The 141,832-nt window shown below is 41.3% G+C and overlaps 3 protein-coding genes across 3 annotated transcripts; 2 read left to right on the top strand and 1 right to left on the bottom strand.

Annotated features, from left to right (window-relative positions):
- The first annotated feature begins 34,231 nt into the window (after positions 1-34,231).
- On the top strand, positions 34,232-35,738 carry LOC308113510 (rhodopsin). The gene has a single exon (XM_080469866.1). It carries the CDS (start codon positions 34,323-34,325, stop codon positions 35,385-35,387), a length of 1,065 nt encoding a protein of 354 aa, XP_080325992.1. The 5' UTR covers positions 34,232-34,322; the 3' UTR covers positions 35,388-35,738.
- Positions 35,739-37,361: 1,623 nt separating this feature from the next.
- Positions 37,362-118,002, bottom strand: LOC308113484 (membrane-associated guanylate kinase, WW and PDZ domain-containing protein 1-like). The gene is made up of 25 exons (XM_080469827.1): positions 117,266-118,002; positions 92,805-92,921; positions 72,022-72,141; positions 67,771-67,959; positions 66,619-66,886; positions 66,261-66,308; positions 65,920-66,002; positions 65,402-65,440; positions 63,230-63,287; positions 62,995-63,107; positions 62,044-62,079; positions 61,405-61,527; positions 60,910-61,095; positions 60,179-60,790; positions 53,993-54,027; positions 51,343-51,598; positions 48,586-48,677; positions 47,567-47,762; positions 47,166-47,468; positions 44,792-44,995; positions 43,484-43,568; positions 43,326-43,377; positions 42,228-42,371; positions 41,978-42,116; positions 37,362-40,568 (listed from the first exon to the last, which is right to left on the bottom strand). The coding sequence occupies exons 1-25, from the start codon at positions 117,561-117,563 to the stop codon at positions 39,463-39,465; spliced, it is 4,902 nt and encodes a 1,633-aa protein (XP_080325953.1). The 5' UTR covers positions 117,564-118,002; the 3' UTR covers positions 37,362-39,462.
- Positions 118,003-135,433: 17,431 nt separating this feature from the next.
- On the top strand, positions 135,434-140,088 carry ren (renin). Its single transcript, XM_080468858.1, has 9 exons — positions 135,434-135,696; positions 136,104-136,251; positions 136,676-136,799; positions 137,265-137,383; positions 137,503-137,699; positions 138,066-138,188; positions 138,278-138,419; positions 138,522-138,620; positions 139,289-140,088. Exons 1-9 carry the CDS (start codon positions 135,620-135,622, stop codon positions 139,448-139,450), a joined length of 1,191 nt encoding a protein of 396 aa, XP_080324984.1. The 5' UTR covers positions 135,434-135,619; the 3' UTR covers positions 139,451-140,088.
- Positions 140,089-141,832: the final 1,744 nt, after the last annotated feature.

Below are 141,832 nucleotides of genomic sequence, written 5' to 3'. Positions count from 1 at the left end.
ATTTAAGACACGTGAAACAGTTAGTCGGATATCAGAATTCAGCCAAAACTACGACTGAGGCAATGATGCTAAGGATATATCACAATGCAAAATGTACTACTCCCATTTGCTCTGTCCAGTCTGTTCATGCATACATACATTTCTTCCACTGCCTGATAACAGAAGAGTTTCTTTGAACCTTTGACAAATTTTTGCATGTGAAAATTTGCCTCTCGGCTTGCAGTGTGTTGCATATCTCATGAGTGTCCAAATGCGATTTCAGAGGCCCAGTAATGACACGATTAGTGTAAAGACAGTGAGTAATGAACCCCAGGGCTCAGCAGCTTACAGATAATTCCCCTCGAGTTAACTTTCCTCATATCTCTGAGATCATGACCAACAACAGCTTGAGCTGCAGCTGCAGCGTGTACGTCACATCTCTCTCCTCTGGCAGTGATCACCTGCGCAGTGGCTGTTTGTTTCCCGGTTCTCTCTGTAACTTTTCATTTCAGGGAAAGAGTCTTTCTCTGACTAAGCATAAACTGTATTGTTCTCTTAGTGATTCCAATCATAAGCCAGTCAGCACTTTCCGGGTACAGAGAGATTGGTTGGAAACTGCTGAGGCACACATTGAAGAAACACACGGTGGTGAATTAAATCTAAACTCCAGGATTTACAAATCTTTGTGCCTGTGAGTCCTCCTCATCTATTCTCCTCCTCCACCTCCATCTTTCTCTTCTTTCAACAGAACCGTGTGGGGGCCGTTTGATCTAGAAAACTCACAACTGGCCAATGAGAGAGCGGCACAGCAGATGGTGGGAAGAGTGGGTCCAGATGGGAATCTTTGGCCAGAACAGCAAAGTTAGTGTGGAAACACCCTTGACACAAAGCGACAAGGAATCTTTCAAGAACCAAAGTGAGTTGGGATGTTGGTGCCGATGAGTCCTGGGAAATGTCGCACACAGGACTACGCAGCTTTAGGAACAATTACGGACCTTGGCCATGACCATTGGTCTCAGCACTACGATACGTTTTAATAAGCAAGCAAATGGTTTATTCTAACCGATTACGTTTTTGTTGGTTTTTTTTTATTGTCACAAGGGTTTTACATTAGTCATCTGACAATAGAAAGTCACTAAGAATCTTTCAGGATACACTTAAAGAGATTTGATTATTGGAGGGTAAATATTCGCCTTTCATTTCACATGGAAAACAAATGAAACAATATGTAAAACACAAATTCCCTGATTTCCACCCAGCATATTTTCTTCAACAGTGAAAACCGGCTCTATTCAACTTGCTAAGATCAGAGCAGTAGTTATCTTCAGTGATTCCTTCTGACAACAGTTCTGGGAGGTTCTTCTACACCATCATCTCCGAGTCCTTCATCTGGATGGTTCAGTTTAGCGAGTCATTTATTAAAGAGAATTGACAGTTATAAAAATAACAACAAAACTCTTTGTAATCATCTGTGAATTCACCAACTAGAAAATTCTCCCCACACAGCAAGTTCCCCTACTGTAACCCTAACCCTAACCCTAACCCATGACGATCAGCGTGACTGAATCAATAACTCCACATTGAGAGCATATCTAAAGAATAAATGCAATCACTCTAGAACCATTGAGTTTCTTTGTAGCGTTTTAGGGTTTCAGCACTCTGCAGATCACTTGTTGGAATAATTGGACACTGAAAATGTCAACCATGGGGTGTTATTGAGAGAAATAAACAAGAATGCTAGGGCATGACATTTTTTTGAGATATTTTACATTAGTTGGTGAGTCCCAAACTGACCAACATCATATATTTCTCTGCATTTATAACACAATTGAATATTCTGTGGTCACATTATGAGTGCTACTATCTTATAATAGTATATAATATTAGTGAAAAACTGTACCCAAAATATGATTCAGAGACACAATCGCTAATAGTGTATCAGCAGGCCTCCTGTGACTGCCAATAACGAACTACTGATGGCTTAGAATAAAGAAGAAGGTTACTAAAATATATATCTATATAATAGATAGATATATTTGAAATGAGTAAAACACATTAGGAAAACCAGGTATAGAATGTGGACACAGTGGTAGTATTCAGTATTATTCCCACCAACACACGCTATCAAAAAGACAATACCTCTGAAAATCTTTCTACTCATGTTCTGACAGTCTTATCCACATTTTGGCTGTTGGCCGCAAGATTGTTGTTTCATCACGTTGATCAGCCATAATATTGTGACCACTGACAAGTGAGGGTTCTGATATAGAGTGTCAGTATATACAGTTTTTGCATATATGACAGCAAAGAAAACATATATTAGTAGGCCTACTGTTCTAATGTAATGGCTGATGATGTACCAGTGTTGGTTGGTGGGAGTTTAAATAGCTCGTATATTGGGGACGGATTTCTGCTCTAGTAAGAATTTACAGCAGCAGGACAGTGCATGAGGGACTGACTCAAAATATATCCGAGTTCATAGGATGAAGGAAAATGTCTTTCAGAGCAACAGTGTAGCTCAGGGAGGCTTTCAAATAACGAAAGAGAAAATATATAACATCATCGGACTGTTGCTGTTTTTATTGCTTCCTCTGGCCAGGAGTACAGTGGTTTGCAGGGTCCCTGGTAAACTGCTGTACCTTCATCATCTGCAACTTTTTATTAATATTGCAAATCAGGTCAAATCCAGCCAATGGTCCACTATTGTGTGATACCTGCTGCTGTGTTTTCCACTTGCAGTACATTTTCCTGAGACACTTTTATTTTGTCCACTTTGATTCACATACTTTCTTCCCTCCTCTGTATTTTATAGGGCAGCTTCTTAAATTGTGCTTTTAATCTTATAGCTTCTAGAGCAGTGTGTAGCACTGAAGGTATGAATGCAGGACCGTCTCCTTTCTCATGTACATTGGCTGTGCTTATGCGCGCCATTATTCTTTGTATGTATTGAGGAACCTTCAGTGCATCACTTGCATTCATCTTATTTGGTAGCTTAGCACTAAATCATGGTCAAATCAGACATAAACTCTATTGTAAGATAGCTCTATTTAATAGTTAAGACAGACTAAAACATCTCAAATCACTGACTGTAATCATTCCAAAACTATTATACGAATATCGCATGTACCAAACTTTTTCCAATTGTCAACGTGTCAGTTTAGCGGTGGGACTTTGTGTGTGAAGTGGTTGGGATGCAGTGGTTCATCTGATTAGGTTGCACCCTGGTCCCCTCCCATTAGAGGGTTACCAGGCACGTTCGACCGATAGGAGACCCTGAGCTGGGCCCAGGACTCACTGGAGAGATTATATCTCTGGTTTGGTCTGGGAGCAGCTTCAAGGTCTCCCAGGAGAGCTGGAGGAAGTAGACAGAGCGGTACAGAGACGTCTGAGCTTCTCTGCTCTCTATAGTGCCACAGAGCCTAAGAGGGAACAAAGATGGATGGATGGACAGATCAGAGTGCATAATGTCAAACTTCTCCCCAAGTATTTCTATGCCATTTTTACTATGAAGAGTATGAAACTGATGTAAAAGCAAACCCGAGGGAGGCGTCCACTGATACAGAGGTGCAGGGCACCTGTGTATCAGTGTGGGCCCGTCAGCTCTCAGAACGCAGCGTCATCATACATGTCACACGTTCCTGCTCAACAGTCATCTGTTGTATTGTGTAAAAGCTGCATCTGTGTGGAGTTTTTCACTCAGTTGACAGTGTGTGCTCTTTGTTCTGGCTGTGTCTCGTGATGGGTCTGCAGTGTGCTGTATGAGTCTCAGGCTGCGTCACCACTCACTCTATGGCTCAACACTGCAGGTTTGAAAAACAACTGCAACCTGCATATATTCAAGCTTTTTAGTTTTCGAAAAAGCAGAACTAAATCATATAAACCTTGTGAGTTTTGTGAGACTTTTAATTAAATCACCTATGACTGAACAGTATTACGGGCAAGCAGAGGCTCATTTCTGTTTGAACAGCAGGAAACTTTTTTTTTCAGCGGCTAATTTGTCAAAGATATGCCTTAAAGCAGCAGAGACTCTGATCAATAATGTGTTTGTGTCATTCGATTTTCATGAAGCACAACAATTTAGACAGAGTCGGCTTTTCACGTTTATCTCCTTAGGAAATACAACTCCCTTTTTAATTTAATCAGACACAGCAGGACAAACTCACGGGGTCCTGTTAAGGACTGACTATGGTGCAACACAGGTTTCATTTCCTGTTCAGGAGCTTTTCGAAAATACCTTCTTTTCTGCTACTGTACAAACTATCACCATGGCAACCAGAGCAATCCAGAGATACAACAAAATGGATAAACCCACGACACAAAACAAAAAGCCACTTCTGATAAATTCATGGGTAATTACAAGAGCAAATCCTTTGAGCTGACGTTCAATGCTCTTTGAGTGGGAGGTCTGCAGGAATACAAGGATTCAAGCAGGCAATTTATCCAAAAATGTCCATTTCTTTGTGGCTCCATGCAAACTTGTTCCATCAATCTTACGTAAGAGAAAGGTCATAGCATATCTATTATTAAATGACTCGGTCATGGTATATTACATTATTAATCACATCGGTAGAGGCTCTAAACACACACACACACACACACACACACACACACACACACACACACACACACACACACACACACACACACACACACACACACACACGCACACACGCGCAGCGTGACTCTGAGGTGTCATGTAGGTTTCGGTAAAAATAGGCCTCCCATCTCTCCGGATCACTTAATTGGAAAACAGGTCAAGACTCAGCCGTTTACGTCAGAATGATAAATAAAGTCATCACTAATTTAGAAAAAAAAAAAAAAAAAAAAAACTTAAAAAAAAATCTCTCTGCACCAGTGACTTGTCAGCGGGCAACGGAGATGCTCCCTGCGATCCCCCGTTTGGGGAAACACTAAACATGAATAGTAATTCAGCTCTGAATGCTGAAAATGTCCTTTGACTGAACTGAACAAATAGGTGTTGTGTGGTTGATCCAATTGTATAACATCTGACTGAGCCACCTGAACTGTCAGCATATCAGGGCCATAAAAGCAGCACAGAAGCAGAAATGTACTGTGAAACACCGCATGGGGCAGAGCAGCAAGAGCTCTGAGACACCCGCCCACCGCCTGAATCAGCCGTTTCTGTGGCGACCAGAGCGGAGAGGAGTGGAGGGAGGTGTGCGGTGAAAGTGAAAGTGAAGAGACAAACATTTGAAAACCTGGTGGGAGAAACAGGCAGGGAGGGAGGGAGGGATGGATGGATGGATTGACAGGGGGGCAGATAGACAGAGGGCTGTTTGATGAAGGGATGGGGCAGAGTCAACGGGGAGCTGGGGCTGATTCGTCCACATCACAGTGACAGATTGACAGTCATAAGCAAACAAAAGCAGCGTCCACAGCGAGAGACACAAACACCGGGGGGATTTTTTTTTTTTTTTTTTTTAAACTGTCAGTGCCAGCCCAGATCACGGTCATGGCTCAGGGGTCTAAACCATCTTGACACTGACAATGTCTCTCTGTGAAATCTCATTCAGCCATATGCTTCTATTCAGAGCCTCATATCCCTGCGCCCTCTCAAATCATACGAGCTCCAAGGAAGTCATGGCGGATTAACGCTCACTTCACCGACAAACTTCAAAAAGAAGTGCAGGGGATTCAACAAGTTCCATACCAGAAGAAAATAATCCTGGACCGACCCTGCAGATATCTTGCGCTAAACATTCACAAGCTGCCATTACACACAGTTACATCCCGGGATGCAGCACAAGCGACAAGTGTTACATACTAACATGGAGGAGAAGGTGCTAAATCAGAGCTCAGCTTTGTATCTTGGCACAAAGAATGACAGCTGAAGATTTCCCCCCCAAAATCTTAAAACCAACAAAAAACAACAATGGAAACGATAAGATCACTTTAAGACACACTGTCAAAAGGTAAACACAAGGGTAATAAAAACCTAATTGAATGACTTTATGTACAACAACACATGCAGCTCTGTGGATAATATTGCAGCAAAAAAAATAACAAATGATAAAAGATCTCTGTGCGATTCATTAGAAGAACCTTTGTTTTGATTGTCAGCCCTGTTTTTTGAACCCGTGCCATAATGCTGAGAAACCTTGTTATGTAATAGACAAGATGTTGATCTGAGAATATCCTGTGATCACTCAATAATTGAGGGTTGGGTGCAGTCGCTCTTTTTTTGCGCAGTTGAGACAAAAGGCTTGCTCAAAGCGCCAGGAAAAAAAAGGAAAAGAAAACTGTGTAAATCTGAACTGTAAACACCTGCAGCTTTTCCTGAGAGTCCACACTGAGACACTGCGGGTTGAGATATACGCACAATCTGCATGCCATCAAATACTGTAGTCTGCCTGAAGCACAGCATCTCATTTGGCTGTTTCCTAACAAGACGGAGAGCAGCAGCAGAGCTGAAACTGTTCCCACTCCACCCACTTTCTGTTTCAGGGGCACATGGATTTACGCTTTGGGAAAAGGGGCTGAAATCAGATGGACATTCACTCCTATTAGAATCTGCTTTTATCCCCCCAAGTCCCAGTGGTGTTTTTCACTTGTCAGTCAGCAGGAAAACAGGAATTAGCACAAAGGTAAATGTGAAAAACATCCCCCACCTGTCACATCCACACACGCACATAACAAAGCCCAGCAGAAGATGGATACACCTCTTTTCTTCAGGAGAACTTTCAGCTCTCATCCCTACTGGCATACATTAAATCATACTTAAAAGGCTAAAAATAGAGTGATATGTTAGCACTCTTTGGTTACTGACAACACAAACATACTGAAAACACAATGACCAGTGGATATCACGTCCTAATCAAAGTTTTCTTTCTAAGATACATACTACAGAAGTGGGTATTTCATGTGGATGCTGTGATGACTGACCTGTTTGCGTGGCTGGTGTTGGAGTCCTGGTGTGAGAGGATCAGCAGAAGTACATGGGAAGCCTGGACCGAGCTGCTCACACTGGACACATACCAGAGGACTGGACAGCTCTTCTCCGTCTCCTCTTCTCCTCCGACTCTCCGAGACAAACAGCAGCTCTGCCTCTGCTTCCTCTCCCTCTGGTACTGTAGCAACAGAGGAAGGCTGGGGGCTGCAGACTATGATCAGCACAAGTCTCTCTCTCTCTCTCTCTCTCTCTCTCTCTCTCTCTCTCTCTTGCTCTCTCTTCCTCTCTCTCCTCCAGGCTTTGTGTCTCTCCTCAAGTATGGCTACAGGCAATCATAGCTGGAGCAAGAGAACCAGCGAGAAAGTATAGACATGGAGTTGTTTCCTTGCCCAAGTATTTATAATGTGTGTTTGTGTGCAATAGGCAGCAGCTCTGACATACAAGCGTGGAGGCAGTGGGAGAAAGATTTACTCCCACCTTCTGCTCCCCCTTCTCACCACCGCCGCCACCTCCCCACCCACCCAACCTTCTTCTCGCCAGCCCCACACCAGCCTGTTGAAATGAGTCATCAGCGATCAGCCAATCGCACCGTGGCACACAGCCTCCGATTTGAATAACAGGAGTATTAATGCACTCCAGTTTTGAGGGGATGAAAATGACATGATGAAATGGAGAATTGTCTGGGAGGGCTTGCCATACTTTGCTTGGTGGTGAAGATCAGGCGATAGAACACTGCTACATGATTTATTCTATTTAAAATAATAGAGAAAAACACAGGGGCAAAATCTTGGATGTATAAATATTTTTACCCTTAAACCACTTTCATCCCTCACTACTTTATGCAACTGCTAGGAAACAAAGGAAAGCTTTTTTAACAGGACTTTCAGTGGCATACAAAACAAGCAACAAAAAGACACTATATGATTATAAATGTTCATCATTGCATCACTTCTAAAGTCTGACTCAGTGAGGTTTGTGATTCATTCGATCAAGGCTGCAACTCTGTTTGAATAAAGGAGGGTCTGACCCTCAGAACTTTCCTGGTGAAATAGAGGTGATTCTTCATTAGTGCAAAATTACTGATTTACATTAAAACTGCTTTTTCATCTGTGGTGATCCATAGTGTTCTTGGGTGTACTAAAGTGGGAGGAGTTATTCACAATCTTTCTACAGACCATGTTCATTTGTTGAAGCATTTCTGGGATGAGCAAGCAACTGTTATGATGGATATATTGCTTCAAGTTGATATGGAGGGAAAATATTCACAAGGGAAAAGTCAAGAGGAACAAGACTTACAAACATTCAAGGCAGAAGCAGCAGCAACACAAACCTTCAAAATATGGAAATGTATTTTTGGACCAGAGCTGTTATAAAACCTTAAAGAGGTTTTAACCGTCTTGTGATGCAGTTGCTTAAAAACACTGTTTTTTACAATTTCATGTTAATCGTCTTAGTGACAAGAATCCACCTATTAAACTAACAATCAAACAAAAAAAAAGGCAGGGTGGAGGATGACTACAGGGAAGCAAACAGATGTTTAAAGTGTTTGTTCTGTCTTCAGTGTGTTTATTATGCTAAAAGCCCGAGCTGATGGTTAAAAATGCATTTTCTTTTTTTTCTTTTAAGCTTAGATCGTGAAAGTGGCGAAGGTAGGAGAAATAAGAACGAGTAAGCATGAAGTGTTGTGGAGACATAAATAAAGAAACTGTTTCCTTTGGGAAATCCAACATAATCCCTCCTGTGGATCCTTCAGAAAGCAGTGGCTGTGAGTTTTCCATCTTCTTTACATCTTTGAGTATTGATATTAATCACTATTTTTTGATCTATGTTATACAATTTTAATGCAATTTATTCAACCCTGAACTGCATATAGAAGGCAGACGAATAGATGGGCGTACAGTACCTTCTTTTCCCCCTGATATTTGTTTCTCAAAGTCAGATTTCTTCATTTGTCTCTGTAACGCTTACTTTATCTATGTTATAAGGTTAGAACTTAGTAATGCAAACATCTCCCTTGGGAGAAAGGTGATTCAGTCTACTGCTGCTTCGACAACAGAAGCCATCCAAGACATAAATACACAGGAAGCTAATAACAACTACAGACAGGTGTGATAAAATTGTGCAAAAACAATTTAGACATTGAATAAACATAAAGGAAATGCAGGTAAGAGAACAACATGCACAACATTAGCTCATCATAAGCTTTGTGGAGTATCATAAACATGGTGGAATATTTTTCTCATATGTTCTCTAAATCTTAAGGTTTTCATGTGGATCATAGCAATATCTGAATTGGTCTACAGGTAAGATTTTTATTTTCTGAGAAACGTCCACCTCTTAGTATTATGCAGTTCCACATACCAACAACATGGCCTCAATAACAGACATGGTGACACCGACTGACCCGGGACAGGGTACTGTGCAAATCAACACTCAACTTACAGTACTTGTATGTCTGGACATGCAAAACTACACATTTTCATGTATTTATAACCACAATATGATCTCAGGGTTCAGAGGATATAAACACAGAGGTCAAGTTGACTGTTACAAACTACATATCTTAAGGCCTTGCTTGATGAAAAGGAATTTGTTAATGTTAATACTCAACAGTCATCGATGTTTACATCATTGTAAGAAAAACAAACTTGATCAAGAATGTTTTTGGGGAAAAATGTTTTACACCAAATAAATGGATGAATCTAATTTATTTGAAAGATTCTTGTGTAAGTACCTCAATGTGTCATTTTGTGAAGATGTGTTTATTACCAATTAGAGGAATTGTTGGCTCTGAATGTTATCCTAATTTAAAGATGATTATCAAGAAAGTCAGCAATTACTCACTATCTTAATTTGTTTTAATCCACTTACTTTATTATATTTTAAATGCATACTCTAATTTTTTATTTTAACTTTAATATCATTCTAAAATATGAATCATTTTATGGGAGCAGATACTTTAGGCACCTCCTCTGCTAGTTGTTCTTTCTGTTTGTAATTTTTAAAATGTCATGGCGTGCAGAGCAGGACTGGTCTGGTAGCTTCTGCTGGATGCAGATAGTGTGATTCTGTAGCATTCATCAGACCGTGACCCCCGGCGCGCTCTGGCCGGGGGGGGGGGGGGGGGGGGGGGGGGGGGGGAGCAGGGTACGATGAGCGTTGATACGTTCAGGTTGAGAGTGGGTCTCGAATTGGAAAATGGTTACCGCTACTGAGTTTCTAAGGTTTTACTCATGAGCGAGGGTAAAATGGAGTGTGATTGACATGCAGACCGCCCTGACATCACCAGTGGAGTTGAGCAGAACTGGAAGGCAAACATTTTCTCATCAATCTGGTTTGTCCTCCCATGATGCGCTGCGTGCCTCTTCTCCACTTTATCTTTGACTCTTCATTTAGACACTTAAATATTGAGCCTGTGATGATATGCAGGCTCAATATTCATATGCTCATGAAGCCGGACGACACATACATGGCCAGAGGTTTCTGTGGGTTATTGTAAAATCAGACGGACTCTGAACAGCTTCTTCTTCTCCTACATAATAAGACACCAGGCTTGTTCAGTATCTCAACTGCAGAGGGCAAAAAGTATCAGTGTGTTGTATTAAAGCTTATCTTCTTTGGCCCGGTGGCAGTGTCTGCTGCAGGACTGATGTACTTTCTTCTCTAATGGCCGAACTTCTGCTTTATTGTTTAGCGGTTCATTCCAATGAATTTTTTTAACTTTTTTTTTTTTTTTTTTTAATAAACTCCATAGTGGGATGTGGAAAAATAAGTAATTTTCTCCCATGAACACTGAAGTGCATGGTGAAGCTGGAAGAAAAAAAAAAAAAAAACTACAGAAAATGAATATTCTGATACTCTCTCCTGCAGTTTGTGGTTTCCCTCTTTCTCACTCTGACTCTGGACCTGGAAGTTTCTTTCTTGGCCACACAAACCTCAGGGCCTCTTTAACTTCTGCTTTGTGGTTTCTGAGTGTTAACGCTTGGTAACTCTTCTCATCAGTGTTGCTGATGGTTGTTGAATTATTGCATTTTTCTCAATTCAACTGTAATGTGTAAACTTTTCTTATTAATGTACGTACTCTTGGATGACTTCTTTTGTGACTTGCTCTGAACTGATGAATGTGAAATATTACTTCAAGTCCAAATCAGGCTCAGTAAAGATACAAAAAATTGTAAAAGAAAAAAGAAATAAAAAAGGCTTTTCTCTGTAGAGCTTATTGTGTAAATTTACAGAGGTCAAACACAAAGAAGGATGAGAAGCTGCTGCTCCGTTGCGCTGAATAACGACTGATGAGGTTGTTTGAAATTAAACATTGGGACATCTTAATCCAAAGGATACAATGGTTGACCCAGACATCATACAGTAATTATCATTACAATAGGTGGATTGGAAATACAAGTAGAATCTATTTGGTTTAAAAGCAATTATGACAATGAGTTATGAACTGAAACTTTTAGAGGGTGGGTATTTTTTATTCTTCTATCTCATTGTTAAGGATATGCGCTCATGACTACATTGGACTTTGGGTCTTGCGGGTTTCTAAAGCATCTTCACATTGTATCTTTACTCGCTGATATTCTGTCTCCCTTACCATTTACCAGTTTTGCATTATTTCCCATTTCTTTATTCCTTTTAATCAATTCCAATATTATTCAATCACATTTAAGAGGAAGGCTTTATTTTTAACATTTTTTTTAGTAGCACAAACCTTAACATTGGTGGAACCCTGAAAGAGGTTGTTATCTCCAACACATTCAGATGAATCTCTGCTGTATAAATAAGACAATGAATATTGATGAAATATGCATCAGACTATTGGAAGTCATTCCTTTTACTAAGGCACTCCAGGAAATTCAAACTAGTCTGGCCACTGTAATAATGAAAATATTTCCTTCAAGCTGTTAGAAATAACTTAATATTACTGATTGATCTTTCAAGATTAATGTCTGCATTGATTGGTGAATCAATTCATTATATCTAAGGGTTTAACAGGCAATCAGAGGTGAGCAGATGTAAAAGGCTGCAAAGAAGTGATTCAAGTCAAGGAAACTCAGACAAGATAGAGGATCTGTGGCAGTGATCCATAATACATTAAATGGACTAAATGTCACCACAAACAGTTTTATTATCTGTCGACACCAAACTGTTGAAGTGTGTTACCAGGGTCACGTCTGAATGAATGCCTGTCATCTGTGATCCAGGAGAAGAACAAATTATTTCAGCTAAAGTGAGTGAATGTGAGAACATTCAGACATGGATGAAATCAATAAATTATATTTTGAACGAGGATCAAGTGAGGAGAAGAAGTGGAGATTATACCATATGGCTCAAAGGAACACTGCAGTGCGGCTATTAAAATCATTTCCTCCACACCACATTTCTGTTGCGGGCTGAAAATAAACTTTGCCATCACATGCAAATAATAACATATGCTGACTGTTATTCAGCCGAGCTGTAGTCATTCTTACCATGCTATTATTCTTTTCAAATGTCTATTATCTGAGCAGAATTTACGGTTGAGGGACCAAATATATAAATTTTGGTGCAGCTATTCAGAATGAGTGAACGCCGCGAGGAGGGAATAAATACACAAATGACTTTTTTCAAGTAGAATTTAAACATGAAGCATGTGTAGGACTTGTGCAGTATTAATAATATTACTATTTTACATTACATTATCTTAATATAAGATGTCTTACATACTTTAAAGGATTAAAAACATAAATCTGAAGGAGGGAGAAGCAAATTCTACTCAGTGGATGATATAGCAACTCCCATAAAGTTGAGCCAAAACATTTTGGCTGACCCCACATGGCTGTAATGTATGTTAGAAACCACACCAACAGGTGAGCAGGTGAGACATGAGACCAACTCCTGCACCTTCCTGCGGGAAGTTCATTCCGTTGTGGCTGTCCCTCAGTTAGTCATGTGAGTTTTCTTTCAAGAACAAGGCTGCAGGTTCAACAGCCCATCTCTCCCTGTCCAGATGTGGAACGTGCTCTTGAGCAAGACACTGAGCTTCAAATTACTCCCAGTGGCTCGATTGAACGTCTGGCATCACACCTTTCTCTAATCGGGTGTGTGACATGTTGAAAACCGCTGAATGAGTGAAAAAAAAACTATACAACTGAAATCGTTTTTACCAAGTGCCACGTAGATTATCCTGCGATTTGATGTCAACTTGTTTTTAATGTTTATTGCTTTCTGTCTCTGTCCTTTCCTTTTGTCTAATCGAATCCTCCAACTTCCATCAGCACAAGCAGAAAGCAACCACTGCAGATCTCCTCCTCGCTAAAGGAGAATTTTAGATCTGAACTGTCACCAAAGCTTTCACCTGTGGGACTTCAGCTTCCAGACTGACAAATATCTACAGGCTGACCAGCCGGGCATTGTGATGGCTGAGGAGCGGCAGTACTGATAGATGAGGCAGTACCATCTGACAGCAACATAAGAAAGAAAAAAAAACATGAAAAGGGTTAGGGTTGAGGAGTACCAATGGTTTCAGAGGTGATATACCAATGCCCATGTATTCTCTCTTTTACATAGGTGAGGTGGGAGTTTTCAAAAGGAGTTTTTAATATAAGGCTTGTGATTCAATCAAGAGACTTTGGGCAGGATTTTCAATATAAAACGTGAACCAAATACTGCAGTGGAGTACGGTTGTCTTTAGAAAACTGTGCCAATGTAAAATGTTTTGGATTAAGCAGTGGTCAGTCAAAGAGTGACCAAGTGTTTATTTTGGGATTGATCATCTTGTTCATATTCACTCAGCCTGGTAAAATACTGATCTTCACTAGCGGTCACTCTCTGAGAGTTCCCCTGTTCCTGTCAACTTGGATAAGAGGAAGTCTTGTTCATTTCACAGATTGAGGTAAGCAGGGGGGAGATTTGTGCTCATCCTTACATAATACAGGACCTTGTCAAAAGCAGCATGAGGCGATGAGTGATAGATGGCATGGCAAATGCATAAAACTGTGCTTGACATTTACAATGTAGACTTGAAAATATCATCTGTTATGTGCAGACATTACTCATCCGTCTGAACTGCCTAATATTAATTGAGTAGTGCTTTTCAGATATTTGACATGGCAACTTTTATCAAGCACACTACCTCAGAGTTTTCTGAATTATATTTGTGTGTATAAAATATTCTCAATACAGTCAAATTATTTTTACTGTGCCATTAAAGCAGGCAGCTTTGGCCTTGGTTTCATTAACATGTTATTCACAATCATGTATTCATTAAAGGGATTTGTTCTTTTACAATACCTCAATCATATCAACCTTGGTGTGGTTTGAGTCTTATTTGAATTTTAAATGTTTTTATGATCCTTTATCCTTGTAGTTTCTGATGTTTCTGTGTGAAGAAGGTGGGGCCTTAATGAGTACTGTGTGTCGAGAGGAGGGGATCCACCAAGCATGACAAGAAAGGCAGAGCTCCTCCATTTCATGCAAGATAAAAAGAAACAAAAACAGATCTTCTGATTATCCTGATCTGCATTCAACTGTTAAGGTATGCACAAACCATTTGGGACTCCTTCTGAATCTCAGTGATGTTGCCTTAAGCCCCGAGGTAAACCATACCAGCGCACTGATGTTAAATGCTCAAATACGGCTGGGTCCTGCCATACTCCCATTTCACACATTCATCTTCATCCCTGTGTGGCATCACAGGATGATAAAGCTGTCAGGTCACATCCTAAATGACCTTTTCTTATAAAGAGGGGCAACTGTGTTTCTAGATGTGTGCATAGCGTGCATGTAGTGTGTCCACTTTAAACCTGTGATATGCACAATATTGTTTTCATTACTGTGAGCCGGTGTTCAGGTGTGATTCAGCTCCACAGAGAGAACATTGTTTAAACTTTAATAGAGTAATGACCCATTGTGCTGGCTGAGCACTGCTACCGAGGCCCCGGAGTGAATAGGGAATGGAGATAATGAGGATGACAGTGATGTGTTGCCTCTATTAGCGTCTGTGTCATCGTGCTTGAACTTTACTTTGATCACACAGCCTGATAAGCAGGACTCTCATCCTGAGGAAGACTGAAGCCCCCCCCCCCCCCCCCCCCCTTCTTTTCATGACAGAGACCCTGTCACACAACCCAGCCCAACAAACACTGTGAATCAAGACACACCAAAGAGGAGCCTAAAGAAAACGTCTTTGTCCAAAGTTCAGCAAGAATTACAGTGAATGAGAGAAAAGTTGCAAGTTTTCCCCAAAAATATATCTCCTTGTGACATATTGGGAAGAACAAATGCAATTAGGTGAAGTATAATGGTTTGTTTTTTTTGCAGCTGGACCCATTGAATTGACTGATGACCAGTTGTGTTCTATGGCTCAGGGCTTTGTAAACATATTTACAGACTGATGTAAACACAGATCACCTTGGAATCTTATAGACACCTCTGTGTCAATCAGAGTACTTATACAGAATTTATTGTGGCCACACCTGTGCAATAATCCTGCTGTCTAATCAGCATGAAGTGAAGTGCCCGCTAACACAGGTTTGGATCAATTTATAAACATTATTTGAGAGAAATCGGCATTTTGTGTACATACAAAAAGTCTTAGATCTTTGAGTTCAGCTCATGAGAATTGGGAGCAAAATCAATATTGTGTTTATATTTTTGTTCAGTGTAGGTAATAGTAGTAGTAGTAGTAGTAGTAGTAGTTGTTGTTGTTGTAGCAGTAGCAGTAGCAGTAGTTTTACAGTAGAGTAGTAGGGAATAGATGGATGGACAGGAGGAAATAGTACCACAGTAACTAACAATAGGATGCACTTTTGCTATAGTTTCAACAGCATCTGGTTCTAACCTACTCTGAGCTTCACTGTCACCCACCAAAAAAAAAAAAAGGGAAAGTCAAGAATGACAGCCTGTTGTAGCTGTTATCCACAGTTTGTGTCTAAAAACACAGACGGGAAACCCCTTGCTGAAACTGTCACAACTCAGAGGAGACCAGATACAATTCACACCATTGTTCATGGGGTGAAAGACCTGCTATCTGTTCAAAGATAAGACAGGAAACGCGGCGTGTACAGACCAACATGAAAAATACATATTTCCTTTGGGTAACAACACATTTTGCTGGAGAAGTGTGTCCAGAGACACATGCTGTGTTCGTTTTGGTTAGGCTCTGCTTTTTATAGGTGACCTTCTCCATCTAAACAAAACATCGCCATTTCCAGGTAGTGCTATTTTGTTCCACCAAAGTGTGAATATTTACAAGCCATACCAGCATTGTGATGGAGTGATTATGTCCCAGTGTCCCTTTTCCAATTACTGTTGACTTTTAGCTGACAACAGTCTGCTTTCTTCCCCCTGTGTTATTCTCTACCCTGAAATAAAACAAAACTGCCTTTACTACATTTCTAATATCTTAAATGACTGGAGAAGGCCATTTTAGATTTCTGTAAATATTTGGTTAAATTCATGCCTTTACTTAATGAGATGCAAAGCATGGTGTTCTTGCTACTAGAAAGTGGTCAAGCAGGATATGCTAACGCATACAGTGATGATTTGTTTTGCAATGTAGAGAATTTGTATTTTGTTAGAAAAAGATTGATCATTTTCTTCATTATTTCTTTTGAGCATAAATCGACAGTGTGTCCATTAGGGAGTTAGTTTGTCTCTTGGCTTGGTGAATTGACTGTATTGAGGATTGGTATCTGAATGAGGACACCTCAGGGCTTAACACTTGGTCATAACCTCTCACTTTAAGACCACTAAGATTTTCCAGAAGATGAACCATTGATTGTTTGGTGGTTCAATGCACAGCCACAATAGAGGAGGAGGAGAGGCGCTCAGCAGATAATCCACTTTCATGGACCAGAAAAAGCATTTGGTTCACAACATATAATTCAAAAAGAAGATTAAGGTGGAATTGGATGGCTGTTTGTGCTTAAAAGCCTGGGTGCACAGTACATTGCTACAAGTTGAACGCTTGACATGCACACACATTGGCAAAAAAAAAAAAGCCGTGTTGAAATAAGTTTTCTTTCCCTCGCTCCATAAACATCATCCTCCCTCTTTCCCCATTTTCAGTTCGTTCACATCTGTCTCCTCCACATATTCCCTTGTCCACCTGTTTCTTTAAAAACCCACGACTGGTAAACAGTTGTCCTCCAGAGGCACTGTGTGTTATAATGTCATAGAGGAAAATATGTCAGCCATCAGACATTTTTACAATATTGTTCTTTATCACAGCTCCCTTAAGGACTGAACCCTGCTGACAACAGAGGACTCGCTTGAAAGATGGCCACAAAACAGAAACACACATGCACTTCTACATTCAAAATGGACTCATTTCTCTGCAGAGTGCACCCTGAATGTGTAACTCGACAGCAGGATAACACAAGTGTGCAAAAAGAAAACAAAAAAAACCACCCAAAACATTGTACATGCAGTTCACACTCTGTCTGCTGAGTGTTTATTATCCCCAGCTTGAAAATCTCTGCTCTGCTGCCGATTCTTTTTTAGAGACATTTTCACTGATGTAAAAAAAGAAACCTTTATGTGGAGATGTCTCATTCAAGGAAGATAAAATTGAAATGAGTGGTGGAGGAATGATAGGCAAGGTCTCTGGCTGTTTTCCTTTCAAACGCCGGCCTTGTTTCATCTCATGCTACTCTCAATCTGTCACAATTTTAAAAAGTCTGTCGAAGCGCGGCTCCCTGATCTTTTTCATAACCTCAACTGAAATACAATACAAAATATGAAGCCAGAACTAATGTGCATTGCTTTGCACAAGTTTCCCTGTCTGTTAAAAGAAATCAGTCATTATTGCAGTTTCTCCTGAATATAGTCTCCGAGCATTTAGCATCACAGCATGACATCACCTGTGGAGTCCTGATGACAGCCATGTGGATTTCTCACATCCATTTTCGATAGATATAATTGCAGGAAATAGCCACACAGGGGGCAGACAGCTTTATATTTTACACAAAAAAGGGAGATTCTCACTGCAAGACGACACACACTATGACATGAAATGTACATTTACTTTATGTTGTTTTTGGAAGAGCTGGACACCTCTTAATCTTTGTCAATAAATTGTTACAAAAGTACCATTGTACATTTCATCAAAAATCTTGACTTTTGCCATCAAATGAACATTCATCCTCCACTGAAGGTCGTTCATGAGTTCTGAATCTATTACAAAATCATCTGCAGCTTCACAGTGAGTCTCTGAACTCTCAGAAGTTTCAGCTGAAGGCCAAACTGTCGGCTGTATGAGGACATTCAGCATGAGGGGTTTTGAAAACGTCCATCAAATCTGGAAATATAGAAAAATTGAAATGAATTCTCCTTCAGATGTCTGAACGTGTCTTTTTCGACATGCTCTTATGACAAGAATGACATGGGCATTAAGCATCTATGAGCATCTATGGAGGATGAACAGTTGTCTTGGCACCACTAAGGATTATTTTGTTGTAGATGCTGCAACAGCCTCACTTTGCTATTCCCCTGATTCTAGTTCCCTTCTGAAAATATGAGAAGAAGCACAGGACATTTTCACCTCAATGGGAGGAATTGTAATTTATTTATTTTTTGCTGAGAGAAACGGGAAGCCCTTCGGTCTCGTGTGCCAGACATCACTGTCACATGTTGACGCTTGAAACCTGGAGTGCCATTTCTTTTCTCTTCATGCTAACGTTGCAAAAGACTTCCCGAAAGGGCACTGAACTTTGCAAGCACATTGTAAACATGACGGAATGTCAATCACAGAAGCAGACTCTTGTCTTATCAGGTATCAGACTCTTGTCTCAGCATGAAACATTGCTTGTGCTAAAAAGCTATACAATGATTTATGAAGTCACGCCTTCGAGATGTCATGGCAATACTCTGTGTCTTCTGTTTAAAAGACAGAACTAATGGCATCGACCTGAAAGAGACATTAATGACAGTTGTTGAGAAGTCACATTTGCAGCAGTCCAAGCTAACGGCAATAACCGCTGACGGTGCAAGAGCTACGATGAGGTCTGCAAATGGCCTAATAGGCTAATAATTTAAATCTGATGATCATTTTCCAGATCAGACATATCACTGCATTATCCACAAAGAGCACATGGCATCCTAGACACTATTCATGGAACAAATTATGAAACCTGTGATGGAAACTGTGAATTTTATTTGCATTCATGTTCTCAATCAAAGACAGTTCAAAAATCTCATTGCTGAGCCAGATGACGATCCTGATCTGTTCTTCACTTCACTGTACCGTGGCTCTCAAGAAGTAATGAGCTTTACCTTTTTTGGTTGGTTTGTTTTTTTTAAACTTCTGAAACCAGTCAAGCTCTTCCTGGAAGGGGAATATAAAGACTGCCCATTCTGCATCATCTCACTAGTCTAAGTTTAGATCTGCAGGGAAAATTGAAAATGCTACCTGACCAAGAGCAAAAGGCCTTTGCACTTGCCAACAAATTTAAACTCCACCAGACCCATTTTAAAAAGAGAGAGCACGCTCATATTCCCTCATCAGCAGCATGAGGAGAGAGACCGACCGTCTCAAAAGGGGAAAATGGATCGCTGTGTCACACTGATTGAAGGTCTACAGCAGTGATTTGAGGACAGATTCTGTAACCTGAAGCAAAAAAAGATCACAGATAACATTCCTCATCAATCTTTTCACCGCAAATTCAGACTGTTTGCAAACCCCTTTGGTGGAAGATGAAGCAGCATCCGAGTCGAAGATGATTGAACTCTCTGAGGATGACAGGCTGAAAACAGTCTGTGCTGTGTTTGGTGCCGTATGGGTAAAACTGAATTGAATTGAATTGAATTGAATTGAATTGAATTGAATTGAACTGAATTGAATTGAATTGAATTGACGCCTGAAGACAAGGAAAGCTTAATAACCGTTTCTATTAATAGAGTTATAAAACTGTCATCATTTGCATTTCTATTTCTGGATGCTCTCAGCCACATTTTCATAACTGCTGTGGATTAACAGCCTCAGTAGGACATTACATCAACAAGCAGGAGGTGCAGGTCACCCTAACATTATAAAATGTGGGACGGTGGGGTCGTAAGATTAAGAGCTCAGTCCCATTCCCTGTCAAACAGAATGTTTCATCATACCTCACTTCATTACTGCTTACTATTTCAAGATGAACCCAGGAAGCTGATGTTTATGTGGAGGGGGATAAACCCAACATCTAAAAATACCGAGTGTTCTAACCGCAGTGTGACGCTTAGCATATTGTCTAACAATAACTGTAATTACACTCTGGTGATGTTTAAAAATATATTTTGGTATATTGTTTTAAGATTGCCATACCCTGTCAATAATAAAAACATATCTTTTTATTATTTAATTAACATTAGTTAACATTATTCTTTTTTTAAATAAATGAGTAAGAACACATATATCCTGAACATCTGCCTCATCGTTTCTAGGGTCAAAGTGTTATTTGAATCAGAGATTCATACTCATTAGTTATGGGTCATCAGGTGAATTACTCCCAGTTCATGGTGATTTTCAGAGTCTGGCTCTACGGGCAGCAATATTTGAGTGAGCAGGTGAACAGTGAGCACAGAAGTTCTGCTGTTTTCTTCCAGGATGGTCCTGGCATCTATCCTCTGCCTTCATCTGCCATGCTTTGTTTTTCCATTCACTTTATCTTTATTTCTGTGGACTATGAATCCAAAATGATCTCTTATTGGAAAGTTTTGATTTGCATTTCCTGCAATGTATTCATTCTTCTGTTTTATCGTTTTTATTGCATTGCATAGTGGGATACAATCAATCTTCCCTTCTTAATGATTGAAGCTACTTCACCAGCAAACCAGACAAAAGTGTCATATTATTGTCGTTCAAAATCAAAGTAAAACAGGCAGGCTGTCAAAACTCACTTGATTCAACGCTCACACCATACATACTGTGTCTTTAGTAATCAGAATGTAGTTGAATGTTTTCAATTGTCACAATATATAAATAAATCATAACGTCAATGACTATCAGAATCCATAGAGAATAGAAAGGACTGTGGAAGGTCCCTTGGAGACTATCAGATATGGCGTCATATAAAGCTTTACTGGGGGGTGTGGCCTTCTCCAGGCTGGTTGGCTGGGGCCTCCCTGGGTCTGCTGGGGTGCTGGGTGGGTGGGCAGTGTGGTCCAGACCACAGAATGAGATGAGTTGCTGCTGTTGTGTGTTTGTTCTCTGCCACCGTTTATCAAAATGTTGAATTTATCAACCTACGTGTCTATACTGGTTGCTTTATATATTTTTGGTGCCGCTCAGGCTGATCTGGTTGAGTGACTGATGTTGGTTGGGAATTGTTCGGATCTATGTGGTAACTGTAACTGTAAACCGACCAACCAGGTGTCGGCAGAATCCAGCGAGTGTCTTGAAATAAAAAGGAGCCTTACCTAGCTGACTACTGCGTTTACCTCAGGCACCGTGCGCCGTGCTGGTAAAGCAGGAGCATGCAGGAGATGAGCTGGTATCCCTAATCGAAGTGAAGGTAGCGTTTTATGTCGATCATCATTAAAATGAAACACATCTTTGGAAAATAAACAAAGGTTGAGTAATCTTTGTTGATCATACACCAGGAGATGAATGACGTGTAAAGTGACAAATGACACAAACAGGGTAAATATACACAGCGTTTGTAGCAGCAGACGGCGGGCCACACACAACGGCGCCATCATGCCTCTCATGCTCTCATAGAGCCTGTGATCAGAAAAACAAACCCAGCGTGAGATCCTTCTCGTTCTGCGGTTAATCTGTTGTCCGGGTTTGGGTGACAACTGTCTGTCAAACGCAAGAGTACATTGGGGTTTGTTAAATTGTGTGTATGGTGAGTGTGATCGCCTTTTTAAACATCACAATGTCAAACGTGAAAGCAGGTCTTAATATAACTGAGTAAATATTTTATTTGGAGTCAGTTGATGCCAGAGACACGCCGCAGAGATTTGTTTAATTAGGGACACCTTTCAGTCTTTTCAGGTTCATTTCTAAAAGGTGTTCGCTCCAGAGAATCCCCACTTCTGTACAATAAACATGGAGCACGGGGGATTTCTTACTTTGCTCAGATGTTTCAGCTGTGCAAAGAGGTTGGGATTAATCAGACGTTAGTGACTGGTGATAAAAATTTATGTGACTTTTGATTTCACTTCTTGCTGTGTGTGCTGTTATATTTAAAATCCGGGACATACAGTGACACTTCAGCCTTTTAACTTGTACGTGACAAGCAGACTTTTAATTGGAATGAAAAAACAAATGGTGGCCCACAAGTTTTCCTCTGTTGTTGTTTTTTTTGTTCTTATGTCTCGTGTTTTATCACAGCGCCTTGTCTGTGTTCCTCTGCCAAACACATTAAGGCGCATGATCCAGTCAAACTGGGCTGCTTTGCCATTGTTTCATGTTTACTACAACAAAACAAACACTTTCACTCCCTGAACATCGTGCAGAAAACCCTCTGCCGTTTGCTGCGGGCCTGTTGGAAGCCTGGCTAAGACGAGAGCGGCGCGTGCATCAAGGCTGTTGTTCGCAGGGCTCATATGGTGGGTGTCTGGAATGTTAAACTGGGCAGACTGGTACTCTGTAAGACCACCGGCTCAGCAGACATAAGCACACTGTTTGGTCATGATCTGCAAGACGCTTCAACAGACAGTGAGGAGCTCTGTCTTTCGAGACGAGCTTGCGGGATTTGTTGTGCCAGCAGCCTCGTACACAAGCAGCAAACAGATCTGCAAACGCAAAGATTTTACTCTGCAGCCGCAGAATCACACAAGAACTCAGAGCGAGGGTGAAGGACAGCAGTACATACCCACCCTAGGTACATGAGTACCACCGGCTGTGCAACTGAGTGTGCCATGATCATGTTAGTACTGCGGTTGTGCAGTTCTATTCCAAGCCTTACGAGGATCAGTGACGTGGCTGCTGTATTTCTGGCAACATCATTTAAAAGGAATTATCTGATATGGGCTGTTTCATTAAGCGTGCGTGTAGGATGAAATGGAAGAAGCTTCGTTTTGTGTTTACATGTGAGGGAGGAAAAAAGATGGAGGAGTGTAACATGTTTTAATGTCTATATTAGGTGTGAAATACCCTGCTTAAAAGTACTAAAAATAGTTATATGCATTACAATGAACAATGTGAGATGCTGCGTTTTATTAATTGCTGTAGAGATAGTATGTACATGTACACACGCCAAATATTGATCTGACTATCACTCATAAACACGGATGGTGTTTTCACTTTAGATGAAGGGCATCAAACATAGTTTAGTTGAGGGGTCCCATACAGCCAGATTTCATCTTGAGTGGGCCGGACCAATAAAATAGTGCCATCAAATTTAAAGGTTTTTTTTTGTTGTGGCCGATTTTTGCCCACGGGCCTTATGTTGGGCACTACTTTAGAGAGTAGTTTGAATGAACTACAGCTATCCTTGTTGAAAATAATCAGCAACTCTAAAGCAGAAAGTACGATTTCAATCCACCCCCCCCCCCTTCTCTCTCTCTCTCTCTCTCTCTCTGTGTGTATGTGATAGTGTAGCAGCTATTCCCTGTCGTTTGTGAGAACAGGGAAAAATCTGTTGTGTGGCTAATGCAGGATTAACACCTCCTTTTCTTCTCACAGATTTTTATGCAAACAACATACTGATTGGTTAACTAAATGTAAACATCTATTGTGTGTTACCATTCCTTGTTTGTTGTCCTGTTTGTTTTTTATATTTGGCTGTATGTGCTGTCAGTGTGCAAAAGGAATTAATAATTCACAGACACTTGCCTCAAAGAAGACAGGGCCATTTCTAGCTACAAATGACGTTATATTTGTATTTGATGGGGGGAAAAAACAGCTTCCCTCAGCATTCAGGCAACAGAGCATGTATCACGGAGATATGGCATATACATTATGCACAAGGCTGGAAATACCAGTCAATGTATGATTGATAACAAACCATCACACAGGGCTGGAGGTATAAGGCCTCTGGAGGCATCAGTTGCAGGTCAACACAAATGGACTAACCACACAACATGAAAGGAATGCAAGAATCTGGACAAGGATATTCAGGAAATGCATCCATCCATCCATCCAGCCATCCATCCATCCATCCATCCATCCATCCATCCATCCATCCATCCATCCATTCATCCATCCATCCATCCATCAGAAACACACTCTGATCAGGTCACCAGTCGTGCATTTGACTATTTATAATAGTATAATGATTGTATATGAAAAAATATATGTTTTTGGTGTTTATTCAAGCACAAACATCAAGTAAAATATCTAATAGTATATGTTCATTGTGTGCGCAGTTGTAGTATTCAAGGATTTGATGACGTGTTGCTCTTCCACCTGATATCTGTTTTCTCGAAGCCCCTCTCACCAAGCCAATGTTACCCACCCCCCCTCTCACTGGAAATGTAATACAATAAACAGACCCGAGGCTGTCTGGTCCCGCTGCTCCTGTAGGCTGGATCTGAAGCTTCTGAAATACAGCTGTCTTTCAGGGATACACCTGAGTCTTTCACAAACAGCGACTTTACTAAAACACAAAATTCTCTGGTATTTAGACATTGAAGCACATTTAATTTTGACATATACCTACAGAAAAATACATCTCGGAACACTTGATCTATAAATCAAGAGATTTAAAAAAATAAATATATGAAAGTCAAATAGAAGAAAGTACGACGCCTTTAAAGCCTGTTCCTAGTAAAACTGCTGAAGAGCTCAATTTATCTCCTTCATCTGTTTCTGAAGCTCTATTAGTCCCTCCCTTTCATTAAGGAATGAAAGCCTTAATTGGAAATTGTGTTAATTCAGTGACATGTTTGAAACTCAATCTCCCTTCCCTTCTCCTAAATTGGATACACACTTGACAAATTTGGGGAGGCAGCTCCACTGATGCCTATCCTGTTTGAAATGTTTTCATCCTCGCCCTCTTTCTAGTATTCACGCCACATTATGAATTCAATGATTAACGGCTTCAAACATTACAAGCATATTTGTTCACCACAACTAATCTGTGAGGGAACATTGGATTGACTAGTGGTGAGTTGTTTTTACAGTCACGCATGAATAAAAATGTTTCAAAGCCAAGATGGCTACTGCGCTTTCTGAGGACGTCACTTTCCTGTACCGGCATACAATAACAGACTATAATCATTCAGTTGGAGCTTCTTTTTAATGTCAAGGCTGGGCATGCTTTTTTATTCATAGATGTTGTTGCAAAAAATCCATATTATTTGAACATTCTGTTTCTATAAACATTCATTCCAGCTCCCGGCGGATTGTTGCTGCTTACTGGATTAGTTTGATTCCTTGTTTTCATCGCGGAGCAGAGCAAGGACAGACAGCCGCTGTGAACATGTTGGTCAAAACGTTGCAGCTGCCAACAGAAACAGTGGATTGATATACTCGAACAAAACCTCGAACAATCTTTGCTCAACTGGATGATTTTTTTACTGCAAATAAATTTTCTCTCTGTGTTTATGCACACAAATAAATTGTTGTTACAGCCCCGCAATGCTAATTCAGACAAAGTACCTCGACTCCACAACTTTGACATGTTTATTACTCTTATCATCAGCAGTTTATCGGCAGAAAAATGTTGCTGCTTAATTGGTTTATTATTCATTTGTGGAAATAAAGCAGTGTAATTATCATTGTGCAACATTTTCAGGAACACATCAGGTGGTCAACAGAGAAAAGAATCAAACTTTACCAACAGAAAGAAGCTTGGACAAAGAAGGAATTATTTGCTTAAGAAGTTACTCAAATGGACTCCAAATTGGGTGTTGAATATTTATTGGATAATTATTAATTCTTTTTAAGCTCTGGGGATTACAGTCGTACTAACATTGGTATTAGCAGGAGTAATCGAGTCCTGTCAGTCTATAGAAGGCTAATCAGGTGGGGCACATGTATGCAAATGCTGATTATTGAAGACATACCAGTCAGCCATAAAATTATGACCAAGGAGAGGCGAAGTGAATAATTATCTCTCTGTGATGGTACCTGTTGGTCCTGGGGTCTGCAACCCGCTACTTTACACTCTGCAGCTTCCAAAAAATCATGTGTGAATAAACATTTGATCTTATTTCCAATATTACTCTGATCTTGCTTTAATGAGAAGAATGCATCACATCTTAAAATACCACAAGAACATCACTAAAGCAGATGGGAAAAGCCAAATCGTTACAGCTAGAGTATCTCCAGAACTGACTCGTGTAGGGTGTTTCTGGTCTGTTTTGATGGCTTTCTCTAAAAAAATGGTGAATTGACAACAGGCCAGACCCTGTTCTTACATGAGGCTCAACCTGCAGGGCTTAATGATCTGCTGCTGTTGTCCAAATTCTACAGCAGAGCCTCAGAGGTCGAGTGGAGTCGAGTCCTCGATGGCTCAGGACTTCTTTAGCGGCAGAAGTGCCAGGCAGGTTTTCATCAAGTTGTTGCTGATCAGTGTATATGTTTGTGTATTCATCATTAGATGACACTTTAGTTCAGACTTTGTGGATGGAGACAAGAGAACAGAGAATGAGTTTTTCATTAGTAGTTTAGGACCCATTCGGTTTGCCCAGACTGATTGAATTTGGCACATAACAGGTGACTAGTCTGGCATGAGCTGGGTATTTGATTAAGAGGTTCCTGTTTGGCTACCTGGCTCCATGTGATCACTGCATCAGAGAGATTCAGGCAAAGCAGTGTTTTTATCACTGCACCAAATGCAAAACAGGAGAAAACATTTGTTCGTACAAGCTTAATAAAACAAAAACTAACACCAGCTGGACAAAAGCCTGATCTGGTGTTTACCTTCCTTACTGCCATGCTCTACTTTACAACCCCAAAATCCATGTGGCTGTTTAGCATATGAATACTGAGATATGATAAAAGGAGTTTAGAGAGATCTGATGAATACGTGTGGCTTTGAAGCGGTTGTTGTGTGATCGTGTGCAGATGAGAGCGTGGGAGGTGTTTGTGTGTGTGTGTGTGTGTGTGTGTGTGTGTGTGTGCGTGCGTGCGTGCGTGCGTGCGTGCGTGCGTGCGTGCGTGCGTGCGTGCGTGCGTGCGTGTGTGTGTGTGTGTGTGTGTCTGGAAGTGTTTGTTGATGAGGGTGACATTTGAGCGCACAGCGAGAGGTTTAACCGCCAGCATCTGGGACATTTTTCTCTAAATCCTAAAACATCAGGGCCAAGAGAGGTAACAACCGAGTCCAACCTCCAATTTAATCCACATAGTCGGTATGTGTGTGTGTCAAACCGCTCTCCACACACTCCGCAGGATTTCAGCACTCTGCACATACACCGTGGATTCATCACCTTAGCAACCAGTCGATTCAAAGATGATGAATCATGCCAAAGACTGCTAATTTCTTTGCAGTTGTCAAACATGAACAATGGGTGGTAAGAGGGAGTCACTGTGTGTGTGTGTGTGTGTGTGTGTGTGTGTGTGTGTGTGTGTGTGTGTGTGTGTGTGTGTGTGTGTGTGTGTGTGTGTGTGTGTGTGTCTTTGTGAACTTGAACGGCGATCATAGAGAGAATGACACAGAGAGCTGAAAAAAAAAATCAGGGCTAATAGGGGGACAGTGATGGAAACAAAGAAAAGGCCTGAGAGGGACTTGATGCTTGTTCTTTGAACTCATGAATAACTTGAGATATCTTTCATTTTTCAGCCGATTGCAAAATAATCTGTCTTTAAAAAAATTAAATAGAACAAAATCTCTCACAATATATGGGCTTATCTCTGCAGTAATGGCAACTTATCAAAGTATCATCAAGTGGCAGACTCCAACAAGTGTGCATGTGATTGCACACTGGAGACCAAAGGCTGTGGATAAATAACTATAGGTCAAAGTTGAACAAATACCCAACCATCTTATCATTTCCACAGCACTTATATGGTGCAATGAGATTTCCAGTAAATGTGCCTGTAAAACCACCTCTGACCTCATCTCCTCCATACTTGAAGATGGCTGAGTGGGCCTGAATGCTCCTCCTTACAAATAGCAGTGTTGGGGCGAGTCAACGAGGCCCACGTGACACATGCTTGTACAACACAGTAATATCAACAATGGTGTCAAAGATTGAATAGACTCACATCCGTGCAGGATGCAGGAGGAGTGATGCTGTTACAAATGTGTGGTGTCATAAATAAACCCCTTAAACACTGCCAACACCAAGCGGTGCTACTAATTCAGCAACAAGATGCAAATGTTGCTTCAGTCAATTCATGTTGAATCAATAATAATGCAATGTGAAAGCCTTATGTCACGCTGCGTACTGCAGACAAACAGCTCCCACTGCTGGTAAAGTGGAGGAATTGTAATCCATAATGAAAGGAGCATACTTTATCATCAGAAGTGGTATAATGGAGTCCAGTTCAGTTGTAGTGAAAACTGCTCCCGAGTCAATAATACTGTAATGATCTTGAACATATTTTTAACATTATCCCTTCGATTCAAGCAGAGTTAGTGCTCACGTCACATAGTACACGTTGACACAGAGAAGACACAGTAGTGAGTTTATGAAGCTGTAACTGATTTACGTCCCAATTTTATTACTTTGAATTTATGAAAATAGAATATTTTGTCTTTTGAGGTTGGTCAGAAATTTTATTATCTGATTATTGATCATTATGTTATTCCCTGGACTGTTGCCTAATTATATCTAACCAAAGTCATTGTGTTATTCCTCAGCCACTTCATAATCACCTCAAGATCTTGCTGATATTATTAGTTCACAAAGTAATCAGCTATAATTTCCCCAACAATGACTCATTTAGGTCATGTATCTGTTCTCTTCTGTTTGAATGTCCTCCTCCTTTCCCACGTCATTTCCCAACACACCTATTGTTCAAATTTCATTTTAACCAAGACATTTTTGTTTCTTTCTTTATTTGTATATTGTCTACACATCTAGACTAACAGTTACCATACTATTTGTTTTGATTACTTCTTCAATAAAAAAATCTTCTGTTTATAGACTATAGACAAAGGAATAGTGTGACTCTGTAAACAATGTCAAATAAGTAAGAAATACCTTTTAATTTATTTTTAATTTAAAAATGAGGGCAGATAGAAATCCATGTCCCAAAAAGCAGAAAACAATGTTGTAATGAGCTACTGCGTTAACTAACTCATTCTCTGCACGTCTGTCAGTTTTAACCATTTATTTAAAATGACTAATAACCAAAATCTCCAGCCTCTGTCTTCTTTACTATTAATTCTTTCGAAATACATGTATGATCATAATAATATGACATGATCATATTTTAGTATTTCTCTCTTATATTGATGAACATGTTTAATTTGCGAGGAATTCAGAAACATTTCACAATCTAACCTGCCATCATTCAACCATGGAGCTGATTGGTGCTCATCACATATACAAGTGGGTGTGGAAACGCTGAGAAGACAGTCAACATGTGTTCAGACTCAACTGAGATGTCAAGAATAAAAACAAACGGTAACCCAAAAATAATAGAGAGAAGTGTAATGAACAACAGAGTGTCCTTATCTGAACATTCAAACTCTGAGGGAATTTCAACATGCTCGACCCGATGTTATTTTCTGCTCTTTTGGGCCGGTGATGTATAACCGGGCTGTGTGATGTATGTGGGAGCTGGAGGTGTGTAATGTGCCATGTCCTGGTCACAGTGTTCCCTTCTCTCCACTGGTCACTCAGCAAGAGAGTTCCTGTGGGCAGAGTGAGAGAGCATCACACTCTACCCACACGTTCGTCCTCTAAAAACCACAGTCATCTTCATATGCAGAGCGATGAAGAGAGCAAGAGCTAGAGTGAGAGAGAAAGAGAGAAAGAGAAAGAGAAAGAGAAAGAGAAAGAGAAAGAGAAAGAGAAAGAGAAAGAGAAAGAGAAAGAGAAAGAGAAAGAGAGAAATAAGGAGTGTCGTTGTGAGTGTTTGACAAAAAATAAAGTTTTAATGTTACTATCAAAAGAGGCTCACATAAGGAACCAGCTGTCAAAACGGTGGATCTGACAGTGAAAATCACAGCTCCGCTCATATTCAAGTTTTAACTCACACATCTTAGAAAATATAAATACCATTGAAGAAAGAAATCGTTCCTTGATATGGCCTAAATGGGAGATTATTACGTCCTGAGCTAATCTTCCTTCAGACTGCCTCACAAATAAATAGACCTGTGGGCAGGGACAGTACATCTCCCTGTACTTGTCTGTTTCCCTTTGGAGAGAAAGTGATGCACTATTCATGAGGAGGCTGACTCTTGGTGTATTATTCATATGAGAGCCCCTTGTCTGAGGCGTCAGCCATACAAGCCACAGATAGATATTTTATATATGCCATGGGGACGTCCATTTTTAGTCCGACAGTTCAGTGGAAATCCGTTCATCAAACCCATCAGTCACTGAGATGACGTATGATAAGCTCAGTCTTTTCACAAAGGATTCCAGATGTTTGACAGTGTGGCAGATTTATTGGATTGATCCTGTTCGGGGCTTTTAAAAAGGGAGCAGGTACAGCACACGAGTCAAAGCAAACTCCTGATTCAACTTGTTCAAAAGAAAAGTAGCAAATGTTTGAAACTTTTCAATAATAACTCATTGGAATTTTCATGTAGCTACAAAGCTTTTCTATCAGTTCTTTGAGGACAGAAAACATCAACATAATTGTGAACACTGCGATGTGGTTTGATGGTTTAAAAATGTGGAAAAGAAACCTAACTCACCACAGCCATGTGTTTTTCTGACTGTGGGAGGACACTGGAGTATCTGCAGAACACCCCGGCACACAACATGCAAACTCCACTCTGACAACATTGTATAAATCTAGAAAAGGGAGAGAGAATTGAAATAATCCAGTTTTAGATTAGACACAACTGTGCCTCCGTTGTCTTCCTGAAGAGGGCAGTAACATACCAACTGATCTGAAAGGGGAGAGAATCCTGCAGCTCAGCAACAGGTCCATTCTCTCCTCCTGCAAACCCCTCCTGACCTGGAGATGAGTGAGTCTTTTTATACTCTTTATTCGCCTGCTCTGTGTTTTTCTTCCTCCACATAAAATATAATTGGCAGTTTTTCGTTTTGTTTTTGACACACAAAGCTTTTTAATTTGATACCTCCCTTAGACATCAGTGTGATCAAGGCGAAGCTTTACGGGGGTTAAAAATCACCTTATAGGGGTTTGCATTAAGTAGAATAACCAATAATCTCAGAGTTTTGTCATGTAATTCTGGTATTTTTTAATGCAATATTCAGATTATATTTTTGTGTTGTAGCAGAATTTTATCGATTTTCAGAGTGTTAGAAAACATTTGCATTTAACAAATCTTGCGGCTCCATCAGTTTCACACCACAGCTCATGTTCTTGAGTGACGTGTCTGATCAGCAATGCTTTGGCTTATTTCGTAAATATAATTATTCTGATGTATCCCACATCACATACTGTATAAAATGCTGTTTTATTGATTCCTCGACAACAATTCATAGTAACCCATATGCCCCATAAGTAAAAAAGACAGGAAATATTGAAATTACTTTGTTGATAAGGTCAGGAACTCAACAATTGTTCTGCTTATGTTCTGCTTACATACACATAATGTTTGAAAAGACAGATGTATTAAAGAATCTATTTAGGGGGAAAGCTATGTGTTTTTTATTTTATAGACTTCTAGAATTACTGAAATTGTAAGAGATTGTCAGGTTGTTGTTTTTTTCTTTTTGTGGAACGATTGAACAACGTTTCAAGAAATTCTCCGACATGTTGTTGACCCAAAATGACGTCTGAAGAACAGCGGGGGTCTCATACCTCCCCCCCAACTTGATTTTCAAAAATTGTCTCATGCAATTTGGTTACTTTTTAATTTTTGCCATTTATAAAAACAATAATATGTTGAGCAAAATGATGAAAAACTGTTCTATAAACAGGAGGATTATCCACGAAGCATCACAAGCAAAATGAAAATAGTTGTTAGTGGAGGAAGAAGCAGAGGATGTTGTTTCAAAAGACAATAGCAGTGGTATAAAAAATAAATAAATGAAGAACTTTTGTGTTTGTGTTGTGTTTCAGGAAAATGAGCCTTTTGTCTGGCCAGAAGAGAGTATCAATGCTTCTGGTTTTTAAGAATAACAGGGGAAAATTGGATTTCTACAAATAAACTGTGGCTCTCAAATGAGTTGACAGACGCAGCAGTTTCAGTTTGACAGTCCAGCTTTAAGAAAGAGTCTCATCTGATCTGCACCAGAGAGCACAATCTTCACAGAAAGCACTAATTTGAAATGATCTTGAAAAACGAAGGTGATCACACTGTCCTTTCTCACGAGCTTACATCACAACCCAACAGAGGTAACGGACGAGTTTTACAGTAAGTATGCAGGCCCTTCTCCTCATGTCCCAGTCTTTTGTGCAGCAGTTACATTATTGATATTAAAAAATATCATGCGTTAAATGTGTTATAAGCCTTCAGAGTCCAGCAGCTTTGAACAGGACGTGTTGAGCAAACATTTGAAAGTCTCTCCTGTCAAAAATCAGCTGATATTGAATCTTTCTAAACAAGCAAACTGACTAAAAGAAATGTATCAGTTGATTTTTATTTTATATTTCCTCTTTTTTCTGCTGTCTGTTTGACACCCTTGAAGCAATCAGATACAAAACAGGATGAGTTCAACCATCAAGATGGAAAAAAAATATTATTGCACTTTGTTAATTTGGAAGTACTTGTAGATAAAACTCTGTTGTGTTTTTATTTACTCCAATCATTTAAATTTTTTTGTAAAAGGATGTGATTATTGATTACAATCACTGACATTCTTTGCTTAAGTAAATATATTTTAAAACAAACGTTATTTGAATATGCATCGAATGTAATTCAATTCCCTGCTTTGACTGGGAAATTTCCAAAGTGATTATTTGAATTAGTATTTCAGGTGGACATGTGTTGCATTTAATAATCAACTAAATGAGATTACATCCTATCACCAAGTAGACTATTAAATGGAAGAAGCACAACAAAATCCTATATTCAGCTCGAATCTCAGAACAAGTTTTTCTCTTCACTGTGGCTCCCTGCAAACACTTGAGAACACAAATACCCCTCAAAAGCAGAATATCAGCATCTCTTTAAAGTATCACTAAAACACTTAAAAATGACAGTTTCACACCTGCAGGACTGTTTCTGCCTTCAAGCTGTAGGAAGATTTGCTCTGCCAAATGTCTGTTGTACTGGGAAATTAGATTAAAAAAAAAAAAGAATTCTGTCAGCGGCATAAAATGGTACAAATAGAGCAAACAAAAATGGTTCAAATTAATTTTTGCTTGTGTGCTGGATGGCTCGACAACGACGTTAAAAAAAGGAGCAGATACAAGTGGAAGAGAAAGAGAGATGGAGTGAAAATTCCAATACATTTTCATTATTGTGACATGTTGTTACACTTTCATGAACCAAATACAGCGTGAAACAAAAGGAACAGTAAAAACAAATTTTGTATAATACATGGATGGTCTGCTGCATTCCACCGAGCACGTATGACCCTCTGCAGCATTAAATCCATTACAAGCTTGTGAGGAACACATCTATAAGCCTCAAATCTCTTTAATGCAACACCCATTAGGAAAATGCTGAGCTCTTTACCAACAGCTAAGATGGACCAGCACTCAGCAGCACCACGGCCTCTGCTCTACATTCAGCGTAGTGCAGAAAATCACAGACTAGCACACTTTAATTTGGAAGATCGGAATATGAGTTGATCATTTTTGAAGGTCTCTTTCTTGCCTCGCTGCTGTTTTATCTTCTCAGATTTCCCATGTGACAGGGATAGAACTAATTAAGCTGGCCTATTCAAAATATATATATTTTGTGATAAATATTTGAGAATATGAGAAGGTGTCTTTGGTATAAAGTGATTTGATATCTTGGGAAAGAAGCTGTACCAGGGGCTTTGAAAGACTTCTAGCTGAAGGAAGAGACTCATTAAAAATGATGTTTAAATGTGACCAAAGGTGAACTGTCTCAAACGGAACAAATATATTTAAGCGAATTATTAAAAAAAAGAAAAACGTCCTGTCAAATGTAAGCTTTTTGCTTGTTACCTGACGTAACGCTTTATTTGAAGAAACCCCCCAAAAATGAACGTAAAATACATCTAAACTGTACACATATCAAAGTGATATTTATATATTTCACAAGATGCCATGTTGTTATAATGGTTCAAAATAAAGAGTCATTGAGTAGCACCTTGATAGGCATAAGCAGGTGTAACCTTAATATCTTGATGAGTGGTCAATTATGTTTGCAGTGATGGCTGGATTAGATATTAACTGTGTCCTAAATCAATTTGTGCTGACGGATTTGGAAAATGATAATCCAAGGTGTGCCTTTTATAAGCCGGACTGTGGCCACCTGAGTCCATTTGTAGCAAGGTCCCTCTCCATCGCTCTTCCACGCAGCCAGAAGAATCACCACCGAAGGGCTGATCGCAACCGCTAGCCGCAACCATGAACGGCACAGAGGGACCATATTTTTACATCCCTATGCAGAACACCACTGGTGTTGTCCGGAGTCCTTATGAATACCCTCAGTACTACCTTGTCAATCCAGCAGCTTATGCTGCTCTGGGCGCCTACATGTTTTTCCTCATCCTTTTTGGCTTCCCCATCAACTTCCTCACTCTGTACGTCACCCTCGAACACAAGAAGCTGCGAACCCCTCTAAACTACATCCTGCTGAACCTCGCGGTGGCCGACCTCTTCATGGTGTTCGGAGGATTCACCACAACGATGTACACCTCCATGCACGGCTACTTTGTCCTTGGTCGCCTTGGCTGCAATATAGAAGGATTCTTTGCTACCCTCGGTGGTGAGATCGGCCTCTGGTCACTGGTTGTTCTGGCTATTGAAAGGTGGGTGGTCGTCTGCAAGCCCATCAGCAACTTCCGCTTCGGGGAGAACCACGCTATTATGGGTTTGGCCTTCACCTGGATAATGGCCTCTGCTTGCGCCGTGCCCCCGCTCGTCGGCTGGTCCCGTTACATCCCTGAGGGCATGCAGTGCTCATGTGGAGTCGACTACTACACTCGTGCAGAGGGATTCAACAATGAGTCCTTCGTCGTCTACATGTTCGTTTGCCACTTCTGCATCCCTATGGTTATCGTTGGCTTCTGCTACGGCCGTCTGCTCTGTGCTGTCAAAGAGGCTGCTGCCGCCCAGCAGGAGTCTGAGACCACCCAGAGGGCCGAGAGGGAAGTCACCCGCATGGTCGTTATCATGGTCATTGGTTTCCTGGTATGTTGGTTGCCATATGCTAGTGTGGCCTGGTACATTTTCACACATCAGGGCTCTGAATTTGGACCGCTCTTCATGACCGTCCCAGCCTTCTTTGCCAAGAGTTCTTCCATCTATAACCCAATGATCTACATCTGCATGAACAAGCAGTTCCGCCACTGCATGATCACCACCTTGTGCTGCGGGAAGAACCCCTTTGAGGAGGAGGAAGGAGCATCCACTACTGCCTCCAAGACCGAGGCCTCCTCTGTCTCCTCCAGCTCTGTGTCTCCTGCATAAAAGGGCCACCAAACGAAGGCTCCGCGATCCACTATCCAAGAAGAAGACTTCTGCTTCCCCAGGGAAACGACTGAAGGCTAATGTCTACAGAAATAACGTCCTTTTTGTATTTTTACAAATGAGTTGGTTCAACCTAAAGACAGTTGCAGGAAAGGTCAAGCCCATTACAGAGTTGTTCCTGTATGTACAGAATATCCAACTTAACAATCTATGAGATTTTTTTTTTTTTCTCCGAGAAGAAAGGGAAAAATGTTAATCTTCCACAGTTGGATCCTATATGATACTGGCTTATTTTTGAATGTAGAGGCATGTAATCAAGGCAACGTAAAATAAAACGCACTTTGCAAATGACTCATTCTGTTTATGTTTTACTTACTATTTGGGTGGCAGGATGCATATTTGTACGTAGTAAATTCATTCAAATGAATAAACGTGAATGACCTATTCAGAATGCATTTATGTCTCGAGTCAAAACATTTAAAGCAACATATAAAACTTTCAAAGAAGTGTGTGGGCTTCTTTTACATTGCTGCTGTAATCTCATTACAATCACAGGTCACCTTGGACTTGCACTTGTCCTAATATAGGGATTATGGTATTATTAATCAGGAATGAATGTACACATGACACAACACCCAACTTATCTGACGATGGAAATGACTCATATTACTTGAAGGTCAACAAAGATTTGCTGGATAACACTAATCTGGATGAACAGGGGATGCAAAGGTTACACAAATATAGATGTTGAGGTAAAGCCAATGTCAATAGACGACTGGACAAGACTTTACTGTAAATGAGCACATTCAGTGTTCAATGGACTATATAGTTTTTGTGGGGACAACAGTGGTGGTTATGTGTACTTGTGAATATCCTAAAGTCTTGAACACCAAGAAAGGGATGTACTTCATCAACACAACTGTAGTTGTATGACATTATAAAATATTTCATACATTAATAGATTCTTTAACTGAAACTAATTGAACTATTAATACTACGATATATATCACTTTTGGACTTCTATGCACACGTTCTACTACGTCAGTGATAAAAGGAATAAGTAGGAGGATTAATAAGATCCGACGTTTTTCAGATTTAGAATTTTGTTCAGTAACTCTGAAGGTTTGTTTCCCACTTATCACTGAAGTGACCTCAGCAGCACTAAAACAGGAAATGTAGTTACATTAATAACTCCTTTGTTCTTCATTGTGTATAAACCAATTCAATATCCTTTCGGTTTTGCTTTACAGGAACGTTCTTGGAGTTCAGGCTGTTTCTCCACTCATTTACATTTCTAAGACAAACATTCCAAACTCAAATAATGAGTGAGGTGTGTTTGACTTGGAGGAAGAAATATACCGCGTCACGATTACCTCCTGTAATGACCTTCATGTGTCGCTATGGCAACCATAATACCAGAGGATCTTTTGTAGAATAAAGAAATTCCCGCTGAGCAGTCTGAAGACGAGCTCCAGCAGAGAGCTGAGGGGGAAAACACTTTTTTTTGTCTTTCTCTGCTGAGTCTGGGAGTAAATTAGGGAGAGCTTCACTTGCTGTGGTTGCATAAAGCAGCTTTAAAATATTAAAGTAAAATAATATTTATCTAAAGACTCATCGTTTCAATGACCTGTGATTATAATCTACACAAGTGTGGGAGTACATCTGGAAGAGATCAGTAGAATAATATAAAATCTGTACCACGAGGTGTGAAGCTCTATACTCTTTCATGACTGTGCCTCACTGTGATGTGACGTACAAAGAAGGTGAAATGTGTCTTAAAGTAGACGATGCATACAATGTTGAAGGCAAATTTCTTTGTAAACGTGCAGACATGTGTGTGCCGTTTTTGTAAAAAAATGTGTTTTTCTCCAGTCTTCAAATCTGACACACCAGAGTGACTTAATCAAAGAGGGAACAAACTAAAAAAAGCCTCTCCTGAGACGTTGGACTGGGTAGAAATATAAAAATCCTTTTGAATTTGTATGGAAAACTTTATTTGATAATAAAAATAGCATTCACAGACTTCTTTTGATAGCTACATATACATTGTAATCCATCTCAAGGAAAGAAGCTGGATAAGTCCACATCTACTTGTACTTTGACTAATGTTATGTATAGCTTCATGGGTCAAATAAAGCTATGAACAATGTAGTATTTATATATGCATAGTTATATAAAAAAGATTGGCCCATATACATGTACTGCTTTTATCAACACAGAGACAGCATTATGTCTGGAGCACATTGCAAGAAATAATGCTTGAAGAACACAGACTGCATACAAGTGCTTTATAATACAAAGGCAGGCTAACCATCAAGAGAGATTCAAACCATCAAACAGTTTATGATTGATCAAATACAGTCTTTCATTGTTAAAATGTCTTTACATACCTGATCCGGAGTAAATCAACACATTTCCCATAAATCATCAGGTCCATTTCAGAGATATAAACACAATATCACATTCCTCACTGCTGAGGCTTTTTCATAGATTTCTCTTTTATACAAGAAAAAAGGCAACATTTTATTCCTCGACAGGTTTCTAGGAGTTACATTGTAAAATTTCTTTACAGGTGATGGCCAACATGTTAACTTTTAAATGTGTTTTTTCAGTTGTTTTTTTGTTTGTTTTTTGTTAAATACAGTACCATGGCGACAACAGTGATCAAACAATGCATTTGTTGTGGTTCATCCGATATATTTTTAGTTTTAAAATGAAACATAAAACAGAGAATACACACAAAACACATTAAAAAGCAGCGGTCAGACTCCAGTGGCATGACGGCATGGCTCAGCATGGCAGATCGGTTGTCTCCTGTACCGGGACTCTCCACATGTTACCAACACAACAAACCACAGCAGCTTTTTGTGTGAGGACCCAAAAAGGAGGTCGGTGGGAAAAAAAAAAAAGGTGGGTTATAACAAAATGGGCGAACAATCACTGTGGCTTTACAGTGCATCTTCCTCATCGCTTAATCTCCTTCAGACCAATCAGATAAAGTGGTTAAACTAGGTTTTAATTTACACATGCATCTTGCACAGGGACAATTTACACATTTATCTGACTTTGTTTAATTTTTTTTTTCATTTTGGCATTTCCGAAAAATCATACTGTATGGCAGCTTCAGCTGGTATTATGGCAAAATGCAGTCTTGTCTAAAACTAAAGTACTTAAATTAGTGAAAAAAAAATTTGGATCAGAGAACAGTTTTGCTTGTAGGTGAAAGGGAGTCAGTCTCTCCTCCAGGGGAAGCGAGGACATATTTTTGTAATCCCACTGCGAGGAAAATAAAATAAAATAAAAAATAAACAACGGTAATATCAATTGTCTGATTTCTAAACTTTGCATATGGTTGGATGTATTTAAGCAAAGCAGGGCGAAGTGCAACACATTTCAGTGATAGTGTACAAGTAACAAGTACAGCATGCTTTCCCAGGTACAATTTTCTACCTCGGTTCTTAAAGATTTGATGCATCTTGCTCAAGATATGTGCCAAATAGAGAAAATAAATAGTGACCAAATGCAAAAATGTCATATATTAGGTTTAATAATCGGCTATTAAAATTTGATTCCTCACCTTGTCCAATGTGATTTTCACAGTTCTGGCGAACCATCAGTGTCTTGTGCTATAGTTTGTTCAGTAAAGCAATTCAGAAATTGAAAAGAGAACATCTAAAAACCATTTGAAAAGAAGCTTAGTCACCCACAACTGGAAGCATGTCTCATACCTCTGAGGGAACAAATATTTAGAGTCAGCAAATGCCTACAAAAAGCAATATCACTGATTTCATATGCAGGCACATACAATACCTTTACTATAGTACAACAAGCTTTGTTATGTTCAAAATAACAATGACAAAACAACCAGTATGAACTGATAGAAGGATTGTACTCCTGCTGTTTTTATGAATCTCTGGATGGGATCACAAGTAGTTAAGTCAATCAAATCAATCAATAAACCATTCAGCCAAATAAATCACAAGAGTTAGTATCCTCAGATATCCAATTCCAGTGTATGGTACATAGTTTGCACAGATAGAGGAGAGAGTGGTGAGGGGGGGATCTCTGCTCTGCTCTAGATGCTGAGGTCTTTGGGGCTTTCTTTGTACAGCCTTCTCTTGGGCTCAGGGAGCTGCTTCGGGCTGCGGCCTACTGCGTTGTTGTTATGGCCTGTGTTGTTGTAGGCAGCATTGTTGTGTGCAGCGTTGTTCTTCATCATGCTGTAATAGTCTTTCAGTCTGGGAGCTGCTGCATAGTTCAGCTCATCCCGGCTGTAATTGCTGTCAGGGGAAGAGTCCCGTTCCACTCTGTATCGTCTCTCCGTCGTCCCGTTCGTCCAATATCTCTCCTCCCTCCTCTCCGAGGAAGAGTCCCTCAAAAGGTTGCCGTTCTTCGTGGTTCTTTCATACGTACGGCCCCTGGACAAAGACAAGGAATCCCCGTTGTTGGTGGTGCGTTCGGGCGTTGACAACTCCCTGACTTGCCCAGGTGTCTGAGAGTCCTTGAGGAGCCTTCGCTCGTAGAACTTGCGTTCAGGAGTGGCTGCGAGGAACCCTCCGTCATCGTAGTCCCGCTCAGGTGTGTGGTCACGATGCGCTCGCTCGGCCCTGCGGTCCATTGACTTGGCCCGCCGGCGATCAGGGGAAGAGGCGCGCTTTTGGGTTGGTGAGCGGTCGAGGGAGCCGCGACGCTGCAAGCGAAACCTCCCATCCAAAGTAGAACTGCTGCTCGAGAGCTCTCGCCCTCTAAGTTTCTCAGCAGCTGCAGCCTTTTTCCCTGAGCTGTCTTTCCTCAGAGTCTTTAGGAGTTTCGAGATGCCACTCTCCGACTCGGACTTTTTGACTTTGCGGCCACGGCCCTTCTTGTTGCCACCGCTACTGCTGTTACCGTTGTCAGGAGACTGTTGCCTGGGGGTGCTTTGACTGTGATTGTTATTCCAGGGGTGATGAAGATGGGGGTTAAATTGCCGACCTTGGTAGTCCATCTGATCTGACCCGGCCCTGTCCCTGTTCCGGTCCATGTCTCGGCCACGCGCAGCCTCCTCCTGGCGTGATGGTTTGTGAAGGTCTGGTGGATAACTGGACTCCAATGAGGTGTGAAATCTGCTATTGTGCGGCAGCATTCTCACTTCCGGAGTGTTTTGTGCCCCGGGTGTGGAAGGGTGCCCGTCACTGCTGCCGTCTGCAGGAGAGAAGTAACAAGCTGACTGAGCACTATTTTCACATCAAATACGTTACATTCATCGCTTTCAGCAGACACAACTTTCTTTTTCGGTTTATGCGAGCTCTTGCATTGATGTGACACAAAGTCAATGCAGAGATTTATGGAAATCATGCATATCCGAGCTCATTCATATGCTCTATATAAATCCCAGAAACAATCAGACTCATCTAAATGGATGTATAGAACTGTGCTTTTCCATTATGCAAGTAAAATACATTGAAGTGATAAATCACTTCAATATATTTTCACTATAGTGCTGCAGGGTTGAAACACGAGGTGATGCCAGCGACAACAGCAGGTACAACACATCAGCCAGTGTAGGGCAGGGGTTATCAATGACACAGCAGGCACCTAGGAGATCATTCAAACACAATGGTGAACAACTCAATGTGCATCAACTGGAAGAACAAACCCAAAAACAGAAAAAGAAACTGAAAAACTGCATTTAGCCGAGGGTCTGCCAAACGAGAGACGGTCTGTGATGGCAGCAGAGCGTGAAGAGGGATGGCTTTAAATTAGTCCCATTCAAAAATATCTGGTGTACCGCTGGGAGGGGTGGTGGGGATGGTTGTGCATGTGCAGATCCACAGAAGTTAAATAAGTAAAGTTTATTTTCAGGCACGACGAGACATTAAGCATGTACACAATGTACAACAACCAAATGCAAACAGACACAAAGGTAGGATGCAAGGTAGGGATGAGCTGGAGAGAAACTCAATAAAGAGGGAATAAAATGACAGTGGGAGTGGATTGGGACAGACTTTTGGCTACAAACCGTTGTCTGATTTTGGCCCATTAGGTAGAAACAGGGCTCTCCCATCTTGTCATTCCTCATTGTACCAACAGCGAGATGAGGAGCCATCATCGCTGGAGAGAGGAGGAAGAGCCCAGCAACAGAGACAATCAGAGAGAAAGGAGGAGTAGAGAGGACAAAGCAAATAAAACAGACAAGAGGCTGTTTTACATTGCACCTTGATATAGAAAAGAAAGGGTTTGTTGTGAAAGACTATTTACACTCGTTACAATCAAAAACAATCTGAAAGGGGGAAATGTGCGAGATAATTGAACCCGGTAACTTTTACTGAAAAAAATCATATTGTGACACAAAATCGTGAGACGAATGATCCTTCAGCAGAGCACCAAGCTCTCAGATGAGGGCATCTCTTCAGCATTAAAGGATCTCTGATACAGATCCTACAGAGGAAAAAAAATCACCTAACAAACTTGAATCACAAAAGTTTCACAAGTGTCTTCCCTTTCAATGTTTGTCATAAACAATAACAGCTTGCCTGTGAAGTGTACAGTCAGAACAACCATCAGCTGATATAGTTACAAGAAGCGTAAAATACAGCAACATGTTTACCTACCATATTCTGGTACTGATCCATCTCCCCGTTTAAGGATGAGCCGTGCCCTCCGTCCCCCATTCTTGATCAGTTCAATGGCACGTGAATGCTTCATATTTTTTGTGCTCTCACCATTAATCTCCAGAATCTCGTCCCCTACCTAGAGAGAGAGAGAGAGAGAGAGAGAGAGAGAGAGGGGGGAAAATTTGAGGCTTTCATGGAAGAAGTGATTTGCAAGATTGTAAATAGAGGGAGAGAATCAGTTTCATACCCTCATCTTTCCATTTCTGACTGCAGCCCCATCCTCTGCTAGTCTCAACACATATAGGTCCATGTTGTACTCCCGTCCTCCTCTCAAACTGAAGCCAAATCCTTTATTGTCTCGCTCGAGGTCCACAGAGTAAAATTCAGCATCCTGAGGAGATAAAGGTGAGAAAAAGACAAAGTTACCAGAGAAGACTGACTAATCCATAGTGCATAGTGGAGTCAAAAGGTGAGTGCAAACTTCAGGACTAATCAAGCGATGTCCCACAAAAACTCCCAAAATGTCAATGGCACTACAATACCCTGGGATGCATGAATAATTAATGGTGCATGGGCCTGTGAGGAGGGTGTAGATCACTAAGCAAGGGCACCACAAGGGCTGAACCCAGAAACCTGCCGGCCTCATCAGAAGTTCGCTCCCGACAGAACTGTTGTCCCTCCAAAAGACGAGCAGACTTTATTCAGAGGCCTTACACTCTTTAACTCAAAGCACATTACAGCTTGCACTCATCTCTTTCCTTTGTAGTATATCTACATGCGTTACTGCATGATAAACAAAACAGGGCCGTGAGATTGGAAGTTCACAGGTTCGAATCCCTGTCCCTGAGCGTGACCCTAATGTGACTGTCCACTGCATCCTAGAAATAGGATGTGTGAATGTGGAAAAACAAATTTCCCCATAAAGATGAATAAAGTAGGCTTTCTTCTATTCACAGAAGGGGTAGTTATCACAGCTACTTTATGAGTTTGACTTTGTTTTCGTCTTCTAAAAATCCGTTTCAATCAAGTTTTTATCTCACTCCAAGTACATCCATGGTGTTCTCTTGATATTTCCTGCTTTCACATCCTCACTTAATTTTGTTTTTTTCATCATCACCTTGCTAACGTGTAAAGCCCTGCATGAAAGAAGCGAAGCAGATAAAGTTTGAATGATCGCTTGATTGACAAGAGGTTACAAAGTCTACAGGAGAGGATTTGAGAGACTTTGTCCGTTATGGCCCTGCCGATGATCAGAGGCTCTCCTGGTGGTTGTGTTCTGCTGGTTTGGCCACTGATGTTAAATCAAGATTATCAATGACTAAAAGGGAAAAGCATCTATTCTTACCTGTGTTTGAGTTTGTGTGGGAGGAGGAGGAGGAGCTCCTTTTGACTTTGAACTATTCCGTCAAACAAAAACAGAAAAAGCTCATTACTATAGACATTGTGAAAATAAAGCACAGTGTTGCTGAATACCTTAGAATCAGAGTGCTTGACTTGACCTACCGGGACTCTGAGGACTGAGGTGTGTGTGTGGTGGTGATGGTAGCGATCTTCTCCGCATTGGTCAGTAGAGAAGCGTTGGAAGATTCTGAGAAGACGACACACAAGATGAAATTAATACAGGATGCAAACAAAGCATTGGGCCTGTAGCTGTGTTATCAAAAGACACTCCGGAGAACAAAATGTTACTGTCCAGAGGAGCCCGGTGAACCGCCCACAGGCGGCTGTGCTCAACCTGACGCTAACCGCCTGTGATGTTGTCATTTGCCATTTGTTCAGGGACAACACTAAGTCCTCTGCACAAAAGGAAAAAAAACAAAAAAAAAAACAGCAGTACAGAAAGAAAAACGATGACATTCATCATCTTCCATCTTCTGTTACATGAGAGGAATTTAATGGGGTAAACCTTGTTTTTAATTCTGATCACAGTTAAGAGTGCAGCAGAGGAAACATCTCCTAAGACATTGGCAGGAGTGCAGCTCTGTCTGTGGTTAGCAGGAACATCAGCCTGACTCACTCGTCTCTGGGCTCCTTAGTCACTCTTCCCTCATTTCTTGAAGAAATATGGCTTTCTGTCGCCCACCACTCTGATGCAAATATTTTGCTGAAGCAACACGTTCTGCTCCCAAAATCGCCCTTTTTCTGAATGCTCAAGATTTGTTAGACATACATGTGTCTGCGAGTGATTCTACCTCTCTCACATCTAGTTTCAATCAAGCATTATTTTATGTCTCTATGGAGAAAGCTGCAACACAGCTGTGCTCAGTGGCTTTTAATTGACCAAAGGCCCAGTCAGCAACATGCACCCTTGTTTCAGCACTTGACATATTTCTGCCAAAATGTGGAGGTCTGAGTCACACAAGCTGCTTTTGCTGAGATATTATGTAGTTGCATTTCTTTTTTCTAGGCTAAGCTGAAGAGATTATTACCAACAGGAAGTGCTTGATTAAATGTGAGCAGTGTCTTTAATCCTTTCAAACTGACAACGTATCAAGCAAACTAACAAAAACCAGAGAGCGAGAGAGAGAGAGAGAGAGAGAGAGAGAGAGAGAGAGAGAGAGAGAGAGAGAGAGAGAGAGAGAGAGAGAGAGAGAGAGAGAGAGAGGACTGCTATTATAGTTTCTCCAGGCAAATTCACCGTAACCCTACTTAGTGACTCACTTTCTGAGATACGAGGGTTCACACCCTAATGAAAAGTGCTTTTTTTTGTGAAAAGTATCCCTGCCCATTGCTTCCCACCACATCCATGAATAAGTCACTCCCTGGTACATCATGAAACGGCCATGTGAGGCCGGATTCCGAGAGTCTTACCATCACCCGGGATGATCCTGAGTGAGACCGTGTTCCCAGCCTCCTTGATCAGGTTGACGATGTCTGAGTGGGACTTGTTGGTGATGGAGCAGGCGTTGACAGCCAGTATTCGGTCCCCAACCTTCAGCTTCCCACAGCGGTCCGCTGGGCTGCCCTCGATGATGCGTCCTATTTTGTGGGGCATGGCCACACAAGCATTTCCGGCTTTTTGTGTAAACGTACATGTTCGGTTGCGTGTATATTTTGGGAATTTGAGAAAGTGCGTGTTGATTTTGTTGATTGGTGATGTTGATTAGTGATTTAAAAAAGAAGAGATAAATTTTGAAAAAGAGAACAGAAAGAAAGATAAAGAAGAAAGATTAATCATCCAAATCAGCTTTCCCTTAATTTGTTCATAGAATTGCAACCTGTTGTGTGCACATGTCCTCTCACAACCATGATCTGACATGTGGATCACTGGAACGTGAAGCAGGTGACACACGGATGAATATTGTGTCTCAATCAAATGATATTAATAAACATGCATTTCTTAAATTTTCAAATATTTAAGCAGAGACTGACTCAAAAAATGAGATGGGCAGATTATGCCAGTTCAAGTAATGAAATACAAGTGCTGCAAGAAATCCAAGTGGCACCACAGTGACACTGCTCGATACTGCACATCGTGTTTACACAGAGGCTCTGAACAGACCCCAGGGAGCTGCAGCTCTCCTTACGCTCCTTCCATCTCACTCCATTCAGCTGTGCTCCTCCCTACCCAGCATCTTTTGCATCATCCATATTTATTACATCACTTCATAGTCACTCTCTCACTGTCTTGACTGAAAAATACACTTGTATCCCGTCACTCCGTCTAACTAATGAGATATGGGACATTATGGGGTGTGGCGAGGATTTAATACCCAATCTGTTAAGCACCATGGCAACCCTAGGTCATTGTGGGATGGAAAGAGAGGGGGATGGGCAACGCTGGAGAGCACAATGGTTTATGCATCCCTTATGTATCGAATCAGTTGATACCGCATCTCATATATGTGTGTGTATATATATATACTGTTCTGACAATATAAGCTTTCCATTTTATGTCCCACATCGTTAGAATATATTAGAAAAATGTGAGTGCAGGTTGCTACAGCACAATTCCTGATCAGTGCATAAAAGTAAAAAGTCCATTCATCTCATACTCCCAAGAGGAGCGTGATGGAGCTGAGGAGGAGAGCGCAGAGAGAAGCAGCAACAAAAACAGGAACCTGAAAAGACTAGTGGATGTTCAGACGAGGTTGTTGGCTGGCACTGCTGTCACAGGTGTCATTATAAATAACACATTATTTCTTGCATTGCATTTAGTGGTCCAACACCATATGCTCATGGGACGTATGAACGGTTCTCAGGTCAGTCAGCACACCTAACAAATCATCCAATCTTGATGCATTTCACCTGTGACACCACACAGTACATCATCATAATGGCTAACTACACCAGAGTCCTTGGTACGACATTTGTGTTGGAAATCCATCACTTGGAGGTTAATACCAAATTTGTTCAAGGACGACATGTACGATTCCTCATCGATGCTTGAACAATTTTAATACATGCAATTCTGCTGTTGTGCTGTGACACATAAACGGTATGGACAGCTATGGACTGTGCCGAGTAGACTTCAATTACATGCTGAATGAATGTTGCTGTGCACATGAATCTGTGATGATGGTGCTTGTAATAACGCTGCAGCCAGCCTGATCCTGAGGGACACATGAAGGGTCTCTTTATCCTGAAGCTCAGGATAGAAGGTCTGTGACCTCAGACTATGGCATTAAGCACAATCCTGTAAATCTCTACTCCTTTGTTATTCAGAAGTACAGCCTTAATGAGGAGTAACTGCAAAGACCAAGGTAATTTTGCCAGGAGATGGCATGAGTCATTAAATCTTTTGCAATTTCACACTTTCTGTGAAAGTGTAATTTTTCTGGAAGTGTAATCAGTCAATTTAAAGCCAAATTGCTCCTTTTGGTATTCCATGTTACAGATATCACAAACACTCTATGTTGCTAAGAGTCGTATAAAAATACTTTCAACAATGACAGTGTCATGGAGTGATCTTTAACAAGGTCTGCTTTAGGATCACAATATTATTGATGTTATTTGTTGTTGCTCACAATATAATGATCGTGAATAACTTTTCACGTCACATGGCCCGATTGAAATTACAAATACACAATCAGACTGTTGAGTTGGATTAAGAGACAAACCGAAACAGGTGATCTTTTAAAGTCAAACGCAGTCAGCTTGTCGTAAACAAAGTAAATTCTTCTGTCCAACTGAATTGAAGTTGCTGTCAATCTCAACTAAGTGCTGCTCAGGCGCCCTCACTTACCGAAGGTGGTGCCAGCATCAGGCCTGGAAACGGACGACACAATGACAAAGCCGAACCCTTCGTTCTCGCCTCGCTGGATCTCCACGTCGTACGGCTGCAGGGAGGCGGGTACCACCGCACTGCCGCTGCCTCCTCCACCGCCACTGCCGATCCCGCTGGTGGAGCCGCTGCCAGAGCTGACCGTGTTGAGCGAGTTCTGGCTCCCCTGAGGGGTCCGCTTGCCCTCCGTCAGACTGGGCGCCTGAGTGCTGCTGTGGTGCGAGGACGCCGGCGATGGTGGAACATCACCTTCTCCTTTAGATACTTTAAACACACAGCAGGACAGGTAAGGCTTTAACTGTGGCCAAGTGTATAAAAGTGCTCGATACACGCGCACAAGTTTAAAGTGAAACTGTCTTCACCTCCGTATCCAGAGCTCTTGCGTCTGACAGTGAGGTTAACGTGGCCCTGTTTGGCGGCCTGCTGCATCAACTGCACCACCAGCTGGTGAGACTTTCCCACCACTGCTGTGCCGTCCACACAGATGAGTTCATCACCTGACCGCAGGCGCCCGTCCTCATCGGCAGCCCCATACTTCACTATGTGCCCTATGTAGATCTGGAAAAGGAAAATATAGACACTAAGTACTTCATGGTGTTCATCATGATCCTTTTTTTTTTTACATGTTACTGTTTCTATGACTACTGATGACACAAGCGCCACAGTTTTATGACATAAAGAATTAACTGTAACTCATCAGAATTTGAGAGAATGAAGTCACTAATTGTACCTTTGTCTTTCACAATCAAGTATCCTTCAAGTCTATAACATTGTTTAGTATTACTTCAGCGCTTCAGTGGCTGACATAGGAGAAGCTAGAGACTAGTTAGCCCACTGGGGCAGCAGACATGCTGTGAGCTTTAGACACAGTGTGGGAGTTTACACACAACTCTGACAGAAACAAAAGCACAATACGGTGCTGCATCATTGGCACAAACAACAAGTAATAACTCCTATGGGGTGGACCTGAAGCTTGCTGCCATTTTCTTTCCTTCTATTCTTCAATATCTGCCTTCCACTCCTCCTTTTAAGACAAATATATGGTGCACAACTGGAGGGATTGGTGAGAAGGCCTTTGCTTCTTTTAACAAGCTGTCTACATGGTCCTCTAGAGAGAAACAGATCCAGTTATAAGAGAGGGGGAGAGGAAGAGAGAGAGAGCTAAAGGTGGGGGTAGCTGTTACTTTGGTTTAAAAGCAGACTCAACAGAAAAAGAAAAGAAAAGATGAAAAGAACTATTGAAGCAAAGGACTTCTCATGGCACAACATTAAACAGTAGTATGGCTGTTCTGTATCAACCTGTGTATGTATATTTAAATTTATAGTGCATGGCTTCAAACACTAAATATTCATGAAATTAAGAGGATAAAAGGACACTTACAGGCTCCCCAGGCTCATTTCCCCCTAAGATGCGAAAACCAAAGCCGGTATCCTTCCGCCAAAGGAAGATGTCCTGCTCCTGGCAATCTGGCACTGAAATACACAAGAGACAGAGTGAGAAGGCTCCACAACCACTGAAACCAGCAAAGATCTGTCGGCTGAGATTGGTGTTCACTGGCCACAACCTCTATAGGCTAATCAGTGACTGTTTGTAGCTCTGATCAGCAAGTGCAAGGGTAGTCTAATTATCATGAACTCAGCTGAACAACAGCCGATCGATAAAGAGCATGTTAGTGTCCGAAAGAAAGCAGGCAGATCAACAGTTTCCTCTTGCTTTACTTCAGCCCTGACTTCCTTGTTTTCACAGAGAGACTAGAAACAAAGCTGCATGTGGTCTCCAAAAGTAAAAAAAACAAACAAAAAAAAACAACAACAAATCACTGAATGTATATTTCTAAAATTAACTGTAATTTACAAGGAGATCTATTTTGCTTGCACTTGTTTGCAGCATCTCTCCCGCAGCGCTCTGGATCTCTTCTGCGTTCCACCAAACGCACACATACTCATAGACACACCTCCCTCCACATTAGCATCTCGCCACAGACAGAGCAGACTGTGGAGGAGGACACAGGCAATTTGGTGTCAGTCTGTTCAGCCCACAGGGCCAGTATGCACAGGAGGCACAGGCCATTTCTTCCTGCACTACCTGCTGTCTACACGGCTGCCACACAGTGCCAGTAGTAAACCCATTAGCTCCAGCTCTCCGTTCCCCCGATAACTCGCCCCGTGTCAATTATACTGCTCAAGTTAGACATGTAATTAACCCTTGGCTGACCTATCTGATCTATAGAGGAGTGATCAAAGCACGGCGTGAACCAATAGTGAGAGACAGTGCTATCGGTTGCATTCAGTGGCAGGTGATGCAATGCAAGAATCCCAAAAGCTCACCTTTCAGTCACCCTGGCCCTGCCACTAAAATAGCACTCCTTTGGTGCGCTCAGTGGATGCATGAATGCACCTCCTCACAAATTCAAGTACTGTGCTCTCGTATGTAGCAATGTGCACATGAATATATGATAAAATATGGACAGAAAAATCTGGGCCTCTTTGTCTTTTCTTTGTCTCTCTTTTTTCCTTGTTTCATTGTGTCGCCTCTCCTCCCCCACTGAATCAAAAAAGTGGCTTCAGCTCCTTCAGGGGTTATCAAACAGATATAACAATCAGCTACAGCTTAAAGCAGCCCTCTCTGGGCCCAGTTAATATTTAATCAGCAGTAGTCCTAGATTCCACAGGCAGCCATGATTATTAACCAGTGTGCACGGCCGGCACATCTGGCTGGGTAACCGTCACAAATGTGTGAAAAGCTAACGTGAGAGCCCGCCATACAAAACTCCCCTCTATGATCACAATCTTTTGCAGGACAGAGCTGGATTTCACAGCATATACTATATAAGCCCATCTGCCTCTCAAATGTCACTATTGGTACAAGAACCGGAGGTTTGAGAGATGTGCTCTCGCCGGAAGAGGTGAGGGAACCTGTTATTTAGGAGCATCTCACGGTCTGCCTCTCCTTCTCACAGATTCTTCTATTAGAAACAGATACGTGGCTTGACACCCTTACAGTGCTTCTCCATGAATAATGCAAGAATAGGCCATGACTCGAAATTGAGGAGCCTTGCAGAGAAAAAGTCAACTTTTTAGTCCTTCGGGTTATATTTCAGATCCAATGCTTTACATCGGCTAAACATGGCGTGACAGAAGCTGATTGGGAACTCAAAAGTAAATAAGTTCACTTTTTAAAAGAAAAGCTGGAAAACATAAAGTACACCCCATCTCCTGGATGATGGCTATGTGCACAAATAGTCCTTTGATTTTTCCACTCGCTTTTTCCAGTTGAGGGGATGAAAATACCGGTGTGTGTACGACTGCCACGCATCACCACACACACTCATCAGCTCACTTGCGTGCTTTCAAGGACATTTCTCTTGGTGGCAGCTTCTTTTTTTCTTCATCTCAGTGGGGCAGTTTTGACTTGGTAAACACGCAAAAAGGCAATAACAGGCATGACCACTACCACAGTGAATACTAAATGAGTGTATAACCACTTCACGCTGAGAAATACATTTGCTAAAACATATGGACAGCAATCGGAGGCGTTCCCAGTGTATCACTGTTACTTCAATAAAATTATTCTTATAAGCAGATTTTCACCCAGCTGATACCTGCTCAACACTAGTTTTATTAACAGCTCCATGTGCAATCCCGAAAGCACTCAGTATCTGGTTTAAACAAGAAAAATAGGCAACAATCATCTTTATTCTTCAGTTGTACCTGGAAAACCCAGGAAAACAATGCACACTTTAGTAAAACTTTCTATAACAAAAGGTTTTTTGAGTTTCACAGGTGCAGCTCAGAAAATCTAAAACAAAAACTTCTTTCATCAGTTATTTCACACTGATAAGCTGAAATGATAAAGAATAAAACAAAAAAAGGTTTGAAATATTTGTTTGGATGAAAATATATGCAACTTTCACTGTTTGAATGAAATTATGGGGAACCTTTTCATTTTATTCTATTGTTTGTAGGAAAGTCATCCTGTGTCTCTTGACAGGCTTTATTTACCCATACAGGAGGTTAAAAAACAACAACCCAAAAAACCTGTAATACTTCTGGAGCTCACACCTCGCTCACTGTTTCAACTTGCCGAATCTGTGAAGAAACCCCCCAAAAAACTAACTTAAAAAGGAACTCTACTTACGTCGACTTTCATACATGCTCCTGGACTGGGCCCAGATCTTAAAGGGGTCCGGCTTCTTCTGCAAGGTGAGCGTGCCATCTGCAGGATCCAGAGGGGGAAGGCCTGGCAGAGGCTGTGTTGGGGCAGCAGGAGTGGGAGCCACCGCCTCACTGGGCATGGCAGAGGGTGGATGGCTGGGAGAATCAGTGTGGGTGCTGCGATGGCTGCACACACTGTGCTGGGAGCTGCTCTGGCTGTCTTTCCTTTCCAACTGGTGCTGCGTGGACAGAAAACAGAGGTGTGTGGGTAAATGACGGAGGAGGATACAAACATATAAACAGAAGGAAGATATTGAGGGCAGGAAGAGGAGAGAGAATGAGTGGAGAAGTGCGTAAGTGTTACGGGTGAGATGCAGGACAAAAGAGATCGGTGAGAAAACTGTTTATGGAGGACAAAGAAAATGAAAAAGCGTCCAAGGTCATCTTTTTAGACTTTGCAGTAGTGCATCGCTCACTGAAGCCATCTGCTGAAGCATGAGGAGGAATGACTTTGTTTCCATGGTTGCAAGTCGAAGTCAGTTTCAAACATGGAGGAATTTTAATGAACAAAATATTGCCTTTAAGAATCCCACGAGTTTTGTTTATTGCAGAAGGCCTTCTACAGGGAATCAAGGATCTTCTCAAATGAAAATGAAAATCTGTAAAGCTGGTTTGAAAAACTTTGAGCAGCAGCAAGTGGTGGAAGCTACCTATAACATATTTTATTCACTTGGGTAAATGCAAAAAACGGTCTTCACAGTTCAGCTGGCTATTAATGTATATCCAATTGGTGAAAATACGCATTCAAAAATAAAAGGTGGAATATTTCCAACTTTCCAGAGTGTTGTGACACTTGGCCTTAGACAGATTACGGATTTAGCTTCAAGCAACACATCTTGTTAACACAGTTCTATATGCAGAAATCTTTTGTGTTTACATGCACGGATTTTGAAACATATGAAGCACCACTGCATGGTTTTCAGGAAATCATTTTATTCTAATTCTGAAACTAGAAAACATTCATTGTTTGTGGATCTGGATCACAAAACATCTCGTAACTTGAAAAACACACAAAAAAAACAAAATTGTCTCGCTGAGAAAATATAATTGCTGACTATGAATAAGGACACATTCTACAACAGGATGATATTTTATGTGTTATAAATAATAAGGCTGTGCATAAAATGGTAGAAAAGCCCTGGCACCTCATCACACTACATGAGATGAGAGGTCAAATTCCTGTAATGCTTCCTAATGAGGACAACGGCCATGCAAAATTGATTTTTCATTTGATCAAAGGAGACTTGCTTAATGAGTTGAGACAGCACAGCCTCTCTCACATATGTGAGTTTACAGAAAGTGTCTATTTAGACTCTGGAACTGGAGGCAAAATGGTTGTTCTGGGCTGACACGAAGTCGCATGCAGCGTGACATTTCACTGACATAACACAGAGGGGGAAAACTGGCTTTTTTCTATGTGGAAAGCTAATCCAGAGTGACAGTCAGGTTGGGCCACTGTTGGTCCTACTCGACCCCCTTACAGCACAGAGCCGCATCCATCCAGGGCGCCATGTGATGGGGATAGGTAACACCCACCACTCCGACAGACTTCAAATTAAACCTAATCCAAATATCCAGGCCGCTGAGAGGAGGGTTTTCACGTCCATCAGCAGACACGGGGCCAGGTTTTCGTCCTCTGGAGTGGTGGACATTGTACCTGTCACTCACCATGGAGAAGCCTGTCCCAAGGAAACATCTCTGTGCTCTAACTGGATGGTTCTCCAGGGGTGAAACAGGGTGACAGTAATTTAAAGCTGAACTGGCATTCCTTCTGAGCTCTATTGATTTTTGATCAGGTCGAGATGAGTTGTAAAAATGAGAAGGCGTTTGCTCTTTAAACTTCGGAATAACTGCACAGTCCCGAGAGGCGCTCGCTCTGCTCACAGAACTCGTCTTTCCAGCTCTTTCTCCCGATCCTTCGCCGGTCCGTCTTATCATTCACAAGTCAGAGTCACATTGCAATCTGTTGCAATCTCTCATCCAGCTTTCCTGATGCCTTTCTCTTTCTGTGCTTGTAGCTCACTCTAACATCAGTGCCCCTTTTCTCACTACCTGTTAGCCTCAGTGCTCCCTGTGTGTCTGTGAGCTATCATAGTGATTCAGAGCTGTGGGACCAACCATTTCCACGCTGGTCTTCCCCTTCCTCATGCTCATCCCTTTCTGTATCTTTTTTTCTTCATGCCTCATTCCCCCATCTTCTCTCAGCTGTGGCTGTTTGCCCTCCATAACAGCTATACACTGTTACACTGCTCTGCCTAGGTTATTCTCAATCAATCACAGCATGGCAGCGTGTCCAGAGTGGAGGCACATGCACAGAAAGTGAGAGGATATAAGGCAGGGCTGCACAGAGGCAATATGAGCCAGCAGAACTGTAGAGGACTGAGGCATGCAGGCTCAGAGTTGTGAGGATGAATAACAAGAGCGGGAAAAATTCTGAAAATAAAAAGAACTTCAGTTCATCTGTGTCTTTTCTTCTTTTAAATAGCACTTCCTTCAGTTGGGAGAACACACATTGAACTAAACACACAGACACACATGCACACATAGAAAAAGATGGAGATCAGAGCACTCACCACCAGCTTTGGACTCCTCTTGGCTGGCACCACTCCTGCAAAACATCGGCAGAGGGACAGAGAGAGCATTAATGACATGCGGCGCGCTTCCCTCGTCGCCTCAGATCAAAAAAACTCCCCAGGACAAACGGATGAGGCTCGTTTCCTGCTGCAGAGCAGAGCACAACTGGCCCACTCTCGCTCCTCTTCCTCCACCTCTCTGTTGCTTTCCCTTTCTGAGCTACACACTGCGCTCGGCTGCTCGCTAATCTGTGTGATCTCCTCCCCCTGTGCTGTATCCCTCTCCACTCAGAGCTCTCACCCGAGCCAGTGAACGAGCAGCTCCTGATCTATCTGCATCGGACAGGCGGACCGATGCTGCAGCTGCCTCCTGCGAGCTACAGGTTCCCACAAGAACCCCCAGCCCATTGCACAGCTGTCTCCAACTCCAGATCCCCCAACAGAATCTCAACTATGACCCACAGAGGAGAAGCTCGGGAGCTGGAACATCATAAAGAACGCCTGAGTTTCACCATGCACGTCTGAATAACTACTGAGCTGTTTCCTCTCCTCTGAACTCTACTGCTTTACTCAAGGCTTACATTGAGAAGCTGATCTTCGCTCTACTCCTTTTTTTCTCAATCCCTCCCCCTTGTCTTCCTCCGTTTCACCATGACTTACTGCGCCTCTCTCTCCCTCTCACACGCAGCATACCAGTTAACTTACTGTAGAGAGTCACCAAGAAGATCAATCTCATTTGTGCTAATAAAATATTAATACTTAGAGCCACTTGTCATGGAAGAAGATTCACGGAACACCAGTGGAAGGAATGATATACATCCCTACTTTTTTGAACCCGTCACAATCCATCATTGACTGTATGGATTTCTCTACCTCAAACATATTATTACTAACCTAATTCAATCACACTCCACCTCATTATTTAACCCACATGCCGCTCAGCCACCACTTTCCAAGAATACTCCAGACCCTCCCTGCTTCTCCTTCCTGCCACTTACTACGGCACCGTAAGACAAAGAAAGACAAATGAACACATAAACACACGAGGCGGGATTGGGACACACACACTTGCTGTTGCCAAGGCGATCGAGTAGCATTGTATAGAATGGCGGCGATATGCTTTGTTTAAATTTACGAAGCGAGCAGCGGGAGCTGTAGCAACACATCATGTTCACATTGTTTGTGCACCTTTGATCTATATTAAAGCCTCTTTTCCTCGTGTGGTTGAGGCCAATAAACATATAATGTGTCTCCTGTGTTGTGATGGATGTACAAAGCATATTAATGGTGTGTGCCACTGACATTAACACATGCAACCACATGCAAGCATCCATCTTAGGCTCTTTCTGCTGCATTGGCAAAAAAATCATTAAATGTTAAAACTCTCTGTTGCTGCAAAGCCCCTCTCTCTACATGTTTCATAATTTATCCCTATTTTTTCTCTCCATCTCATCTCTCTCTCTCTCTTTCTTCCTCTCTCATATATTAAACGTTACAGTCACAAATAGATCATTTCAGTTGCTGATGTGCCGATGAAGGTTTTCCTCTAAGTCTGAATGAGTGTGCATGTATTTGTGGGTGTGTCACAAACCGGAGGGACATTCACATATATCACAAGGTCGGATGTCAATAATAACTGTTTTCCATTACAACAGCAGGTTGTGTGCCCCCTGAGTGCTCAATCGCACTGTGCAGAAGGTCAATGGAAAAACTCAACCTAAAAAAAACTAAACTGAAAAACATTGCAAACTGGCAATGAGGTCAATGTAATTGGCTTTAAGCTTGTAGAGGTTGAGTTTAACTATCACAATATGGTTATAGATTTTAGGAAGGAACAAATGGAGAAGAGAAAAATTATTAAACCAATGCCAGCTTTATCCCTGTAAAGCAGCTTGCGTGAGTGGCGACCTATCAAGGTTGGGTGCTTTGTTTCACTTAATGTTGGCTGGGACTGGTCTCCCGTTCTACGACACCGCCTTGGATACCATTGGAATAGGAACAGATAGATAGATAGCTTGTGTCAGCTGGATTAGCTGATTTGCATGCTACTCAGTGTGAATCCATGCTTGTGCATGACGTCGTTTTTAAATTGTGATGCCAATGTGTACATGCTGATTGAATCTGCCTGAATGTAACATTTATGAGCAGCTGAAGCTCAGTGAAAGAAAAAAAAATGGGAATTGCATGTTCCTGCAAACACGCACTTCTGAAGGAGCATCCATAAATGCATGTAAGCTATACATATGTAGTATCAGGTATGCAAGAAGGTGTGCATTTATTTATGCAGCAAGCACCAGTGGTGAGGAGTTTGCAGGAATGCTCACTCTTATACAAAGAGACACTGTTTCTTTGCACTGAAGTCGTAATCCGTGTGTGTTTTTTTTTACTCTGCAAATAAACATGGTTCCCTTCAACCGTTTGAACTGATCACTAACGGTGTGAAACTGACTTTAAAGGTCTGATTTCATTGTTACCGAGGCAAGCTTCACACAGTATGACTAAGACTGTGTCTATTATCATTCAAATGAGAGTGGAAGTAAACAAATTGGGAGTAAAAATGAGCATCATCAGTTGACACACACCTCTTCCATCTGTCATATCTCTCAGTGAAATCCAAAATTCCAGAAAGTAGAAAAGACACATTCATACATCAGCTTCCACTGATCAGGAAATGTCAGGGAAATGCATATTACCCTATAGGTACAGACGTTATTCCCTGAGTAACTGAAAAAGCTTGAGCTTTTTAACTTGAATCTGCACCACGATGAATGGCTACTATTTTAATATGCTGCTGAGGCTGTGGCCTCGGTGGGTCTATGCAGAGCCCACACAGAGCGTCAATGGTCCATCCTCCAGCTTTTCTGTATACATTGTTTGAAAGCGTACAACATGACGAATGCTCTCTTTTGTCGAGTCTAACCTATCAATATTTGTCCTTGCACAACTCATAACATTATCTAATCGTTTCCTCGCTTCTTCTTTACCCTAAATTATGTTATTTCCCTCTTCTTCATCCATTATCGCCCACAATTTCAACACTTCACCTTCCCTTCCTCTGTATTTTCTGTCTGTCTTTTCATTTTCCCTCTTCTTTCTCACCGTCTCTCAGGGGACAGGAGCACTGTGCTCGATTGTCATGGCAACAACGTTGGGAAGACAAGATGGAGGAGTCATAGCTGGCCTGGCCTCCTTACAGGGGAGGATCCTGTGGGTGAGGACACCAGATCCTATCTTTGAAAATGAATCGTTTTTTTTCTTCAGCTAAAAGGTTCAGTGTTATAAAATGCATACTGGAAAGTATTTGGAACAAGTAAAATTAGAACATAATAAACATTTAAATATTGAACACCCAGTTAAAATATATCTGAATAAATTTACATTCCTTTAAACTACACAGTATTTCAGCTGGTACTTCTTTCTTTCTTCCCCATAATAACCATGAATAAAATCTTTTCCATGACCACTGCACATAATGCATGATGCTGTTTCTAGAATATTCGAGGACCACATTTATGAAGCACCAGCGACTGTTCTTGTAGTGAAAAAGCCAAAAATGTAGCGCTGTACACTTGAGGCGCTCTGCTCTACCACCATGGGAAGCATTAAGCCTTGAAGCTCTAAAGCCTTTTGTAAATATAGTGTGACACACAGACCATCATTTTATCCACATGTGAAGTTTCTAAAGTCCGTATCTATTGGAGAAGAGACGTTAATTGACTGAACGATCAGGATGAACTGGTGTCGCGTTACCAATACGAACGAACTGATGGGAGTTTCAGGTTTCTATTTTCCTGTCACACTATAGGAATACAGTAGGAATTCTCCCACACAATATTTAGCATGAAAGTAACTTCTACGCAAATAAAGAAGATATGCAGAATTAACTGGGATCTAATACTGACTTCTAAAAACAAAGAAGACGTCCTGTGACGTTTGAGAGAAAACAATCCAGTTGCGTGTTGACCTTGTGCTCCGTGTCCTCCCTCAAAAACCCACTCCGCTGACTCTGAGTCAGGCGGCGCAGATTGATGAGTCACAGACGAACAGATTAAGGCGTCTTCTCCTCTTGCTGAAGTCCACCTTCCTCCTCCTCTTCTTCTTCCTCCTTTCCCTCCGCTTGTGCATCTCAAAATCCAATCCTCTCACATATGCTCCTCTCTCTGAACTTCCAGAGCTGTTCAGTAAATCTCACACTCTCTCTAATCCTTTACCTCCACTTTCTCCAAACATGATCCGCGGCTCGCCTACTTTTCATCCCTCTACTCTCCTCTTATCTCGCTCCTTTTAGCTCCCATAACTGTTGTTTGTGAACAATTATGTGCTGGCTGCTGGCTATCACTGCAAAGGTCACAGCATCATTCTTAGACAATACTCGAGCACAGCTCAGTCCCCCGAGCTGTTATTATGGAGCACAGCTGCAACTAATGATTATTCCCATTTTTACTGCCTTATCAGCCGTGTGCTAAATAGTTTGGACTTATTTATCAATGGAAATAAAATGTTAAAAAGCGGGACTGTCTTCATTTTCAAAATTATTTCAAAGAATGCTGAATAGAAGCCTAATTTACTCTAATTTAATGTTGCTATGTGCCTCTTCTCACTTTGTTCTCTGATCATCTGGTTTGAATCACTTTGGTTCAACATGTTGGACACTGTCTTAGTTTTGCTGCAGGCTTTTGTTGAATGCCAAGTGTGAATTATTGTGGTTACAGATGCATACATGGCACCAGATTTGTCTGACAAGCAGTTCAGAGAACTATAACTGACCCTTCAGGGATTAAACATCAATTTTCATCTTCTACAAACATAACTACAGACGGACTCCACAGTCCCTTCAAGAAATGGCAACCATTATGAAACACTGGCATCACCGTGTTGAACTCTATAAGGCTTTTTAAAAATTTGAATCATTGTTTAGCCAAGTGATTAAGATTCAAGCTGGTAACCAGAAGTTTTTTTGGATCCAATCTCACAGTTACAGGTTAGTGCTGCAGCTCTCTGAGCAAGGCCCTCCAATCCCAACTGCTCAGGACGAACGCCCGGTGTAAACCTTGTGCCGAGTCAAACGTATAGATCACTCAGAGAATACTCAGCTTTTCAAACCTTACAAACTACAGCTGAATAGCAAACTTTTGGCTGCTCCTCATCACCTGCTCATTCACCTGAACACACAATAAGGACAAGCCGCTGTCAGACTTCATACATGATGTGGGCCGACTGCCCCCCCCCCCCCCCCCCCCCCCCCCCCCCCAAACTGCCTCCAGGACTCCTATCACCTCCCATTTCCTTCAGTCCTCCACTTTGTACCGCTTATATACATAATGTTCTCTTTTACACACTCATACTCAAATACACACAAAGTGTGTAATGATGCTGACATTCAACACAATGCAGGTCAGCTCATTAGAAGACACAATAGATGTTGGTGCGGAGCGCTACGTGACGTGCCACTAACACACGTCTGGGTCAGGCCAATATGAACATGAAATTAACAGTAAAGACTGGACACAAGTGAAGACCCACTGATGAATTGCAGCGTTCATGTGGATGTTTTACACTCTGGTCATTGAAATGTCAACAAATTGTATGCCAGACAAAAATCAGCACAGGGTCACTTCGGGCTAAAAGTGTAGCCTGTAGGAGGGACAACTGAACGACAATCAAAAAAACAAAACACACGCACACAAATTGTTCACACTTACCTCCACAAGCAAACATTAAAAAGCCATTAAAGTTTAAAACAGTTGAATCAAAATTGGTCAATGGTCAATTTCACACAGACCTCAGTTTCTCTCGTGGATTCATTCAAGTCTTTTTGGAGTCAAAATACAAGTTTTAAAATACCCAACAAAATGATATAGGCAAGATAGTAGACTGACGAAGTGTCTGATGTACAAGCGCCTGACCTAATGTGTTTCTCCCACTCGCATCTGCTCATCCACTGCCATGCTAACTCGTCATAACATCATCTCTGCGCCTCTCCTCGTTTCATCCCATCTCGTCCGAGCATTTTCAACCAGCCACCCACACTCTTCCTCACTCTTCTCTGGTGCTTTTTCCATCATGCCACCCTTTCTGTGCCAGCTATTCAAGCTGTTGTCTGTTCAGCAGACAATCCTTCAGTGTGTTTGATTTCAGCACTGTCATGTTAGACCTGAAGTGCCTGCACCGAGCAGAAATATGTACCTCTTTGCACGAGCATGGTGACCTCACTCCCTCTGGGACACTTGCTCAGGAGGTCTACCACCTGGTTGTGGCTCATATTCTGGACGTTTCTTTTGTTGACCTCCATCAGGATGTCCCCCTCTTTGAGGCCTCGGCATCTTGGGTAGTCCACTATCTGCTTGACTCTCTGCCCGCCTCCTGTCAGACTGTCGGCGATGGTGAAACCAAAACCTTTGTCTCCTTTCTCCATGTGGATGGTGATCAACTCGGGCTGAGTGGCTATGGACGAGGCTAGCGTCACTACATCGCTGGTGTAGCCGTGCGAGCCGTTGGATGCCACGTCAGCCGAGGGGCTGTGTGGCCGAGGATCTCGCATGCCGTTAATGGGTCCGGCCTGGTTGGACGGAGAATCAAACGTCTCCTGTCCATTGACGATGATTGGCTCTTTATCCAAAATGGCCACTGAGGTCACCAGGCTGGTATTGGGGTCATCGGGGTCAAAGGGCAGCGGGTAGCCACGGCACAAGGCCAGGTCCACCATGGATCCGATGGGGATGGACTGGAAGATCTTCACCACCTGAGCGTGGGTGTAGCCCAGCACGATGGTGTCATTCACACTCACTATCACGTCACCTGCACACAGAGATATCAGCATTCATTTATCAAATTCAGTCCACAAAGAGATAAGAACACTGCAGTGATATTGTTGAATGGAAACACTGCCCCCCGTGGACGGTGTTTGTGTACTGCACCTGTCTCCATCTTGCCGTCCACAGCAGCAGGCCCGTCCAGCACCAGACTTTTGATCTGCAGGAACTCATCGGGCTCGTCGCCTCCAACTACAGTGAAGCCAAAGCCTCTGCGACTTTTCTTCAGCTTGGTGTTGATGAAGGTTCCTTTGAGCTCCGCAGGATTCCTTGTGAAGAAAGGTTTCCCTCCTGCGGAGAACAACAACTTTTCTTAGGATTATATTATCTTTGAAAGATTAAAATCCTAAATTTGTGAGCTTCAAATGTTATTTTACTGTCCTGTCAGAGAACTTGGTTTGTGGCCATAAAGAAACAAACATTGAAAACTTGAATAATCATCAATTACACTCTGCATACAGACAAATAAACTAAATCAAGGAACTCTGTTCAAAGCAATCCAGTATTATGAGTTGAGTTTTATAAACTGCAGAAAGGGGGAAACCTTTAAAGAAAGAATGTTTTATATATACATTCTGAAGAAATATTTGGGGGATTTACGTTTCACTCCTACAGGGCCTGGAGGTAGGGTTGGTGGGCCTTGTGGGTCCCTGTAGGTCTCCAGGTGGTTTGGAGCGTAGTTTGCCAGTGGAGCTGCTGCAGAGGAATGCTCCTCTATCCACTCTGTGCACACACCATCAAACACATGTTAATACACACACACACACACACACACACACACACACACACACACACACACACACACACACACACACACACACACACACACACACACACACACACACACACACACACACACACACACACACACACACACACACACACACACACACACACACACACACACACACACACACACACACACACACCATTTATACAAATGTGAATTATTTTGACACACACATACATGCAAACATATAAACACTTAACAGCAACACAACTACAAACACAAAGCTTAAAGCAAATAATTCACATACTTTCCATCTGATTTATTTCACTGTCTCAATTCTTATCAGTTCTTCTTATGTCAGCTGTTTTTTTATTGCACATTTAAAATGTATTTAATAATATAATCCAAAACGGTATCTATCTGAGCTATAATATGTCCAATTTTTTCTTTTTTTTTCTTTATTTGGAGTTAGGCACAGTAGCACCCCCAGCCCATTGAGACAACAGCACCTATTCGTCCAGGGGGTTCCAATAAAGAGCAAACATCTGTAGAAGAGAGAGGAGTGTCAGTACTCCAGTACAACGAGAATTTAAACAAATATAGTGTCAGCTGTGTGAAAAAAATACAGTGCTAATATGACAAGATGGCTTCTCCTGAATCACCCTGCATTCATGTCGTGCTCAGTTTCCATTTGATTTAAGGCCTTTGGAGTAAAGAAATATAAGAAATGCCATGCAACCATGCTGTTAGGGAGCTTTGGGTTACAGCATAAGCTCATTTCATGGAGCCTTTTTTTGTTTGTTTTAGCGAACTGACACCGATGAAAGCATGCTGAGTTAATCAGCTTGTATGTACTTATGATGTACTCAGAGGTGCCTATCGATAAACAGATGAGAAGGAAATGTCAAATGTCTTGTGATTATTTGAATCTTAACAGTGTAAGTTATGAAGCATGAAAATATGAGCTTAGATATTTGTCTGAGAATGAGCGGCCAATAAATCCACAATTAATTAAAGCAATGAGCAGCTTCACTGGTTGATTTTCTGGTATTTGGGATAAACTGAGCGGACAAATCATCTATTGTGTTTTTTTATTCTCATCATGCAACTGTTCACTCTGACTTGCACAACACAGTTGGAGAATTAAAGTTGAAGTCTCTTTCTTGTCGTTTCATGATAATGCAAATTAAATGATCAAATACAAAATGGTATACTATAAATCACACAAAATAAAAACAGACACTAACAACAGATCCAAGGTTTTGGTCAGCTCTATTTTACTAAAGTCTCAGTATGAGAATCCGAAATTATGTTTTTTTTTTGTTTTTGTTTTTGTTTTTGAGTTGTGACAGGACCTCAGTATGGCCAAAACCCTGGAAAGTCACTGGACGAACTAGAAGGACGTGACACTGACAGACATGAATACAGAAAGAAATGATGCCGCAGGGCAGGAAACGAACCTCGAATATACCGCTCACCTTCTGGAGGCTGCGGCTGTTGCTGCTGATCCAGGAGTTTTCGACGCCGCACCTCCACCACTGGGTTTTCATACTGAGTCTTCCTGTTTATATGACTGACAACAAGATCATGAGGACTGATTAGAAAGGTGAGAAAAATACACAAGAGGGTCTTTAGTTTGGGTAGAGGATCGTTTTATTCAAACTGAGTCGCAATCATAAGACGTGACACACTTACTCTACATAGTAAACCCCGTACACTGGGTCATCTATTCTTTCCCATCCTGGAGGCAGCTCTGCAATAAAGAAGGAAGCAGCATTAAGTCACTTGATCTAGAAAATATTTGCACTTTAGTCATCCATTTTCAGCAGGTGCTGGAACAGATCCCAGCTGACTATGGATTCCAGGTTCCAGCCAGGTTATATTATTGTTCATATTGTTATAGATTTTTTAACTGTTTCTGTATTTTTTATAGCTTTAATGGATCACTGAAATAGCTGTGGTATACATCTTCCAAGACTTTAGAAGAATTTAAAATGCTTCTGCTACAACCTCAGGAAAGAGGCAGCATTTGGAGTCCAAACTGTCTGTTTTCAGGTACAGAATGCTGGAGCTGTGCCAGCAACACTTACTTATCTGTTAGCAGTGTACCTGTTGATAGCTGTTAGATAACAACCTGGATCTCTTTTCCACCACCTACCAACATTTTATTAGGCGCACTTTAAGAAAAACAAAGGTGATGTGGAACTTTAAGCAATTCTTCATATAAATGCTGCTCACCACACAACACATGCATTTAACAGAAGCATTTATATAAAACTACAGGTGGAATTGTGGTGGCAAATAGTGACAAATAGCCTAAAAAAATACAGTACATGAACACCCAACTGGGTCTGTCTTGACTGTGCGTGCACAGTCACACATCGTACAACAGCCTGACGCCTCATGGGATCACAGACCATGTCTCTGACACATTCATTGGCATAAAGATGTTGGCAACTGTTCTCCCCTCCTCGCTGTATCGGATTTCATGTGGCGACCATTACCTCTTTGTGCTCCTGCGGGCTTCTCGCGAGTTCAGTAAACACTTTCATAAGAGACTGAATTTCACAATCAATAATCACAGCCTGTCTCATCTCAGCAGCCAGCAATATTAAAGGGCCACAGCCAGACATCACAGTCTGTTTGACATGTAGCGCTTATATCATTACAGTGTTGTTTACATTACTTTAGCAGATTGGAAGTGTATCCGCAGTTCAGCGATTTGCCAATATGCGGGTCTATAATAGGTACTTCTATTAACCCGTGTCCTCAGTAAAACCGCAGCATGATTCATTCCAAATGTGTTCTTCTGCGTATTAGAGAAATACTAATTTTGCTCAAGCCATGCAACTTAAAGGACTAGATGAGCATTTCAGTTTCATGTGAAGGAAATTAAAGGGCTTAAAGTAGAAAAAAAAGACATATCGGAATGGCAAAACAAGGAACAAAGACCTCGCTATAATTAACAACATACAACTAAACCTCATATGGTTTATCTCACAGTAATACATGTGGATTACAGCTAGGTTGCGCCTTTTTAACCTGAAAGTCTAGGGGACATGATATTTGGAGAACAAGGCAAGAGTTGTACTAAAACTATCAGCCAAAAAAACATGACTTATTTCGGATGGGACATAAAACATGATGGCCAGATTTAAATAAGAGTTTCATAACTGTACATAATGTTTTATGAAGGACAATTTTAAAATTCTTCCCAGCTCATTTGTGAGAACCAGAAGTTAAATTTAGGCATTCTGTAACTTTTTAAATTAAATACATGCATGTCCTGTATTTACTACAAAAGAATGAATGCAGAAATTTAGGGGAAGATTGAATATGATATGTAGAAGTCACCTAACTTAAGCTCAGCAAGCTTAGCTCTGCATTTAGAATTTTAGCAGATGAGAAACACCTAGTATAGCTTGAGCAGCTTTTACTGCTGCTGGACACAGCCAGGAGAACCGTCTACACATGTTCCTGGGATTTAAACTAAACTAAACCCACCAGAACAAAGGTGCACATCACGTTAGACAAGAAAACAAGCAAGACTAAATATTCAGACTGAGATTTTGTAGCTGAAATCAAACCAGAGCTGAAAAGTGAACCGTAAACCTACTACTGTTACATTGCTTAAATTGTACTCAATTACAAGTATAAGTGCTGTTGGATTAATGATATAGTGCAATAACAATCCATTTGCATCTCATGATTATCTAAATGGTTTCCTTAAAATAGTTTTCATTTTTCTATCAGTGCACATTACTGCCACCAGCTGTCAATGTGTGCCACTGCTTTCACCAGCTCAAACAAGCTGGGAGAGCTCAAACTACCAATATGATAACATAACATGACAATCTAAAAGCTTACCGAGATCACTCTCCAGATCCTCCGTATGGATCCCTTCTTCTCCACGGTTCAAGCAGAATGAAACAAAGATTGAAAAAAATGAAAGAGGATGGACAGCAGGGGGTGGGGAGGTGGGGGGGTGGAGGAATCAAAAGTAAATAAAGAATGGATGAAGTGACAGTCCAGAGAAAAAGAGAGCCCTTAGAAACTGATAATCACAGGGTAAAACATCCTAAAACAGTCTGAGCTGCAGTGTGATACGTAACACTTTTCACCACATGATGGTGCAATTCTGCAATCTCTGCTATTAATGTACAGTGCATTTTAAATTATGTCATTAAATAACATAGTTTTTATAACACGACTAATCAAAACACAAATTTCCAAGTCAACACATTTTTCAAAACTACACCGAAGTATTAAAATCTCTTGTAAAAGACCTGAATTGTCACGACACACGTCTGACACCTCGAGCAACACTTAGTGTTTCAATGCCACCACACACACTTTTGTTTTGTGAATCGCATGCAGAAGCTCACCATCGTCGTCACACTCTTCCAAAGGTCTGGAGGCTTTGTCTCGACACCGAGGATCCAGCCATGATGTGGTCTTAGTGTTGTGGCTGAGAGGGGAAAAAAAAACAGAAGCGGAGAGACGTTCAGTCCAGGCCATCGAGCCGACACACAAAAACACAGCAGGGACACATGAAGGCATCAAGAAGAATTAGAGAAAAAGAAAATGCATCAGCAAGTTTTCAGGGCTCAAAAGAGAAATGAAAGGAACAGAGCGACACAGACAGGATATCAACAACACCCCGACTTTTCCCTCTATTGTTAAACAAGAACATTCTGTAATTCAGTGATAGCAGAAATGAACATACAAGCTCTGAAAATACACAGCCATGTCTTGGTGGTGTGCCTTTGTCGTGCTGCAGAGAGGACAGAGAGGTGGAGGTAGTCAGGTGATCAGGATGTGATCTCCTTTTGAGATCGGGACATGGAGGGATTAACAGGAAAGCGGTAGCACCCAGTAGGCTGGGCGGGTTGTCTGGGGAGCCCTAAAAACCAAATCATTGGGGACAACAAGCCACTGGACAAACAAAAAGAATAACAGTGCAGATAAACTACACAAAACACACAACTGCAGCAAGAGCTTGGGAGGGTAATGCTTACTCTGACAGTGCCAAAGGTGTGCTGAGCAGATTAGCTTGTTAAGTACTGCAGGCTGTTGATACATACTCTATGAAGTAAAGTTCTCCGTTCTCAGTGTAGGCCATCTCCCAGTTCTCGGGCAGCGGTCCCAGCGGGTCTTCTGGGGAGACCTGCGGCTCCGCGAGGGTCTGCTGCCCGCTTTCTGCAGTGGAGGTGGCCGCATTGTTCAGACCACAGGATGGAGCATTGTCACGTGCAGGGTACGGCCGGAGGATGCCGCCGCGGCTCTCGTCCTGGTCGTTAGGGTTACCTGTGCACAACAAAGGAGAGGGGAAGAGACTACGCACTAAGGATCCTGGGTAACACAACAAGCACAACACAGAACAACAGGAAAACAGAAACAAAAACAGTTTATGTCTCATGCATGCGAGAAAGTTATAGACACATTGGATCTGCTTTAGTACATGTCATGCAAACTCCCAGTGCTTCCCCCTTCCCCCTGTTCTTTTCTAGTGTAATGAAAAGAGGCACAGAAATATGCAAATTCCTTCAGCAACAGTCTTTCCCAAACTCATCTTGACCCCCACCCATTTCATCTCTCCACCCTAAAGCCTCTTTCTCTCAAAGCTAGTTATCCCAACCCCCAGTTTTGGCCACATTTCCTCCACCACTTCCGTGGGCCTTTCAATGTTGATCAAATGCAAATTCAAGCCTCTGGCAGCCTGGCATGGAGACACAGAGAGGGCATACATCCACAGCAAGCGAGAGAGAGAACATGCCAACTCCTGCACTCAAAACAGGACAGAACACCCAATATGATTAATAAAAAAAGACAGCTTTGGCTTTAGATCTAATTCTATCATTTGTTTACATGCTTTCAATCCTAGTAAGAAAGATCCTAATGAATGTGGAAATACACTACAGGAAATTCAGTCAGAGGTTCTCTCCTCAAACAGTTAATGCAAAGGTGTGAGGAAATGCTAAATCTTGTGTGTAGATTGTGATCTTCCCCCTCCTCACAGGCAGATGGCAGTGTTTGGAAGCATCACAGAAACATGATGTAACAGCCAGACTAACGTCAGCATACAACTCACAAACATTCACATATTATCTCTCTTGTTCTGCATCCTCATCCGGCAGCTCGTATGTGCACAGACACTCCGAGGAAGCGCTTCGTGAAAAGCAAACAGAAGCACACATCAGAGACAGGAGCCGGGAGGGAGGCAGCGGCACCCTCACCTGTAAAACTGTTGTTCATTTCCGAGGCCTGGTCGTCATCATCGTCGTCAGCAGGCACTACACGGGCGTTTTGCATGTCATTGTAAGACTTGGTGCGTGTTGGGGTGGACCAGTGGGAGTCTGCATCACTGAGAATCACTGTCCCGATGATGGGCTGCCTTGGCGGCTTGGGGGTCCCATAATAGTTACCTAGGCAACAAGAAGGACATTAGCATGCTTGAGAGAGAGATGCAGAAGGAGGGAGAAGGAGAAAGTGCAACAGAGAAACGAAGCTGGGAATAAAAAGAGGCAGATCGGGGACAGAGCGATAGCAGCAGAGGATCCTCCACAGCTAATCTTACAATGAGAGGAAAAGACATGAGGCTTGGTCACAATGTGACTACAAATCGTGGAAATCAGCAGCTGGTTGGGTAAAATCTGCCTCGTAGTTGAGCCTGCAGAGCTGTATTGTCTGGACCTTGAAAGCATACTGAGCAAAACAATAGATCGGCTCTCAGCACTGTGCTTGTTTTGGTCGCTTTTTCAGGTTGTAATGGATATTTATTTGTCAGTGGTACAAACAAGCTTTGGAGCGTTGTACTAATCATGAAGAAGAAAAGAGGAATCTCATCTCCAGCACATAATGGCAACGCTACATCAATAGTTCGACATATCCAATAATCCCTACTGCACTCTTGACCATCATCAGACTAAACTTCCTTTTATCTCTATTCATTCATTATTAAACTAGTTGTGTCGTAGGCAATAGCATAATATACAACAGTGGTGATCTTCAAAAGATCAATGTCCTGTATTCACTCCGCTTGGCACTTCATTTCTTCAAAGCTTAATGATACCATGCAAGAGTCACCAGAGTTTGGCTTATCTTAGCATCAATATTAAAAACAGTTACCATATCTTGAGCTTTTTCATTCTGCTTCTGGGCTTCATGGTAAATTTAACAAACCAGGTGCAGGCTATAGCTTTCCAACTACATACAACTAATATGCATCATCTCAGTCATTTTAGGACAGAAAACAAACAAAAGCAAATATCTGAACCCTTCAGCTTTTATAGGCAAAGTATAACCTGGGATGAAAAGAGTTTAGAAAACGTGCATTCAAGTACAACTACTGTTAAACTGCTTCAATAAGACGTGTCAAACAAATAGCCAAGGAGCCAAAAGTGGCTCGCCAGGGGCAGACTGGTTTTTTTCTGACATTTCACTGTATTTTGCATCATTGTGCAATGTGTCTTTAAAAGTGGCATATTACTGAATTTACACTTATTTTTCTTAAATGTTAAACTTCTCCAGATTGTGTAAGAAGATTTGAAATGGTCTTTTCATGAAGTCATTTGTCTTTGCAGTGAAACAAAGGGAAATAATTGAGTATATTGAGTTTGAGATCCCCGTCTTTATTCATTTTAGTTTAGGGGCAGCTGTGGCTCGGTTGTGGTTGTCTCTCCATCAGAGTTTTGCAGGTTTGATTCCCCATCTCCTACTGTTCACATGTTGGAGCGTCATTGATCAGGACACTGACCCTAAAATTGCCTCTTGTCTGTTTCCCTGGTGAAAGGTCACCAGGGTACTCACAAAGAAGTCCCTGTTGACATGGCCCCAGGAATGGATGAGACATACCCGGAGTTATTTAAGGCCCTGGATATTGTGGGGGAGTCTTGGTTGAAACACCTCTACAGTATCAGTACAGGACTTCGGTCTGGCAGACTCCATTTAAAAAAAAGTGGACAGGACTGTGTGTGCCAATTATCGAGGTATCACACTTCTCAGCCTCCCGAGGAACGTCTATGTGGGAGAACTGGACTGGAGACTGGAACAGAAAGGAGCAACAATGGACAATAGACAAGGGGCCTATATGACGACTTTGGATTTTCTCTTATTGAGGAAAATTCAAGGATTAACCCTGGGTTTTCCGTAATGCAACGCTCGTTCACTTCTTCCTGTAGTGGTGATTTATCACCACGGCAACCTATTGTGAATGTCTTATCTGCTCTGGACCAGGTTATGTTCTGGATAAGAGGTCAGACCTCCGCCTCCTGACCAATCAGATCTCTTGGAAAATGACCTGCCCATTCTTAGATGATTGTTTCAATTCAATTCAACTTTATTTATATTGCACCAAATACAACACAGTTTTAGAGCTGAGTGGAGCGATGCATAGAGGAGATAGTTTTTAGAGCAATCTTTTTCACATAATAAAATAAAGCCTCGTCACTGAGGTTTCGAATGATGATTTTGTACTTGTTCTTGACTGGTTCCCAAGTCTGTTTAGCTCCATGAGGGTTGCATCTGAAATAATGAGGTTAATAATGATGGTCATGCCTGACAGAAATATATAAACATGAAATTATGGAACGCACATCTACTCCTGTCGTCACTGTGAAGAATTAATATTCCAACACAAAACGCATTCACACGGGGGAAACTCAGCCTCAAAACAACTTGATGGAAAACAAAAAATAAAGGAAGAGCAGTGAGGAAGCTCTGCCCGACACGTTCCTGCCATTATAAAGTAAAACCGAGTGATCACAGTGTCCGTTCATATTGTCCAATGAATTAATATTGTGTAATCTCACTAAGTCATGCAAAAAAAAGTCAGCAATTTTCTGGCTTTAGATGCGGCAACAGTGTTGCTTTTAACCCGGTGGATGTATTTATTAATTCTTCATATTTTCATAGAATAATTGCTCTTCTATGGTAACGCAAGTGGCACTGCATAGTTTGTCCGTGTGTGTAATTGGTCAGACGCTGCAAACTCTGCCCCTTTCATGTGCACGAGCTCTGATCCCGAAGGGAAACCTCTGGGTTAAACTAGCGAGTTATCAACCTGCTTCGTGTTTATGTTTTTCAGGATCGCGCATGTCTGGGTAAGTCCAAACAGGTAACAGAGAGATATATCCTAAATATGTTTATCAAGGGTCATCATATAGGCCCCAGCTGTTCACATGTGCTTTGTAGACATGTCTTGTGTGAGGTGCTCTTCGAGTATGGAGTACCGGATCTGCTGCTTTGCAGGCTATCTAGTCTTTCTTCTTATACAGTCGTACTTCCGCTGTGAGAGTTGTGTCTATGCGCCCAGCATTAAGTCAGACTTGTTCAAGGTGGGCGCTGGACTCTGCCGAGGTTGTACCTTATGACCCCTTCTGTTTGTGCTTTTTATGGACAGGGTGTGGAGGCGCAGTCGAGACCGGAAGGGCATCATGTGGGAAGTACCTTCCCCAGATGCAGGAGTCTAGGTATCTCAGGGTCTTATTCATGAGTGATAGGAGGAGGGATTGCGACATCAGCCACAGATTCGGACAGGCAGCTGCAATAATGCAGTCACTGTAGCAGACTGTGAAGGGGGAGCTGAGCTGTAAAACAAAGCTCTCTGTTTACAAGTCAGTCTACATCTTCACCCTCACCTGTGGTCATGAACTTTGGGCTCATGACAGAAACAATGAGCCTGCAGATACAAATGGCTGAAATGAGTTTTATCTGCAGGGTGGCGGGTGTCACTCTTCTTGATGGAGTGAGGAGCTCCACCATCCGGGACAGACTCTGAGTCAAGCCGCTGCTTCTCCACATTGAGAAGAGCCTGTTGAGGTGATCTGGTTTGAGAGATCATATATCGAGTTTGGTCATGGAGCGGCTTGGTGGTCTAGTAGAACTGCAGGACGTTGCAGGGGACAGAGATGTTTGGGTTTCTCAGCTCTCTATACTGTCACAGTGACTGAAATAATAAATATTTTCCAATATTCCAATAATTACCTAATGAAGTTTAGAATTTTATGCAGATAAATAAAATATTTTTCATAGGATCATATTAATATTAAATTGATCTGTTCATTGCTCCTCCAGCTGTTTGGAATCCTGTGAACAGGTATTTGACATCGTCTGCGTGAAAAGGAGAACCGGTGCCAACACACAGCAGAACCGGTGGAGAGCAGATTAATGTTGTAACATCCTCTCCAAGCTGCATACACATAATCTCTCTCACACACACACACACACGCACGCGCACACGCACACGCACAAACACATGTGTCAGTATGCGACTCTGTGCCGTCCACAACGTCCTAATCAGAGAGAGAGGGACAGAGGCAGAGTGACCTGCTGTCTCCTGGATGCATCATGCACAGTACTACAGCCTTCATGTAGGCACGGATGCATTTGGACGCTCATCGTGTCTGTGGAGAACGAGGGCACCTGCACTACCATGAGTCACGGGAAGTGCCGCTCATCATCAATATCATTGTCATCCTCATCCTCACCTTCATACGTTCCTATTTCCAGTAGCGTGCCACTTTCCTCAAGTTCTAGAAAGTCCTCCACAGACAGAAAGTTATAATCCACCCCTGGGACCTCGCCGTCTCGAGGGGGGCGGGTTGTACCTGTAAACAAAGGAGAAAAAAAAAAGTGATTAATAAAGCATTAAAATGCAATCCATGCACTCACAGGTGACTGAGTGCATTAGTATTTCCCTCCAGGCACAACGTGTTAAATATGCTTCTTTTTAAAACCAACACCAAAAGCCTATCATTAAATTTAAAATGCAGCCGGCATCTCCACATTCATTCAGCTTTTTCAGATGATGAGAGAGTGATTGGGATTCAGCACTGTCATTGGAGAAGAACGGCTTGTTGAGTGGCTGCAAATATTATGTTAGGAAATTAAATCACAGCTCGCATCTTGAGCTGTGTGTGTCTCTCTCTCAGTCTCTGTCCCTCTCGCTCGCTCCCTGAAGAAAATTGCTGGCCTGCTAAGTCAGGAGATAAAGTAAAGGTCACCTTTAGCCATATACTTATCCTTACACTGCTGTTAATCTATTCATTTCTTTCTGGTGAGTCTCGTATAGTGAAATTCAATGGGATGAAACTGTTCAACAATTTGTTACAGCTGCATTGTTTCTCTTATGACTGTATTGTTCTGCAGCTACACTCCCTGCATCGATGATGTGATTGCTTTTTGACTGGAGTGCTTTCAGTATGAGACGTATAAAACAGAGCTTGCCTCCGTTGTGTAGTGAAACCAGAGAACACATGAGACAAGGAAATTATTTCATGTGGAAAGTTTTGCACACTATCAGTCTGATCATCAACCCTTTAGTTTCAAACCATTTTCAATATTTTCTTTTTTGCCCCGAGTTCCCCCCCCCCCCCCCCCCCCCCCCCCCCCCCCCCCCCCACTTGTGGAGTTAATGATTGTTGGTTTGTGGGGTTTTAATTTGAGGAGGAACCTCTCTGCAGGAGGAGGCCGACACCAGACAATAGAAACCGGGGCTATTGTGTCTCTGTCCTTACAAAAGAGAAGATGAGAGACCAGATGGTTGATGGAAGTTGTAACCCATCTGGGACCAGGACAGGAGTGCCTGCACACGCACACGCACACGCCCCATCTGAAAACCCCTTACTGGATCTGTGTTTTATCTGCTTCTGTCACAATCTGAAGCAGTCTGTTTCACATCAAATAAAGCATCACACATTGCTTTGGTAAGTCTTAGTGTTTGTCTGATGATGGTCAAAGTGGAAAACTCCTCCAACATGTCATCACATCACTCGACTTCAAAAGAGATCATCCAACAAGCGTAAAACTAAAAGGATTCACGATGGCCATTTGGATGTCATTTGTGCATTTCATGAATAAATCAAATATTAGTCTGTTAAAATATGCCATTCTATACTTATATAGAATGGCATATATTAATGCAGGAGTTAGTCATTTTGTCAACAACTTTCCATCATCACTACTCTCTATTCATAAGAAAAGTCTTTTATGTGGAAGTGTTTATAGTACCCAAGCCACACACACTACTATGCACACTCATACACCATCCTTCACGCTACACCCCGCTCACACACATTATATTATATAAGTCCTTAAAAAAAAACCAGCAATTTCTTTAAGGACATAAATTCAAGACAAATTCTAAAGCAGGGGGAAATATTTCTGAGACAAGATGTGCGCAAGAAATCAAATTCTTCACATGAGGGAAATAAGTTGCTAATGTAGCTGCCCGTTTATAACAACGTCACACCAGCCAAGTGCTGCTTTGTATTCACCTGTGTGGAGGAGGAGGAGATGAAAGTGAAGCTGTCTGGGAGTTTGAGTCATCGGACTGGGTGGTCCCATGGTGGGAGATGGTGTTCCTGAGGTGAGCTCTAATGACTGACGAATGGATCTGTTATTCCCGGCTATTCCCCACAGTGCAGTGCTCTGATAGTCTGACTAGCTCGGCTCTGCCAATATCATTAAATATTCAAGCTTTTGTTACATCATCATCACACATTTAGTATAGAACAACAGTGTCTCTGAACATTTTGGGATTGTAACCTTCCAATAATGGAAGTCTGGCCTATAATAAAAATATCATCCAACTTGATGCATTCAATAAAGTCACAGCCAGGGATCCATCTACTAAAGGTCAGTCAAATCAAACTCAGGAGAGGATCAGAGCTAATTTACATGGAGTTAAAATCACCTTATTCCACTGTGTAGATTGTCTTATTGTCGGCACAATGCTGCTGTGTCAAATAATGGAACAAACTACTTTTTGGGGAATCGACAATAATCTGTAAAACAATCTGCCTCAGAAACACACATCCAGAGTCAGTCACTGATCATTCAATCATAGCAATATAAAATGTTTTCAGCACCATCTATTTGCTCAAAATGAAATATAAACAAACTGACTTTAACAAATACAGGAAGATGCTTGGAAACTATCCGAGTGCCACAAACAAGTGCTTCACATCCACAATCATTGACAACACCTGAGGTAAGATAAAAAACAAAGATTTAAAAAGCTGATTTTGTAAAGTTTTGTCAGTCCGATTTCCTGATGTGGGCCACTGCTGGATTTGACGGCTATACACACTGTGGAAGTTAATCACACAGTGCTTTGGCTTCTGATCAGTCACAACTACCATCACAGATTTGTTGTCATGTGACACCAATCTCCCACAAACGGTACGTCCGGTGTTTTGGGTCGTTCTTTCTGGGTCTCTCTCTCTTTGCTCTGCTGTCCAAGTCACCAGGCCGGAAGGTGGAACAGATAAACATGAGCAGTCAACTGCAACTCAAAGTAACACTTGTTGTCTGATGAAACAACAACACAGTTGTTACCTTCACAAAGCAACACTGCCAGCTAAAGTTTAAGCAGGATCATTAATTTCACTGCAGCCGGCTTCTTGCCGTCAGCGGATCTCTGCTCTCACATTCACGACATATATTTCACAAGCTTTTCTTGTATCTGGCATGTTGTGTGTTTAGAAAGGGAAGGAGTTCACATTCTGCACTGACTCACTGCTCTGAACATCCAGCTTCCAGCTGGATTATTTTCTTTCGGTCTTCATCAGAAGATCTCTCACATTCTGACAATTGAGACGACCAGAAATCATCAACACACAACAAACTAAAAACAAACCATCATGGTGTTGTAATCGGTAATAAATGGATGAAGCGCGCACGAACGCACAAAAAATGTATTCATAAAAGTGAGTTTTAATCCTGAATGAACAATTTCTTCTTTGCTTGATTATTCGATTTATTATAGACATTAAAGGGTTGGATACCAGAGTACCCAAAAAATCCCCTGTAAATTTGACTGCTTCTTTTTACAGGTTACCACAGAAATTCACTTCAATCTGAACTAGTTTTAACCTGGATGACTTTCCAGGTGCAACCAGGATTTGAGCCCGGGCCAAAGTCAAGATATAACCTGATGCGTTACCAAGGGAATCTAAAAACCAGAGTAGAAAGTAATTTGTTCTTGTACCATCGCCTATTGCTATTCCAAAAGAAAAACACAATTCTGCACTCTGTTAAGCTAAACATAGACAAAAACACTCAAAACCTGACATTAGATTCAATAAAGAATGCTTTGTCTTCTTTGAAAATACTCTTGTGCCAGACCACATTCCTGACCTGAACTAAAGATGTGTTGTGAAGCTTTTCTTGAATGCTCTCAGTGTACGACAGTAGCAGTGAGGTCAGCCTCCTCCTCTTACTATCAGTGTTTTCTCTGGGCCGTGGTGAGCCCTGAGCTGATAAACTAACTTCCACTGAGAGTCATCAACGTCTCCATTCTTTCACTGTCAGAAATAGACGTCAAGAAACATCTTCACTTCTGAGAATGAAGCAATACTTGTTCACATAGAGGCTGCTTATTCAGAGAGAATGCTGCATCTTATTGAAATGTAGGGGTTTGCATTTTGCCTTTGAGATTAAGGAGTAGATACGTTTGACAAATGTGTATTTATGACAGGGTGATTTCATTTTTGGTATTCATTTTTCAGTGGTTTTCCCAGCAAATCCAAACACTAGTAAAAAAAACAAAAAACAATAACAAAAAACATGAAATGATTCACAAAGCCAACGACATCCTGCTCCAAATGTAAGCCTAACAATCAAAACTCTGGGAACACAAGTGCCTGTTTGCAGATGCAGCAGAGCTGTTTGTTAGAAATGCAATAAATTAAGACGTCTGTGTTACAATGAGCCATTTGTGTTGATGTCGGTAAATTAAAAATGACAGATTTGGGTGTATATTTCCAGATATGAAACAGACAAAGCATTTGAAGTTTAATGGTGTCAGCGGGTTTGATTATTCCGTGAAAGGAAACAAGAGACAGCGGTGTCAGTCGGTGTATTGATGGTATTTTCATTCAGAAGTTACTCTCCTGTTGGTGCGCTGAAACTAAATGATGCTGCCTCCCTCGTGAAGCTGGTCTGGGTGCAAACTCGCACAACAAATCACGGGCAGCTGTAAATGGTGAAAGCTCGTGGTGGAAATTCTCTATAATTTCTAACCTTCCTCACTTCGCACTTGTAATCTATCTTGTGGCAGGAGACTGTAGAGACATCAAGAATGCACGGTGTGCCTACAGCCCCATAAACAGCAGAACACGGAATACACGGTGAGGTGGGATGGAAGAAAGTCGTACTATTATATAACAGTAATAGGCTGACATTGTTTTTATGATGGCTCGTACAGATAAAGAGGCTTTTTGTCTCCTACAGTAACTCATACCTGCTGATCCTACACAGACTGGCAGGCAGTGTGTTCACCCCAGGACTGAACACGTGTCTCAAATCCACCAAACAATAAGTCACACTTTTACGTTCTCATCGATATGTGTGTTTTCTGAATTTGAGGTGATACGCAGCAGCTTTCAAATCAGCATGCAATAACTACACCTTCAGTCATTCACTACTCTGTGTAACAAACTCTCGGTAGTGTCGTTCTATATTGAGCAATAAAATGAGATAATCAAACACTTACTAATCACTGTCAGCTGCTCAGTCAGGACACATAAGCAATTACTCTGTTGTGGGATTGTCTGCAGCCATGACATTTTGGTAGGAATTTGAAAGTTTACACAGCTATTTTAGTGGTCTGTTGTGAAGTCATAGTCATAGTCACTATACTAATGCAGGGCATGACATTAAATGTTTTGAGCGGTTTGCTCATCTACACTGCAGTAGGGAAGCACCGATCCACGTTTTTTCACTTCCGATCCGATCCCGATACTTAAATTTGTATATCTGCTGATACGATTCTGATACCAGAGCTCTGTTTGCTTTAATATTATTATTATGATTATTGTTGACTTTAAATGAGGATGTACTAAAGTATACATGTATTCTCTCAAAAGACAACTTGAGGTTAGTATAAGGACAGAAAAGGAAGCAGTACAAACTATTTTTGTTCCATTTGGACAATGTGGGGGTCTGCGTGATGTCATCATCTCATAATAAACTAGTTCTATCTTTCAAATCTCAGAATTATGTTATTAATCCCTGGAGAAATTCTTTAGCAACGCAGCACAAAAAGCAGTGTTTCCAGCTCTAACACAACACAAATGATTGGGACTATTTTCAGGGAGTTTAACACGGAGTAGGACGCAGCTTCACGGAGATGGGAATCGCCTGTTACAGCGGAGGAGCGAGCTGATCATTGTTTCGATGCCGCGGTCAGTGCCGGTGACGGTGACGTCTGTTGACAAAGCGACCGCCTCGCTGTACCACTGCTTTGCAAACATCCACGTTGCTTTGCGGTGTTTTGAGTGTAAAACTTGGATAGCTACTTCCCTGGCCTGCTCGCTGGCTGCAAACTGTGGAATGGATTTCCTGACTCATTACTCCATGTCTCATTGAGACCCGCCTCCCTTCAGGAAACCCAGTCCACAGTTTGCAGCAGCAGCGAAACACTGAGGAGTCATTTCAGTAACAATGAAGCGGACCTCTGCAGGTTGGATCGGAAATTTCCGATCCTTGAAGTACGTTGATATCGGAACCCGATCCTGCAACGGATTGGCTCCATCCCTATAAACCACTAGCCCGTTCGGGCAAGGTGGGCAGATGACACGCGCAGGACGCGCAAGTCATCACATGACCAGTTAAATCGCAGCCCTTGCGATTAGAAAATCCCGTTTTATCATATCGCGATATTATCACAAACGCAATTAATCGTTCAGTCCTACTATGAATCCAGCAACTTTGTGAGTATGAATTTAAATTAAGTGGTAATTCTGGATAGTATTTAGTATGCTATCAATCTGACAGAGAAAATACATTTACCATATTTTCTGTACTAGAAGTATGTCGTGATGCGTCATTATGAGGAAACAAACATGTCATCCTAACAGTAGTTTCTTGGTTTTTCTCCTCACAAGTTCCTCACACACTCTGAACTCGTTTTAATGATGACAAATGAAGCCTGTTTGTCATTGCATCTGTGAAACATGAGGAATCTGGCACAGCATACACCAACATATGCATTAAACATAAACCTTGCACACCCTTGTAAACACACCCACACACACACACACACACACACACACACACACACACACACACACACACACACACACACACACACACACACACACACACACACACATTTAGATTTTTGATATAATATGAAGTTTGACTAAATCAGTATTATTCTTCCTGTAAAAAGCTCTCCGTCATTTACCTGGGCTAAAAGGAGGAGAAACCCTTCATTGCTCCAAAACTCAACTCGTCTGATCTGCTGAATTCTAGAGAATGTTTCAGCTGTTGTCAAGAAGAACATGAGACATTAAAAACCCAAAATACAGACGAGCGGCAGGCTGTTTTCAGAGTAGCCTGGTTCTCTCTCACACCTCGTAGACTGCATTAAAGTCAAAATTGGTATCGAGAATCAAGTGCAAAAACCTTCAAAAAAACTTTTAAGAAGTCTTTTTCCTGTATCATGAAACCCACTTTAATTAACCCTTTGAAACTACTAGTACAACATTTTGAAAAATTCAACAGATTTTAAATGACTTGTAAAGAAGAATCACCCCTTTTAACCTTTTAAAAATGACCCCAAGCTGCGAGGCGCACAGGAAACTCCGAGACAAACATACATAAACTAATGCACTAATCAATTAAACATAGAGAAATGTTGCTCACAGGAGGACACACTACAGAACTACGTAAGCCATGGTTCAAACATAGTTTCAACAGAATGAATGGGCATTCGTTCCTTGTTGGGCATCAGAGGTTTCATATTTGATGCCTAAATTCAGAAAGTAATGCAATCTTTTCCAAATCTCCTCTATTGCTCTTGTTGTTTTTCTGTTTTTGTATGATCATGGAAATGGACACACTTTTAAAGGATATTAGGATCTTATTTGGTTTTAGTTGAGATCATATAAGTGGTTTGAATTTAGTGTTTTTTTTATTTTATTTTTGGGTCACCCATTTAACCGGATTAGTTCTGTTAACATGAGAATAATCAGGCAGGTCGATTCTGTTTCTTCATCTGCTCATAATTCTCGAGCACTCCCTGTCTGAGCTCGAAGTCACAGGAAACACCAACATGTTTGTCGCATGTTTACAGGTATGAGCATCCACACTGACACGTTTACAGACTCACTATCTTGGAGATGAAGAAAGAGAGGAGGAGTGTGTAAACACACATGTGTAGGCTATTCAGAGAGTGAACTATAAATATCAGGATGCTGAAGCCCGTTTCTGTCCTCACTGGCAGTTCATAAAAAGCTCTGGAGCAGGGGACATGTGTCCCTGAAGCAGCCTGTTCGAGTGCATGCTATGACCCACATCCCGTCTCACCATACTGGGACGCTCACTCACTGCGACTGAACATGGACCATAAACTGCAGGACCATCTCACACATTAATTACAGACCTTGAAGTTCCACTCCTTTGGGAAACAATATCGCCTTACAGTGGAGCTCATTCCACTGCGGATTGAGAGGACGTATAACAGGAGGATACAAACTGAGAGAGACTCCAGATTCACTACAGCAGCATTATTATAGACGTGATGAAACATAAAATACAAATGAGCCCGACAGCATTTATCTGGAGCAACAGTTAGTGAAATGAAGTTGCTGACCTCAATGCTTGTGGTTTTTAGCCCATGTGATGGTATAAATTGAGTCCTGACATGAGGATGATGGCTGTTTTCTGAAAATGATTGCACATACAAAACAGCAGAGTGCAATCCTTTGTTTGGAAAATGTCCTGGTATTTAACTTTACCCATGTAATTAAGTTGGTTTAGATGAGAAAACGGAAACAGAACTTTTATGACATTTGGCCTGTAAAGCATGCAAATGTAAGGTAAAAAGTCACAACTCATTTTATCTTATACATTCTGACAGACTCAAGTTTCCACTCCCCAAATGTCTTGGACGGCTTTAAGTTTGCATACTAATGGTAAAACATTTAGAGGCTATTTTATCAAGCTTCGGAGAAAAGCTGATTATAAGGCCATCTGGCTACTGAATCTTTTACAATGCACAAGGCTCAATTTCCACTGTTTTGGCAGCCAGTGATATATATTTCCTTTCTTATGTTGCTCCAAATCATCTGACTTTGCATCATTACAATTAGTGATCTCACTAAAACAACAGAAATCCAGAACTGCCCAAAGGTTAAAAAAAACAACAAAACAAAACCATCATTGGCTTGCAAAAAGAAAGACATTTGTGCATGAAGTGAAGCTGCACTGCAGCCATGGCTGGCAGGCTGGCACAAGCTGTGCGAGTTTATACCGAGAGAGAAGCTGTTATCTGTGGAGGCCGACTAAATATTTCATTCATGTAGCTGAGTGAATGTTTGTATTGTCTCAAAGTGTCCCAGGTTGGCCAGGAATATCCACACATAAAATAATGTTCTGTGCATGAGCAGGATTAAAAAGTGTGACGCTGACGTTGAGGATTTCAGATGGAATGGAAAGGTCGATAGTGAAGGTCTTGATTGCATTTGATGTTGCATTTTAATCCTCTAAATTAAACTTCATCATATTGTTGTTAAGCCAGGCTCATGGCATTTCATCCAATGCAGGTAGGGTTGACATTCTTGCGCCTCAGAGATCAAGTACTGCTGAGAGTGTTTATCTTTGATTACTATAGAATTATAACAGAAAACCTTTAGTTTCAGTTGTTTAATTTACTCCTCAAAGCAATTATACTTGAAATGACACACCATTATGTATCTATGTAATCATTAACTACTGTTGTCATGTAAGCATTGTAGCTCAGGTTTAGCCAATAAGGTGCCATTGGGCAGATTTTAGACTGCAGGGCACATTTACATCAGGATAGTAAACAGAAACGACATGATTATGAACGGCCTAAAAAAATAACCTCAAAATCCACCAACGTCCTGGTTTGTACAATAATGAAATGGTGGGGACTTCATTCATTCAAAACTACCAAGAAAGGAATTTACAACATAATGAGAGACTTGATAAAAACAAGTTAATATGAACATACCTGTTCCTACAATAATTGTGTGAGCGTCTTTACACATTTAAGCATAAATTAGCCAAAACGCTTTTAACAAGCAGCTTCAAAAAGGTCCATCACTCATAACGTACACTATTATGATGCAAATCCAATTGTCCCTATACATTATTGGTAATATCCCAGGTATTAGTTTAATGATGATCATTTTAATAATTTTTTGATCCAGGATCAATAGACATTATTCTAAATTACTGTATTACTGAGTTTATTTGAAGGTAAACATATATCTGCTGATTATGGTTACACTTCTTAAAAAGCACCATAAGATTTATGGATTTTCCGTTTCTTACTGCATTTTTTTAATTTTATTAAACAAAATTTTAATCATCCAAACAAAGTGGTGCAGAGCAGGATTGAATTTTATGAGTTGATATTTATCTCTGGACCTTCTGCAGCCTTTCCGTTGAGTCCATTTCTGACCGCTGTCTCAGTTTAGTTCTGTTACTTCAGTTCCCTGAATAGTCCTTCATCCACACCCACACAACCTCCAGCTCTGTTCACCTCCTCTGATCTGGACTGATCTGACAAGTTACCATCAGACACACAAACATCCATCCATTCATCCATCCCAAAAACATGCACGTGTCCTTCTTGCTATGAAGCGAGAGTGCTAACCACTGCTCCACCATGCCCCCCCCCCCCCCCCCCCACCCCCTCACCACCAGTGACAGCAAACTTTGTGTCTGCAAGAAGCACAACACCATCTACATGCACATACTGCAACAACAGCAAGAATCACAAACACACGCAAATCAAGGTGAAAAAATGTCCTCCTGTGTGTTAACAATGGGCAGTCGGCTGACATCTGATAGCCCCTCAATCGCCTTCCTGCTGTTGATGGTCTGAGGAGCTTCCACTCATTGTCTAACGCAGACATACGCCCAGAGAGAGACACACGCACACAGTTGAGCCAAACATCTGCTGTTTTTAACCCCTGCTGGTTGTGAGTGTGATGGTGGCGAGTGGGGAGGGTGGGGAGCCACATGACAACAAGCACTGGCCTGAGAGGAAGATTAGCTGGACCAAGCGATTGGAAGTTCTGCAGGGAACTGACCGTTTCTTTCTTTTCCACTTCTTTACAAAATATTTCCAAACAATGCTCCAATGATTAGAATATAAAGGCAGATATTCCTGAATAATACCAATCCTACCATCAATGCCACGTCTGAACCTTACAAAACCTAAGCTGCAGCTAAAAATTAGGGATTGTTTCAAGAACAAACACACCGTCTCTGTTGACGGGAAAGTGTGTGTTATGAAAACAGGAGCAGAGAAGTGACGTGAGGAGACATTACGTACATATCTCAGAGCAGACAGAGCAGAGGAGGGGCAGAGAAAGCAAACAGTCACACAGGGAGTTAGCAGGGAACTCTCTTGGGCCTCTAAGCCAATTACCAGAGCTGCATTGATTGAGGCAGCACTTTAAGGCCTCGTCTACACAAGTAGTCCCTTAATACACTGGTCAGACGATGGGACGGGCTCAACCGCAAACTATGGATGCATGTCCATTTGCATCCATTACAGTGTCACCGGGGCAAATGGTTTTAGTGATGCTAATAAGACAATCACAGCACATTTCTCCAGGTCAATGTAAATGTCTGCACATGAGACGAACGTGAATGAATCAACACATGGGTCCTCTGTCTTCACGTCTGGAAGTTAGCAGTGTGCTGCAGCTCCACATGTTTCTCAGTGTTGACCAGCTGACCGGGAGAGCAAGGTGACTACTACATCTTCAGTGCCATGTGGCTGTGTTCAATCACTACTTCCATCCCCCATTAAAGAGACTGCTGGCCCATAATGATTTATGAAGGGGAACAGGGAGCGAATCAATGTAGCAGAGGCCGTCAGATTAATGATTAAGCAAATAGCAGTCCCACTACGGATCCTATCAGGGACTGAGGTGCTGCTGAGAGCATGCCATGCTGTAGTAGGTTCAATTAACTTCCACGGGGTTGGGAAAGCTACAGCAGTTCACTGCAGAGACATCCATCCATTTTCAAAAGACCTCAAAACAGTAATCCTGATGAATATGTGCTGAGTCACGGCTATTTGGGTCAATACTTTACTGGGAGGATTTAAAAATGCATCTGTGCATCGTATCAATGAATATCAGACAATAACAAACTATTTGACTATCTTTGTGTCTTAAAATGACAGTCTTGTACAAGGAATAGTGTAAACAGAATAAAGTGTAACCTGTAATATCCTTAAAGCAAAACTAAAGAGCCAAAAGTCTAAACTACAGGTTTTTATGATCAAAGAGTTTTTTATTTAATTAAAATTGTTACCATATTTACACGTTTAAATGTTAAGTTATTATTTGTCTGCTTAAATGACCATTTGCAATAAATTACATTAAAGACAAAAAATAAAATCAATATAATATATGATGATTTTTAATTTTTGTGGAATAGAAGAGTATTTATTATATTTTCCTTTTCTTTTCTTTTTTTTGGAGCACATGTGCAGTTCTGTGTTTAGGACAGGGAGCAGCTGTTGAATTTGTTGTTTTTAGTCACCTTTTGTGCTTCGGACTTGTGACCTTTTGGAACCACATCTAAAATAGTGTTAAAATAATGAAGTGAAATAAGATCGGTTGTAAATACAATCTAGTGCAGCAGGACTCCATCTGATTGGACTAGATGTTGACATGCACAGCACATGGAAACGGCTTACTTCATTTATCAAAAGTCTTTACTTCTTCTGTGGAAGAAGGAGCAGGATTCTAGCTGTGATTGCGTGAATAAAGCCATGATGGAGTTACCCATTAGAAAAAGGAGAGCGAGGGAGAGAGAGAGAGAGAGAGAGAGAGAGAGAGAGAGAGAGAGAGAGAGAGAGAGAGAGAGAGAGAGAGAGAGAGAGAGAGAGACAGAGTGAGGCCAGACACACAATACTGCTGCTACCCAACACAACGGGCCATTCTTTCAGCCCGCGCCACAACACTCCTCACAGCTGAGTCCAGCCGCTATTCTCCTGCTGTTTCCCCAAACTCCCTCCCCAGCTCTCCCCTTTCAATATGGGGGAGCAGAAAGAGGGAGGGGGGCTGAATATGAATAGTGGGTAAGCGCACATACAATCGGAAGCATCATTAGTTTGGAAAGCTAGTAAAATGCCACAAAAGATGGCAAGGCTGTGCTTGAGAAGACACTGTTTATTGGAGTGAAAATGCACAATAGAGAAAATGGGAAGGAGATTCATTTAAAGCGGAAAGCTGAAAGGAGAAGAGAGAAGCTCCTGCACAAGGAGAGTTGACACAAGGAGATAGAAAAAAGGGAAGATTGAAAAGAAAAGATGAGGGGAAAAACACAACTGCAGGAGGCAATGTAAGGCACAAAATGCTTTCTAACATTAGACCAGTGTGTCAACAAATCAGTGTTTAAAGCCGGCCCCTAAACAAACACCATCTTAGACAGAATAACATGGATATGTGTGAACGCACGGCTCCGCCATCATCAAAGATACACAGCACAAAACATCACAGTTCATCGATATCACGCTGCAAATCAGCAGAAGCACTTCCTATGGTCTATCATTTTTTTTTTTTTTTTTATAAATTACCTGCCTGTATTTCTGCCTCTGTTTAACCATCTTTTCTCCCCACCCACATCTCCTCCAATGTAATCCCGGAAGCCGGGGCATCACTCCCAGGAGAAGAAGTAAATGTCACAGAATTACCTCTACAGCGCCACTGCTGCCTCTTTCCTTTCTGCGCCTTCTCCCAGAGAAATATTCATCAAGACAACTCCAAGCAGGCTGGATTCTGCTTTCCTCGCTCTATCCAAGCCAGCCATGGATCATCCAGCTGTCTGTGTGCAAGTGCTAGCTCCCAGCTTGCAAGCTCATTCAGGCAGGCAGCTCGTAGGCAGCTGCCGTTTTTCTTCAAAGCTCTACAAGCAGAGCAAATTAGAGGTCCAGCCCAGCTTAGAGGCTAAGCCAATGTGAGCTATTCACACTCCAGTTCCTGTCTGAGGCCAATGGCTGCAGCCCCACAACCCCCTGCATGCTCCCGCCCACTCCCGCCCTCCCTCTTTCGCTTCTTCCCCTCGCCTTCTCCCACTATCTTAGTCATAAATATAGACTCTTGACATTACCTAACACATGGTCTCTCATGATAAACACTGGGCTTCATGCTCGTCTTTTGACTGAGAAAACCTCTGGAGGTTAAGACGGGGTTAAAGGATAAGAAAAGAGAGGGACATATAGCCAAAACAGAAGGTGCTACTGATGTATTTAACATGAACAAAGGTGTAAAGGTTGACAGCCAGTATTTTGGTGCAGCACTGTTGGCTGGTTGGATTTGTTTACTATCCTTTGATGAGACTAAACCGGAGAGCCTGGACTTGATTAGGACCTCAGGAGATTAATGGCCCAATGGCTGACCAAAGGAAAGCTTGTACCTGGCAGCACAGGCCTATACCTGCATGGACAGGGAGTGCTGCCTCGGTAACCTGACCACAAACCCCAGCAGCTGCCCTGAGGGAAGAGGACAGCAGCGAAGGATACACAGGGTCCAGACTCAGACACACAGCTTCATTGTACCACAGCCCCCCCCAAAAAAGGTGCCTTCGCTTAAATTACCCAAACTTCGACTGAGTCCACTCAAGTATTGGTAGTTTGAGAGTGAACAGACCTTTTTGAATGTGCAACAGGGGCTCTATGCAAATAATTTGGTGCATGATAATGTGGAAGCTGAGGAAAATAACACAGCATCCTGTTTTAAAAGGTGATCAAATCAGGCTCAGCCTTTAATAGATATGTTGTGGTTGTTGTGATGTAAAGTGTTTCCTCAGCTGGCTCCCCAAGATTTTTGCTTGCAAACTTTATGATGAAATATTTTCTCACTGTCAGACCGATCATCTCCTACATTGTACTATTTTTTTTTTTCCCCGGACAAATTCCGATTTAGTTGCTGTAGCACTCCGAAATGTTTGATAACATCCTCCAATGTGTCCAATTCCATTGTATAACACTACATTTCGTGCCTGTGGGCCACAAACTCACATGCTTACATGCTCAGGGCGCCATTCAGTCACTGCATGGAGAACTCACGCAAACAAATTCCAACAGGTCTATCTCACGTAAACAGTGCACGCAAACCCTCATTTGAATATTCCTCGCGCATGGTGTTATCCTTAGATGACCGGCAAAATCTATTTCATCAATTTAACACGCTTTATGCCTGATTTTAGCAAATCGAGCCCTCGGAGTGAAGTTAAAAGATTAATCATACAGGCATCTCTATTGCTTCTTTAATATTATGTGAGTTTAATTTGTCGAAACAGTACTAATTTGAAATTACATTTTCCAGGTAACAAACAAATATGACATGTTAATTTGCAAGTGATTTCAATTATTTCCCCTCATTAAACTTGGCTGTTGCTTTACGCTGGCGGAACAGACGGGTAAGTGGCATCAACTTAAGTCAGATTATTGCTTCACGTCATCTACACAGGCTTAATAGAGCAGTATATCCTGCAACGTATTGTTATTTTCACCTCACAAACTGGCTACGGGCACAACTTAGCTACGATGACAGAATAAAATTGATTGCCCTGAAAGGACTTGTTTGTTTTGTTTAATCTAAATACAGTATGTAAATTAAGAGGCTGGTCAAACGGTGCAAAGGGCATAGCGAAATCTTCCACTGGTGGCTACTTTACTATGGATAAACTAAGGCCGTGTAATAAGAGGAGGACTCATAAACCGGGGTAAAGATGACCAAAGACCCTGCAGAGGCATAATTACAACATTTCGCACTGGAAGTTGAAACATGTTCAGTTTCAGATCGGTGAAGCACCATCACAACACTCAATGGAGGAAGTGATGTCAGCTACGAGGAAGGCAAAGCAGCCACCAGAGCAGATTCACATCAGAATTATCACAAGACACTCACACACAGATGAGTCTTCATGAGCATAACAGAGAATCGACTGTTCATTTCTCTGTCCTCAAAGGTTGTGATCAGCTAAAGAAGCTCGCTGTCTAAAGCCCGTCAAAACCAAACTCTATTTTTTTTTGGTTCAAGGGGCAGATTTATGTTTGAATCTGACTGAGGTCGGCACATGAAGGCATTAAAGTTACCCCTCAGCTTTAAAGACATGATTATATGAGGTATTTCTAGACTCAAGGGACAGGATAGAAGCTCATTATTCAGAGACTGATCACTTTACCTTCACCTCAGTGACTGGGTGATCCTGTCAACAATCTTCACATCTTTAAACACAAGATCAGAGGAAGGTTGTTTTACATGAGCTGGAATAGGAAGCTGAAACAACAACTTAGCAATTGCAAGTAACAGTACATATTGCTGATCACAGTGGTTCTTTATCAGGATTAATTAAGTTGATCTAACACAAGACTTGGGGGTACAGTGTGTTCTAAACTCCAGCTGTAAAAATAGAGGTTGTTTTCCTTTAAAGGTTTCTTCTGGATGATGTATTGTAGGATGCCTTTGCAAAGGGCCTGAAGGAGATTGTCAATAACAAAACAACATCAGAGACCACAGCCTCCAGGGCCACCTCCCACCCATCTGCCAATCACTGTGACAATAAAATAAAAGGAAAAGATTTGCAGTTCGTTTTGGCCTGTACATGGCATGTAACTCGTTTTAATGATGACAAATGAAGCCTGTTTGTCACTGCATCTGTGAAACATGAGGAATCTGGCACAGACTACACCAACAAATGCATTAAACATAAACCTTGCACACCCTTGTAAACACACACACACACACACACACACACACACACACACACACACACACACACACGCACACACACACACACACAGGGTCTGCACCTGTCTTCGTGCATCATTACTATGCAAACTATGCAAAAAAAAAGCTACAAACATTTGCCCGGCTCCCTCAATAAGCTTGTGGTTTTTCCACTCCACATCGGTCGCAGCGCCACAGATATTTGATCACATGAACGAGATATGAACAGTGTGTATGTGAAAAGCAGGCAAACAGAAGCTGGGGCCCACTCATCCGTTACGAGAATGAATGGCCATCATTAGCATGAGGCTCCCCGGCAGCACCCTGCAATGCAGCGACACACACAATGGCGAGTGCCACGCTTCCCCCTGCCGTTCCCCCAGAGAAGCTCTTTTGTTTGAGCAGCATCTGGACCTGACCTCCATGCATTCAAGGCTGATGACCCCCCTCTCTGTTCCCTCTCAGCTCCTCATATCTTATCCTCTTCTCTCCTATCCTAACCTCTTCTTAAAAACCTGCTCCGGCTCTACGGCAGACCCCCACCTCCTCCACCACCTGCTCTCCTCTCCTCTCCTTCCCTGTACCCTGTCCGTTCTTCACACACAGATACTCCCTCCCTATTCCAGCTAAGGAGAGCAGCCATCTCTTGCTTCTTGAAAAGAAGCTCTGTGTATTAGTGGGCCTTATACAAAGCCTGCAGAGTGAATTAGAAAACCAAAGAGGAAAAAGCACCGGGGCTACTGGCCATCTGTCCCTCTGGGTTGGACGTGCCTGCTCCGAGTGCGCCTGCCCCCCTCTTTCCCTCACATAATTCCCACCCCTACCCCCACCTTTCCTGATTCCCTTAGCCTATATACACAGCATCAACCGCACACACACTCTCTGCCATGCATACATCACAGGCTTTGGATGGCGGATGGTTGTGGTGTGAGTGGAAAAACAAGCAAGAAGGAGAGAAAAAAGGAGAGAATAAGGAGCTGCCACTTGCCTGGATGCAGAGCGAGCCTGGAGCCAGCAAATCAAGCCGTAATCCCTTCCTTTGTGCGAGCGGCAAACAGAGAAATTTGTCTCCCACAATGATTTCCCCAAGATCGGCAATGGAGTGGAAAACAAGGAAGCCAGGGAGGTGAAAGACAGCGAGGAGGGGAGGGAGAAAGAGAGAAACAGAGAGAGAGAGAGAGAGAGAGAGAGAGAGGAAGAGAGAGAGGAAGAGAGGGAGAGATGGAGGGTGAGAGCAGCAGAGGCAGGGAGACAGTGCGAGCAGCTCGACTGTGACAGAGAGAGACAGAAGAAGGCAGCAGCCACCGCCAAGCCACAGGGACGCTGACACTCACTGGAGGATTTGAAATGAAGAGAGGAGAGCGACAGCGAGAGGGAGGGAGAGATCAGGTGGGGGAGGGAGGATTGGTTCGCTCTGTGGCTCCAACGCTGGGATAACGCCGAGATAACCCTCATCCACAAGCAGCAGCTGTAGACGTGAGAGGGAAATGAATCCCACGAGAGAGAGACTTCTCTATCAATTGTGACATTTGCCGCACATGATAACAAAGGCCATCTGTAGGAGGGGGCCATGAGGCAGAGGTGGGAGTGTTGATCAGAGAAAAAGGGGGGGGGGGTTGCTTTTCCTACAAAATCACATTCACACATGCTCAGGGGAGAGAAAAAAAAAACAACACCTCGGTCAGTGGTGGAGGGTAAGGGGCACCTGTTCGAGTCAGGCATGAGGAGAGGAGGCAACACATGTACTCAAGAGAGGGGGAGGAGACACCAGAGACACCCAGACAAAGGCAGCACAGGGCGGAGAAGTGTGGCTTTTATTTGACTGCTTTTGTCATTCTGCCTTGTCATGCTAAGGAAATATTTGCATGTGTGTGTGTGCGTGAGAGAGAGAAACAATAAAACAAGAAGGTGGCAGCGATACTAGGTCACCAAGAAAGCAAGAAAGGGAGGGACAGCAAGAAGGGAAGAGGAAGGAGAAGTAAAGTGTGAGCTGTCAGACTGACCAACACTGTGTTAGGAACCCCCCCCCCCCCCTTTTCCCCAACAATAAAAAAAAACAAAAAAAACATGTATTCAGCCTCCCTGAGGGTCAGCCAGTGGTCAATGAATTGAATTCTAACGAATTGAACGAATAAATACACTCTTTTCTCACTGGATGACACAATCCTTTATCACAATGAAACTGGACAAAGTGGTTTATTTTAATGCCGCTTTAAATAATCACTTACTCATCCAATCCACTCAAAAATACCTAATGTCATAAGGTCCGGGCAAGGTTTTCTTAAAAAAAACGTGTTTAGAAATTCTTTCAAGGGAAAATATAGATTGACATGAGCCTTGTCCTTTAATGATTTATTCCTGAAACTGCAGCGCACAATCTGTGGCCACACAAGGATGCTTTATTCAGAGACTCTGAAGCCTCCTAACACTGCAAAACAAACAGCAAATGTCAAGTATTTTTACTTCAAGAAATATCATGAGAGACTCTGTAGCGTGGTCAGGTGGCTGTTCAACAACAAAATGCAGTATACACACATCATGTGAAGTGAAAGATCAGTCAGATTATGTTTATGACAATGTTAATCTGTATGTCGTCTATGTCTGACACCGGTAAATAATGAAGCTAAAAGAGACACAAGCTGTTCTTCTTGTAACATTCATGTGCAAGTTTGGTATTTCTGACACTGTCATAAAATAATCTCAGGCTATCTGCAGTCCACAAAAAGCTTACCCTGACTGATCCAAACTTAAATAATTCTTCAATGGTGATGACATCAAACTACCTTGTGTAAGTTTAGCAACTCGACAGAACACTTAGAACAACCAATTTATTACTGTATCGTATTACCAAGCCACTAAACTACTATACAGGGATACACTGATACCAATACCACTATCCAGTATTGGGTCCGATACTGGACGGAGGACTGGTACTCGGAAAAAGCTCTCCGACACAATCCACAGTACTATGTCACGTCAAGTCGCTCGCAGGTTCGCACGAGGTGACGAGCGATGTCCGCGGTTTTAAGATTCTTTAATACTAACGAGAATGACAAAAGTAAAGGACGCTGCCATACGTGTACTGTTACAGCTGCAAGTCTGTCGAAGATGAACATAGCGTAGAGGCTGTGTGCAGGTGATTCACAGCAACTCATAGCCTTCACATATCGTTTGCGTACGTAGTATGATTTAACGGCATTTGATAAGCACTTGTATCTGTAATTAGTATTGGCAAGTAGCTAAAGGTAAGCACTCAAACACTACCCACAATACAATGTGTAATTTGAAAGTACATTCCCAAATGCATTAGGAGTGTGTTTGAAAATGGTACAACACTTGTTTTTATTAGTTTAGTTTTCCCGAAATTTTTTTTGCATGCATCAATCAGGTGCATTGACTGAGATGAAGAGATGAGAGGCGTAAAGCAAAGTGTTCAACATTGTTGTAGATCTACAGTTAAAAAACAACAACAAAAAGAACGTTCTGTTCATGTTCGATATTTCTGTGTGTTCTGTACCGTACATCGATGTTGGCAAAAGTCCAACATGCTCATCGTAATCAGACAGGAATCTATTTTCAATATATCAGAACATCATAATCCTGCGCAGGGCACCGGGGGAAGCTCAGAGAGTCGGATTTACACATCACATGGCAGAGCGTAAGAGGACAGGCAGCCAGAGATTGAGAGGCAGAGAGTAAAAAAAGCAACAAGAAAAAAAACAACAACAAAAAAAAAAAAAACAAGTGAGAAAAGGAGAGGAAAATACATTAGTATTAGTCTGGAAGCTGCAATTTGTTAGGGAGTGCTGTGATGACAACGCATGCATAATCCTCAGCAGAGAGCAGGACGCGCTGGTTGATGGAGATGATGGGCCCTTCTTTAGCTGATTAAATCATGTCTGTGCATATCTGTGATAATCAATTAAATTTCTCATGGGAAAACACAAACACATAAGCTCTCGACGCCGCTGTCGATTCACAGCGCTGCCTCACTGCAACACGTAACGCCTCAAGTCCTGCGATCACCACAACAAGTCCAGCAAAATGCTTTGTTTGGGAAAACAAACATGACATGGGTACAGTATGAAAAGCGAGTGGCTGCGGATCCAACTGTGACGTAAGCGAGCCCAGCTGTGGAGTCTGGCGTGGGCTCGAGACACACTCTTTGTATATTTACAGCTACAGGAGACAGCTGCAAAAACCATGTTCAGACAGGGTCAACACCAGAATGGCTTTCAGACACAGTAACAATAAAAAAATACTGTAGGAGAGTATTCGTTTTTCTTCTCATCGATGGTGACCACAGCCAGTGAGCATTTTAAATGGTAAAAGGGAAATAATGCGCAATGAGATCATTTATACCCGAGTGAAAATGAGATGAAAGAAATGACAAGGAAGCCAAAAGAAAATGTGTCAAGAAGGTGAATATGGGGAGAATTCTGTTCGAGGGTGTTTAAAAGTACCATCTTTCAGCCAGATGTCCAAATTCAACCAGCCAGCATCAGATTATTACGAACATTTTTTTTTTTACTCACAAGGCACAGCATGACGGTACAGATTGGCTCGGATGGTCTTCTGCAGTTCATGGTCAGGGGAAGATTTCTGAAACCTCAAGCTTAGGTAGTGTTTCAGGTCTTTGTTGAGCTTGTGACCTGCAAAGAAATAAACAGTTGACGTAAACAAACATGACATAAAAACATATCTTCATAACATATCTTCTTCTTCTTTCTTTTTTTTTAATTGGATCAAAAGCAAGACCACAGCACAGAACGTCCTCAGTACGCAGATCCAAAACCAGCACAGTTTACGTACTTAAAGACACAGGACAAAACCTTATTTATCCACTGGATGTGGCTCATCCATCTATCTTCTTTCCAGCTTAATCCACATGGGGTCACGGTGGCAAAATGTCTTAGTTCTAGTTGAAGAACATAATTAAATGTCTTTTTGAGGTCATGTGAGACACAAACACTAAAAACTGAAAGGGGGAGAGTTTAGGCTAAAAACTCTGTTAATAGATAAATTCTAATGACAGTGAGCTAAACTGTTGCTCTGCATGTTGACACATTTGACCACTAAAATCAAATGTCATGTCTTAATTTGAACATTACATCAAACAAATCACAAAAATCAAGAAAAACCACTAAAATGCCAAAAGAAATTGGTTATTTTCTGAAATGCTGCTGTTCGAAAATAGAAATTCATGTGATCAAAACAGAAATGCGGTGCAGTTGCTTCTAGTTAAAATTGGATCCATAAGAAGAAAGAACACTATTATATTGAAGTGAAACTCTCAAAGACTCATTTTATCGCAGTACTCAACAACAGTATCAAGTATTAGATAATAAAGTGTGGCCTTCATAGATATATTGCACTTATATTGTCTGTTATGTTGTAAGATGAAACTGTAACCGTATGGATTACAGGTTGGTTCTTTCTGTGGAGCAGAGCCTGACCCAGGTTTGTTCTAATTGATTAAAACACGCTCTGATTGGCTGGATCCATCCAATCAGGTGGGCTGATGCTGATGACCGAGTCTGAACAGAGCTCCAACTCTCACAATGGGGCCAGATGGTCAGAGCTCGCTCTCACGCCAGGGTCTCATTTAGGACCATTTAATGATCTCCAAATATATCATCCATGTCTGGGAGAGCTGGCAGCCAGTTCTGGGGGAGGTGCCACGGCCTCCCGCCGGCCTCAGATCACAGTGTTGGAGTCTCCCTTGGCTCAGTGTGAGGGGAGAGTCGGTCAGTAGGTAGAGTTTAAAGTCACAGACACAGACATCCAACTGGAACTAATGAGAGAGGATTCTGATCAAATTATTTCAATTTGATTGAAAGTGCACATGGCTTGGCAAATACAAAGCGATTTTCAGCAGAAGACGGTTAAGCCTCCACCCCCACTTTTGTTTTTCACTCAGCAGCTTTTTGGATCAGCAGGTGCAGGATGAAAGAGGACAACAATATCTAAAAATCCAATTCAACTTTTTGCTAACTAGAACTCAGCTGATTCAAGTACAATTTGTAGATAGTGCTCAATCTTCATCATTCATTTGTTTGTACGAGGGATGAGCACAATTATTGATACTTAGGTAGTTGTCGATTTTTTTTTTTTAAGCAATGGGATCTCGATATTCTAGCCCCCAATATTGATACCCCCACTGTAACACTTTCTATTCTGGGTTCTTTTCAATGTTAAGTTGGCATGTATGAACACTAACATACAACTGACATATTTGTTGATTTTTGCAGTGTTGGGAAAACTATGCAATTTCGTTTCAATACACTGGAACATCAGAATTTATCAAGTGAGTTGTCCACTCTTTTACTCATTCGATGGGATGTACCTTCCTATTATTAGATTAATTTAAAGGTTTTTTATAAGTCATATGAATCCAATGTAAATGCTATATCAAGATTTGTATTGTATTGGGACCCATTTGATACTTATTTTTTCTTGCTATATTTACCTGCAAAGTGGTAATGGATTTGTTATTTGTGACACACGTGGCCTTTTTTTGTTTAGAAATAATTTTGTTTCACTACATAATGCCAAGAGAGCAGGACACCCTATAGGTCAGAACACAAAGTTTCACAGCCATGCGGTTATAGACCGAACATTTGTTTGTTGTATGGAGCAGTTTAAGCCAGTCTTCGTGAGGCATTTCCTGAATACAGCTTACACATCACTATTCTTGCGTGTTGTCGATATCTGTGCATTTAAAGAGTCCTCTGCGTTACTCATCAGCTCAAACTTCTGGCAGATTTGTTTCGTCTAAATACAGCAGCAGTGAAAGCACCCTCAGTGAATCATCCGTGCTGCTCTGTGTATCTACTTCTTTCTTCCTTTTTTCGAACCAAATTGGCTCCTCCTCTTGAAACGTTGATAATGCAGATATTGCAAGCGAGCGTAGGACTATTTTGGCTTTCTACTTTAAAATACTTTGACATATTAGCTGCCGTGTTGTTAATGCCGCTACAGTGAGGTGACATGATGGTTCTCAGTTTATGGCAGGTCATTAAGAAAAAACGTTAGTTGAGCTCATTGGCTCCATTTTCCAAGGGCGATGAAATTAAGAAATTCTAAAGTAAGCCCTGATCCCATACTGCTGACCTGAACAGGACATCCCTGCCTTTAACCTTCTACTTACTGACCGTTTCCTTCTTTCCTGAACTGAGTCTCTCTCCTTCCTTCCATTGCAAGATGTTGTCGTTCTCTGGCCTGTAATCTGTGCTCTCTCCTCTCTGTCCTTCCTGCACCTCTGTGCCTTCCTGCAGGATCTCTGACATCTCAGATGTCTGTGATTCCTGCCTCTGGCAAGTCTTAAGTGAGCAGATTAGCTTTCTGTTTGGTGTTTTCTGCCCTGTCTCTTTCTCTCCAGCCATCCCAACGACCACTTCTGAATCTGGATCTGTTGGAAACAACTCTTGAGAGTGAGATTAGATGATCAGCACAAAATCTTTGAGGGTTTTTTTTTGTAGTTTTTTTGGGGGTTGTTTTCTTCAGGGGTCACCACAGTGGATCATCTACTTCCATCGATATCTATCTGCTTCTTCTACTGTTATAAAAACTATCTCCGTGTCCTCCTTTACTACTTCCACCAGCCCTCTCTGAGGTCTTCCTCTTCTCCTTCGCCCTGGTAGCTTATAGTGTATATATGAACTCTTCTCTCTTCATCACGTCACAAATCACATCAACATGGCCTCTTCAGCTTGATTTCTAAACTGCTCAACTTTATCTCCCTCCAATCTGTTCTTTTCTAATCCTGCTCACTCCTCATGAAAATGTCACAAAAGCGCACCTTCATCTCTGCCACCTCCAGTTCAGCTTCCTGTCTCCAAACTAAACATGATGGCAGGTCTCAGTACTGTCTTGTGAAGCTTCTCTCTCACGTCAGCCCTGGCACTCGTCTCCATCCTGCTGCCTGCACTTTCTTCTTCACCTCTTTAGTTACCCGTCCATTCTTCTGGATGGTTGATTCCAGGTACTTAAACTCATCAACCTTCACTGCCTACTGTGTCTTCCTCCTTCACCTTTTCACCTGCCTCCGTCTTGTTCACACACGTGCATTGTGTCTCGTCTCCGACCACCAGTCATCTTCTCTAAAGTGCAGACCTCAAACACAAAACAAAAAGCTAGACATCATTCATTCCTTGAGATGTTGCAGATAGAAGACGTGTATGAGGTAAAGATTTTCCCACACAGGTCAGGAACAAAGCAGGAAGCACCAGGGGCAGGAGCGGAGAAGCTATGATGGTATCAAGGGTAGAGGGTTGGGGGTTTTCTGCCCAGAAATGGAGTCACGGGCTTGTATTCTTCTTTGCTGTATTTTTTCGTATGTATACACACACACACACACACACACACACACACACACACACACACACACACACACACACACACACACACACACACACAATGTAATTCAGTGCTAGCAAAGCACAGTCAGGTAATTGTTACCTAGCAACCAGCCAGTGCTGACGACCATCATTACGATCCCTGCTAGGCAAGCAGAAGCGAGATTGTAAAAGGAAAAAAAACAAAAAAACAGACACAACAGCACCCTCTTTCTCTCTCACTGACAGGCACATGCGCGTGCACACACACATACACGCACAAGCACACAAAGACACACAAACACTTGCATTTCATGTCTGTAGCCGTCTGATTTATAGAAACAACATCTCATCAAAAATGAAATATGCTCCACATACATTAGTGGTGGTATTCAGTGCCTTGTCAGTTGTGCTGGCTCAGATGCTTTCCTTGAGATAAAGGCTGGTGTCAGGAACAACCCCCTCCCGAGGGTACGTGCCAGCGAGTGGAGGGCGGGCTGCCCAGGTGTCGCACTCCATCAATGAGAAAGTCATCAAATATTCAATATTTATGAGGATTAAAGCCACGTGGATCAGAGATTACAATCACACTACTGTGGTGTGCGTGCATGTGCCCACGTGTGTGTGTGTGCGCGTGTGTGTGTGTGTGTGTGTGTGTGTGTGTGTGTGTGTGTGTGTGTGTGTGTGTGTGTGTGTGTGTGTGTGTGTGTGTGTGTGTGTCTCTGTGTTTCATATTCTGTTTACTTAATCTCTGTGTGGATATTCAGTCACAAATCATGTTTTGTAAAACAAATATGCAGATGTTGCACTGCAGTAGACAATTCACTCATATGTCCAATTCAAGAAAGAGACATGGATGTCCTCTCATCCACACTGACAGGACATTGGTGGATTGAAGTCATACACTTCAGTTGTGTCATTGTTTGATACATTTTAAGGGAAATTAAACAGTTTCATTATCAAAATATTATATTCTTCAGCTTTCCAAAATAGCATAGAAATATTGCTTATAGCCGCATAGGCAGAAAAATATTGCTAATATACACGTACTTCCACTACGGTTACTTCCTATGCTTTAACAACCGTCCGTCTTTGTAGGAGTAAAATGAACGCTTAATTCATTAGTGCTCTGACCTAAATGTCACCATCAACAAATGCTGGTAAAAACTGATGTTATTATTAGTAACACAGTCATTTTAAATTTAGTTGAATATGATTGTGCATTAAAAGCTAATGAATAATCTAACATATAGATTACAAATCATTAAAAACACAAATTGATTTCTCTGTGTGGGGCACATTTTGATCATTTAAATTGAGTTTAAAATATTTTCAGTTTTTTGTTTTCCATGATCCAAAATCATCAATGTTTGTCTATTAAAAGATTTATTTTTTCATGAACTTTTTCCTGATCTGAACACATTGAATACATGCAGGTTATTGAAGATGCCTCGGCTGGTAGAGCGGTCGTCTCCCAATCGGAAGTTTGCAGGTTCGATTCCCACCTCTGCCTGTCTCCATGCCGAAGTGTCCTTGGACGAGACACTGAACCCAAAACTGCTCCCATTGGAGCAACGGCGCCTTGCAAGGCTGCAGCCTCCAATGGTGTGTGAATGAGTGTGTGAATGGGTGAATGTGATGAGCTATGTAAAGCGCTTTGGGGCTGCTCACACAGCTGTAAGGTGCTATATAAGTGAAGTTAAAATCACATACAGTCAATCTGTCATTAAACGATAATAGCTTTGAGGGGATGTTATTGTCATAATAATAAAACTACCTAAAACAGTGGTACGTATAAAGATGTTTCCTGAGAGCTGAGATATTTGAAGACATGGCAGGTAAAAGACTGCGACTCAGATTGGTGCTTTTCGAGATTGATGAAGCAGAAGGGAGCTCCTGTCCTCTTACAGATAGACAGAGTGCCATGGAGATAGATTTAACCCAAATAAGAGTGGATTATACACATCCTCCATGCCTCTAGTCAGCATTACATAACCTTAAATCTAGTTATGCATCCCATCTCATTTTGGGAATGGGAGTGGGGGTTGGGGAGAGGGCTGTGTGTGCACTGACACATCTAAAGAGACAAATTATTGTCTATATCCTGTCAACATGTCACACACACAAACAAATTCACACAAAGTGTACATCTCTTAAGATCTATCTCCAAATATCAAGCGTGGTATAAAAATGAAAAAAGATTTCAAAAGATTTCGATAAAAATGTGATTTCAGTTGCCTGACAGAAGAGGAGGACCATATGGTAGTAGCTGCCTAAAACATCGGCAAAAGGCTGTGCCTTACAGCAGCAGCCGTCTATAGTAATCACATTACAGCTGTCATCAGCACACGTCACTGTTACCGCCTGTCAGTCAAGACTGAGGGAGGAAGACCTTATTTCAAAGCAGTGAGGGAGAGATCCAAGCAGCAGTCCTTCGTGTGGGTGGTTGTGATTATATTTCTGTAAGAGGAGCCGAGTCTAAGATCTTATGGAGTATTAATTGTGGTGTGTGTGTGTGTGTGTGTGTGTGTGTGTGTGTGTGTGTGTGTGTGTGTGTGTGTGTGTGTGTGTGTGTGTGTGTGTGTGTGTGTGTGTGTGTGTGTGTGTGTGTGTGTGTGTGTGTGTGTGCTCAGCTGCTGATTGGGATTCATCTGCTGTCCTCCAGCTCAACACTGCCCTCTGTGTCGCAGAGCCTCACGATCATTAAGCCTGCTTCACACAGACCCGTTACCATGGCAACCCACCGCCAACCAGTGATTGAGAGGGGCTGTGTGTGTGTGTGTGTGTGTGTGTGTGTGTGTGTGTGTGTGTGTGTGTGTGTGTGTGTGTGTGTGTGTGTGTGTGTGTGTGTGTGTGTGTGTGTGTGTGTGTGTGTGTGTGTGTGTGTGTGTGCAAAACCTTTGTGAGATGCTGCCCCCCAGTGGCGGATCTTAATTAAGTGACGTCGGGAAAAGAAAATAGAAAAAACAGGCCTTCAAAGGTTGCTTCAAAGATGTGGCACTTAATCCCTTCAGGCTGCACTGGGAGGTTTTCAGAGATGCTCAATAGTTTGTTTGATGTTCTCTCTCCCTGTTCTCTCTGTGGCTGCAGTGGTTTTCTCCGGATTTCTTTCCAGTCCAAAAACATACATGTGAGGTTCAATAGTGACTCTATATTGCCAGTGTGTGTGTGTGTGTGTGTGTGTGTGTGTGTGCGTGTGTGTGTGTGTGTGTGTGTGTGTGTCCCTGCTCGTTAGCTGGAATTAGCTCCAGGGCCCCCTGACCCAGAACCTGAAAATTGTTCATTGCAAACTAACAATCCTAAATTAAAGTAACACTTTACCATCTGCTATTCAACTATTAGCATCTCCATTCCTAGTGTCTCTTCAATATTCAAGGAAGTTTGGATGATTGTATGAAGGGTACATCTTCCTTTACACTCTAGAAGTAGAGGAATGTCCTTTAGGTACAGGCTTGGAGTTTTCACTCAATTCAGAGATGATGTATTGAAGCATGAAAATCTACCACCTGCAACATTAAACCAGTATTTTTATTTGAATAGAGCCACATGGAGTGAGTTGGATAGCAGATATAATACGTAACACTGCTGTGGCAAATGAAGGAAACACACCAAGTGGCAGACCACACATGCAGGGAGACTGTAGCTTTACTCTGGTCACAGTAGAAAAAAAATCCCTAAATTACCGCTACTCTGTGGGAGAATGCCGCTCTTAAGGGGAGTAATTACTGACAGCAAAATATGTATTACAATAGAGAAAGAACATGGCAATACTGGTAATGTTAAACTCTTGTTTTCCCACAGTATTTACACTAAAACAAATTCCAAACATTATTTTAAAACTCCAGTCATTGTCTAAAGTCTATAAATGTACAATGTATGTGTTTATTTTCTTAACATGTAAAAATCCAGGTGAGTCTTTCATGCAAAGAGTTAGTGACTTACAACCTTTTTCACACGTAGAAATATGCAGATTTTTGTGGTGTCAACCCGGGAACATAATATTGAGAGACGGAGAAGATCCAGGGTAACTTTTTCCTAACAGAATTTGTTTCAGTATACGGACAGGTGTACTAACGTAATAAAGCACAACACAACATTACAATACAACAACACAACAAAACAAAAACACATAGCAACATAACTCAACACCACGATAAAACACAGCAAAACTGCACAACACGATACAACAAAAACAACACCTAGCACATCCAAACAACGCAAAATAACAGCACAGCACAGAATTACAACATGATAAAACACAGCAAATAAACAGAGCACAACATAGCGATGCAACAATCCAACTACAAAACAACATAACAAAACAGCAACACGACACAACAAAAGTCAGCACAACACAAGACAACACTGCGCAACACAATGAAACAACACAACAGAACAACAAAACCAAAAAAACACAGTCAGACAGTCACACAACGCAGTACAACACAACAAACAAAATAAAATAAAAAATTCTTGTTTCTTCAAAAACCAACATTTAACTTTAATATCAATTGCTTTACTTTCTTGAAAGTTTTATTTTTTGCATGACTGTGGATCTACAGCTGTGTATTGAATGAAACAAGTACATATGGAGATATTATCTTATAACAGGCCAAATATGCATTTTCCTGTCCGTTTTGTCAATTAAAATGTAACAAAACTGAAAAGGTCTTCAAATGACCTTTAACAACACACATGTTTACAAATAGGTAATTCAAAAGTAAGTTCAATTCCTTTTTGTGCCCACCCCGAAGAAAATAATACTCTTGATGACAGAACCAAAGAGCAGTGTGTGTGTGTGTGTGTGTGTGTGTGTGTGTGTGTGTGTCACATTTTGATCAGGAAGGCTCCGCTCTGTCTGCCTCCTTCTGTCTGCTCTCAAGCTCTTGCAGCAGAAAAAAGCTAAAATCACAGACACAAAAGCAAACACCAATTGTCTAATATTGTAAATATATATTATTTTCAAAATCTTTAAATGTGTTTGTGTGGGAGTCTCAAGACATCTCAGGCTGATAACCCTGAGCTCAAATTGAAGACAAAGAAACGGCATTTCCTCCAGGGAACAAATAATATTGTATTTCCTCTGGTTGATTCTAAATGGTGGCCACAGTGTAGGAACTGGAAATGCTGGTTCCTAAACAGTAATTTCCATTGTTTCAGCAGCTTCCTGTTGGTCTCAGGACATCCCGTCAGTCAACACTGGACTCTCCAATTACAGATGAGAGCATTTAACAGCACATTATCCAGTAATCCAAGGAGAAGCTGCCTGAAAGTGGCGAAGATCAGCAGGAAAGCAAAACTAATCAGATACTCTTGCTCCCACTGAAGTGCTTCCCCTTGACTCTACTGGTGCGAGAAAGTAGCTGAAATATCCAGCTATTATACTGAGAGAGTTCATACCATCAGTTGATGTCATAACACAGAGCACATTCACACAATCTCCGCCCTTCACCGTCCCCTAACGGCCTCCACAACCAGCCACACCCAGGCCTCCTTCATGTTTTTCCCATCGAGAACGTCAGTACAAGCAGGAAACACGGAGCCTCACAAGACGTCATCATCACATTCAGCAAAATCTGTTTCAAATGACTTTAACTTGTGAATCATTCAAGCACAAAAGGTGTCAGATGCTTTTATAGTGATCAATGTTCTTGCAGTTTGCATGTTTTCCCTGATGTGCATGCACCTGCTTCCTCCCACAATCAAAAACATGGTTGCTTCACCAACGGGAAATACTAGATTGGTCATTGGTGTATCGTACTGAAGATTTCTTTATGTGTTTGGCCTTTTCAGAATGGTTTGATTTCTTTACAAATGAGGTTTTTATTGTACTTTCAGATGCAATGAAGAACGGCTCTGAATGAAAGTAAAAGTAAAAGGCTCACAGAAAGATGTGCAGTAACTGTCTGAAGAAGCAGCATGTTGATTTAGAGGAAGCAAAAACATGAATCAGTTGGAGGAGGGAATAGTTGTTTTCATCAGGCTTGTACTTTTTGTCAATACAAATAAACGTGACAAAAAAACAATACAAGTCAAGATTTATTGGAAAACCTGTTTGTTTTTTTGACAACAATCATCAGTGCACTTATTTACTGGATTATCTCACAGCAAAGTTATATAGAGAATCAAATGGACAATAACCTCAAGATGTTGGTCTTTCTAAGAAAAAAAACAACCCATGATCACATATGGGAAAAATCCTGAATGGCTTGTACAAAGATTTAGTCATATTATATTATAATTGACATTAGATAAAGAAAATCATCACAAAATAGATGGCAACAGACTCATCACCATATCCAGAATCCTGCAAATATATTCTGTGTAAAAGGATTCGAACAGAAAGAGAAAACAGAACCAGAGAGTTAACTGAAGATTAACGACATCTTCTGTTTACTGCCTTCAATAGAAAATTGACTGATGAAGTTATTTAAAGACGCCACACTGTCCACTCCACACCGGTTTAGGAAGGTTTCTGCAGTTTGGACAAAGCAGAACAAACAGTTTATGCGAGGAGGAATGAGCAAGGCCCGGCCTGACCCAGTTCTCCGGTGCTGCTGAGTAACAGTGAGCAGTGAATGATGGGAGAGCGGGTTTGAAGGAAGACACACACACACACACACACACACACACACACACACACACGCACACACGCACACACGCACACACGCACACACGCACACACGCACACACGCACACACGCACACACGCACACACGCACACACGCACACACGCACACTGAAGGGGAGCAGAGGCGGTATGTTCCGCTCCAGTGCGCTGCATCTGTTCACTGCTAAATATAACCAGAAGAACCGAGGCCTACCACTCCCTCCACTCTGTGCTGCTATCCAGACGGCCAAACGATGGGGGAAGAAAAGGGAGAGAGAAAAACAGAAGAGAAACGGAGGTTGGTACAAGAGTGACGGCTGTAGAAAAATGGAATAACTTGACAGCTCAATCTTCAAAGGTGGGGGCACCGCCTGCCCAATCGCAGATGTCAACATCGACCAAAGATGGACGATAAACCGGACAAAACAAGAAAATCAGGCTCAAACGAAGCAAAACACCTAAATGTGCCACTTTTGGCAAAACAAAGCTGCTGCTTTAATGTGTCCATTGCATCTTGTTCCTGCAAATGGGCGAGGCGTGTAAAAAATAAAAGAAAGAAAGAAGCTTGAAGCTGAAAAGCCTGTGATGAAAGCATGATGCCGCATTCAAAGTGTGAGCAGGTTATGACTTCTTGCAGGCTGCTTCTGGTTCACGTCACTGTCACACACACGAGAGAGCCCAGGAAGCCGGTGTCCACAGCGAACAGCATTGTGCTTCTACTCTGTCCCACCACCAACTTATACAATGAAAGACGATAAAACACAAGGAGTTAAGACATTAGGCGTGAATTATGGCTTCTATGCGTTTGGATGAAGGAGTGGAAGACAGGGAAGCTTTTCCACGGGGTGTAATAACCACTAATTTGCACCTTGAGGGTTGTAATTGAAGGGGCTGCTTGTGTTGTGGATGCAGCCCACAAACAAACACGTGAACAGGAGACCAGAATATGAGCAATCTGCTGTGTTGAACCTTAGAATAATTAACATAGGATTTAATCATAGACTATATATATTACATATAATAACATTGACATATTTATCACAACTTTTAAAAAGATTGTAAGCGAGAAGCCACGCATCAGACATGCACAGCAGTAAGAGGGAGATATACTCGACAGTCAAAAGAGTCATTAAACTAATCGGTCATGTGAATTTCCTCAGTTTGTTACCAGATGAATGCTGCTGCCACAATTCTTTTGCACAGTGGAAGCACTATTTCAGAAATGCCAACTGGGCATTTTTTTTTTGTTTTTTTTTAAGGATTTAGCTAATGTGCGAAGCAGAAAAAGTAGACTTAGCTGGAAAAATTTGGCAAAAACACACACAACAAAAATGACACGAGTTCGGGAAACGTGGTTTCAGGTGGAGGAAGCGTAAGCAGGGATGATGCACTCACGCGGGAGCCAACGTCTCAGTTTCAATCAAGAAGGATTGCACAGCAAAGTGACGGCTGAAGAATAAAGACAGGCATCAAATCCCAGCGACCAACTTAAGTGTGTGCGATGTTCAAAATATGCAGATGCCTTTTGCTTTCGTCTCCCAACATAAATGGTAGTTCTTCCTCACAAAAACAACGGAAGAGGAGGTGATTAAAGTGGTACTGCAAAGAAACAGCGGGAAAACAGAGGAATGATTCCGACAGCGATGTTTTTCTGTGACATGTGACTTCCTACACTCATGCACGGCTTCTGGTTTTCAGTGATGCAATGTGATTGATTCGTTGGGTAAATCTAAGTATCCCCCATGGGTGACAAGACAACAGATGGTGCAGAGAAGAGCGTAGTCTGTTTTTTGTTTGTTTTTGGTAAACAGAGTGCAAAGAAAGTGAAACATGCAAAAAAAAAAAACAGCACATGCTTAAAGCCTCAAAAATATTATCTATCAAAGAGTCTTCCTGCCAGCAAGAGACAAAATGATGTGGACACAATGGTTGAGGGATTTTCTGCAAAATGTTCTCTGTGCAATCAAAAAGACACGCGAAAAGACGTCCCCAATGCTGAGTGGGACTGAGGTGAAACATTCATTCAGTCATTAATGTGATTTATCTCTGCCTCGAACTTCAGTTCTCTTTTATCATTCTCATCTGAGGATCAAACATAAAAAGTGGAACGAATACTGAAGATGTGTTCTTGTAGGAAATTGTATCACATGATTAATAAATGAACCGTTTTGATTAGTGACAGTGTAATGCAGGGACTAACATTGTGGGCTTTGTTGAATATTAGTGAAAATAATTTTTGTGTAATTGTTAAAATCCTATAAAGAAATTCTCTACGAGGTGTAACATTATGCTAGAGTCACATCACATATATCTGAGAAAATCATTTTTGAAAGGACAGCTTATCAAAAGTATTTTTTTAAATGTCTGACAAGATCTACTGGGCCTGAAAGGCTCAAACAGGATCAGCTGAGATAAGACTCCGTTAGTCAGGGTGAAGAATGGGTACTAAATGTTTTACTTTTCACAAGGTTTCAAATGCATCAGCAGGTGATGAGAACTTCTGACGTGAGGCTGAAATCTGCTCACTAAAGGTGTCTGCTCTGCTGAAAATCATTCCTAATGTAATCCTCATAAATCACAAATCACCAGCATTGTAATAACATTTACTTTTCCTGGTGTCTTCCAGCCCGTCTATCTCATTAAAAAAAAATGAGGCTCTAATCGGGAGAAAAGTCTTTCACCTCTCAGCACAGACAGATGCTGATAGATCCTGAGGACCAACGTCTCTCCCCTCGCTTGGACAGACAGAAGCAGCAAACAGACGGTGTCCATGTCTCTTTTAGCTCCGAGGAGCAACAGACACACACATCACACCTCTCATCATATAATATTTAGCTGCTCAGGTTATATTTTTTTTTAAAGTACCTCTCTGCCTGCACTTCACTTCACAAATAAGATATTCCAGTCAGAACCCGTAATGACAGTTACTGCTTGAACGGACTAAGCTACCGTGGATAACGTCACACTGATGCTCCGTGTGGACGACAGCGATGAACAGAAAAGAACGCTCTCATTTTGAGAGCCCAACGAGATTCGAGTCAGTTTTGAGGTCACCTTTACAAAGGCAACAAACTAGGATGAGATGGAGAGAGAGTTACACCAGTTAAGCGCTCAAAGTGAGTTCAGATGAAATGTTTACACCATCCTCTCACTTTGTCAAGAGTCTAAATTTACCCTGGAAATACAGTGCCTCGGCACTTCATAGCCCGAGCTGGAAAAGCACAGAAAGTGATTTGATAGGTGGAGGCATGTGTCAGGTTGTACTGGAGTTGTTCATGAAAGTGATCCAGAAGACTAAAGGAAAATACTGGTTTATAAGAGGGCTCATGTGATATGTTTACCCGCTGGTAATGACAAGAAAGCCAGACATGCCTTCAGTACACCGAACTGTAGAGACAGCCTGCAAATAAACATGAAAAAAGAAATCTACACACTGCAGATATTAAAGACCTTTCAAATATCAGACACAAACCATCACATATTAAATTGATAGGCCAGCCTTTACGATAATGATTTTGTTTGATAATACCAAACTTGAATAAACAGTGCATCATTTTTAAACGACACTAGATGATCCATCACATGCCATCCAAGGCTCTGGAGAGAACTTCAAAGTTTTAAAAGAGCTCTGATGATGTCGAGGGAGTTATTTCAGTTTGGGTTTTTTTGAGAAGGAAAAGCCTCTTTAGAACTATGCCGTTTATAAGGATGGATAACGAAGAGAGATCGCACGGTTTGTTTAAACTCTTTGGTGAAAGTGTCTTTATGGGTCAGTATCTATCAGAAGTTATCCAAAGAAAGAAACAGTGAAATGGTGACGGGGTACTGAGGGACACAGATTTATATATTTACATGGGGAGTAAAGGTGGACCAGTATGATCCAACAGATGAGATTATTGCTGGTTCTAATATAATCCATCCATTAATCATCAGTTCTTCCCAATGGGTTGAGTTTACATACTCTGGTGCAATGTTTAAAATGTCATTGTGAGCGCAACATGAACCAGAACAAAGAGTATCTCTTTCTTTCACTTTGTTCCAGAGAAGGAAACTACATCATGAGACAAATGTAAACACATTCTTAAAGTGAAAGCAGCATAAAGCCTTGAGGTAGTCGAGTATTTCTTAACGTCTTTGATGGCAGAGAAGAAGAGTCAAAGCACCCGTTTTAAAGGAAGCATGAAACACTGATGTCAATCATTCACATTCAGGGTATGTGCTTTGTGGAAGTATTGTTGAACTGTCTTTAAAATATTACAAGTCAAAAAGGGAAAGTTTTGGTATTTTGGCTTTTTTTTTGAGACGGGCGTCACATTTCAGAAGTGTGTGATGTGCCGGATGAATTCCAGCCGCACATGCAGATGTTTACACGCTCCATCCATCACTCAGTGTGGAGCGGCTGACCACATGAACCCTGAGCTTTGCCCACATTTTAACAATAGCTGCAACGTGTACTTCCGTTTGGTTTTCTCTCCTATTTGAGTTTGATTTACAGGTATGCATCTCTCAGAAGCCTCCAGACAATCAGCTCCACTCATCACAATCACGTTCACCGTTGTGGGTTAACCCTTTTCCCATCCTCACAGTGACTCCCTCAGACCACCACAGCCAGAACCGTCTTCATCGTCATCTTGACAGTAATGAGAAAACCAGATGGAGAAAGCCAGTTTCCGCAAAGCTGGTTTGATTTAAAAAGCGCATCTTTCCACCTGCTTCGGGTCGTAGATAAATGACCGAGTACGGGGATGAAAGTGGACGCCAGAACTCACACTTATAAACACAGACATATGGAAGGTGTTTGATCCTTCGTCTCCACCTGTTCCTAGCGATCGGTGATGACAGGGTTTCACTGCTTTCACCACTCACAGGTTAACAACCCAAAGAGAGATCATGGGAAAAGTGAGCAGGGTTACTGAATGCCAGGGATCAAAGCCTTGTGAATATGGTGAAACTGGAGTGGAGCACACTTTTTCAAGCCTTTCCTTTGCATGTAAAGTCATAAAACAAGGTGACAACAACAGGAATTCAACATTTATTTTTGATATTTTGTTACCACATTTAACTCCTGCTTCAAATGAAAACCGAAAATAGGTCACTCAGTCTGCAATGTGCTGCATGCATTACAGAGAAGAAATCACACAAATGGACCTTTTACTATTAGAATCTCACATAATCATCAAGGGATGGGTTATTTATGTGTACTTCAAAATCGAATGTTATACCTTATTATACTGTGTTTATTTTCAATGTTGTCTCTGATGAAATACACAGTAAAGTGTTCTTCAACCTGTGTATATCCAAAGATCATGAACATCATAATTGAATGACTTTGAACATTAGGTTTTGCCAGTAAGTCTTCACCTGACACTTGAATTGACCATTATCATACTACATGATTCTACCACTGGAGGGCTCTAGATCAGAGTATGTCCACATGGAATGAAAGTATTCTGCTTTACAGCAACCACTCCTGCTGTTTGATAAAAATAGATGTCCTGTATCTGTGATATAACATCAGAAAAAGTTACACCTACAAGAAGAAGATGTCCTGTTTTATCTGGAAATATGAAGACAAAAAAAACCAATCAGAATAAGTATGTATGATTATTCAGTATTTGGTACCAGTTTTCAATCAAATGTTTAATTTTATAAATGTCACATATCAGAATGAACATAAATATAAAATAACATAAATATTAAAAAACAGTTTTTTATTCTTTTATTTCTCAGTTAAACACTTGATTAAAAATAATGTCCCCAGTTTCAATAAAGTCAAATATCAAATACAGGTTTGAAACATCTGTAAAACAAAGACGGCCTTTCCCCTAAAAGTGCGAAACACAAACAATTCTGATTAACTAAACTTTCCGGCCTTGACTTTCAGCCTCACACTGGGTGAAAAATGTCCAATATGCTTTTGGACTGTTGGATGAAGACATTTCAGGATGGGAAGATAAGACAGACCAAACAGTGTCTGCACTTTGTTGACCTCAGCTCTCAGAAGATGTGCCAGGAAAAATCACTTCAGGTCAGATTCACCATAAAACTAAAAACAATGATTTGAAAGCTTCTTCGTTATCTCTTCAGGAATTCTCTGTTGTTTCAGTAAAGTAACGATCCTGTCATAGACTTTAGAGGGACTTTCAACTATGAACAACTTAATCTCTCACAGCATTAGAGTTACCCACACTGCAAATTGTTAAATATTAACAAGTAGTGTCCTTCCAAAACAAAGCCTTCAAATGCTCTCAGGCGTTCAGCATGACCAGCGTTGTCATGAGTGCAAGAGCACAGCTCATAAACAAGTCTCACAACTGCGTCTTTAAAAACAATCAGAAAATAGGATTTAGGGAAATAAACGTCTTAATGTTTCACTTGTGTGTGTGTATAGGAAGAAGCATGCTCCGAGATCAAATGCCAGTGTGAGCATTAGTGTCAGGATTGGAGATGATAGTGTATAAAGCGTTTTATATACAGGAAAACCCTGCAGGGTTAGGTCAGCCTCTCAAGAGCTTACTAGCAACCTGAATCTCCGCAGATTGACAGACTAGGAGGAGGGGATACTGAGATCAGCAGCATGGGAAATCCTCTCAGGATCATCTGCAAACCTTCCCTTCAACCAAACAACACACCGAGGTTTTCTACGATAAAGATATTGTCACCGGTGTGGCAGAAGAGTCACATGAGCGCAGATTTATTTATTTCAAGATGGACAACTGTGCAGTGGGTCCTGCAGCAGAAAACCAGGCTGATGACAGAGGAGCTTTGGGGGAAATTAGAGCGTTTCACACAATATATGCAATTTGCATCTTAGGGGAGGTGTAATTACTGTGCCTGAAAACCACAACAAAACCAAAGAAGCAGACCAAAAGTAGGACTATGATTTATGTGTATGATGAAGAGCCTGTAATGGTACATAATCCCCTCCAGATGTGTGACGGGCGAAGGAGCGCAGCTTAAATGTCAATATGTGAGACTCCCATTGCAAGTGAGTGTGCATGTTGTGTGTTTGATGGAATTTACCGGATCATGCATAAGTATTGTTTCATCTGCATGTGCAGTAGTAAGAACAAGAGAGGAAAGCCGCCCGTGCTCATAATACTGTATGGATGACTTCATTTATACAGTCCTACGCTCAAGCAGGCGATGTAGAAGATGGATGGTAATGTGGGTACTGATCATCTATCAAGAGTCACACAATCAACCTTCCTGAAGTCGACACAGCCCACCAACTGATCCAAATATCATTAATATTCCTGGAAAGAAAACCGTGGCTACAAAAATGGTGGACTTTAACAAAAAAAAAAAAGATAGCCACAATAGAGACGTGTGCATGTGTTTACCGGGTCATGCACAGGAAATCTCAGGAAAATCGTTCCTATTTTCTCACATCAATCAAGTATCTGCCTCTTTCTCATTAACGACACACACATTTGTCTTTTGGGAGTTTGGAGATTTACGAATTACATTTTCTTTTCTTTTTTTTCTAAGTAACAGCTAATGAGATCCTTGATTTGATTAATAAATATAAAAGCCTTGTTTACTATTAGTTCTAGTCCGTGGAAAAAGATTGATTGGAAAAGAAAATTGTTGTACGTTACGATGTTTGCAGAGTGTGGGAGGACTAGACGAGCGACACAAGTGGAGCGAGTTTGTTCTTAATTTAGCCAGTCTTTGTTCTGCATGAATACAACACACCTTATTCGTTTTTGCTGAATACCAGTAAAAAATAACTTTTTAAGAAGAGGAGGGACTTGAAAAGATGTGAAACTGAAAACAAACACGAAATCTAAAGAAATGATGAATGGGCTGCCTCTGGTGGATGAATTGTTGAGCGTTTATGTACCAATATGTGTTCTATCTGTTATCTGAAGTCTGACTGGTATGATCATATTTTTGTGTTTGAATGTCAAACTTCTAAGTTTAATCTGAGGAAGCAGCTCGATGCAGAAGACAATCAACAATAATCCACATTCAGTGAGCCCCTCTCGGTCCAAAAATATTCAATTAATATGATTATACCTGAGAGTACAACCTTTCATTTAGTCATAATGGCTATTATTCACATTTAATTTCCATTATTTGATTGCAATGTGCGTTAGCAGGATAATATCAGTCTCCAGGTTGATAAGCACCACAGTCAGTCAGAAGGATGAGTTTGTTCTTGGCATCCATCCGTTTACACTCTGCAGTGACGGTATAATTTGCTCGGGTTTCCCCCGGCACTGTAAATAGCTAAAACCTCTGTGTACTTACTTTTCGCAACAACTTATGATTCAAGCTACAAGTTGTAACTAAAACATTTTTCAACTTTTTTTCTTCCAGTATCAAATCAGGTCGTAAAGGTTTTTCACGTCTGGATAAAGCAAGCAAGCTTTGCTGAACTTATCGTAGAATAGGAAGATTGAAATACTTCAGACAGGCAGACGGCGCTCTGTGTTCGTCACTGTGGAGGAGTCTCCCTCCTCGTGGACATACAGACATGGATATGCTCTCCTTTATCGCCTGACGCATTCCTTTCAAGCTGAAGTCATTACTAAGTTTTAAGTGTGTTGTTCTCATATGGGCATTTACAAGAAACACCCACGCAATGTAAAAAAAAATAAAAATAAACCTTCCTGAAACACAGCTAAGTTCTTGGTTTGATGAGAAAAACTCTGCAGGTCCACCCAGATTTCAGACGAATATAAGAAATCTGGCTTAGTATTAACGTAGACATCAGACTTATCAAGTTTGACTCAGATCATTCAAAAAACAAGCAAAAAAACCCCAACATTCTAAATTAAGATAATACTTTCTGATTAAAGAAAAATAAAAAGACACATTAATGTGACCCTGCAAGAGAAAGCAGAGGATGAATGCCTCTGCCTGCTGGAGCGTCACATCCACAGTACTGTTTCTTGTTGCCCTGCTGGCCTGCGCTCCATCCATCCTAACCTCATTTTCACAACACCTGAGGCAAGTCTAAGAATTACACAAGCGCTTGTTCAAGCTTAAATGACACAGACTGCTTGTGAGGCTCTTTAGTTGCTTTGCTGGTGTGCTGCCACTGTTACTAATCCAACAGAGTCGCTTCATCAATGCCACAGTAAAGTTCCAGCGTACAAACCTCATAAAGAAAGCGCAAACATAGAGGTTCTCATAGGCTCGAACTTGTTCGGCACTGAAGAAGCGTGAGCATGTGAAAAAGATAAGAACACACAAAACATCTTAGCGGCTGTCTTTAAACACCGAGCTCAAAATGGGACGGTGGTGAGCGAAGGACTAAAGAAAAAGCAGAGGGAGAAGGAGGAAGAAGCGCTGTAGGGTTCATCACAAGCCTCTGACAAGCCGTTCAGGGCTCCATGTGGTCTGTTGTATTTAATCAGGACTGACAAACTCCTCATATTTAAGAACTATGCATGCGTTGTGGGACGAGCCGGTCATACAGGAGATCTGTTTATTTAAAGATGTTCCATCTTTCTTGTGTGTGCTAACCTTCCGACAAGGCCCAGAAACACGTGAATCGACCCTGAGTCGGTTCCCAATCAACAAAAAAACACCCACTGAACTGTATTTCACCAGGAAATGGTCTTTCTTCTATTGCGTGTGACTTTGTCCATTTTTCCTGCAGTCATAGAGCCGCACTAAACTGCCCAGACAGCGTCATTAGTGGCTCCCAACCTGCTCAAAGAACATTATGAACTCTCAAGCAGACAATACTTTAATTTGAAAGGCTCCGACTTCTGTGTTTTAGTGAGAGTGGTAGTGATAGTGCCAGTGTGTTGTCAGTACTGTAATATGTATTGTGGAGTTGGTCTGTGGGGGGGGGTCCAGGGGAAGAAATAAAAAAGGTTGGGAGCCACTGGTGTGAATGACAAGTTGATTCAATATCCCTGTTGGTTCATTTCAACAACCTCAGAGGTGGGGCAAACATGGTTAGCCCTTGCTTAGTGCCATCTGTGACTTATTTGAACGCTCCATATGGTTCCTCCATGTCGTCATTGAATTCACAGCTTAACGCGTCTGGCGTTGTGTCCTTATCACATCCAGACTCAGCAACAGAAACATTTAATGGACCGAGGGACACAAAATACAACATAGTTCATGTTTTTAAAATTGTATAGGTTTTTGGGGGAACTTGTTTTCAACAAATGAAATGTGGTTGAAGTTGGTCAAAAAAAAAAATGTAGGAAGGTGTGTTAACATTTTAAAAGGATATGATTATGTTTAGGGTTAGGGTTAGTAGTGACTTGCAGTTCACCAGCCTTAAATAACCCAGTTCATTCAAAAATGGGCTGGAATAGTAAAATAACCACATAATAAACGAGACAATTATATAGTAAATTTAAACAACTCCAAATGTTTCCCTTTGTTTTAGTCCAGAGAAGTAAAATGCTCACATTTATTGTATTTATTTATGAAGGTTATTGTTAACAACCTAACTTTCTTCATAAGAGACAATCATCTAACTATCATCAACTCACTCCTGTAGTGTGAATTTGATTTAAATGTAAACAAGCTAACTTTTTATGGCAGCATCGTTCTCCAATCAGCTGTTTAGTTTTGGTTTTGTTGGCTAATCTCACTAAAACGTTTGTATATTATGCACTCTGGTCATCAGGCTGGATTAGAGCAGCTGGGGTTCGGGTTTTGGGATGTAGGCATGTGTACATGCTGATTCTCTCCAAAGTTTAATTCAATAACTAAACCTCTTGTGGCTCTGCGGAGAAAACAAACTCACAAAAGGAACCCAAAAACAAAAAAAAAGTGAGCTAAGGGATGAAATGGGAACCAAACAGGGAGTATAATGTGTGAAAGTGTGGTTAGTATCATCTGGGTGTTTGCATGAACTCCAGGCTCCACCTCTCAGGAATGCCTGGCATTCAGTGGGCTGTCCTGATTTGCTCTGCCTGGACTCGGATCAAGGCAAAATCTGTGGTCACCAACAACCATTTGTCACAGAGATCACAGTGACATTTTAACACCTGGTCAAAATCCCATTCATGATCAGACCACCGTGAACCCTGAGGCCCTCTAGACACTGGAGGGGTTTATGGTTCACTTAAAAGGTGAACAACTCAGCTGTCAACATCTCCCAGACCGAAACTCAGACCCATTTCAGACTTGAGGACCGACACTGCTCAGCAGCACTGAAGTCAATACAGCAATGTTACCTGATGCAATGTCTAACCTTCACCCCTTCTCAACCATGCCACGGTGATCAGGAGATCACAAAAGACTCAGGGCACCAGACAATGACACCAAAACTGTTTACAGTGTATTGATTCACTTGCTGATAACAGAGTGAAGCTCCAGAGGTGGGTCGTAACATGTCTGAGCGTACTCCCTCTTTGTACTTTAACCTGACAATCAGCCCCTCCCGTAAAACTGTCACACACCTGTGTGAGTGCATCTCATATTCTCCCATCTGAAAGGACCACGGCCCACTGGAAGGATACGTACAGAAAAATACGCAGCTGATTGATATTTGCTTTGTAATTAGTTAGTTTTGAAAAAGCCGTTGACGGAGGGCCCGGGGCAATGATACTGTAAAAGGTGAACGGGACAGGTGTATCAACGCACACACTGGACAATTCAGCCTGCGTCACAGCCCACAGTAAAACTAACTCACCAGTCTCCTTCTTACAAAGTCTATAAACCGTTGGAGAAGAGGGGTCTGTTTCTCTCCAGTTGGTCTGAATAAAGCACACAGTGTCAAACGTTGATGAAAACTACGAGTCAAAACCACAGGAGTGTAAAATTCCCTTGTTCTTCCCAGGAATGCTCAGACTTCACTCAGGTGCTTTTCTTATTGCATTCCTCTGTGGGAGCAACACACCTGTGGGCACTATAGTACAACACAACACCGGCCTGTGGGCGAGCACGCTGATAGTGTTTCCACGTACAGTACTGAGGCGAGGCGGCCTCGGGTAATCTGACCTGCAGCTCGCTGGAGAGAAATAAAGACGGAGGGCAATATGATCCGTCCCCACAGCTTGTCATCAGGAACGGGACAGCTTTGGATCACTATCCCTCACTGGTTCTGCGCGGCAGCCCGACAGACTGCCAGGCACAAAGGAAGTCTTTTGCGCTTCCCAGATAATCGAAGGATATAACTCTCTTTTAATTAGGGACCAAAAGAATCTGCTGACTCATGCAAGAAACTAATGACAGATGGACGGGGATATCCTTCATGTCTCCGTTCAGAGGGCTGCGGATTTCTGCAAAGTGTTTCCAATGCGAGTTAGGAATAATTACAAGAATGTGGATAAAGAAAATCTCCTGTGGCGCACGCCTGCTCTGATTATATGTCAAACAAATATCCGTCCTGCGAATACACAGTAGCATTAGTGCTGAGCTCTTGTCCCAGGGGTCGGGACTTCAGTTTCAGAGGTCAAACATTCACTGTGTAGCCACTAATGGACGGACATACAGTACAAAGGCAAAGATGCTACACTGACACTAAACCATTGTTATGTAACGGAGTTAATGATTTCCTCAGAGGAAAGGCTCTGCAAGCTTTGTCAAACACTGCGTGCGTGTGAGCGAGAGGCCCAATGTCAACCTGTATGGAAAGAGACACCTGAAGTGAACTGTAAAACCTTAAAAATACATGTATTGTCCTCCAATCTTGTCACACGCCTGAAATTGCATTGAAGTGTCTTCGTGATGGCACCAATAACCACTGGTGTGTGAGAATGGGTGAAAATAACCACCCGCTGGCAAGTGGAAAGGACGTCTATTATAAAACTAATGAAGGCATCAAGAGGCATCTGGGTTTGGCTTTCATTACCAACAATCAAAGCAATGCACAATGAAAGGTAGAAAAGCAGCTAAAGTTTGACTCTGAGGCTCTCAGACAGATGCAGGTGCAGCAGACCGTGGCCAATGGGTCAAGCTCATCTACCAGAGGGAGCACTTCCAGAAATAACCCCCGCTGCCCATGAACTGGTGTCTCAAGCACACAAACAATGATCCCCTGGTTTACATAAACAAGACATCATTTTCAACCACAAAGTGGTGAAGGATGTGATTGGCCACTCGAGTAAAAGCTGTGGAAATGTGGGACCTTCTACGTTTCAGCCATGCACTGAAATTAAGTGACTATTTGAGCTTTATGCGAATGCTTAATAAAGCAGATGAATCAATCTTGTTTCTCTTGAGGGGCCACACAAAGCTAAAATGTGATTGAACAGTATAAATAACAGCATAATGATCCATAAGTACCCTGTAAATAATCACAACTCCAAATGCTGACCTTTGTTGAAAATTCAATCCAATGCCTTATGAGAAAACCTGAAAAAAAGGTTTGGAATTACAAAGCAGGAGAGGTTAAAGTTCCACAATGTGCTATCTTTAAGGATGCCTCTTTGTGCAAAATGCAGAGAAAAGTCCAAATGTCTCTTCCATTTTTGCTAAAAAGAGCAGAAAATTACTCCACTTTCTCTCAATTTAGAGGTTCAAAGTTCCATTTTTACACTTTGCAAGGTCATCCTATGGCTTTACTGGAGCTTCTGGTGGGCTGGTCTTGGCCACTGAATAATGAATGGGGTTTCAGGCTGATCTTTGCCATTTTTTCCCCCCTCAGAAAACCTAGAACAGACATTAGTGGTTATTTGCAGCCCTGGAAAGAGGTGCACTGAAATGTTGAGCTGTATTTTAAAAGAACAAGCCTTAGGCAGAGAAACTAAAGGTTTAGGATTTTTCAAATGCACATGAGAACAGATGGAACATGGATGTTTGTGGTGCATGCCTTGAGTGTTTGAGAGTCGTTAGTGTAAAGTTAGTGTGAAGTGGTCTAATCTCTGACCCCTCAAGTCTGACTTAAAGTGGCTCTGCCTGTGTTCCAAATGAGGGCAGAGTGACTGCCAGGACAGCTTCATGTCAAAGCCCTGAAAACTCCAGATGAGCTCCCCACTACTTCCTTGTAATATTGTGCCAATTATTAAAAAAAAAAAAAAAAAAAACCAAAGCTTCCACATGGATTACTGAAACCTTGTGGATGTGAAATAATGATTGAATAATGTTTTTTTTGTTTTGTCCCCACTCTTGATACCCGTTTGTCTTACCTTGACGCACGGTTTTTAACCTGACGGGACCTTTGCAGCAGTCGATCACAGTGAATATGTCATAGAGAGGTAATCCAGACACGGACAGCCCCTCCACTTCCAGGAGCAGCTCCCCCTCGCTCAGTTTTCCGTCCTGATAAAACACAGCATCCTTTCGAACTTGGCCGATGTACGGAAACTCTCCATTCTCCGCTCCTCCGCGCAGCTCCACGTTTATCTCCCCACAAGAGTCCCGCACGAGCGCGCACTCGTTCACTTTAGTGATCCAGTGGGTCTTCTTCTGGATGACTTTTGACATGATGATTGCAAAGTCCAAACCAAAGCCGTTAGTTCCGAGGAGTGGTGCACAGTGCGGACTGTCGCACCGGACAGGAAAGTTGGACAATTCTCCCCCCAGTCCGGAGCCGAGGCATGCTGATCTCAGAGCAGGTCCACAGCCACATCTATTAAAACAAACAGACTTTCTGTGATGGTTTCCGCATCTTTACCGTCATGACGCGCTCGAGAGATCCAAATCCTCAGTCCGGACGCCTGTGTCACATCCAAACACACAAAGTCTTCTTCGATCCTCAAACTTCGCGCTTTCTTTTTACACTTTGAAACAGAATGAACACGTTTTACCTATAGCATGAGCAGACCGGAGTTGTCCTCGCCACTGGCGGCGCCTTTAAGCAGGTATCAAGACAACTTCATCCAATTTGCTGGTGCGCTCTGATGGAGGAGCGCGTCCGGAGTGCGCATGCGTCCCGCTGCTGGCGGACTCCTCAGACCAGGTCCGAGGCTCCGCCCAACCCACCGCACGGCCTTTACAAACGGATTACAGCGATCTGTGGTCAAATCCCCTACTCAGGATCTGCCTCCAGCCTGCCTGCTGTATTCATAAATGATGGGAACTCGTCAGATGGATTATTTATCAGGACTGCAAGTTTTAAGTACAAATCAGCAGAAGGAATAAAAATCTGTGGGTGTGGGAGGTGACATCAACCAGCAGGACTTTATTTCCCACCCTGATTATGAAATTCAACTTAACATTAGAACGCTTTTCAACATGATCCCAAGCAGTGAAACAACCAAGATCACCGACGACAAGATTTATTTCATCAAGCAGAAATATCCTCCAAGCAAAATCCATGATCTCATAATACAGTTGAAATTACTTTCAAGTAAGAATTTAATTTCTTTTTTCAAGACACAACCTTTTTTTATGGCGGTTGAATCATTAAACCAATAATAAGTGGGTGGTAAAGTGACTCTCATAATTTCTTTACTCAATAAAATTGAGACAAACGTAACATTGGCATGCGGAGACCATAACATTATTAAAAAGATTTCAAAATGTTTCTTAGTCAAAATCATTCTGGCTCTGCTCTTTGGTATTTCCATTTCCATTTCTAAAATTTAAGATAATCATTTCTGAAATGCGAATCCAACCTGAACTATTTGTGAAGGTGCAAAAGATAATTATTATTTTTTGAAATCATTGTACACTGTATGTTTAACTATGTTTCAACATCAGCACAAGATGTGAAATGTCTATCAGTTGAACAAGAAGCCGCTTGGTCCTTTTTCCTATCAGGAGAAAATAAAAACATATATTTCAAAGCACACAATAGTTGAAAGAAATTCGCAGAAGAGCACTAAAAGTTACTTTCATTATCTTCCCGTAAATGTCATGTAGGCCAGAAATGATCAAAGTAAGGAAGTCAGAGGCCGTGACACATCCTCAAATATCCAGAGGATGAGCAATAAATCCCTAATAGTTAAATCTTTTTGACCAGTGCAGATATATTTTTGTCTTGGATGTTGGCTAAAGAAGTTTTTTTCTTAACATTTTTAGTTTTAGTTTCTGCAAAAGTGACACGTTTGTAGGTCAGTTAGGTTTCCTCTGACCTCGCCAAATTGATTCAAAAGAGCAGGAAAATAGAGGCAGTGTTGGTGGATGACAATGTCCACATTCACACTAAGTACAGCGACGTACACATCTGGGGGCTTCTGGAATTTAGGAAGAGTGAGGGGGGATCAGGTGAGAAACACATGCCACTGCAGGAGAAAAACAGACTCTGTTTCCTGCCTGTTCACACGAGCCACAGTAACTGGCACTCTACCACTATGAGAGCAGTGGCCTGGATAGCAGTGCATGAAAGACAGCTTTCCATCCCATTACATCTCAGAGGTTGGGGTTTTTTTTTCACAGTGACTCAGCTGTGGCACTCTCACTTCTCCCTCTTTTCATCTCCCATTTGAAAAATCCTCTCTCAAATTTGATTGGTAAACATTCACTGCATTCATATTAACGTTTCCATTTTTAGGTTGATATACATAGCCGTGCATGTGTCATTCGCTCGGCGTGGCTTTTCGTCTGCCAGTCACATGTCACCTGACATTCTCAGCAGGGGAAACGTAGCTGCAGGCGGCCGAACGTGACACACATCCAGAGGGTTGTGTTGCTCTCTGTGGTGAGGTGAACACTGTTCCCAACATGCAGACCTTTCATCACTTCACCATCTGAATGCTAAACCCGTACATACAGTCCAGTGCCGGCTTTATCTGTAATGCTATAATGTACTTGAATAATGGATGAGACCTCCAGGGACTCTTAGGCTGTGCCACGCTTTCACTGTGTTTAATTTGCCTTTAGATTGCTTCCTATACGTTGCACAATTTCAGACATAATATTCCCATGTGGAATCAATCAGTTGACCAAAAATAAATATATACATGCTGTTTTGGCATCTTTCAATGCAGAATATAACATTATGAGAGGATTATTGTCACATTTCTATTGTTTGATTGTCAACAGTACATAAATGTCGTTAACACCTGCTGAAGCACAAATGCAGCACGTTCTCACAATATTTTAAAACTTCAATACGGTGTGTGAACTGTACATTTCACATCTAGAGCTGAGCTTGACTTGAAAGATGAAAGTATTGTATAGTTTGTGCTTTTTGAATAAGTATTTACACACTATAACAATGAAACTGGCATAGATGATGTGGATCCGACATTACAGTGTTGTGATAGCAAAAAAAGACGTGTCATCTCACACGTATGGGGTGATAGTTCAAGTTTTATTCTAGACAATTAGAGAAATGTAATGCTCTCCCCCCAAAAAAGTAATAAACTAACTTAGTTTAAAACCCTGATCAGGAGAAGAAAGAGAAAGCGCATCAAACCTGAAGTCCTTACACGTTAAATCAGGCAGTTCTGGGATCTTTTTTGAATCTGAATATACAGTTTGACCCCACAGGTCCTCAGCTATGACTTTGTTCCATTCTCCTAAAATGAAGCTGAAGTATTTCCTGACTGAAGACAGTCTGAACGCCTAAAACTAACAACCTTGCCTTCACTGAATTATGTGTTTATCTATTTCAATTTTTGATCTTACTCAGATTTCTTTCATTTTTAATCATATTTACTCTCCATATTTCATGTCTTTATCAGTTTTCCTTAGATTTTTCCATGAAAAGAAAACATTTTGTTTTTGACAGCACACACCTGTACTATGAACGCAGTGCCTATGAAAATAAAAATAAATAAATTGTACACACTCTGAAGAAACACACAGTTTAAAGAAACAGTTTCTTTAGAATAAAATAAACAGAAACCCACTGTTTACTGAATCACTTTGTTCACGATACAAAGAAAAGCTTGACTTTCAGTGCAACATAAAGGCGAGCCTGCAGCGACGTCTGGTGAAGTAAAGAATGTGAATCCTCCAGTAATGTGTAACAGACCGTGTTTTTTGTTCTCAGGGACAGTTATTCGGTCTCCAAACCTCAGGAATGTCACAAGTCCACAATCAATACGGAAGAATTAAATATTAACCAGCCAGTCAAACACTGAATCGATCCATCATACTTATAAAGCACAAGGTTTCACTGTGAGGACAAACTGTGATAACTTCAGGTGTTTTCGTTCAACGTCATCATTCAGTTTACTAAATATTCTCCTTGTGATTTAAATCATTTCTCAGGATCCATCTCTACATTTGTAACGTAACACAATCAGAAATTACATTTCAATCATGTTGTTATAATATGATGGAATGAAACTTGTACTCGCTCTTAAACTGTGCAAATATAACATTCATGTTTTCTTCAGAGACGTTGGAGCCCAAGATGGAAAACGCACTGTGTGAACAGATACAGTCTGGATTTCTTTGCATGAATTGGTCACAGAAATACTTGCAAACTGACATTTTCAAACCAATGTTGTTATTGAGAACCATTTTAAAACGGTTAAAACTTCTTTTTTTTTAAATTCCAGAAATATTTTTTACATAAAAGAATGTTTGATCTCATCCATAGTTTTTTTTTTTTATGAGTCAGAAAAGAGAAATATAGAAAATATATTACTTCTTGTTTCTCCTCTATTCCACCTTTTAATAATCATTTTCTGTATTTATTTTTATTATATTGATTTCTTCACAAACGTGCAAAAACTATGAATACAACATTAAAATAGAATTTTGGTGAATATAGAAAGCTCACAATAAACAGTCAGAAAAACATTGAAGAGCTTCAGTGAAACATTAACGCTCATAAACTGTCTTTCTGAAAGTAATTCGGACTCATGAGTGAAGGGAAGACTTAAATAGCCGGACAGAGCTGGCAGTGAGACAAACATACTCACCGTTTTATTAAACAGGGAACACAAGGAATATAGGAACACAGACATGGACGCAGCAATGCAGAGACCACAAAGTAATACAGATGAACCGATAACAAGGCACACAAACGAAACCCAAAAATACCACGGTCACCAGGTGAAGACAATCACACACTCGGGCCCAGGTGAAACACGTCAGGGTAGGGAGCAGCAATCAGAAATTAGAAGGGGAATTCAAGGAGGTTCAAACAAGAGACTGTGTAAAGCGTCAAAATAAAAGAACATCTCGGTGAGACTGGTGGAGGAGGGTCTGGGGGCCATGCAGGGGGGACAGCCCAGATGTAACAGGAATACCTCTGGGAGTCGCCACGGGCCACATAGATCATAGGCCGATGTCTAACCTCATCGTAATCGCTAAAATTCATTTAAGCACAAACAATCTATTTGAGTCTTTTCAGTCAGGCTTTAGAGCTCATCATAGCACAGAGAGCACTGGTCTAAGTTACTAATGATCTTCTCATGGCCTCAGACAAACGACTCGTCTCTGTTTTTGTCCCGTTAGATCTCAGAGCTGCATTTGATACTATTGATCATGACATCCTATTACAGAGACTGGAACAAACAGTATCATCGGGATTAAGGGTACAGCACTAAACTAGTTCCAATCATATTTATCAGACAGGTTCCACTTTGTTCATGTTAAGGATGACTCAGCAATACAGATTAAAATGAAACATGGAGTTTCACAGGATTTTGTCTTAGGACCGATACTTTTCACATTATACATGCTCCACGTAGGGAATATCATTAGGAAACACTGCATTAACTTGTTCTGCAGATGATGCACAAAGTTTTCACTTTCCACGATCCTGTGCTTGCTCAAGTGGAATTGTTGGGTTTTTTGCTGTAAAAGTGCATTGAGATGACTGTGTTGTATTTGATATCAATAAAGTTGAATTTAATCAAATGGAATTGACTCCTGTGTAGTTCAAGCTCTTTGTTTTCATTATCAGTTTCTTCAGGCAATATACATCTGTACAGTGTGTCCCTTTCATACCATCTTTTGATGTGTTGCTATTATTACATTTTGTATGAAATATGCCACTTATATTTGCTTGAACATAAATATTGTATGTTCGGCAGTGTGAGTGGTGGGAAGGCTGATGCCTTGTTTTGCATGTGAGAGAGATTAGTGCAACACAGTTGAACAGCTGGTGAGTGGACTTTAGCTAGATTTATTTCTGTTCCTCATGGGAAATTCTTTTTTTTAATTTGCAGCTCCTCACATTGCAATGCTCACACTTTGTTTTACGTTTGTGCTGGACAAAAGCCCCGTGAAAAGTATTTACAAAACACGAGAAACATAAAATGTACTGAGACAAATACTTCATACCGTGTTTGTGTGATGTCAAATGAGGAGAAACAGACTTTTGTACACCTGTGAATAATCAGACAGCAGCAGGGTTTGTTAAGTAAAGCAGCTCCAAGCTGAATCCTCATCTTCCAGATGACTTCAAGATACAAGCTTCTATTTTTTCTCATAAGAAACCTGTAATAGATGCACTCTCCGGCAGTTACAGTTCATTGAACACAATTCATATTTGTCTTTTTGAAGATACAAACATTAGTAGTGTTAGTGAGTAAAAATAGCACGATAGGAGGACTTAATTATCCAAACAAAGTGTTTTTTAAGAAGTCCTGTCTCTAATTATGAGTGTCCTGTGTGAATGTTTTCCACTCAAAGAGAAGAAGTACAGTAGAGGGGGAAGGGGCTGAAAGTGAAAGGGAAATATGGAAAACAGACTCAGAACGCCAACACAGAGACAGAAAATGAAATGTCAAAATGGACAAACTCTTTGTGACGTCCATGTTCACCACTCATTCAAAATTAGCACAGCAGTGAGGTTGTACCACACATACGAAATGAGAGTCAGGGAGGGAGAGGCACATGATGACAGAGCTACAAGAGTCATGCAGTGGATGTCGTACAACCCCCCTCCCTTACATAAGCCACACGCTTGGCTGCGGGCATAGAAAACAAGGTCTGTCCCCATGCATTGAGCCTTCCCCTTCACTGGCTCTTAACCATGCAGTACACAACAGGAGCAGACAGTGAGCAATATTGAATTATTCAGCCACAGAGAACATCGCTACAGAACAGGCCTGTGTTATCTTTCGCCTGGAAAACAGGGCAAAGAAATCTTAAAAAGGCAAAAAGATTGTTGTTCGTGCAAATTCCCATCATGCAAAGTCCATCTGCTGTTTACTTTGAAAATGATTATTATGCATATGTGGACATTTGTAAACACTGATGAGTTAAACTTGCAAGTTTGTTGAGACAGTTGGGATCTGAGAAGTGAAGAGACTCCGATCATCAGCATGAGGCCGTTTGAGCTTAAATGAAGTGAAATGATACAAAAGTATCTGAGATTTAAAAAAAAAAACAGACGCATGTTCAGAAACCATAATGATCTGTGCTTGCATTGAATGAAAAAAGACGGGACCACAAAATAAAAAGGCTCTAAAAAGCCATGAGAGGGAGGGCAGTCTTCAGACAGGATGTGTGTCAGGTGAGCTGGGCCTGTTAGTACTGAGGAAAAGAACCTGAAGAAGAGATCTTTATCACTGTCACCTCTTCATGCTGAGAGAAAAATGTGATTAAAGAGGGACCTACAGTTAATCATTTCTTCATGTATGGCAGAAAAGAGGTGGATTTAAACAGGATTTAACTTTTGGTGAAGGGTTTTCACACGTTGTGCTTGAACCAGATTAACCTCAAACCACAGTACGATGCTTTTGATTTTAGCAAAAATTCATACTTGCTACATGAATGGTTTTGCACTGGAACTTCTTCTTTAACTTTGGTCAGTCTCCATTACATCTGCTGTAAATACAGTTATAAAATTTTCTGTTTATCTGCTTATCATGATTTTCATCTGAACTTCACTATTTTGTAGTAGTTAGCATGTTTAACTCATAGTTCATGACGTGTGGGCTGGAATCTGGGCCGGGCATTCCTGTGTAGAGTTTGCATGGTCTCCCTGTGTGGTGTGTGTGTGTTCTTTCTAGAAGTTTGTAGCCGTAGAAAAAGTGGTATGTAGGGTTTTCGCTGACAGTGCATTTTTAAACAACAGAGGATATGTGTGTGTGTGTGTGTGTGTGTGTGTTTGTGTTTGTGTTTGTGTTTGTAAATGATATTAGAAAGAAGAATAAAAGTATTGCTATATGTAGGCTGTCTGGACTGATAAAATACAACCCCCCAAAAAAGATATAACAAACATCCAAATCCAATATCTGTTCATCTTCCTCTGGAGAAAGCATGTGAGGTCCACAGCACAGGGTAAGCAGCCAGACGAAATATTAGATTTAAACAATGGTTTCTCCCCAATAAACAATTTATCCTTCTGGGAAAACAGCAGCCATCTGTGTGATGATGAAAATACCTTTGACAGTAAAATTTGCCCAGAATACAAAGAAGAGTAAAAAGAAACAAGTGTTCCTAACATTTCCCAGATATTTGACCGAAAAGGGAACAAACCACTGGAGTCACAGTGAGGAGACACACACCAGGATGTTGGTCTGACAGGTGACTCAAAATACTCTGTTTGACCAAAAGGTTTTCACATCAACTCACAGTAAGAGTTACTGTGTTTTTCCACCTTCCTTTTTTTTTTCTTCTTTTTTTTAAACGTAGCTATCTTTTTTTGTTTTTTAATCATTATCCTTTATTGGAGGGTCTTTTTGATTTTCCTCACATAAATTTGGACTTCTGACGTGCACTCAGGCACATTTCCTGGTGCCGCTGCCACACGTGAGCAGATCCCAGTCTGATGCACTTTATTACAAGCCACGAGATTCACATCAGCCGCAGACCTCATGCTCGGTTTAAAAATATTTCACCCACAGCAAGACAATACGACTCTTTTCCACCTCCACTCACAGTTCACACAAGGAGACAGAGACAGCAAAGGGAAGATTTATACCACAAATCATGAGCTTTTACTAATAGAGGACAATATTTCATGTCAAATATCTTACTCGTCACAAGACTGTATTTAACATGATTATACTCATAGCGTTTGCCCAACATCAGTGTTTGCTGTCTTCAAGTTTTCTGTAGTTTATTTCATTTATTGAGCAGTACATCCAGACATCTTTTAATCTTCTAATGCAACCGAGGGTTCCTTTAGATTAATTAGGGATCAACTCTCGTCTTCAACCTCAGGGTTTTGGGGGGGGGGGGGGGGGGGGGGGGGGGGGGTAGAGTCCATCCCAGCCAACTCCACTCAAGACTAACAATGGCACAGCCTTACATTCACATCACATGGCAGTTCAGAGTCACTGAGTGACCATCAGTAGATGAACAAAGTACACTGAGAAAACTATAGGAAGAACATACAAACTCCATACAGGAAGGTTTGGCCCAGACTCAAACACACGTCCATGACACCAGCAGAATGCTTTAGTAATTTACGCCATTATGTCACAGTATTATTCAGATAATTACACACAGAGAAGAAAGGAAGCATGAACAATACAAATCTAAAGCTACTTAAATACTTTAGAATAACTCCGCACTCATATCCAAGCAGTAACTGTGATTTAGTACTGATTGTCAGAATGTGTCCTCATCATTTTCTAACACTTAGAGTCTCAGTTTGGCCGTTTTGATTCATTTCTATGAAGGATGGACAAACTGTCCCTGGCCTACCTTTTACCCAATGTCAGCCGCCACGTCTCTAATTTAGATAAAGGGGGTGAAACTGAGCCCCTTCCCACAGTTTTCCAGGTCAGCCACATATAATCTCTGTTTCTTTTTTAGTCGAGATGTGCATCACCCTAAGGGCAATACTCTATTATTTTTAATTAATGTGGTGGTTTTGTCTATTTTTAGCCACTGGATAAACAAACATCTCATTAGTTTCTAGTTCTACATTTGCTGTTGATGAACAGCTGTTGATATTTTTTTTGTTTTTGTTTTTTGGAAATAAATATTAGCATACACATTAATTGCGGTTCGAGCACTATAGTGCTTTTGTCCTGCAGGTTGACGGGACGGAGGGTCATTGACCATCAAGCGTCAAACTAGATCAGGTGGTCACAACTTTAGAATTTCACCTCAGCAGACTCTCCTGGTTGTATCCTTGGACAAAACACTTTGCCACATGAAAGCAAGCGGTGTCGCTTCAGTGAGTATTTGGTATGTCGATATACTGAACAACACTCGGCTCACCCACCATGACTGAGCAGCTGGATGGGATCTGATGAAGGACATTACCCATCATCTTCAATACTCATTAATGGCAAGACAAGTGACGCCGTGATTAAAAAGTGCATCACAGGTAAAAAATGTTTTTAAATGTTGTAACTCGGATAAACTTCACATTCTGTGGAGATGTTCTGCGTCGGTCTTGGTTCTGCTTTAGATAAGTGAGTACAATAGGCAGTATTTCGAGCAAACTAGACATTATTCTAATCTCTTATCCATGAAATCTCGTGGGGTGTGTGAGTGATCTATAAAGGACATTTCTGCCTTTGAGGCATCTTCGGTCCACCTGATGAGGACTGACAGTTTAATAATTGAAGTTAGAGTTATAATTGTAAGTGGAGCAGGAATCTATATGACAGAGTTTATATTTGGAAAACACAGAAATGTTAAAATAACTTCATTAATTAGGTAATTTGCTTCTCTAAAATAAAAGGATATCAACTTTAAGTTTTTTTTTTTTTTTTTTTGTCCCTATACTTTCATCAGGACAAGGACGGATACGTCTGAGATCGATTGCAGGCATCAAACCAGGGTTTCTACGTTCTGCTCCAAACCATCTGATCTCTTCCAGAGAAAGCCAAGAACAAAGCATAACCTAATTTTAAAGATGTCATAAAGTACTTACACATTGTGAACAATCAAATGATGGAGGAATGATATGAAACTTTGACTGTTTCCAGAACAAATCTACCCTTTAAATGGTTGATGACGTCCAGTGGCGGCTGGCCAATAGAGGGCGCCAGGGCGCCGCCCTCCCTGGGATCAAGAAGGGATTTATTTTTAATTTTTTTCATTAAAATACATGCTATACTACATTACATATGATTTGGCTGAAATGTTGCGGGACAGGTTCAACTTTCTTCATTGTCATTATTTTTAAATGCACACAAACAGAAATGTGATGTGAATTTTGCAAATGTGTCCAGGTTTGTTTAGAAATGTTTAGATATGCTCATATTTTTTGATTAGTGAAAATCTAAAAGCTTAAAAAGAGAACGCTGTTTATTTCACAATTCTTTTTTCTTTTTTTTAGGTTTCCATCAAAGATTTCTAAAATGCTTTGAAAAATGGATTGCTGTGTTGTTTGACAATATACCTGATATACCTTTTGTTTTCCCTAAACTCAGACTAACTGCCATTTCAAGTAAACCAGCCCCAACACACATTCATTTTCTAAAAGGGATTAATGAAGTTTCTGCTTGTATTTGTTTACAAGTATGTTAATAAAAGAGTCTTAATAAGTGCTCTATTCACTAGCTGTTTAAAAGTACAATACTTTTCCTAACTGGGGGCCTCTCAATCAAAAAACTGATTGTTGTAATGTGGTTTATAAACGTGCTGTATTTAAATGAAGTTAACAGTGGCTGAAATTGAATAGTCATGAAGAGCAAACCTAAGAAGTTTGACTTAATTATCTAAAGTTTCCATTGTTCTTTCAGCTGGGATGGGGACTGGGCATTCTATTGTCTACCGAATAAAACACATGGCACTGTTTAGCAGGAAGAGAAAATAGGGGAATCCAATGGAATAACAATCCAATACTATATTTTGACAATTATTTAGACATAACTGAATAATTAGCCTCAGACTTGGTATCTTGAAAAAAACAAAAACTACCTAAATAACTGCAGTGCATACAGTATTATATTGACTTTTATGAAGAAATAGTAATACACATAAATGTGTTATAGTGAAATGTTTCAAGCAGGGTACAAAACTTTTAAAATTTTAGTCGACTTGTATGACTTTGACAGAAGTGTAACCGATGACAAAATGAGCAAGCTTCAGAGGGAATGATTCCTTTTAGAAATCAGTCTGAGCTGCTGGCCGTAGTTTGAATATGAGTTGGGTATCAATCATTTCAGCAAGCAAAGCAGCATTAAAGCCAAACATAGAAAGTATAGTTATGTGGACATGTCACGGTTTCTATTCCAATGCAGTGATCATATATTTGCCATGTTGCCAATAATAATAAATAAAAGGCTCCTGAGTTGATTCTGGATAATTATCATGGCAGCAGCACTGGACTCTTCCTTTGAGAGTTTGGGAAATAGAGGCAGCATCACACTGGTACAATAGGACATTTCCACGGTGGACGTCCTGAAATGAAGAGATGAGTCAGCCTATTGCTGTGACCAGCACACACAGGATGTTTGGTGGCAGCGAGGATATGGATGCTTGTAGTTTAGGAAGTCACAAAGCAAAGCAATTATGGGGAGGATGTCTTTTCTGTTTTTTTAATGAGGCTATCCTGCGTGCACACTCTGACCATGTCTTTGAGGTAAAGCACAGTTTGAGTTACTCTGACAGATTTTCCAGAGCTGATGGATAAAGCTTTTGTCATTCACATCAACGTGGATGGATGGTATGGAATAAATGAAGAGACAAAGATATACTTGCTTCAACTGCAGAAAACTGAAAAAAATTTAATAAATCCTTCACACTGTTGACCACTGGTGATCAGTTAATAAAAATGACTGTATATTTGCAATACCACAGTTAAAAAAGTAGCAACATACTAAATGTAAAGGTTCTGTATCAACACCCGCAAAATATAAAAAGATATACACTATCATCAACTAGTCTATATCAAATATGACAAAAGGTTCATTTGCTATTTCTTGGGATACTTTTTATTTATTGTATTTGTAATCCTTTACAGGGCATTTAGGGGCATTGAAATTAAATTTGTGATGCACGTTCGGGGCAGCTGCTGGCAGCGCTCACATTTCTAAATGACTGGATCCTTCCATGAGCTGTGGTCTGTGATCTGACTGCCAGCAGCCCAAATGGCCTTGTTTTTGATATTAGCCACACTTTGAAGGATAAAACATTTGGCTCCACAAAGCGTTCTTCTGCAGCTGCTGCATGTCTTCTTATATCAGCAGTCCGCAGTTTGTATCTTCATCTTTGGATGCTGTGCACAAAATCACAAAGACACACACACACACACACACTGATTCCCCGCCAATAACACACGGGAGCATATGAATTAAGGGTTTTATTTTTCTATTAATATCGGTTTCTCACATAAACTGTTTTTCCAATAATCCATTGAAATCGGGTGCAAATACATGCAGTCTCAAACATGCATTCATTTTACCAGTGAACTGCATAAATGAATAGAACATGAAGAAGGTTGTCAATAGGATGAATGAGGTGAACTGGCACCGTTCAGAGCTGCTCCACACTAATAAAGGAGTCCACGCATACGTTACTGCGTCTACAGTCCTGCTACTATCAAATATTCATCATTCCAGGTGATGGATCGGCACTTTGTGTTGAGTTGCAAACACCGAGCAGCAAAACAAGTGCAGTTGCCATGGTAACCGTGCGTTCGCTGGGTGTTTCCCGTCTTTGTACCTGTTTCTTAATAGAGCTCACTGGGATTTTGCATCTTCACAGAGTGCAAACCAGATGTGTTTACAAGTCTCACAGCCGCGAGACACACACGGTGGTAACCACAGCTACTAATCCTGATCTTAAAGTAAGGATCCGTCATATATTTGTACATAATTGTGGATCTGAGTTTAACTGGTGAGGTTAGCTCAAAATTACACGATATTGTAAAAAAGATTGATGTGTACTATTACAGTACAGTATTAGTATTGATCAAAATGTAACTAAATATAAACAAAAACAATTATTTTTACATTGTTTAATCTGTATGATTCTTTTCCTCGGGATAGTGCATGATGTGAGGGTGGAGGACCTGGTTTCAAATCCCACCTGTACCAATAAAATGAGACAAAATCTACTGTACAAGCTGGAGTGACTCCTGTAAGAAAGGGAGCAGTAAAATAGACATTATGTCTTTATATTTATATGACATTGAGCCTGGTCTGTGTCTGAGAAAAGCCAGCAGAGTAACTTGAATTCCCACCTCTGAGTGGAGGAGTCCGGAGGGGGATGTGGTCAGAGGACACATTTAAGCAGTGGCCAGGCGCTTCTGCAGCTGGAGGCTTTCTGGTGAACCAGAAACCAGGTTTTTGGACACCAGCAGTTCAGGAAGCTGTCAGACAGAAGAAGGAGGCCTTCAGAGCCCCGCGGGCTCAGGGAAACCCTGGCTCAGCAGAAGTCTTCAGTCTGGACGGACAGCCACAGTTAAATCAACTAAATGTATAGCTCTGGACAATTTTGGAAAAGCAACTTTTGTTAGGCCTTGTAAATTTTTGGAGCTTTGTGTTTCTCAGCTCAGGTGGTCTGGTGCGTGTTTGGCTTCAGCTTTTGTCAGCAGAGATGTCAGATCTGGTAATGTTGAGAGGTTCACTGTCTCTTAAACCCAGGCCGCATGCCTCTCTTACAGGAATCAGTCCTTCTGGGATATTTGTGTTCATTCCCCTGGTAGCTGTGAATAAAAAGCAGGTGAAACGCGTCTTGGTGGTGAACGCTGTCATGAAAACTCCTCTACCAGTCTTTGACAGTGTTTGTACTTAAAATGTGGAGCATCTTGATGAACGAGGCCCCAAGGAGACTCTATAATTGGCGGTTGGCATGACAAAGGCTTTGGGCTTCCCCCAGGATGAGGTGGATGAAGGCGCAGGGATCAGGTACAGTCCAAGTTGCTTTGTTCTCCATTTTGCGACAGTGACACCATGTGGACTTAGTGGGAAATAAGATTTAATGGACAGGATGATATGATGACCCATTATGTGACTTTCTTTCTTTCTTTTTACAACAGACTGCTTTGTGACAACTTTTGTATATTAAAAAAAAACAAAGGACAGGAACCAATCAAATAAAAAACATGACAAAAATTGCATAAGGTTGCATAACTCTGATTAGATTGACAGACAAAAATTTAAATATTAGGATCCCTGGCATCACAAATGGAGGCCCATTTCTTTCTCGTGAAGCATTTTTAATTTTAAAGATCTGAGTATCTGTATCATTGATTTATTCTATTTATGTCTGTCATTTTGAAAGAGATTGACAGACTCAGCAAGGCACAGAAAACGTCTGCTTATTGTTCTTCTGCATGACAGAACTGTGCTGTATTCGGGTCTATTAGATTCTTGATAATCCTGCAGGGCCGTTGAGCTGTTTAGTTGAGACGCTCAGAAATCCAGTGAGAGCTTATGGATAAATACTTCATGGACCGACTGATAATACACGGAATAATCCTTTTTGTGCAAATGTCACATGTTATAATCTGTCTTAAATAAAACTTCATTGTTTTTGGATTCATAAATAAATCAGATCAGGACTTTAAAAGTCCTCTCTTTCTGTTTGGATTGTAAACTTGATGAAACATCTGCATATTGTGATTAGTAAGTCATGTTTTATCTTAGTTGCATGAATTCAGAAAAAGCAGACCGACTCCTCTGGCTAAATGTAGTTTGCGCGTCTTCCTTTGTGATTTTATTTTATTTTTTTTAAATACAATGCTGCTCTCTGCTGGTTGACAGAAGTGCAGCAGATGACAACGCCTCATAGATTTAAAGAGTAAAAAAAAAACAAAAAAAAAAAAAAACATGTGGAAGTCTAAAAAGGAAAAAGAAAAAGAAATTCATTTCAATTTATTACAAAATAATAAAATGCTCAAAGCCCTCCTTGGATAGAAAGATCATGCTGTTCCACATAAAATGTGTTTTCACTGCCTCTTTTGTCTCTGTTTCTACATTTCTCACCCCCTGATGGGAAGACTGCCTCATGTATTTCCATACATATTGTGTCCAGATGGAATCCCAGTCTTATCATGTCTAATTTTACTATTTGCTGGCTTTGAATTCACAAGAAAATGGCGTATTCTGAATTCAGGCAAATCTAAACTTTGTGCTGCTTTGTGTTTTCTTCACTCTCTGAAACAAATGTTTTGGATTGAGTTATAAACGGGCAGACATTTAGGATTGAAGGCTCGTACCAGCTGGCCTCAACCTGATGTTGAGTTTTTCTCTCTCTGGGAGTCGGAATTGTTTGAGTGATAACTTCCCTTGGAGGCTCATTTCCTGCTCTCAAGCACTGGTCTGCGCTACACCTCTCCTATCAGGAGAGACAACTTAATCCCTCATGATCCTCTCATGCCAGTTCAGCCTCAAATGTGTGTGTTAGTCAGCAGAAACTTGTTTTGGATTTCTTCTGCTGGAACTTTCAACAACCTTTTGTTTTTTTTTGTTTTTTCAGTTTTTGTTTACAGTGTAAATATCAGTGTTTTATCTGCGGAGTGGAGCAGTCAAAGACTTGGCATTGACTTGATGTTTAAACCTCAGACCCAACATTTCTGACATCAAAAACATATGAAATAAATAGATAAATCTTCTTCCAGGACACTGTGCTACATTTCCCATGCCCACCAGTGCAGTGGACTCCACTGGAGAGGTGGGAGGCCATGCAGGAGTGACGCATTGGTCTCTCCTGGCAGTGTGGGAAAGAGGCTTGAGGGGTTCCATTTAACCAGACGGGTCAAGAGTCAGATTTCTGTCAGATTGTCCTAAGAAAATGTACAACCTGCTTTCGAGGTTCAATTGCATAATAAGGCAGGTACTGCACTCCAAATGTCAGGGTTTTAAACAAAAGTAAACTATGTTTTTGTATTAAGCATTGAGACTGCCAAATATCAATATGAATGAAGACATTGCTTTCAGTCTTCTTTTTATTTGGCTGTTTCATTTTTTATATATGAGTTCCACTTCACTTTCAATGCTCCCATCTTGTTTCCAGCAGGAGTAAAAAGTTATTTAGTTTTTTCGTGCCATAAAACTAACAGAAGGTGTTTACAGCTTGTTGCAACAGCCGATTTTCTTTTGCCCACTTAAACAAATAGTCACCACAATATTAAGACAGCACAAAGTTTACCGAGTAAACTTGTGTCTCGGCGTGAACTGCACCAGAGACAAATCTTCATCTTTGTATGTGGTGAAAGCTTTGCTGTGTCCACCAGCTGTTTTATGCCTGCACCTGTGTGCGGTGTGGTGCTCAGCAGGCGGTGCTTGACGGGGGTTTTTGGACTCTGTGTCTGAAAACAGCTGTCTGGCGTGGTTGAAAATGAGGAGCCGGACAGTCAGAACAGTACAGTCAAGGTAAATCACGAAAACATGCAAAGTTGGAACTTCACATCCAAACAATGAGCAGAAACTCCGTGTGAAACTCAATAAAGTCAAGACGGGATGAAAAAACACCTTTAGGGATTCCTTTGATCTCGTCACCTGTCATCAATAGAACAATGTGGCCTGTAACCAGATGCTTGTAGATATATTCTCAAAAGATCTAATTCTATCCACCAATTTTGCAAGTCAATCTTGTTGCAGTAGAGCTATGCTTTAAGCCACCACTGCTTTCATAAGCGGTGTGTAATTGCTCAATTTACAAACTCTGCCCTCAAGGACTATCTCAGCAGCCGACGTCTCTTATGGCGGTCTGTGGCTCACATAAATCTTCATATGTCTGTGTGGCTCCTTACAGTACCAGTAGACCAGCACATTCTAAGATGTCAGATACTACGAGAATCCTCCCCACAGTTAAATCAAGTGTGAACGAGCGCTGAGTGATTAGGTGTCAAACCCCGCTTGGCCTGATCGTACTGGCAAAAGGGTCCAGTGCAAAAACAACCCACGTTGCCAATCTCCTGAAGTGTGTAATGCACTCAACATGGGCCCCCGGCTCCAGCCAGAAATCTCTAATTCAGACCTTGAATCGAACTTACAGATGTGTACACAGATGTGGACAGTTCTTTACACTTTCCATGTTTATGTAGAAATGAAAACCAAAGGGATGTGCAAGCTGCAGTCAGTTGTGCATCAGGGGAAGAGGTGTAAAGCACGTCTGCTCCACAGATAAGATATCATGGCAAAAGCAGACAAGATGAATGTTACCAACTTATCGTCTATTCAAATACTTTTGTTGAAATACTTTTGGTCTATAACTTCAAACCGGGTTTCAGAAAACTTCTAACACGAAGGGAGTGGCAGCTTTTCATAGAAATGATGTGTGTTTTTCTCCGAACAGCCAGGCGACAGACAACAGAGCAGATGCAATATTTGTTTTGAATTTGGTTTTGTTGACAAAAAACAACTAATCTACTCTGACAGCCAACAACATGTTTCAGTTTCTTGAAAGCTCTTCATGGCTTTGCAAATGAAGTGTCCAGTTAAGCAGAGTCAGCAATCTACAGAGCTCTGCACCCCTGCTTTCTGTCTTCACCGTTCCTCTGAGGTCAAAGTTCAGATCTCTCACAGGGACCTTTTTATCACAGCAGGGGTTGTGTGACCAAGGCACAAGGGTTAGGGTGGAGGATGAGAGAGGGGTGGGGGGTTGTTTTCAAATGGTCACCTCCAAGAAAGCCTCCAGCCAGAGCCGGCAGCCCATGGCTGAGTGCACCGTCGGGAGGACGTGATATAAAAAGAGTGGCGGGACACAGAGACTCAGAGAGAGAGAGGCAGCCTCCACAAACTCAGCTTCAGTAAACCTGGATAATCACCAACCAAGAAGATCCAGATCAAGTCGGCTTCACTGGCTGGTACCTTCTGCTGCTCGCTATGGCCCTGCTGCTGAACTACTGGATGTGTTTGGTTGCTTCATCGCTGACCGTGTCCACGAGCCATGCTCTACGAAGGTAACAACTATTCACATTTTCCTCGAGAGAAGAGCACCACTTTAATCATTTCCTCTAAGAATGCGTTTTCTTCAAAGACAACACGGTGGGTGAATTTAATGACAACAAACACAACAAAGCAGGGACAGGCAAGCAAACGTGTTCTACCCGCTCATTAAAAAGGCTAATGATTTCAGCTGTGGAAGTGCATGTGCTTTTGTTTACGATATTGGCAGTGCACCGAGAGCAAAGCAGTCTGCATTATATTCATTTCTCACTGTCATACTGGGATGAACACCAAGAATATGTATCAGATGTATAGCATGGAAAATATACTACACTTGCTTTTCTTAAATCATCACGTCCGCGTCTCAGTTTTGTATTCATTTAGCTGTCTGAAGCTTTTCCTTTGTCGGTACTATTTCCAGAATTGCTCTGAAGAAGATGCCATCTATCAGGGAGACACTGCAAGAGATGGGAGTTTCTGCAGAGCAGGTGTTGACTGAGTTGGCCCAGAACAGCAAAGACAACTCTAACAATGGCACTGTTCCCACACCTCTTACCAACTACTTAGACGTGAGACACTTTTATGTTACTCACACTTAAAGGAATACTTCAGAAGCTTAGTCATGAAAGTGTCAAGAAGTCATGACATTGTAGTGTGAAATATTGGAGGCAACAGTCTGATGTATGAGACCGAAGGCATGTGGATTTTTTGATATTGAAAGGCAAGACCAGACTTTGCTATTTGGCCAAGAGAAGTTGAAAAACACACACACACAAAAAAAAAAAAACCAAACAAAAATAGTGTTCTTGAACTCAATTCAACATGTAATTAAAAAAATAAATAAATAAATCATGTTGCCGTTAAATTTGACTTCAGAACGAGTCACTTCCGTAATGTCGTATTCCACTCTAATAATATGCCTTGTGGAGGAAAACATGCTGGACAATGTTTTAAAGATGTACAAATGTTTTGGGCTGTCCCCCCCCCCATCAGACGCAGTACTTCGGAGAAATCAGCATTGGCTCTCCGGCCCAGATGTTCAATGTGGTATTTGATACAGGCTCCGCCAACTTGTGGGTGCCCTCACAAAGCTGCTCTCCATTTTCCACTGCCTGCTGTAAGTGCACACATTCAAACGAGCTGGATATTTACAAGGATTACAAATTATTATTATCCTTTTCCTTTTTATTACAATGTACAATGTGTCAAATGACGGAATGAAAAATGTTTTCTTGTGGTAATGAGCAGTTTTACAGGGCTTTATTCCGATTCTCAGCATGTTGTTTTGCTCTTTCGCCAGCTGCTTTATTGCTTGGGTCCGCCCTCACTCTCTAAATATCCACACTTCACCGAAAGCTCCTCACCAAACAGCAGCAAAACATGCACACTTCATTCAGGAGACCGTACACAAAAATACATGACTAATGAATACTCAATTTCATATATAACCTCAAAACGTGTCCAAAATTAAGAATGAAAGTAAAATGATGTGTATAAATAAATAGGATTTACAGAAACTATCTCCAATGAATTTTCCCAAATGCAATATATTTAATGACTCAAAAGCATTTTGAACTTTTAGTTACTCACAACAGGTACGACGCCTCTAAATCTAGGACCTATATGGAGAATGGAACCGGATTTTCCATCCAATACGCTTCTGGAAATATCAGGGGATTCCTGAGTGAGGACGTGGTCGTGGTGAGTTTCTAATCAGCAGGTTTTATAATTGAAATAAAAGATTAAACCTCTTCCTTCCCCACTGAACCGGCGTGTTTGTTTGTTTGTTTGTTTGTTTGTTTGATTGTTTAATCCTGCAGGTTGGGGGTATTCCTGTGGTCCAAGTGTTTGCTGAGGCCACTTCTCTTTCTGCCATGCCCTTCATCTTCGCCAAGTTCGATGGCGTCCTGGGGATGGGTTACCCCAACGTGGCCATCGACGGCATCACTCCAGTGTTTGATCGCATCATGTCTCAACATGTGCTTAAGGAGGAGGTGTTTTCTATCTACTACAGTAGGTGAGTCGAAGTAAATCAGTCTTAAGAAGAGTGAATTGTTTTCATCTTACTGGTTGATCTGTGGAGTGAGAACACCACCTACTGAGCTCATCATTCTGTGAGAGACAAGGGAAAATATATACAATTTCAGATGTGTTTTTTCAAACCTCAGTCGCATTTATGATGTATCCATCTGTGCCGAGTATAAACCAGTTGAAAAAATATGAAGATGTTTTCGTTTCTTGTTGGAATTATCATATGAAAGTAAGGCCAAAACTTTAGCTGAAGGATCACGTAATCCCCCACTGAACCGCTGCCATCAACCGTCACTGCGATGACATGCACAGGAAATGTCAGTTTGAAGCCGGTTTCATTTTATTTTTTCAGAGACCCGAAACACTCCCCAGGTGGAGAGCTGGTCCTGGGTGGCACCGACCCCAACTACTACACTGGAAGCTTTAATTACGTAGACACCACAGAGATGGGCAAATGGGAAGTGACCATGAAAGGGTGAGATCTTTGACTTCTATCACCATCATGGTGTTTGCAACTTTTGAGAAAGACCAACTGTTTGTTTTCCACCTCTTGTGTTTTTCCAGAGTGTCTGTGGGGACGGAGATGATGTTCTGTGCTGAGGGCTGCACAGCTGTGATTGACACGGGGTCCTCGTACATCACAGGCCCCGCCTCCTCGGTGTCCATGCTGATGAAAACCATTGGAGCACAGCTGGATGAGAGCGGGGTAAGTTTTTACACATCGGACATGTTCTCCACAATAAAACCTAAACAAAACACTGCACCGTTGAAACTCATGACTTCTGTAAACCTTTCCAATTTGCACCAGTACAAAGTTGACTGTGACGCTGTGAAGATGTTGCCCAGTGTCATTTTCCACCTGGGTGGTCAGGAGTACTCACTCACACAAGAGGATTATATCCTATGGGTAAGCTGCATGATGATTACTCAGTCACATCGCTATAAATGTGCAGCTGTGCAACATAAAGACCTCAGGAAACAAGGTCCCAGTGATATAGAATCCCTGTACATTCATGTTTCCAGTAAAAAAAATTTAAATTGGATGTGGTTGTACATTTTTAGTTCCCAATTGCACTGAATATGGACGACACACTCCTGTCAGACAGACACACAGAAGGCTGTATTTACTTTTTTACTGGATGGAGAACTATTAATAATATGAAGTCATCAGACAGAGAGCTTGATTTTGACATTTGTCCAATACCAATATTTATCTTTGCAAAAGATTTGGGCTCAGATGGAGGGATGAATGAAAAGTTTGCCAATAAAACCAAGAGAAAATCTGAGGTCTTTATATATATGAGGTCTTTATCTAAAGGCATTTCTCAAGCGTTTCATTGAAGGACATGGTACTATTTACTGGGCAGGATCAAGGGGGATCTACTTCTCCATCTGGTTTACTACCCATCCCCATACTTTTAAAATGAAAGATATTGCCGTCAGTAGTAGATCTACAGGAAATTAATGACTTTAATTGTCAGGTTCCGTTAAGAAGATTTTGAAAGTGATCGTCTGAAGCTGAAGCTCTAGTGGCTGATAAGTAATAAGTAATAAATCTGTTCTTTTTGGCTCCAGCAATCACAGATTGAAGGAGATGTCTGCATTGTCACCTTCAGGGGCTTGGACGTGCCGCCCCCTGCTGGTCCCATCTGGATTTTGGGCGCGAACTTCATCGCCCGTTACTACACAGAGTTTGACCGTCGCAATAACCGGATAGGGTTTGCTACAGCAGTTTGACAGAGAGTTTACCGTCAGCTCTGCTGCTCTCTTTGTGTCCTTCACTACTATCGCTGCTATTACCCAATGTTTTCTTGACACTTTGAAAGATGTGATTTGTGAGATGGACTTCCACTTTTGTCCATCGGGTGGCGAAGTTCCATCTGTTTTTCGATAGTAATTGCTAAGAGCTTCAGGCATTGTCTTATTTATCCTTACCAGTGTTAAATCATGCTTCATCTTGGCCTGAGAAATCACAAGATCACTAGATCATCTTGACCTGGAGAGCGTTTTAATGAGCCAGGTTTCTGAATGACAACACAGACAACCGATGATCTGTCACATCTTAAGTATTTTCAAAATCGCTGCGAGCGAAATAATTTTACATATTCTACCTTTAAGTCGAGTTTTTTTTTTTTTTTTTTAAAGTGGAGAGATGAAGATGCAAACAAATATACATTTCTCAAATTTCTGCTTTGTATTATTATGATTATACTATGACACATTTTCAGAACTTTTTTAAATTAAATTTATGGTTATCAGCAAATGCAACATTTCTATTTGTATATGGCTTCACTTATTATCATTATCATATAAGCATCAAAGTCATTTTTTTCCTTTTTTTGTGTAGCAAGAATAAATTTGTTTACTGAAGTTTCAATTAGATTTGATTGTGTTTTTATTAATGACTCTGTTTTCTTCCAAGTCAGTCAAATGCCCTTTGTGATTGTGTGAAACGCTCAGCTTTAGTTTGAACACATGGCTGGAGATCCTTTATTGGCCACAAGTTTTCCTGAAAAAGCATTACGTATTGTATTTACCAATGTTGGTTTAATCAGAGTTGCAGAAATTAATATAAACAACATGAGGTTAATGGATACAAATGTTTTTACATATGTGAAAGCCATATGTCTTCCTTCATTTTGCCTCTAACAGCTCCTTTTTGGTGATTGTGTTTCCTATCTATCCAAAAAATCTCCATGAAAAAAAGCAATCAGCGCATAATGGCACAATGTGTAACAAAGCAGAGCTGGGTGAGGTTTCTCTGAACCGACTGTGGCTTCAGTCGCCCCAGTGCAGACTCACAAATATTTGTCCTTCCTCATTTTATCATGTTTGAATCAGTTTATAGACATTTCATTTTTTTTCCGGTGCCAGTGTAATGCAATTGGACACAGATTGATCTAATTTGTGAAAGCCATATGCACTGCAGTTTCTCTTTCTGCAGAGCTGCCACTATGTTTGTGTGGCTTCAATCACTCAGACCGGAGGCAACATTTGCATCTGTCCTGATGGTTGGTCAAATTTCTGTTCCTTGTCTCGTAAGATACAAGAGAATTTCACCTCTTCCCACCATTATTTCTGCAGATCCCAATGCAATTTACTGATCTCTGGGTTTATCACATCCGACTCAAGCAGGGGACATTCCATCTGCTGCTCGGGTTTTTTAAATAAGATTGGAAGTAACAGTCACAGGCACAGAAATAAACTGTACTTTGCTTATCAAAGTAAATCTTGCTAAGGTCTGAACTGCTCTTCAAGGTGATTTCCAGACTGACTCAACGAACTTAGTTATTTCTGCTTTCAGAGGACGCAGAGGGCAAACCAAGATAATAAAACAATAAAACCACACACATATATCAGAAGCTCGTGTCAGATATTTTTTGTCTCGTGATTTCTGATCTGATTGGGGAAGTCCTCACATGCCATCTGGGGACATTCGGGGTGTCATGCTTCCTTGCTCCCACATCCATGAATTGTTTGCTTTAAGACTTTATCTGTTAACAGTGTGCAATGAGGTGAAGGTGGAAATCTCCACACTGCTGTTTGATCAACAGTCAAACCACTGTGAAACATACTCTCACAGCGAGAGTGAACAAAAGTATTTAAGCTGGAAACAGGCCTAAATAACCACTCCAAAGAAGAAGAAGACACACACACACACACACACACACACACACACACACACACACACACACACACACACACACACACACACACACACACACACACACACACACACACACACACACACACACACACACACACACACACACACACACACACACACACACACATTTCATGATATATAATCTGTTAGTACTAGCAAATATTCCCAAACTATATGAGCTGTATGAACATCAAAACTAGAATTAACTGTATGTCATCTATGATGGCTCGGGAGCACCCGTTGGTCATATCAGAACATTTTTGGAATTCTGACAATAACTTACGGCTTTAAAAATTGAGATAATTTAAGTCAATTCAAGCCAACTAATATTTCCTAATCTCATGACAATCATCCTTCATTAAATCTGGCTCTTTATTACATTCTACAATTAATGAAACACAAATGTTGGCCATTATGGTACAAAGCCGGAGGAGCCACAAAGTCAAGCTTTA

Source organism: Lipophrys pholis (genome assembly GCF_963383615.2).
Source record: "Lipophrys pholis genome assembly, chromosome: 8".
Taxonomy (NCBI): Eukaryota; Metazoa; Chordata; class Actinopteri; order Blenniiformes; family Blenniidae; genus Lipophrys; species Lipophrys pholis.
This window is presented reverse-complemented; position numbering and strand designations above follow the sequence as displayed.

Excerpts from the sequence above, each read along its gene's own strand:
- LOC308113484 (XM_080469827.1), bottom strand. The coding sequence starts at position 117,563 with ATGTCAAAAGTCATCCAGAAGAAGACCCACTGGATCACTAAAGTGAAC. Across the intron at positions 63,108-63,229 it reads TACGGGGTTTACTATGTAGA|TCATATAAACAGGAAGACTC; the intron begins GTAAGTGTGTCA and ends TCTTGTTGTCAG. Across the intron at positions 44,996-47,165 it reads TGATGCTGGCACCACCTTCG|CCGGAAATGCTTGTGTGGCC; the intron begins GTAAGTGAGGGC and ends TTACACAAAAAG.
- LOC308113510 (XM_080469866.1), top strand. The coding sequence starts at position 34,323 with ATGAACGGCACAGAGGGACCATATTTTTACATCCCTATGCAGAACACC.
- ren (XM_080468858.1), top strand. The coding sequence starts at position 135,620 with ATGGCCCTGCTGCTGAACTACTGGATGTGTTTGGTTGCTTCATCGCTG. Across the intron at positions 136,252-136,675 it reads CTCTTACCAACTACTTAGAC|ACGCAGTACTTCGGAGAAAT; the intron begins GTGAGACACTTT and ends CCCCCCCATCAG. Across the intron at positions 138,621-139,288 it reads AAGAGGATTATATCCTATGG|CAATCACAGATTGAAGGAGA; the intron begins GTAAGCTGCATG and ends TTTTGGCTCCAG.